Raw genomic sequence first — 144179 nt, forward strand, 5'->3', positions numbered from 1 at the left:
AAGATTCAAAGTCCACCTTGGTATAAGGTCTTCCAAGTTGGCATGACAAAGAAAAGAAGAACTCCGCTCAAGCATTCATGTCCAAGCATCTTCCAACTTCGCCTAGCCAACAAAAGAAGTTGGCAAGCAATCTTCAAACTCCTACCTTTAGTTAGCTAACTCATGGTAGAGGTTAAGCAAACTCCTACCTTTGGTTAAGGTCAAGCAAACAAATATGGCTAATGCACTCCAAAGTCCGCCCATGATAAAGTGGCAAGAGGTTGGTAAAGTCCACCTAGACAAGTGTGGAAAGGGATTGTCAAAGTCCGCCCTCTAGGAGGAAGACTAAAGCAACATGTCAAGATGCCTTCCAAGTATGCCCATGTCAAGGCACCCTCAAACTCTGCCAAGGCATAAAGAAAGATGTCTAGACTTGTGTGAACTCCGCCTTGTCTAAGAAGACTCCAAGTCCGCCACAAGGAGAGCAATAAAGCAAAACAAAGTTGCCAAAGAAACGTGTCCGAGGAAATGTCAACTCCGCCATCTAGATAAAGCAAATCAAGCAAGCACAAGGAAAAGCTAACCAGGTTTTGAAGATGGCAAGACAAGAGGTCCGCCCAAGGCATAGAAACATGGCAAGACAAGAGCAAAGTCCACCTAGCACATGGGATGGATGGCAAAACACATTCGAAGTCCGCTCTTGGAAAAGCATGACAAAGCAAAACATGTATAAAGACTCTCCTCCAAGTCCACCTAGGTGGAATATAATATATATATGGTCAAGTTCGCTATGAAGAAGAGAAAAATGGATAAGAGGAATAACAATTTTGACAAGAAAGCAAGGTGAAACTTAATATGTCCAATTGCACTTGAATTCCACCCTCTTCTCAACATGTCTAAGAAACATTCAAATCTGCCCTTGGCTAGACACCTTTAAAGTTTGTCCATGATGAGATTAAGTTGGCAAAGACAAGGATAAAAGCTAGGAAATCTAAATGGCAAGCAAGACATGGCCTAAGCATATATCAAGTTCAACCATGGCATGTGAAAAATGGCCAAACAAGATGACAAGTTCGCCAAGTTAGCAAGAAATTTTGGACATGAAAACAAAATTGACCAAGATGAATAAGGCATTAGAACTTCCAAGTTGACCTAAGCATAAATGGAATACGTGAAGATGCCTAAACCAGATGAAAATTTGCCCATGACTTGTGTGTAAGACACAAAGACAATCAACTTGACATGACGAAGAGAGAAAAGTGGCCAAAGAAAACATAGTTTTGACAAAAAAATTAAAAAAGCACATGGAATCAAGGGTCAATCAACTAATGGGTTGGAAAATAAATTTTGACACATGAATATTTTTAATTATTGTCCAAAACTTAGAATTATTTTCGAAAGGAAAATAATTTCAACAATTAGAGAGATTTTCAAAAATTCAAGAATTTTAGAAATTGAGAGAAAGTTCTAGAAGATTCCTAGTTTTTTTTTTGGCTAAGGATGGAATTTTGAGAGAGATAAAACTTTCCATTTTGGAAAGATTAAAACATAATAACACAAAAAAATAAGAAAAAAACAAAAAAAACACAAAGATGAAGCTTCTAAGTTTAAAATCCTTAAACTATATATATTTTCAACCAGTCACTTTCAAAATTCATTATGAAGGTTGGAAATTTGGAGAGCAATTGAGAAGAGAATTTATTTCTCATATTTTAATGAAAATTGATTTTGAAAAGGAATTTTAAAGGAGTGAAATTTTCTGAAGTGTTGAGTTTTTTGTTTTTTTTAAGACAGAATCATAAGAATTGAAGGTAAATTTCAGTTGCAATGTCAATTTTGAATACCCAAAATCTGAATTTGACTGAATTCTTCTATTATTATGTCTTATTTCTCTCAAAATTCATCAATTTCAAAACTAAATTCTTCACTTTTAGTCTGCTTTTTTGCAGAAATTTAGTTTTTTTGACAAACTGAAAGTGAAATTTTCAAGTAAAAAGTTCTGAAAATCAGAATTAAAATCAGTAATTTGTCTTGAAAATAATATTGAATTTTCATGTGTTATGCAGGTTAATGACACCCAAAGAAGCACCTTTCAGAAAAACACCAATGAAGTTTGCCAGTAAAGGAGTACAGCTGGAATCCAAGATCAAATCCAAATGGAAGAATGTCACAGACACTGACCTTGGAGAGTTGGATTTAGAAGAATTCAAAAGGAGAATCTACAGTCATGATGGACACCTGTCAACACCCATTGCTTGCCAGGTGATGAGAAATGGCATCATCCAGGCAACTGGATTTCCTCCAGCTAAATAATGTGCTAAGCTGATAGTTGAGTGTGCTATACAATACAACACACAATCAAGAGAGATCATTGCAATTGATAGAAGGATTTTAGCTAATCTTTCAAAGTTAGTCATTCAAGAGACATTTGGAATTCCAAACTATAGTAAAACCTCATACAAGACTAAAGAGGATGCCAAGAGGATTTATGATAACCAGTTTGAACTCTGTGAGACAAATATTAACAAGTCATGGTTGGAAAAGAAAAGACCCCAAGGGAAAGTGTCAAAGAATCTGTTGCATCCATACTTCAAATAGAAATATGGTGATATCATCTTGTTGTTGAATAGGGTAATGGGCAGCTCTCAGGGAGCGCCATTCGAGACATGGATGTATTATTTCATTGATGAAATTACCTCGGGAGTCAAGATGTTCAATTGGTGCCGCATAATCAGCAACAATCTTCATGAATAGTTGATAAATTTGGAGAAGACAAAGTCATTCTACATGAACTCCTACATTATCTACTCATTGGCCAGAAATTTTAGATATTCTAGACCAATCTGCAGGGGCATAGTTGGCAATGGAGAAAACGAATTCAAATCTTATGACTGTTACCCGCAGCTACCACTTAAGGAGAAGAGTCATTTCAAGCAAGTTAATGATGCATTCCTGATGTACATCACAAGGACATTACAAGGAGGAACTCACCAAAGGTTATCTCCTAAAGCCAAAAGTTTAATCAACAAGCATGGATCCTAGTTTATCTAATTTTCAAAATTTACATACATAAGAGTTCAAGGTTTTGATAGTCATCCTTACCAACTTCTGATCTATCCAACCAACAAAATGGTCGTACTTAAAGTTCTCACACAACTAGAAACATATCAAAGCTTCCAAAGAATAAGGCAGAAGGCAGCTATATCCTTTCCATTCTTTATTGGAAATATGGAAAATTCTTGTCCAACAACACAGGCAGCTGAAAGTGTCAAGCTAGAAATGCAGTGGTATCCCTTTTCATTTTACCGATCCAGAGCTAATTATGATCCACAACAATATTGGATTAGTAAATGGAGAAATATTTAGACATAGAGTGGACATAGAGAATTTTTGGGCAAATGGTGCAAATGAGTTTGACATCAGGAAAAGACTAAGGTCCAGACTGCCAGTAAGCTTGATCAGAACGACTGAACCTTTCCTTGTGTGGGAACAGCTGGAAGATAATGCAAAATATACTCAACCTAGCTTTGATGAGTATGCACCTCTTTCTCCTATCAAATGGGTTGAACCAGAGCATGCAGATTTGACCACCTTGATGCAGCCGGTTATGAAATATTACAGGTGGTGGGTTGATCAGCAAAGCCATAGATTAAGATGGAGAAATATAACCTTGACTTATGACCTGATGGGTGAAGCAAAAGAATGTTCTTCAAATGTAGAGGCATCTCAAAGTGTCAGGCCAATTGAAAATGCTAAAAAGAAAGGGAAGGCAGTTGTGAATGAAGGGCCTGGTTAGAAGAAACAAAAGACTAGAACCATCTCGTTATGTCGTATCAGCAAACATAATTGATACATTGGCTATTGATAAGTCCTTGGCAAAGATGGAGATTCCTTCCCCAATCCATGGAGAAAACGTAGAGTCAATCCATCAAGAAGATGAGCAACCTCTATATCTTACCAACACAAAATTATTGGAGTCAGACAATGAAATGAATGTTGAGGAAGGTGAATTTCAAGAAGGAATGATTTCCGCCCTTTAGGGCATTGCATGTGAAGAAGGCAATCAGGAAGTGGAAGGCATTGAGTAGCCCACTATTCCTGATTGGCTGAAGGAGAGATTGAAAGAAAAGATATAAGTAATAGAAACTCAAGAAGAAGATGATATGGCTGACTTCTTGGCCAAATTAGAACAAGTTGTCACAAAAAAACCAGCCAGAAGGTTTTCCACCATCCAGAGAGATGAAGCCGGTTGTAGGACGGTGCAGATTGTTGTACCAAAAGTAGATAAGGCAAAAGGAGATATTGCTTCTCATGAATATGAAATCACCACAATCAGTTTAAGACCAACTACCAAGAAGCAGGAAGATGAAGATTTGGATAATTCGGTTGCTTCCATGAAGGCAAGATTGGACAAGGAAGTAGGAAAGAAGAAGGAATATAAGAAAGAAGTTGAGTGTCTAAGGGATTATATTCAGCATTTGACTAAGTCACTTGATCAAGCAAATCTAGAAGCTCCTCCACTCTTGAATTCATGGGAAATAGTCAAAAGTAGTGACAGTCAAAGAGACCAAGGCATGGATGGAAAGCACAAATAAAGAGGCAACCACATTTGTGGAAAGGTTAGCATTGACACATGGACAAACCTTCTCTCTACTCTCCAGGATTGCAAGCATGGCAGAAGCCTGGGCTAGTCTTCAGGACATTCAAGAAAGAATCATTCCCTTCCTTAGAGTGTTGAAAGGAATGTCAAAGCAAGAATTAATTGATGGAAGTATAATTGAAGCAAGAGCGGCATATGATTTCAGCAGTTGGCACTGGACATTGGTTCCACGTAGTGAACTCTTGGAGAAAGTGAAGGCAGATGCTGACAAAGTTGAAGAGCAAATGAAAGAAATTCAAGACAAGTTTTACCTTGTAGCTACGGAAGTGCTTGAGAAAGAAACCATCTGAGAGAAGGATATGCAATCGAAAAACCTAGAGATCAAGACACAAGAAATCTTCCCCATTGGACCAATCCTGAAGCAGAATTTGTCTAAGGCATCAAACCTCCTGTCCATTAGAGATGTTTTCCAAAAACAGGAATTAGATTGGGAAATCACTTTTGTTGTATGTGTAGATGATTTGGAAGGATTAGAATTCAGAGTCAATGTGTTGCCACATGTCACAATGGAAGAGGTTGATTAGATTGTGTCCAAATTCATTGAACATTATGTCCCTCAACAAAAGAAGGGGGTGCAATCCTAAAAGATAGCACCTTGTGCCACTTGTCTTACATGCACTGGATATTAGTTTTATTTTGGGAAATCCTAATTAGGGTTTGATTGTCTTAATCTCATCTGTTGATCTTAGATTGATCTTGGCCATCCATTTGTTTTCAAAAACTATATAAACTCACTCTCTCATTTCATTTCAGTGTGGAGAGATTTATGAAATTGTTACGCAGAGCTACTTGGATAATAAAAAGTTCATTATTAGCATTGTTTTGAAGTCTTATTGTTATCAAGTGGTTGCATGGTTGCATATTTTCTTCAACACTTAGAATAGATTTGCTTTGAAGTTATTAGATGAATGAAGGATTGATAGTTTAGATTGGTGAAACTTTTGCTCATACTTTCTTTGGGTGGATGATTTTGAGTAATATTGTTCAATTGTTGGTGTTATTCATAAGTGTGAAAATCTTGAGCACAACCTTAGAAGATTGCACATGCTTTGCGTAGTTGTCTAAGAGTGGCGAAACAAAGTGTTGTTTATTGGTTTCACCCAATCTACACCGTCTCTTGAGTTCTTAGCAATAGTTAGAATTCATAAACCATTATCCTTTTATTTATTTTTTGAAATCCCAAATCAAAAAATCAAAAAATAAAGAGCATTTATTGATAAATTCGCCTGAGTCCAGCTTGTGAATGATACTAGTTGATGCTTAAGTCCCTTTGTGTATTATCAGCATATCACAATGCCCATTGAGCTTATCCACACATCAAGACCTGACAAAAGAAACCTTGGAATCGCCATATGATCTTCTTGCAATCTTAGCATAAGTGGTGATTTTTCAAGAGAGGATAGAGTGTCATTGGACATTTTATTATGTGTTCGGTGAATGATAGAACACACACCAACAGACCGCTACCTTACAACAAAAAGCAAAATCAGCAGACAAAGGTAAAATCTCAACAATGACAACTGAACTCCTCATTTGAGTTAAAACCAATAAACATGAAACTAATACTATATACCGAACATAAACTCCGAATTTGATTATGCATGCTAGTAAATTTGTTTTCTTTATCTATTAACTCTGCATAGTGCCATACTTAGTGCCTTGCCCTCATTATTCTAATATATTGCCCACTCGTTACCTGTTTGAATGTGTACTAAGAGAGATCCTATGCTTTTATTAAGTTGAAAGGCTAGCAAATATAATCCCTGTCTAAGTATCCAAAATGCGCAACTTCCAATAAATTTTGTCTATCCCAACCTACAAGAAACAACCTGCCTGATGCCTATGAATATGGGATTCATGTTTTATTTGCAGTATCATGCCTTGTCTGCATGAAATCCATTTTGATTTCATCAAAAAACATCACTTGATCTGAAAGAGTGAACAAAATGTAAAATCAAGCTGCATGATCTTAAATGAAGCAAGTTTTAAGATTAAAGCTAATAATGGACTTAGTGACCTATTAAGACAAATTTAAAGGTATAACCATCCCATTATTAACCTTTACATTGTTATGTCAGACATTTCCTGCTCTCTCGGTCCACGTTATATAGTCTTCTCTGGAACTTAACCAATGCTCAAACAACACTTCTGACATTCCTTAAATCATCCCATAAAACTTCTTAAAAGGTTCACTTTCTTCGTCAAAAAATTAAAATATACTAACATGAAATTTCTAAATAATGCATAGACCCTGATAAAATTCAGAATATTAAATTTGAAAATCTTCAAATTGATTTACAAGGGTTAATAACAATAATTGAATTTTAGTTGTTTATTCAGCCAACATCACTTCGGTTTGACGAGTGGTATTAGCTGCACAACAAAAAATATTGTAGAGAACAATGGTTAGTTCCTCAAAGACTAGTAGGGTTATGATGTAAGTGCTCATGCAAAGAAGAATGTCAAATGACTTCTTGTGGAGACTTTGAGGGTTATGTTAGCCTCTCAATTACTATCTCCATCTTCTAGGAAGAGCTAGTTTTTTCCTCTTGCTGAGAATTGTGTCCATCTGTACTATCTTTATCATCCACGTAATATTTGGCAAACATGTCTTGATTTGCCTCAATACATTCTTGTAAGGCTATAAATTCCTTGACACAGTCTGAGCCCTGCAAATAAAGAAAATATGCCCCTTCATTAGAGCTTAAACTGTTAATATTTCATCAAATGCATGGCCCAATCAAAGTGGAATAACAGTTACTGTAGATTGAAAACAGAGGCCCCACTAATCTGAGATATCAGATGAAGGGTCACTCTCATTATAATCACAAAGAATTTAAAAGGTGAATGTACAAAAATTACTGATATATAATTACAAACATGATGATGATACAACTAACAAAACTATTACAAAAAAAGTAGAAGATAAACTCATATGAGTTGCCAAAGGTCCAAAACATCGATGAGAACGTAGTGTCATAACAACAAAGTAACTATCTGCAATCTTAGCAGGAGTCTGCCAAAGTCTCCTAATCTGACGTAACATAAATTTTTTGGTTTATCACAGCAAAAGCCTAACAGAAAATTTTCGACTCAACATGAAACTGGCCTTCCTGCTCCCTAAACTGGGGCCCTCAGGAAACCATTTTCCAGAACTCAAAAATTGATTATTAGTCAAATGTTCAAAGGTTTAAGGTCTATTTGCAGATGATGTAATTTATGTGATTTTTTAAGAGGCATTGTCATCCAGTAAGACTGCTGTTGCAATCAGCTTGATTTCTCCTCCATATTCTTATCTCCATTACACATTTCACACAACAAAAGTATTGTTAAAAATTTATTTCAGAGCACAAGATAGATACAGATTCCAAGTTTCTGTGATCTTAGCAAACGAAAACATATGAGCAAGTTTCCCCCATGACAATATGTGATTTACATAAGAGCTCAATAGAAAAGGTTATGCACACCACTGTGATACAACAACCAGCCACACGAACAGAATCAAGTATTGTGCTCTCATGCAAGCTATGTCCATATCTCTCTGCTCCAAGAGGAGAGGGACTTCTAGTTCCTCTTTTACTTTGCTCTATCTAATGCAACTGTAGAAGATGCATGTATATCTGTATGGGGCATAGACAAAGAGAATTGCAGGTGCAAAGGAATCATTTTGCTCAAGAATATGAAAAGCCATTGAAACAAACACAATTTGGTAGTGTCAATTAGTTATGTTGACATGGCACCGGTCTCTCTGGAGGAATCCAAGGGAATAAAAAATGGACAATCTGGAGAGAGATTCCTGCCCAACCTGTTAAGCACACAATTACATATACCTATTAATTGGCTAACATTTAATATCCATTTATAAAATTCACTCCTTGGGATTTGTGCACTAGTAGAGGATGTTTATTGACCAGTGTGAAAGATAATAAGGAACTTGGGTGGATAAGGCATATGAAAGGCCTCTAGAGGAATGTTAGAAGCTTATCTAGGCAAGTTAAGTGGCGAGAAAGTGAAAATGTATGAAACATTTATTGCTGTTCGGTTGGATAGTTAGTATCTATAAGGTGCTTTTAAACTGAAATTTCTATATATAACATATAATTGTCCACAGAGGTTATGAATTTGATGTTATATTTCAGATATCGTATAGAATGGTTTTTGCATGTGGTGTGAGTTCTCATATATCATTATTTCTCCTCCCTCTAGTTTGTACTTAATACACTGGTGGGAATCTTACCTGATGTGTAGTTAATACACCAATGCATCATTAACACTAAATTGGTAGTAAATCTGCTTATGGGGTATATGTCTTCTCCCCAAGTCATTGCATATCCAATAGCCAGAGATATTATATCTTTATCTCTGTGTCTTGGTAAAACGGTATTTTGGATACTATCTCTCCACCCTTCTAAATTTGTAGATCTTCTCTCAATTGGATATTAAATCTTCTTCCCTGGGTCTGGCAATAAATCCTTTCAATGTAATAGTATGTTTCTGATAAAGGATAGTCAGAAATGATGAATTTGTTGGTGTCAAATTGATGAGCCTTTTATGAAAATGTCAAATTAGTGAACACATGTCTTAATTGGAATCAAGGGGAGCCTTATTAATATATTCATGTTTCCAATTGTATTAATATAATTATGAAAAGTAATTTAAAGGTGGGTGAAGTTTTTTCTAGAGCCAACAATCCATATGTGATAAACAATGCACCAAGAATGAGAGGCACTCCAAACATAACTTTGAGATAGGTATGTGTTGACGTGTATTTTGTACACAATCATACACAGAATAAAATACCATTAGGCATCTTATCCTCTCTTGAGAAAATAGTCTCTAACTGCTGAAGATCTGCAAAAAGGATCAGTTAGGTGGACTCCAAGGTTCTTTTAGTGGGGTCTCCACGTGTGGACAAGCTTTTTTAGTGGTATGATGTGATTTGCTGTTTCCTTCAAGGCTTCTTACGGATTCAATAGTTCGAAGGTTTCACTAATCTAAAAGGAACTTTCAAAAAAATGGAAAAAGATAGGGCTTAAGAGGTCTAATCTAGCCTAACCCTATGAACGACTTAGCATGGATGAGATTTGGCAAGACTCAACCAATTTCAATTTCGCCATAAGACAACAACTCAACTGAAATTAGTGCGATCTTCTAAGGTAATAATGATGTTCAATGCATCAAAGACCAAGGACACTACTACGAAGGTACATATCCTAGATACGAAAATGCTTGAAGGTTAAGGACTCAAGGTGTTTTCCAGTCGACCACACAAGGCGTTCCTACAATCAGCAAGAAGCTAGTGGTTTGGATTGCGAATCCTACCAAATATCAAATCTCACACTTAGTCTTTCTAATTAACAAACTACTTTGATTGAGCGTGATTCAAGTACATCCAACAACCATGAAGATAACTCAAGAAACTTGCAACAAAACACCATAACTTCAATATTTTATTGATTTCCAAGTCATCATATACAACAATTGCTTGAACTTCTCTCTTCAAGACTCAATCTTGCTACAAAATAAAAATTGCTTACAATTCTAATCTCTCTATTTCACTCTTAACTCTATTCTCTATTAACTGACTATTTTTCTATTACCAAATGAAATGAAAAATGGGGGTATAAATAGCATCCCCAGTTACAATGAAAGGTCCAGATTGAAAGTAAATCAACGGACAAGATCATGACACCTAAACCCTAATTAGGGTTTGTTACAAATGACCTCCTTTTTACTGAACAATATTAAATACATAGCCAAATATTAAATTTGGCACAAAAATCTAGGAGGTATCAACCAATGAGAAATAAGATGTCATGTCATCTGTAACAACCTTTCATCCAGAATCTTATTCCCTTTCCAATTTTCCTTTTTAGCATATGCAATGAATTTTGTCACAATTCCTTCGATTTCTGTGATTGGAATCTCGGGAAGATTCTTGATACTCTCTTCTAAGTGGATAACCTGATCAAATGCATCTAGAAGAGCTGTGTCCCAAGTAGGTTCAAGTTCCTTTGTTCTATCAATCAGGAGCATGGTGGCATACATCTGATCATACTGCTCATCTGTAACATCTGCGTCCTTGAGAAAGATGATAGTGATTCTATCCTCAAACTCTTGTAAATCCACATCTGTCTCGACCTCGATCCTCCTGCCAAGAATGGTACGAAGTACCTCAAATACTCTGTCCTGGATCGGATTGATCACCTCCTCAACTTGACCACATCTAACACTAATGTCCTCAAAGAGAACACTCTTTATATGGAGTAAGGTTGACCACTGAAACAAACTGTGAGAATCACCTTCTAAGATCCTCTCTTGTGCTAAAATTTTTCTAGATGTATGTCTTATAACTTTCAAGACAGGGATGACAACGTCCTTGGTATGGGCAAATGCAGCTACTGTTGCCATCAATCTGTGGATTATCTCAAGAACTTGGATAGCCTGATGGGTGATCTTCGACATCCTTGTAATAAACTCAATGGCCACCGTGTGAGATCTATCCATCCAATTACATGTACGCTGAACCATATTCCTGAATCTTTCTGCTTCATTGATTGATTGAAGGGGCAATGCCTGCAATGGTGATCTAACTGGATCCTGACGTCCCAAAGGTTCATTGATGTGACTGAAATATGTTCTCCATGCACCGACCTCTTTCTCAAGCTTTCTATTCTTTTCTACTTCTTCTCTAAATTTATCCTTCAATGCCTCAAATGTGTCGGTGGCATCATCTAAAGTCTGCTCTGCTGTGGATGGTCCTAACTCAATAGTCTGTATATGATAGTCCTCTGCTAGGATCTCACCCTCATATTTGTCTGCCGCCGGTGTAGCTATCTGCAGTTTTCTAGATCCAGTCTCATCTCGAATCATCTTGGACATCTTTGTAGCCTTCTTCTTCTCTGCTGTCATGTGTGAACGTCCAACAAGGCTCTCTAAATCGATTGCACTGTCCTCGTCCTCAATTACGATCACCTTAGTCAATCTTTCCTTCAACCAATCTGGGATATTTGATCTTGTCTCTTGAACTTGAATTTCTTTGTGTACTACTTCTTCTTGTCTGGGAGGAGATGTTACTTCATTATCATTATCTAGATCATAGTCTTGGAGAGATCCATCGGATGAAACATGCTGTGCCTGTTCTTCCTCCTGCCTATCATTCTGTACCATCGATTCCATGGATTCTTCCACTCGAACTGTTCTATCTTCTGGCCTGGAAGAAGTACCTGGTGTTTGGTCTTTGTTAGCACCTTGCTTTTTCTTGGAAGGCTCTTTCTTTTCTGATCTTTCCTTTCTCTTTGAACCTCTCGGATGGAGATTGCCCTCACTGGCACATCGAAGGTTACCTTCACCTGAATTCCTAGGATTGGGATTGCCTTCACTAACACTGGCTCCACCTTCGGCTGGCTTTTCTTCCAAAGTAAAAGACATGGCTATGCCTTGTTCTCTCAACTTCTGATGTTGAATGTCTACCCATCTGCGAGTACAAGACAAGACTGGTGCCATCAATTCATCTAAATCCACGGCTTCGGGCTCATTCCAATTCAAACTTATCGCTTTGCTCTCTCTATCATACGAAGATTGGATGTGCCTGCCGTTGTCCTGAGCTTGGTCGGCTACTCTGTAAATCTTACATTTCCTGATGAAATCCAAAGGCAATCTAGAATGTATCTTACGTTTCACTTCGAGATCATCTAGGAGATTCATCATAAAATCTTCAATCTGGTACTCATGTCTAAATCTTCTACCGACTGTCTCCTCTAAATGTCCATGAGGATCAAAACTATTCCTCCAAGCAAAAGATGAAAAAGGATACAAGGCTAACTCCCTCTCTGCGTCATCCATGGCTGAGACATTGGGACATACCTCAACTGAATTACCCAAAATAATAGGTACCTGAACTCCATTCTGATGTCTGTGTCTGAATGCCTTCACATATGCTGCCAACTGCCTTGTTACTTCAAGTAACACAATCCTGTCTGTCGGGTACCTCGGCAACATGTATGGAGGTAAAGGACATCCATACACTCTAATGTAAGTGAACTTGGGAAACTGAATGAACCAAGCACCGTACCTCTTGATTAACTCCTGGGCATCCTGAGATAATCTGTTGTGAATCCCTCCTTGCAACGTCCTGGTGATGTTCATCGTGAAAGTATCATTGATTAACTTGTAGTTCTTCCCTGGTGGATGATGCAAGTAGGTATAGGATTCACAAACTCTGACCTCGCCGGGTCCTCTTCCAATCACTCCTCTGTGAGGTAGTCCTGCGTACTCGACGCTCCTGATTAAGGCATAGATGACGTATGAACTCATGTGGAAGGACTTAGTAGCCCTGAGTCTTCTCAATTGTACGTCTAAGCAATGGCTAATTATCCTAGCCCAATGTATTGTACCCTTTCCTTGAACAATCACCTGGATGAAATAAAACATCCATTTCTCAAAATAGAAGGCATGAGGTGCTCCTGTAACTCTGTTGAGCATGGTAATCAAATCTCTGTACTCCTCTTGGAAATCAATCCGGTGTGGTGTGTTCGGTACTTTGCTCAGACGGGGACGACTCTTAAGTAGCCAGTTCTTGTTGATTATGCTTAGGCAAGCATCTGGATCATCATCGTACACTGATCTGGCTCCTTCAATGCTCTTGTATATCATGTCCCTGTGCTCTGGAAGATGGAAGGCTTCACTTATGGCCTCCTCTGAAAGGTACGCCAAAGTGTTTCCCTCATTGGACACAATTGTCCTGGACTGTGGATTGTAATGACGGGCACACTCGATCATCAACTCGTGGCACTGAATGGCTGGAGGAAAACCGGCCGCCTTAATGATGCCACTTTCTATTATTCTCCGGGCGACAGGTGATGGCTTGCCGATATAAGGGACCTCTCGGAACTTCTTCGTGCTAAAGTTCCCCAAGTTGGTATCTCCAATGTTGTTCCACTTGGACACGATCTTGGTCTCCACCTCTTCAGTCTTCTGATCTTCTTTCATGAGAGCCGAGCGACTGGTGGATGCTCCCGCCTTTGGGGTCGCCATACCTACACAACATTTCATTATAAGAAATAGATTTTGCAATAAATAACGTAGATAAGAGAGATAGATTTTAGGAAACCTCATGATAAGTCCCTAGAGTTATCATTTCCTAAAATACAACGATTGAGCTAAGAGATTTAAAATTCAAAATTTGAAATATGACGATGAATGAATAAAACAATAAAATTTAAATCGCCATACCTCGATAAAGAGCTAACTCTAGAATGCAAAAACAAAATTTGCCTAGGCAAAATTGAGGTATAAAGATAATCTTCAATATGATCCCCTCAAATTTGATTTCGCCACCTCTGAAGAGAATGTGATCTTCAATTTCGCACAAATAAATCACCAAGTCCTTAGCAAATTCGCCTTAGGCGTGGTCTTGGATGGATCTTCAAATTCGCTCAACCTTTGATCTTCAATGCAATTCACACCTCTTCCAACACACTTCGCACGCCTCACACCACCTTGGGAATGTCTACGCCACCTTTGGTTTGAAGTCGCATCACCTTTGGAATGTCTAAGCGCGCCACCCTTGGTCTTCAATGCAATTCGCACCACCTTTGGAGTGTCTTCGCCACCTTGGATAAATGAAACTCGCACTATGTTCGCCTCTTGTCAACTCGCATAAAGGAAGGTAAAATAATGATGTAGAAATGATAACTTTTACCCCTTTATATAGCGCTTGCATCCTTTACCCCCTTAGGCCGACTTAATAAAAAAAATAAAACCATTTTTTAAATGATTTGCAATGACATAACAAGGCCGACCCCATCTATGAGCGCTCAAATCGATTTTTTTTATTAATTAATTAATTAATTACTAATGCCTTGCGTTTTTAAATTGCAAATTTCGGTTTTTTAAATAAGGCAAAAATAATTAATAAGTGTTAACGCCATATTAAATGCCAATAAAAATGGATTTTCAATTTTTTAAATTGATTTAGCATTTAAAGTAAATTCGAATTGTTTAATTTGGCGCCAAAAAATATGTAAATAGAGGGACGTACCTCATCGCTCTGGTCCCTTGATGAGGGACAGGAGCGATTCATTATTTTGTCTTGGTTTTGCATTTTTTCACGATCAACTTCTTCATCTCCGCGTTAAAAATTGATCATCTTGATAGGTTCTTCGCATTTGATCCTCTTGCATGTGTGTTTAAGTGCCTTTTGAGTGTACATCGCCTTGGTCCTTGTCCAAAGGACAGGAGCGATCTTCTTGTTTTCATGTCTATCTTGCATCTTTTAACTTCGATCTTTTATTGTGGGCGAATAACATCCTTTGTTCGTGTCTTTTGCGCTTATTCCATTTGCTCGCATGAAGTTTTGAGCGTATTGAAGGGATCATCGCCCTTGTCCCTTGGAGAGGGACAGGAGCGATCCATGTTTTCTCCTTGACCTTGGCAACTTTACACTTCGATCTTCATTGTAACGTCCTTCAAACGTCGTCCTTCACCTTACCTAACCTTGCTTCGCTTTGATCTTGAAGGAACGTGCATGCTTTTGATGATATCGCCTTGGTCCTTGTCCAAAGGACAGGAGCGATGTGAGGCTTTTACATTATTTGGTGATGTTTGGACGTTCAAAACCCTTGCGAATTATCTTCAAACGACGCCTTGGACCACATGCTACCTTAGGACGTCTTGACTTAGCCTGAACTTGAAACAAACAAGGAATCCAAAGCAAATCGCCCTGGTCCCTTGGAGAGGGACAGGAGCGATATGGTTCCTAGATCCATTTTGGTGATTATTTAACGTTCAAAACTCTTGTTTATCATCTTGTTGTCGTACCATGGACCCTCTAAAACATTGTAATGTCTTATCCTTACGTAAATTTTGCATGAAATGGCCAATGCATCTAACATCGCCCTGGTCCCTTCCTGAGGGACAGGAGCGATCTATGTTATAGGGTGTCAATTTCTTCATTTTAACGTCCTTTAAGTGTTTACGCATGATGAAAGCGCCTTGAAATGTCCTCGCCACCTTTCGTCCTGGCTTGGATCGGGCTCGAACCTTGGAGGGACGACCTTGAACTTGAGAGGGACGTATCTTCACCATTATATCGCCCTGGTCCCTTGGAGAGGGACAGGAGCGATTTTTTCCTTGTGGCTTTCATCTTACTTTGCCATGCTCTAAGTTTATATTCAACGGATTCGTCCTTCTTCACTCTATCCGTCCATGCCTTGACATTGTTTGGAATTTTCCAAAAAGAGGTAATTATATCAAAATCGCTCTGGTCCCTTCCTGAGGGACAGGAGCGAACTAGGCATTTAGCATTGGTATGGACGTCCCAAAAATCTTCAATTTATATTCAATGCATTCATCTCATGTTCTCCTTCGTTTTTGAACGTAAACTTGCCTTGACCCTTGTCTGGATTTTGCAAAATGGAGGAAATCGCTCTGGTCCCTGGGAGAGGGACGAGAGCTACAAGGTACCTCGCCCTGGTCCCTTGGAGAGGGACAGGAGCGATTTAGTCAATATAGGTCATTTTCCTTCATTTTTTGCATCTCAAATTATATTCATTTGGCAAAGTATCTTCCTTCGGACGTCCTCCAATTGCTGAGTCATCAAAATCTTGCATGGACATGGCGAAATTTGAATTGTAGCTCCGGTCCTTCACTGAGGGACAGGAGCGATTTTCCTTCTGGAGGCCTTTCCGCGCTCATGAAAATCTTCAATTTATATTCAAATGAAAGATCTTGTCGTTCTCTATCACTTCAAACGTAAAATTTGTCTGGACTCTGCAAGGACAATGAGATATTTGGAATTGAGCTCCCGTCCTTCACTGAGGGACAGGAGCGATTTTGCTCCTACAGGCCAAAATAACAAGATTTTTCACATTTTAACACTTCACGAGGCGAAAACAAATCAATTCCAATGCCTAGGATCAAACTTCAAAAAAGTCAAAATTTGGTCAAAATATTCAGTCAGACAAAATTCACATTGACGGTCATCATTTAAACAAGTTTAAGCTCTACATGAACATTCCAATTGAAAATTAGACCATTTTGGCGAATTCATTGCATTCAAAATTTGCATTCTAGAAAAGAAGCTCAAAAAAAAAAAACTCTCAAAAGTGACTGGATTTTGGCTTGAAAAGGCAATATTTAAAACCCTAAGGCTTAGCCCTAAATCCAGACGACTAACGGACCAACAAAACCCTAAAAACGAAAGCGAAAACAAGCGAAAAACAAGCAAAAAGAGGGGGTCCCCATTTGCGATGGGGCGATGTGTGAAATGGTCACAACAGTATGCTAGTATAATAATATATATTATAATATTATACATATAAGTCTGTGTGTATGTGTGTATACCAATGAATTATGAATTTACAAAAAAAAATTGAAGTTTAAAATTAATAAACCGAATGCTCACTTTAATATATTATTAATAAACCTTAAAACATATAACACAAGCGTGTGCAAAACTCCTCCTTTGACCAATCAAGTGATCTGGAACCCACATGCTGCGATTAAAAAAACTTGTTGACTGCCATCGTGTAGTTGACTACTGACTCAAACCTGCAGCGAACCCAGACACAAACAACTTGAACTAGGACCTAGCTTGAACCCCGACCTACATCCGGTCTGCAGGTGCTGAACCCTATAACGAAGGTTTTTTTCTATTTGCTTTTGCAGTTTGAGTGTGTTTAAGAGAAATAGACAAAGATGAAGGTGGTGTTTCACAATGATAATACTTGGAGCAATTAAACAAATAAAAACTTCTCAAAGTACAATATACAAGGAAACCCACAACCACAATTGTTTCCGAACTGAAAGTACAATATTACATCAAAATAAAGACAACCTAAATAGTCAAATTATGTCACAATGCCTTTTTTGAAATACCCACAAAATCTAGAGATTACAATGTCTGGTTTAACAATAAAAACCAGCAACAAGAGCCCCCAAAATGGACGACACACCTCCAAAATTGGATTGGAAATCACAGAATGAACAGCAATATGCCTCCCAACCCTAGACGCTTTAGAAGCAACAATAAACTCCATCAAAACCCTAGCGCCCAACAACACTCCAGAAGTCTCACACCCCTAGGCAAGTAGAGCCACCTATGGGAGATGTAAATAGCAAGCAATCTCCTCCAAACTCCCTCTAATCGAACTCCAGCAATTCTGATGTTCAATAAACTCTATGTAAACTGAAAACATAAATCCACAATGAAGCACAGCTATTATCTTTGTATGAAACCACCAGATTCCTCCAGATTGGATCTTTCACTAACATGGAAGATGTTCCTTGCAAGGGTTTTTCTCCTCACGAAGCCATGGGATGAGCAAATTCAACCAACAAGAGAAGTCTCTGAAATATCAAATCCAAGTATAATCAAATGAGCTCCCAAACTTTATTAGAGGCTCTTCAAACCCACACCCAAGCCAAGGAGTCGCTTTTTAATTTAATTTAAAAATCCTTATGTTCCCAAAGGTGGTGCTCATTCCAATAAGACCCTTTATTAAATATTTGCACTTTATTATTTGGGAGCCCATATATTCCTCAATTAAATAAATTAAATAACAATAAAGTAAATTATAACTTATCGATATTAAATTAAAAGCATTGGCCTATATCAAATATCAAGATAACTGCATCCACAGACAAAACTAAAAATAGCTACATTGACAAATGGCTTAGCCGGTGCCCAGGCTAACTTACTAAAAATAGTATGAGAAAACTATCCAAAACCACTGCAGAAAATGGTGTTATGCTCGTCTCAACTGCCTGAGCTCATTAGAACACTTGTCACTACCAAACTGTTGAATCAAACTGTCATCCAAAGTCCCCTAACCCTAACTTATTAGCCTATGCGAACCTGCTAAATAGGCTAATAGTCCACCATGCTGATGTGCTTAGGAAGAGGACATTACAGCATGTGACAAAATATGAGCTTTCAAATAAAATATCTCACTTATATTACATAACAAAATATGTTTTGCCCCAAAGCTTGAGGACCAAATTGAAACCTGTCAATGTGTCTTCTTCTTCTTCTTCTTTGTTCGGATATGAGCATGTACAATAACTTGAATTGGTGGAAATTTTTATCGTATTCCACTATGATGAGCATAATGAGCTCATATAATATTAGCTGATGTTGATGCGTAAGGAGATCATATTGATCTGTGCATGGCTCAACCAAAAAATATCATCCATCAATTGTGATAGTTGAGAGGAAGAAAACATGTGTGGAAAATCATTGGTAACCAATGGAGGAACCTCATTTGATAGTTGTGAAGCATCAAAAATAAGCTGAAAATTCTTTTTCTCACATAGAGGAGATTCTTCAAAAGGAGGCTCAAATAAATTACTCCATCCGATAGAAAAAAAAATCTTCATACTACTCTATCTAGTTATTCTCCCAATCTATATATGCATCTATTTCCTTTTCATATTCTTCTTGCACATATGAATCAAGATAAGATTCAAAATGTTAACCAAAGCACCCTTAAATTTATGAAAACTATCCTATAATTTTACTAGACCACATTTAGGAACAGCCATCAAAAAGAGGGTTTGAAAACATTGTTTTTTCAATAGATCTCAGTTTCTACCACAAATCTGAAAAGAGAATAATGTGTAAATGTAGATATAAATATGTTCTTCCATCCCTCACCTAAATTGCAAGATATCAATTTGTTCTCAGAAATTATACACAAAAAGTTTCTGAGAAATCTAAATCCAACGTCAAATCACACAATCTCCCTTGATATTAATCCAAATCTTTAGTGTGACAACTTTCTGAAATGTTGTAATAACCACCCTTGTTTTTTTTTTCAATATATTAGCTTCAACTATAAATGCTGCAATGCATAACTTCTTTCCCACTTTCTGAGAACCCAGATCCTGGAAAGGGCAAGATAAGAGCATACGGTGTTTAGGATTACAAATAACTGAAAGCAAACTGCAAAAAGTAAAGCATCAGGCAGCAAGTTGACCAATACCACTTATTTAGTGGGATGCATTGCAATACTGAAAGAAAGTAACCATCTGCTTATTCAGCAGGAATTACGATGGGCACATCCACTTCCATGGGAAAGCTTAGGAGCACATCCACATTTTAGTGGGAAAGCTAAAACAATTGAATGTAAATAACAAGCACCTTCCACTTGTCTAGTGGTGGGTGATTAAAATGAATCACTTATCCATTGGAGTAAGTACCAACTATAATCAAAACCAATCCACTCGCAGCACTACCATCCATCCAATGTTATACTATCAATGCTTGGAAAATAGAAATCTCTTCGGCAGTATAACAATACAAAGCTTACAATGTTAGTCCTTAAGCAATAAACATGGAATAACTGCTATGTCAAAGTGTTGATACAAAATAACACTGTTGGAAACACTTTCCACGATGCCCAAAATTCATAAACCCAACACCCAACTGATATAACAATGATTTACCTTGAAAAATATATGCTGATATGATCATAAAAAGTCTGGAAATCAAAATATAAGCTGTTGTATGTAATGTAAAAGGTCTGATATAGCTTGAAGAGTTGTTGCAAGTTTGATATACAGCTGTTGTAGGTCAAAACAGCCACCAAAACTCATCCAAATGTCTCTCATACAACAAAGTCCACCCCCAATCTATGCCAAACAACAAAAGACATGCCCATCATGTAATATCCACCCCTTGGACACTACAATTTTTTTTTTAATTCACAAGTACCGCTTAATTAAACAAACTTCTCGATCTAGCTTGGAAATGTCAACTTCTTAATTTCTTCAATTGCCTAAATGGTGAAAGTTCTACACCACCACTTATGCTTGCACTCAAAGGTGGTAAGCTCTTGAGGTCAAGATCCCTATTAGACCTAGACTTAAGCCTTGAGAGTTCATTCCAAATAACCCTGCCTACGTATCCCTTCAAGGGAAGTTAGAGGCTACGTAGATCGTTCTTCAAGTTTAGAGGGAGATCATTCTCTCCTCTCATATGAGATCACTAATATCTCTTTGAACCAGGACTATTCATTAAAATTAGCCCAACAATAATAAAGCAATATCTAATTGCCTTCAAGTAGTGTACACACATACACAATTACACAAGGGTTATTACCCTTCCAAAATTCCCAATTCCATAGAGAGTGACGTGAGCACTCTTCCCATAAACATATGGTGACTAGCTCATACACATCACACACGTGTTGACTAGCTTTGACTTACGTCACATATACAAGTGGCTAGCAATAGCATACATCCCATATTCATAGGGACTAGCTTCAAAATACATCTCTCATAGACAGTGACTAGTTTCAGTAGGCATTCCATATCTAGTGACTAGGATTTACACAGTGAGGAATTGATATATCTTTAACAACTAGCTACCACTTACCCATAGTGCATCCCAAATAAACGAAATGTGCATCCCTGAAAAATGAAATGTCGTTTAACTGTGTACTACACTGTGGGACCCATCCATTTGTCCAGTGTTTCGCACCAAGCAGCAAGTCGGAACAAGGTTCGATGCATCCCATACTACACCGAATGTTTATCCTCATCCTAACAAAGCCAAGTATACTATTTCCACATCAAGATATGCCCAAAATTATACAATGAGATTGATCCAATTATTAGCTACCTATTCTTCATTAGAAATTCTCTTCCCTACAGTCCATCGGACGGCTAAGCAACAAGGACATCCATCGCCGGCATGCAACTAGCCCCCAGGCCTACATGCTCCTGACAGAATCTGCCCAATGCCCTAGATCAATGCGGGTATCCCTCGCCTGCATGCAACTAGCGATAACCATCCGCTAACTAGGGGGTACGATTGATAGTCTACCGGCATAGTACACTCCTTGACTACTATTAATCTTGAGTGGATAAGCTTATCTCAAGCGGGCCATACGATTTCCATCGGTGATCACCTCAAATGGATAAGGGTAGCCTATGCATTGAGGTATACAACCTCTACCTATGCTCTTATAGAGCCCTTCCTCCATGTAATATCCCTTGGCTAATCTAACCCTGTTTTTGCTTATTTGAACACCAAGGAATATTGTCAAACATTTGGCATACAATGTTTGAAGCCGCTGTAGTGAATTCTTTATTTGTCTTCTTTGGGTTTGTAGGCTGCAAATGAAGTTATGGAAAGCTTCTAACAATGCAAAGTTGTTATAGAAATGATATACTAGCTGTTTTAGACCTTTCCACACATATGTAATGACTGAAATTAACTAGTACAGCTAGTTGACATTAAGACAAACACTTGTCATGCATCCCAATGTATACCTACAACCATTAGGCATTTAAGCAAACAATTGGCATGAAAGCTAAGTGGTTGATCAATGTTGAATGTTACCATGAATGTGGAATATGCAAATTATATCTCCATTAAACATATGCAACCTCCAAGTATTTCATGATATAATCATAATAGAAAATGATGCAATGAAGTAATGATTTTCTAATACAATGACCATAGATAGAAAACCTGGTATTTCAATGGCTGCTTTGATATATTGGTTTGATTCTCCTCATATGCAAATCCCTTGTCAAATATATATAGCTGTTCAACCTTTCTAAATCCCTTCTATAGAACTCAAACTACTGTAGCGCACTATTCACGGCACTGTAGCACACTGTTCACGGCACTGTTCACGACACTGTAGCGCACTATTCACGGCACTGTTCATGCGTACTGTTCACGGCACTGTTCATGCGCACTGTTCACGCGCACTGTAGCAGCAAGAACAAACTTGCAATCTGCTCTTAAAACCTTGAATAATTTGTTGATAATCTCTCCCAACAAGAATGATATAACTCCATGTGCCAAAGAAGGATGATTCACAACCAATTATAAATGTTCGCCAACAATAAACTTCAAACCCTTGTAGAAAACTTCACCAATTTGCACAAATGAAAGAACTGAAGTATTCTTTCCCACAACTGCAATAATTCAGGTGTTATTTCACACCTTCAAAATTACTATCAATAGGAAGTTTTCATTTCCTATGATCAAAGAAGAAAATTGCGAAAGCCCTAGGCTCCACAATAAAAATCAATCAAAATACTATTCATCAACTGGATGCTGAGAATGAACTCCTGCCTTTCCTTTTATTCTTTCCTTAAGAGAGCTCAAACACCTTCCTGGCCAATGTGGGATAAAAGATTTATTCCCACATTAAATTATTCACTTAACGCACTTTATTATATTAAAGTGACTTTATTATTATAAAGTTACTTTAGAACTTTATAATAATATTAAAATATTAAATAAATCACTTAAGTCACTTAAACTTTAATATCTTTTGATGTACTTGTCTGATTGCTAAACCGTCTGAGCCAGGAGTCGACTCTCCCTGTTCTCCATGTGATTGGATGCCTGTCTAAAAATAGAAACCTTGAATAGTGACTTACTATAAATAGTAAGTATGTGGAACTGAGTCTAGAAATAGCTGCAAAGGCCCAATCAAGGTCGATACTGCCAATAAGCTCTGCTCAAGTGTCTTTCTATTAATAGGAACCCTGACTCTCCCAAAATAGTAACTTACTATAAATAGTAAGTGTGCCAATCTGAGTCAAAAAACCTGCGCAAAGGCCAAAACCTGAATCCAGCTGAAGAGTAATGTCTCTAATCACCAAGTAACTGCCACACGAGGCCCTCTATCAATAATTGTTAGCCTACGAGGGTCAAATGATAGGCTAATTCTTACAAACTTTGATGCTCGCAAAATGGGGACATTACAGATATGAAGATTACCTAAGACAATGTAAAATAACTCAAAATCACAAAGATTATACCATCACATGTCCAATAGGGTTTTGATCTCCATTCTTCCTATCTCCATTGATCTTGCTTGATATATTTGCTCTCAGATTTTTATATGCACAAGAGCTCAACAAAGAACGGAATGTGGTTGCAAGTAGGATCGTAGCGTAGCCAAGTACTCCAAAATCAGTCATTAGGGTTTGACAATGAAGAAAGCATCTCCTTAAATAGAAGACACAATACGAAATGGAGGGATAAGATTGAGAGGTGTAAAAAGAGAGGTCGGCTAGGATTAGAGGGTAGGTATAAGAAATACCAAAATAATGAAAGAGGTAGGTAGTGTAGGAATTAAGAGATGAATGACATGTGTCATGGGTAGAAAAGGCTAATGAATTAATTAAATAAATAAAGATTTATTTAATTAATAGAAGAAATAGGACAATTAAATAAATAAAATATTTATTTAATTTAGGAAAAGGATAATTTAAATAAATAAATGTATTTATTTAAATAAGAAATAAGGCTAGAAGAGGATAAATGAATTAATTAAATAAATAAAAATTTATTTAATTAATAGAAGAATTAGGCTTAGACAATTAAATAAATAAAATATTTATTTAATTAGACATGACAATTTTGGGTGTCTACATTTTGCCCCTCTTTGAGACAATGCGGCTTGTCGCGTTGTTTCAAAGAAGATAAGATGAACTGATACAGAGTTGCCCCAGAATGGGAATGATATGCCCGCCCAAAATTATACAATGAGATTGATCCAATTATTAGCTACCTATTCTTCATTAGAAATTCTCTTCCCTACAGTCCATCGGACGGCTAAGCAACAAGGACATCCATCGCCGGCATGCAACTAGCCCCCAGGCCTACATGCTCCTGACAGAATCTGCCCAATGCCCTAGATCAATGCGGGTATCCCTCGCCTGCATGCAACTAGCGATAACCATCCGCTAACTAGGGGGTACGACTGATAGTCTACCGGCATAGTACACTCCTTGACTACTATTAATCTTGAGTGGATAAGCTTATCTCAAGCGGGCCATACGATTTCCATCGGTGATCACCTCAAATGGATAAGGGTAGCCTATGCATTGAGGTATACAACCTCTACCTATGCTCTTATAGAGCCCTTCCTCCATTCGTAGCCATAAAAGTCAGCACCTGTACATGGCTTAGCACTATAACCAAAAGAAATAGATCATAATTGACTAGTCTAGGAGTATACACAAAGTCTTATAGGTCTAAAAATAAATCACACATCCACCTAAGATCACTTGGATCCAACATAAGATTGTCTCTATTCGATAGATAAACAAACTGACCATAAGGTGGTCTACCCTTTCACTCTACCAACTCATCATTCAAAAACGCAATATTTATTAAATATAGGTTATAAGGCTTTCTTAACTCTTTCATAATCTTCTACTGCCTATTTGGCCTCATTTGTGTTAATTTTGTGGATCAAAATTAAAATTTATCTTCTTCTATGTATTATCTATCACTGAATTGTTGTATAAATCTGATTGTCTTCTTTTATGTTGCAGGAGAGGAGGAGCATTTTTTATTTCAATATCCATTCTCACACATTTCATTTGGTATATGTAGTGGGCTGGGTACGGTCAAGCGATGCCTTGACCGGCCATGTCTTTTGGGCATGGCCGATCAAGACATCACTTGGTCGTGCCCCCTCACGATAATAAATGTTTGAATGAGAGACTTCATTTATCTCTCATTCAATCATTTATCTTACCGAGGCTATCATGCATTAACAATTTGAAGCCTACTAAAGAGGAAAGGTCCATAAATTAGGAACAACCCCGAAACTTGGAGTTATCCCCCACTAGACCCTAGCCCTACAGACTTGAGGTCACAGGGGTATCCTTCACCCAAGGACCGCCTACGTTCCCGCTTCCAAACAGGTCAAAGTCACACATAGTTCTCCTAAAAGGGTTTCTCTCAAGGGATCTACACACTTCTCAATTTAGAAATCCTATACCACATCACTTCTATGCATGCACGTCGAGATCTCCATTTAGACCTCATCAATATTATGCAACAAGAATATTCTAAAACCTCTTAAAGGTTCACCTCCTTGACACTCGGGTTAGGTGGATCTCCTAATACTCTTTATTCACACAACTACAATTATCAATGGACCAAGACACCATACCATAATAGGGACATAAACAATAAATTACATTATGGTAAATCATAATTACCACATACAAGGAGTTATTTCTTGATGCAAGCCATGTAAGCTTTAAATGACTAGCTCGCAATAATGAACAACACCCGTTAGATACATCATTATAGATTTGGTATCCCTTAATGCTCTAGTTAAACAAGATTGGTGCCCAAGCCCAAGTCATACTCAAGACAAACAACACTATATCATTTATATCATTGCAAGAGGATGTACATTCAATTATATAATTAATAGCATTCTTAACTCACTAACCTCTTTTACCTTATGGTGTAATTCATTACTCTTATACTATTCCAGTTCATTGTCTATATAACATCCACACTCACCATTTATACCTAATTATGATCTTAAAGGTCAGCAATAGGTTAGTAGGAGATGTCATGCAAAATGTTTCTAGATGCTTCTTAACTCCATCTCCTTGAATTTAAATGATAATTCCCTCTTATATAATCATGCAATAATTTGATCAACTTTAGTACCTCCCCTTAGTTCACATGATAGTTCAAATATGTGGATCCTTATATTTAAGTGGCATGTAATCATTATGTAGCTATATGTTGACGTGTATTTTGTACACCATCATACACAGAATAAAATACCAATAGGCATCTTATCCTCTCTTGAGAAAATAGTCTCTAACTGCTGAAGATTCGCGTAAAGGATCAGTTAGGAAGACTCCAAGGTTCTGTTAGTAGGGTCTCTACGTGTGGACAAGCTTCCAGCGGTATGATGTGATTTGCTGTTTCCTCCAAGGGGTCTTACATATTCCGAAAGTTCAAAGATTTTACTAAAACTAAGGAACTTTTCAAAAAATAACAAAAGAGTAGGGTTTGAAAGGGGTCTAATCTAATCTAACCCTAAGAATGACTTCGTGTAGACAAGACTTGGCAAGATTCAACCAACTTCAATTTTGCCATAAGATAACAACTCAATTGAAATTGATGCGATCTTCTAAGGTAACAAAATGATATTCAATGCATCAAAGATCAAAGACACTACCACGAAGGTACATATCCAAGATACAATAATGATTGAAGGTTAAGGGACTCAAAGTATTCTCCAGTCGACCACGCAAGGCGTTCCTACAATCAGCAAGAAGCTAGTGGTTTGGATTACGAATCCTACCAAAGATCAAATCTTACACAATGTCCTTCAAACTAACACACTACCTTGATTGAGCATGATTCAAGTAGATTAAACAACCATGAAGATAACCAAGAAAGTTGCAACAAAACACCATAACTTCAATATTTTATTGATTTCCAAGTCATCATGTACAACAATTGCTTGAATTCCTCTCTTCAAAACTCAATCTTGCTACAAAATAAAATTGCTTCTAACTTCTAATCTCTTAGCTATCTCTCTTCTCTATTACATCAACTATTTACTATTAACTATTACTAAATGAAATGAAAAATCGGGGGATAAATAGCATCCCCAATTACAATGAAAGGTCCAGATCGAAAGTAGATCAACGGTCAAGATCATGACACCTAAACCCTAATTAGGGTTTGTTACAAATGGCCTCCTTTTTACTGAACAATATTAAATACATAGCCAAATATTAAATTTGGCACAAAAACCTAGGAGACATAAACCAATGACAAATAAGATGCCATGTCATCTATAACAACCTTTCATCTAGAACCTTATTCCCTTTCCAATGTTCTTTTTTGGCATATGCAATGAATCTTGTCACGATTCCTTCGATTTCTGCAATTGGAATCTCGGGAAGATTCTTCATACTCTCTTCCAAGTGGATGACCTGATCGAATGCATCTAGAAGAGCTGCGTCCCAAGTAGATTCAAGTTCCTTTGTTCTTTCAATCAGGAGCATGGTGGCAAACATCTGATCATATTGCTCATCTGTAACATTTGCGTCCTTGCAAAAGATGACCTTGATTCTATCCTCTAACTCCTGCATATCCACATCTGTCTCGACCTCGATCCTTCTGCCAAGAATGGTACGAAGTACCTCAAATACTCTGTCCTGGATCGGATTGATCACCTCCTCAACTTGGCCACATCTAACACTGATGTCCTCGAAGAAAACACTCTTCATATGGAGCAAGGTTGACCACTGAAACAAACTGTGAGATTCTCCATCCAAGATCTTCTCTTGCGCTAAAACTTTCCTTGACGTGTGTCTAATTACCTTCAAGACAGGAATGATGACATCTTTGGTATGGGCAAATGCAGCTACTGTTATCATCAAATTGTGGATTATCTCAAGAACTTGGATAGCTTGATGAATAATCTTCATCATCCTTGTTACAAATTCTATGGCCACTGTATGAGATCTATCCATCCAGTTACTTGTACGTTGGACCATGTTCCTGAATCTTTCTGCCTCACTGATTGATTGAAGTGGAAGTGCTTGCACTGGTGATCTAGCTGGATCCTGACGTCCCAAAGGTTCATTGATGTGACTGAAATAAGTCCTCCATGCACCGACCTCTCTCTCAAGCTTTCTGTTCTTCTCCATTTCTTCTCTAAGCTTGTCTTTCAATGCCTCAAATGAATCGGTGGCATCATCTAAAGTCTGCTCTGCTGTAGATGGTCCTAGCTCAAATGTCTGTATATCATATTCCTCTGCTAGGATCTCACCTTCATATTTGTCTACTGCCGGTGTAGCTATCTGCAATTTCCTGGATCCAGTCTCATCTCGAATCATCTTGGACATCTTGGTAGCCTTTCTCTTCTCTGTCACTTCCTGGGAATGTCCAACAAGGCTCTCTAAATCAATTGCACTGTCCTCGTCCTCTACTACAATCACCTTGGTTAATCTTTCTTTCAACCAATCTGGGATAATCGATCTTGTTTCTTGAACTTGAATCTCTTTGTGCACTATTTCTTCTTGTCTGGGAGGAGATGATATTTCATTGTCTTCTTTGTCTTCATCTAACTCATAGTCTTGGAGAGATCCATCTGATGACCCTTGTTGTGCTTGTCCTTCCTCCTGCCTATCGTTCTGTACCATCGACTCCATGGATTCTTCCACTTGAATTGTTCTCTTCTCAGGTCTAGAAGAAATACCGGATGATTGATCTCTGTTAGCCTCTTGTTTCTTCTTGGAAGATTCTCTCTTTCCAGGTCTCTCTTTCCTCTTCGACCCTCTTGGATGGAGATTGCCCTCACTGGCACACCGAAGGTTTCCTTCACCCGAATTTCTAGGATTAGGATTGCCTTCACTCACACTAGCTCCACCTTCGGCTGGTTTCTCTTCCAAAGTGAAAATCATAGCTATGCCTTGTTCTCTCAACTTCTGATGTTGTATGTCAACCCATCTGCGAGTACAGGACAAGACTGGTGCCATCAAAGTAGCTAAATCCACGACCTCGGGCTCATTCCAATCTAACCTTATTGTTTTGCTTTCTCGATCATAGGAAGACTGGATATGTCTGCCACTGTCCTGAGCTTGGTCGGCCACTCTTTAAATCCTGCATTTCCTGATGAAATCCAAAGGCAATCTAGAATGCATTTTCCGTTTCACTTCAAGATCATCTAAGAGATTCATCATAAAATCTTCTATTTGGTACTCATGCCTAAACCTTCTGCCGACTGTCTCCTCTAAATGTCCATGTGGATCAAAGTTTTCTCTCAAAGCAAAAGATGGAAAAGAATACAAGGCTAACTCCTTCTCTGCGTCATCCATGGCTAAAGCATTAGGACATACCTCAACTGAGTTACCCAAAATGATAGGTACTGGAACTCCATTCTGATGTCGGTGTCTGAATGCCTTCACATATGCTGCCAACTATCTTGTTACTTCAAGTAACACAATTCTGTCTGTCGGATATCTCGGCAACATGTATGGAGGTAAAGGACATCCATGCACTCTAATATAAGTGAACTTGGGAAACTGAATGAACCAAGCACCGTACCTCTTTATGAATTCCTGGGCATCCTGAGATAACCTGTTCTGAATCCCACCTTGCAACGTCCTTGTGATGTTCATCGTGAAAGTATCATTAACCAACTTATAGTTGCTCCCTGGCGGATGATGCAAGTAGGCATAGGAATCACAAGCTCTGACCTCGCCGGGTCCTCTTCCAATCATTCCTCTGTGAGGTAGTCCTGCGTACTCAACACTCCTGATCAAAGCATAGATGACGTATGAACTCATGTGGAAGGACTTAGTAGCCTTGAGTCTCCTCAACTGTACGTCTAAGCAATGGCTAATCATCCTAGCCCAATGTATCGTACCTTTCCCTTGAACGATCACCTGGATGAAGTAAAACATCCACTTCTCAAAATAGAAGGCATGAGGGGCTCCTGTAACTCGGTTGAGCATGGTAATCAAATCTCTGTACTCCTCCTGGAAATCAATCCTGTGCGGTGTGTTCGGGACCTTGCTTAGACGGGGACGGCTCTTGAGTAGCCAGTTCTTGTTGATAATGCTTAGACAAGCATCTGGATCATCTTCGTACATTGATCTGGCTCCTTCTATACTCTTGTATATCATGTCCCTGTGCTCTGGAAGATGGAAAGCTTCACTTATAGCTTCCTCTGAAAGGTACGCCAAAGTGTTTCCCTCATTGGACACGATCGTCCTGGACTGTGGATTATAGTGACGAGCACACTCGATCATCAACTCATGGCACTGAACAGCTGGAGGAAAGCCGGCCGCCTTAATGATGCCACTCTCTATTATTCTCCGGGCGACAGGTGATGGCTTGCCAATGTAAGGGACCTCTCGAAACTTCTTCGTGCTGAAATTGCCCAAGTTTGTATCTCCAATGTTGCTCCACTTCGACACGATCTTGGTCTCCACTTCTTCGGTCTTCTGATCTTCTTTCATGAGAGCTGAACGACTGGTGGATGCTCCCGCCTTCGGGGTTGCCATACCTACATAACATTTCATAATGAGAACTAGATTTTGCAATGAATAACATAGATTAGAGAGATGAATTTTTTAGGAAACCTCATGATAAGTCTTTAGAGTTATCATTTCCTAAAAAAATAACGATTGAGCTAGGAATTCAAAATTCAAAATTCAAAATTTAAAATATGACGATCAACAATTCAAAATTAAAACAATAAAATCAAATCGCCATACCTCAATAGAGAGCTAACTCTAGAATGCAAATAAAGAAAATTCGCCTAGGCAAAAAGATCGAAAATATATAGTCTTCAACGTGATCTCCTCAATGCCTTTGACAATTCGCTTCAAATGGAAACTTGGATTCGCACCACCTTAGATGATATTAGCGCCACCTTGCTTTGTAAACTCTAAATCGCACCACCTTGAATACAACTCGCACTTTCCTTTGTCTTCCTCAAATCGCATGTGGAAAGGTAAAAATGATAATGTGAAAATAATGGTTTTCACCTCTACCTTTATAGCGCTCACACCACAATTACCATATAGGCCGACTTGGTGATTAAACAAGGCAATTTAAACGATTTTTTGAATAAATACAAGAGCCGACCTCCATAAAACACCAAGCGCTATATTTAATTTTTTATTAAAATAATTAATTAATTATTAAATGCCTTCATTATTATTGAATAAATTCGATTTTTCTTATAAGGCAAAAACAATTAATTAATACCAAATGCAATATTTAAATGCCATTTCTAATTAAATATCGATTTTGCTAGCATTTAAATAAATTCAAAAATGTTTGTTTGAGCGCCAAAATATTTTGAAAATGAAGTATACGTACCTCATCGCCCTGGTCCCTGACTGGGGGACAGGAGCGATCCATCAACTTCATCATGATTCTTGCAATTTCGACGTCCAAAGTCTTCATCTCCATGTTCAAATCGACCATTTTGTCGGGTCCTTCGAGTTTGAGTGTCTTGCTTGTGCGAACAAATGCCTTTATAACCATTATCGCCCTGGTCCCTTGGAAAGGGACAGGAGCGATCTTCATACTTTCACGTTGATCTTGCATCTTCGAACTCCAATTTTCATCATAAGGCAAATAATAACATTGCTTGTTCATTCCATGCTTGTTCCACTTGATTTTCACAAGGCATTTTGATGTTTAAAGGATCATCGCCCTTGTCCCTTGGAGAGGGACAGGAGCGATCCTTATCTTTTCTCCATTTTAAGCTCAAACTGGTAATATTTAACGTCTATCTCCCTTTGTATCGCCTTCCAAATGATCTTTAAAACCTTGTGCAACCTTATTTCAACGTGATCTTTAAAGGATATCATGTGTTTTGGCAAATATCGCCCTGGTCCCTTGGAGAGGGACAGGAGCGATCTCCATGTCCTGGCTCAGATTTGTAAACATTTGATCTTCGTTCTTCGTTCATTGCCTTCCAAAGGACGTCCTTTACTTCGCCAATCCTTGCATTGTCTTGATTTTGAAGGAGCATAAGTGTTTTTGTAAAAATCGCCTTGGTCCTTGTCCAAAGGACAGGAGCGATATAAGTCTTTTAGCTCAATTGATAACACTTTGACGTTCAAAACTTTTGCATATCACCTTCAAAAGACGCCTTGAACCTTTTACAACTTTGTGAAGTCTTGACTTAACGTGATTTTTGCATGAATTGTTCAATACATTCAATATCGCTCTGGTCCCTTCCCAAGGGACAGGAGCGAACTTCAATACTTTGAGGTTATGCTTGCGTTCTCCAACTTGTAATTGCTATCATCGTGTAAAACGTAGTCTTTTGATCCTCGTTGATTGCTTGATGCTTGATAAACTTTCAAGATTTATGCCTTTATGCAACTTTCGCTCTGGTCCCTCCCTGAGGGACAGGAGCGAATTGAGATATTTTAGTGCAAATCTTTCAACTTGGCGACCTTTGTAACTTCGTGCTTGATCGAAATGCCTTGAAATGCCCTTGCCACCTTGTTCTTTGTCTTAGAATGTCTTGAATTTTGAAGGGACGACAATATAACCATTCTATCGCCCTGGTCCCTTGGAGAGGGACAGGAGCGATTCTAGCTCTGTAGGCCTCATTTCACTTTATCATCTTCAAAACTTATATTCAACGGATTCATAATGTACCCTTCCATTCATCTATGCCTTGGGATCCATTCAAATTGGGCAAGAAAGTCATCCACAACAAAAATCGCTCTGGTCCCTTGGAGAGGGACAGGAGCGAACTTAAGCATTTTGGTCCTTTGTTGGCATTTGGTGATCTTCAATTTATCTTCAATAAGTTCATTTCACCTCCTTTCTTGCCTTCAAACATAAACTTGACTTGATCTTTGCCTGAATCTCTCCTTATGAAGAATATCGCTCTGGTCCCTTGGAGAGGGACGGGAGCTACAATGTACTTCGCCCTGGTCCCTTCCTGAGGGACAGGAGCGATTTTAGCATTCAGGACCATTCTCCTTCACGACGGCACTTCAAGTTGTATTCATTTGATAAAACATATCTCCTTGGACATCTTCAAATCGTTAGGTCATTAAAATCCTGCAAGGACAAAGCGATATTCGATTTGTAGCTCCGGTCCTTCACTGAGGGACAGGAGCGATTTTGCTCCTACAGGCCAGAATATCATGATTTTACAAGTTTAATCAATTCCCGAGGCAAAAACAAATCATTCCCAACGCCCGGGATCAAAAATCAAAAAAGTCAAAATTTTGGTCAAAATTAGTCAATTGGACAAAAATTCACATTTCATCTTCAACACTTAGACAAATTTAAGCTCTGCACTCAAAATTCCAATTGAAAATAGACCATTTTGGCGAAATCATTGCATTCAAAATTTGCATTCTTACAAAAGAAGCTCAAAAGCTCTCAAAATTGACTGGATTCTGGCCCAAAAAGATGGCAATTAAAACCCTAAGGCTTGACCCTAAATCCAGACAATTGACTGACTAACAAAACCCTAAAAGCAAAGAGAAAAGCGAGCGAAAAAACGAGCAAAAAGAGGGGGTCCCCATTTGCAATGGGGCGATGTGTGAAATGGTCACAACACTATATAAGGCCTATAGTCGCAAACCGGAAGTAAATCACCCAAAAATGTCAACTTATACAATGTTAAAATATGAGTATAACATAGTTTTAGTTCCAATAATAAAATCATTATCACCTACATTATTGAGTACTGTTGTGACCTTTTTCACACATCACCCCATTGCAAATGGGGACCCTCTCTTTTCCTGCTTTATAGGGTTTTATTAGTGTCCTGTGACCTTTTGCTGCAGTTTCACCAAGCCTTGTCCAGTTCAGAGCATTTCAGGCCCTGCCAATTGAAAGTTAGTTTTTGCAAGTTATGTGATTCCGAAATATGAACACCACCAGAGTGCTTAGAAAGGCCAAAGGACGAAGATCGCAATTGATTTGGACAAATTTGGACAACTTTCAATTTTTAGAAAGTTTGCTTTTTTGCTTTTTTCCTATTTTTTAGGAAGTTTCGTTTTTGGCAATTTTAGCCCAATCCCCGGTATGGCTATTTTTAGAAAGTTTTCCCTATTTTTTAGGGATGTCTTCTTTTTGCTTTTTCAGGATGCAAACCTAGGGTTTACACTTGCACCACTGACCAGCTTCGACCAGAACTCGAAAATTCCAAGTTTTGACCTAAAAAAAGCTAAATCCCTAGACTTTAGGCTTTTTGCTTTTTCGGGATGCAAACCTAGGGTTTACACTTTCACCACTGACCAGCTTCGACCGGAACTCAAAAATTCCAACTTTGGACCTAAAAAAGCTAAATCCCTAGATTTTAGGCTTTTTGCTTTTTCAGGATGCAAACCTAGGGTTTACACTTTCACCACTGACCAACTTCAATCGGAACTCGAAAATTCCAAGTTTTGACCTAAAAAAGCTAAATCCCTAGATTTTAGGCTTTTTGCTGCTTCAAATGATCCACCTAGGCATGGATTTCAAATTTCAAGTTAATCCAGTTAAATTTTATTAAGCTACGAAATTTTGAATTTTTTCTAAAAAAAAATCCTCTAAGTCTGCTAACGAAGGGTTTTTGTAGGTACAAATGAGGCCATCCAGAAGTCCGCCATGTGTTGAAGAGGCCATGATGGCCAACACTCTAAAGTCCGCCCATGAGGGGATGCGTTGAACACTGCCTTGCATGGAGCAACCACCAAAGTCCGCCATGTATGCATTGGGAGGTCATGTGGGAGCACTCCCCAAAGTCCACCACTGTCTTGGAGGTCATGTAGGAGGCACCTTCAAAGTCCGCCATGTATGTGTAAGGTGCATAGAGGTATAGCCCAAAGTCCGCCCAAGCATGCCAAGTGATGGAGGAGCCTAGCCTGAAGTCCGCCATAGGTTAATAGGCCATGAGGAGAGGTGCTTGAAGTCCGCCCAAGGTCTTAAGTGTGAGAGCACTCTCCAAAGTCAGCCTAGGCCAAGAGGAGGGATGCCTAAAGTCCGCCATAAGCTAGGAGGGTCATGAGGAGAGGTCTCCAAAGTCCGCCCAAGGTAGGGAGAGCCTACAAAGTCCGCCCAAGAGCAACCACCAAAGTCCGCCCAAGGTAACAGAGCTATGAGGAGCCTTGTTCAAAGTCTGCCTGGGCCATGAGAAGCCAAGTCTAAACTCCGCCATAGGTTAGAGGGCCATGAGGATAGGTGCTTAAAGTCCAGCCATAAGGAGATGTGTTGAAGTCCGCCTTGCATGGAGCAACCACCAAGGTCCGCCCAAGAGCACCTTCCAAAGTCCGCCATACCTTGGAGAGGTAGGCAAAGTCCGCCAAAACTTGGAGAAGATGAGGATAAACTTCCTAAAGTCTGCCTACACATGGGAGGTCAAACAAAGTCAACATGATGTCACAAAAATCCACAGAGATTTCAAAATTAAATCCAAAATGAAGAAAATATCTAAGGATTATTAAATATCTTCAAAATAAATCCAAAATGGAAAGTTTTTTTTGGAGGAAAAGAATATTGAAAGATTATTGAGATATTAAATCAAAATGGAAAGTTTTTTTTGAAAGGGAATATTGGAGAATTGATGAATATCTTCAAACTTAAATCAAAATGGAATGTGTTTTTTTTGAGATATTGTCTTAAAACTGGGAAACATGAAGTTCAAATTAGAAGTATGAGTTGGATGATTTCAAGGGTTTCTACTTGAAGATTTAACCTTGTCTACAAATACTTCATTATTACACCAAGAAGTTCAAAGTTACTAAGGAGAGCTTAGTAAAGTATGTCAGTTTGAAGATCATCTGAAGAAAATTCTAGATATTGCTGGAAGTTAGATAATATTTTTCGGCAAAAGTTTTACAGATTTTTGGAGAAAGGCAACTAGCACGAGGAAGAATTATCTAAACTTTTTTGAATTTTCTGAGTATTTTGGAGAAAATTCTAGCCTCACTTCTATCCAAGTCAAAGGTGAAATTAAAATTATGAATTTTCTGAATATTTTCCAGAATTTAATAAATGATTTTTTCGAAAATTTTGGAGGAAGAAAATCATTTTTTTTGGCTAAGTATGAAATTTTTTTGAAAGTTTTGACACTTGGTGATAACCACAACCAGCCTTAAGACCGAGGGTTTTTAGGTGGAAATTCGATTTTTATGGCTAAGTATGAGAATAAAAATGGAAAATTTTCCAACACTTAGCCATTTCGTAGCCCCGTTATTTTCAAAACTTTGCAAATCATTTTCTAACTTTAAAATTTCATTATTTGCTTGCAAGCCCCAAACGTTATGAAATTCCAAGTAGACAAAGATGCTCCTCCAGAGTCGAGAATGACTTCAAAGTGGAAGAACATCAGCGACACCAACCTCGGACACATCAACCTAAGGGAATTTAAGAAGCGAATGTTTGGTCTGGACAACCTTGTGCCTACCACCATTGCACGAAAGATGATGAAGAGTGGTATCGTGCATGCTGTTGGCTTCCTCCCTACCATGCAGTGCAACGAACTAGTAGTCGAATGTGCCAAACACTACAACCCCATCAGTAAGGACATTGTTGCACCTGATGGAAGAGTGTTGGCAAATGTCAGCGATGAGGCCATCAGAGAGGCCTTCAGGATCCTTGAGTACCACAACGCAGTGTATATGACAAAGGACGAAGTTGACAGTCTGTACCATGACCACCTAGAGGAATATGATGTCATAGTTAACCATTCCTGGCTAGACAAGCCGAGGAAGGGGGCCTCTAAACTCCAAACAAAGAGCCTAGTACAAGCATACTTCAAGGAGGACATTGGGGACATGATTGTCCTGCTCAATAGAATAATAGAAAATCCTCACAGAGCTCCATTCGAACCCTGGATGTATTATTTCATTAATGAAATAATCAATGGAGTAAAAATGATAGACTGGGCCCGGATGATCAGCGACAACCTAGACAGCCAGCTAAGGAACCTGGAGACGAATAGGACTTTCTTCATGAGTTCTTACTTGTTTTATTCTTTGGCCAGGACCTACAGGTACAGAGGTCTCACTTGTAGAGGAGAAGTTGGGAACAAGGAGAACCAGTTTCTAGTATACGATTGCTATCCCCAGCTCCACATGGAGGAGAAATTCCATTTCAAAAGGGTGAATGATACCTTCCTGATGCACATTACTCAGACACTTCAAGGTGGCCTGCACCAAAGGCTCTCTCAAGAGTCTATGGACTTCATCGGTCAGTTCGAGTGTTGGTACATCCAATATCCAAAATTCACTTACCTCCGAATTCAAGGATTCTCCGGGCCTCCATACAAGCTTCCAGCTTACCCTACCAACCGAGTGGTGTTGCTCGAGGTTGTGAGACAATTGGAGGAGTATATAGTGATTCAAAGGGATAAGCAGAAGAAGGCAGGGACGTCCTCACTTACAATTGGTAATGGGCTGGAAACATGTCCATCATCACAGGCTGCTGCAACCGCTGAGAAGGAGCTGGCCTGGTATCCCTTCTATCAATACAAGGCAAGAAAAGATTTCGATCCATTCCATAGGATAAAGAAGATCGAAGGAACAACGTTTGAGCACAGACTGGATCTAGAAGACTACTGGGCTAATGCAGCCGATAGCTTCAAGATCAAGAAGAGATTCTGGTCAAGAATCCCGTTGGGTATGGTAAGAGCAACAGAAGTATTCAGAGTTGTCGATCAGGTAGAAGAAAGCCTAGAACTTCAGCAGCCGGGCTTTGAGAAGATGAAAAATGAACCCTTAGTCTTAATAGATTGGACAGAAGGAGAGAAATCAGATCTAGCAGACCTCATGAGATCGGTGATTGAGTATTCAAGGTGGTGGGCGTCTGAAAAGACAAAACAGTTGAAGGCCAAAGGTGTGACCTTGACTTATGAATTAATGGGAGTAGATGATACTCTATCCGTCAATCCTTGTACCTCCGCCGGTGATGCTCGAAATCCAGAAAGTGTTGGGTCTCGAAAGAGGAAGGAGTTGGTTGGAAGCTCCACAAAGGTCACAGGGAAAAGGGTTAAAGGTGAGAGAAGAGAATCTAGCAAGAGTCACTCCATCCTAAGTGTTGCTTCCATTGTGCCCGATCACAGTGCAACTAGGGAGCAAGAGATGAACATCTGTGTGATTGATGATGAAGTAAGAGCACTTTCCCAGCCAGTTGAGGAAGTAGTGGAAAAGGTCTTCCAAAGTCCAGACAGAGAGCAAATTGAAGCACCTACAATCTTCTTGGATGGCATACCAGCAAACCCAGGAGAGGCGGATGATGAGTTTGATCGGAACACTGTAGAACAATCAACCATTTCGGATTGGCTGAGAGCAAGGATAAAGGCCAAGGTTCCCAAAGAGGCCCACTCAACTGAGGAGGTCACCGCAGCATTCCTGGAGAAGGTAAACGAACCCGCTATAGCTAAACCATGCAAACCCGCTAGGAAGTTTTCCCTAATTCAGAGAGACAGTGCCGGATTTAGGACAGTCCAAATAGCGGTGCCCAAAGAAGGGAAGACTAGAGACAATGTCACCGCAGATGATTACAAGGTTACCACCATAGAGCTGGGTAAGCCCACCCAGGACCAAGAGATCCAATATTTTGATGACTCCTGCAACGTTCTAAAGACAAAGCTGGCTCATGAAAACGAAAAGAGGAAGAAGGTTGAAGAAGAGAACCAACAGTGGAAGAAGTATGTTCTCCATCTTACCAGCCCACTCAACCGTGAAGTCCCGGCTACTTCACGACAGCCTCTTTAGCAGGGATCAATGAAGGACTATGATGATATGGAGGGCTCGTACACTCAAGAAAAGGAATGGATTTCAGACGCTTCGGTGCGTGCTGACACACTGGTAGAAAACTTAGTATTGGCACATGAGGCAACTTCTTTATTGATTGATCGTATCCAAGATCTAGCCTCTAATTGGGAAGAGGTGGATGAAATTCAGAATGAAATACTCCCTCATCTGAAGGTTATCCGAGGCATGTCGAAGAGAAGCTTAGTGGATGCAGGCATCATACAGACAGGAGACAGGGACGACTTCGGCACATGGTACTATACTCTGGTCACTCGGATTGAGGTTTTGAAGAAATCCGAGACCAAGTGCTTTGAGACAAAGGCAAGTGTTAGAGAAATCCTGGGCAAGGTATTCCGTGTGGCGTCAGAGATCTGGAAGAAGGAAAGCCTAAGGGAGAAGCATTTACAAGCAGAGAACCTGAGAGCCCAAATTCAGGCAAGCTTCTTCAAGGATTCAGGGATGATTGACAAAGGCGATCTTTCAAAGATTGCAACCTTCCTTTCCATCGATGATGCCTTCCTCACCTAAGCAGTTGAGTGGGAAGGCATCCTTGTCACATGTACCGATGATGTGGACCTCGTCGACTTCCAGATTGGCAGTTTGCCAAGTGTCACCATGGAGGAGGTCAAGCTCATTGTGTCCAAATACGTTGAATCTCTGAAAGAAGAAAGTGGCCACTCACCCCAATGAAATTAGCAGTTGCGCCACGTGTCACTCCTCCATTTGTTTGAACTGATAGTATTTCGGGAAACCCTAATTAGGGTTTAAGACTTTCAATCTTGGCCCTTGATCGATGTTTGATCTCGGCCATTCATTCATTTTGAAAAACTATATAAGGTTGCCTCCTCTCATTTGAAGAGTGTGAGGTTTTTGATGTATTGTTGCTTAAGGTCATTTCCAGATAATATATTGCATGTGCGCTGCTTTGTAATCTCTATTATTTGAATGATTTGCATGGTTTCAATTGCCTCAACACTTAGTTAAAATTAATCTAGATTTGCTTTCATTGTTGTTAATTTGAATGAAGGATTTGATAAGTATCAATTGATGGTGTATCTCCGCTCATACTTTTGGTAAATGGATGATTTCCATTCTACCGTGCAAAGTTAGTCAAAGCCCATCCCCTGTGCATCCCAACATCTCGATCATAAGCACAACCCATTGAAGATTGCACCGGCCTTGTGTAGTTGTCCCTAGTGTGGCGAAGCAAGGTTTGGTTTCTCGAGAGCACCCAGTTGATAACGTCTCCAGAATTCATAGGATTAGATTAGCCTTCTCAAACCCTATCCCTTTTTCCCTTTCTTTTGAAAGTCTAAATCCCCAGAAAATTCCCAAAAAAAGAAGAGCCTAAAATTGCCAAATCCATCTAAGTTCAGCAGTTCAAGATACTTGTCAACGTAAGTCCCCCTTGAAATTTCAGCATACACTACCCAAGAAGATATTTCACTAAAGTCGCTTGTTCGCACATATAGACCTTGGAATCAGTAGTGATTTTTCAGGAGAGGATAGAATACCTTCGGGTATCCTATCCTAATGTTTGGTAGATGATAAAACAAACACCAACAAGTACCCATAAGCTTAAGCTCATACTTAGTAGGTATTGAACAAGTAAGATGATGCTAAAACAATATTAAGGGAACACAACATTATAAGAAGCATACATGAACATACTGCCATTAACAACCATTACACTATATATTTTGTTAATAATAAACATCATTATATATACCCCAAGAAAAAACCCTCTAAATTGGTATTTCACTTTTCTAATTGGGTATTCTATCTTAGGCTTACTAGTAGTCATGAATAGGAAAACAAAACCCAACAAAATCTATAAATATGAGCATGACCATACGATAAAGTTTCATTATAGGATAGATTCAATTTCGGTTCCATAATTTATTACACTATCGTCCAAGAATGTCTGGAATGATGACTGATTTCAAATAAGGATACATCTGGCCATGAAAGCCTTCACAGAAGCGTTCAACCTATTATGTCCTCTAGATTATGTTCTCAAAGTTCCATATGCTATTGCCACATATTTTCATTACTCTATATACATAATCATAATGGATGATCATGACCATCATCATGGTGCCATGGTTGCTGAAAAGATAGCAGCGTATTATTAAGCCAAATCCATTAGTCCATTATCATATTTAATTATAAATTTGATTGCAACTTGTATACGGTACCAACAATTGTTTAATCTTGTGTATCTTGACCTAGTGCTTAAAATTCACCAAAATATATTGCTTTGTTCATGATTAAGAATTAATCAATGAGACCAAGCGTAAACATATTGATAACAGAGAATAGAAGCTAAGATCTATTATATTTATGGAAGCAGAACAAAATTTATGGATGCACCTATTACTTGAAAACTATAGAGCTTCTCGCTGCTAAAGTCTTCAAGGCATTAAATTACTTGGCACTGCTGCTGTTTAGGGGACAAACTCTAACAATTACTGACGTTTGGCACATTTTATAATATTTCCCTGCCATTGATATTCTCATGGCAGCTATAACAGCTTACCTTACCTAGCATGATAAAAAGAGAGATGTATTCTAGAATGGTATTCAACTGCCATATTTCATATTCCCTTTAGCTTTACTAATTAGATGCCAATTTAAGTATGAAGTTAATTAAATGTATAAGGCTCTAAACAAGTTGAAGCTTTAATGGAAAGCTCTCATGATGTACCAAAGGAAACTTTGGTGACTTCACGACAACTTTATTCCAAAATCTAGCCACCAAAGACATACATTCAACCCCAATGGAACTATTTAATCAGTGATTTGTGCAGATAATTATGGGTAAATCAAATAACATTAAATATTTCATGCAAGATATTAGTTTATGGAAAACTCCAAAGCTACTGACATAATGTTGGTACAAAAGAGAAAGAGGGTGATACGAACATCCTAGAATTTTGACCATAACATTCATGCTTCCAGATTAGCAACACTTGTGGTGCCAACAATGAATAATAAACAACTAATTTTTCACAATTTTTACACATGTAGATTAAAAAGAATACTGCAAACCATTATGTGGCAAGTAAAAGACTGAATGACCTCTCTGATTACAAATACCATTTTGGGCACGTCCAATGCTGTAAAAGTTTCATCAACAAGCAAACATGTGTGGAAAGCTGCAATTTAAATGTGGGGAAATGACTTACAGTTATAAAATTGGACAGGCCAGGATGCCAAGGATATACAAGGGCTGCTGTGTGGATTAGGATGTCACAGCCATTGCAGGCCTGCAACAGAGAAGGCAGCTCTATTATGTCTCCATGCACAATGTCCACTTCCTTTTGTTGTAGATGGTGTAAAATGCTGCGCCTTGGCTGCATTCCCTTCCCGCCCACACTCCATACTCTTCTTTCTCACACCATTCATTTGCCTTCATCTTCCTTGCCCATTGCATTCGCTTGAAAGTTTGTGAAGCCTTTTCATCAGATACAGTTTTGTGCATATGCCTTAGCTTTTCAACGGATCCATTTGGGCATATACTTCCCTTTCTCCTCTTTTTTCCTAGCTCTTTCTTCCCTCTCATTCCACTCTCTCATCCTCTCTGCCTTCAAATCCAACTCAGAAAAGAATGACTCATTCCCCGCTCTGCCACTTTTCTTGCCCATTTTCTTCTCAAAACAAGGCATGGAAAAATGCAGTCCAGTGAATTTTTGCGGTAGTTTTTAATTATTATTGTGTCTCATTTTCCTGACCTGAAGACTTGGGATGCCATACATACATCCTTCCTAGTTTTAGTCCTATCAAAATGCACTATGTTTCCATGCAGGATAGCAGAATGCTTGCCCATACTGTCCTCTATCGCCAGTCTCACCCACTTAATGGCTGCCCATGCTTTCACGTGGTGCACGTATTGGCACCAAGACTCCAATCTCTGCCCATCAAGTCTTTCCACTATTTTATTGTTTATTATTTTTCACACCTACACTGTTTAGTAAGGGGGTCATTGACGAGGATGTGACACATCACCATCAAATAGCAAGCAAAAACCAAGAGGGGGTGGTTCATGCCCAGAAACACCACGCTAGGTTTGGTTATGGTATGACCTATACCAAGGTTGTGTAGACTTGGTGGTCAGCACCTCCTTCGAGGTTCGCGACATGGCTTAACCGCCTCTCATGGATCTAGGTAAGTTTGGTGTTTGTAGTAGGCATTGATAGCTCGAGCTTTTGGCGCAACGGCAAACATACCTACAATTGGTATCAAAGCCTTGGGTCACGGGTTCAAATCTCGGGAGGTCTCCTTCATTTCGTCGGTGCGGAACCCTCAGTTGATGCTGAGGGGGAGATTGTTGACTTGGTGGTCGGCACCTCCTTCGGGGTTTGCGACATGGCTTAACCGCCTCCCGTGGATCTAGGTAAGTCTGGTGTTTGTAGCGGGCATTGATAGCTCGAGCTTTTGGCGCAAAGGCAAACATACCTACAGGTTGTACTTTCCAAAGCCATTGTCCCTTCTATCTCCTTCAAACTCGATGATTTCTGCAGATACAATCTCAACAGGAGCAGCTGGCATAAACAAGAATATCTTTAGTCTAAGCAGCCAGAAATGAGCTAAACATTTCTCCACATACAAATTCACCAGGCAGCTATGTGCTGGTACACCCTAGCCTGGAAATCAACTCCTTAAGTTACCCAAGAAAACTCTGCAAACACTTCAAAATTGTCTTCACACAACCTCAAGAATCAGCAACTCTAAAAAACATCAAAAATCTCCATATTGGATGCAACAAACTGAAACTTCAATCTGCAACAATAGTGATTCTTGAAATGAGACCACACCAATCTAACTAGGGATTATTTTTCAAATCTGAAACTAGAAATCTAAATAGGGTTATTGTCCTCAGAAGATTGTGAAAGAACCTGTTATCATAAAAGCTCGCACCCTTGCTGAGCTATCAACTCAGCAACCTTGTGAAACATGGAGACAACCCCGAAGTGTGGGACCTTGCGCAAGGGGGTTGAATCTCCGGAGAAGGCCAGCTTCCTTCTTAATCCAGGTGCAGGTGTTGAACCAACTCAACACTTCAAAACTAACTGTTGTCAGGAATAATCATTATGTTATGTTGTCGTATTATGTTATGTTGTCGTCGGTAATTAAGGGTTACGACAGTCAGTTAGTCTTCCCGAAGGGCACTTGGACGCGATGATTGGTCGCACCCCTTTGGATATTATATATTGCATACCTTTCCTTCTTAGTAGGATCATGATAGTCGTATCTGGGTGTGATGTTATAAGCACTTGATGTACATGGACTGTTGAATTAATACAAAGCCTGGTTCTTTAATATATTTCCATTAAATTCTGTGCATTTACTTTCTGCATTTAATCGTTTACCTGTATGTGGCAAACATCCAGCGCCGTTGCCTAGACATACTCGGGAAAGGAAGGAGCGGATGGCGTACGGACGGGATGGGCCTACCCGTTGGTGAGATTAACCCAAAGGTCGACGACGCGCAAACGGAGCTCTACAACGGAGAAGACACTGCAACGAGGGAATTCTCAATCCTGCTTCAGGTGGCCATCGAGACCTATGTCCGAAGAGAGGCCACGGAGGCTGATGTCCCAACAAGTGTCGTGTGGACCGCACTGGAAGTTAGCCCCGCAGCGAATTGGTTGATGAACCACCTCCCCTGGTTGCTTGCACAGGCATCACTGGCACAACGAACTCGCCTGGAGGAGATTACCCGTGAGGAGCGACGCCAACAAGTCCTCCAATAGTACGAAGAAAAAAGTCGTCGCTAGGAAGCGGAGCGTGATGGCAAGAGGCCAAGGGGAAATTGAACCCTGAACCTCCAGGAGGAATAAAGAACATTCTATATTATAATAATGGTGTCGTACTATTGACACAAATTGTATCCGACGGAATGAATTAATAAAGAAGTGTTCTATTTTTATGTGTTGTTGCTATTTATGAAGATGTACGAGAATTAATGCCCAACTTATTAAATAAGGATAGAAATAAGAAGGCACAAAGTCAGGAGTGGGAGGCTGCATAGAGGGCCTTGATTCTGGAACAACAAGTAGAACGTAGACAGAGGCTGAGGCAACTTGCAGAAGGACGACCTGTCGAAGGGTTGCCCGAAGGGAACCAAGGAGGTGTCACGGGGGGTGCAGAAGCCGAAGAAGATTTCTACGCGTCGCCAGAACACCGTAGGGTGAGAAGCCACGAAGAGTATTTGGAGGAAACTAGGCTACAAAGAAATCTGGTCGAAGAGACCCGGGATCAGTTCAGGAACTTATCAATTACATCGCACACGGAGGACCTCCGAAGGAAGCGAACAGAGGACGAGGGTGAGAACGGAGGAGAGGGCAACCGTACGACCGTAGGTGCGGAGGAGGCGCAGGCACATGGCAGACAGGACCCCCTCTTGGGACCCATCACACCAAGCACACGAGTACAAAACGTCGTACCCCCATTCACTCAAACAGGAAACACCACCAGCGCGGGAGGGAGTGGCGCGGGCGCACAACAGACACAACCACCTCTAGGGACACGACCCCCATCAATGGCCAATAGGCAGAAGCTGTCGAAATTCAATGGTGACGAGAAGGAGTATCCCATAAGGCACTGCAGAACCTGCGAAACCATATGGACGGCCAATGGTGTCACGAACCAGGAGGAATGGACGACGCAATTTCCAGCGACATTACAGGGAGGTGCCATCAATTGGTACTCGGATATTGATAAAACTGCAGTGGCCACATGGGACACGCTACGGAAAGCCTTCGAGAAGGAGTTCCACCTGTTCTAGGATGATAATGAAATAGTGGCAAAGATATATACAGTACAAAACAAGGACAAAAGGAATCAATTCGTGCCTACGGAAGGCACCTAAAGGAGCTAATTGGGAAAATGGAGAGTCAGCTGGCCGACGGACTCAAGAAGAGGTGGTTCGTAGAAGGCCTAAAACCCAGTTTGAAGAAGAAAATGAAGATCGTCCCTCCTTCGTCATACGATGACGCGTACAATAGGGCTATGGACTTAGAAAGTGAATACAAAACGTCCAAGAAAAAGGGGAAGTCCTCCTATGAGGAAAATGACTCTTCCTTTGATGAGAGTGGTAACGAGGGGTTGAAAAAGAAAGTGACGGCCCTGCAAAGGGACATGGAGCGTATGATGAGGGAATTTAAAGAGATGAAAGGCTCTACTAGCTGGACCAAAGGAGACGTGTGGTGCACGGAGTGCAAGGAGGAAGGACATACGAAGGGTACATGCCCGAAGAAGACCTTTTGCGAAATTTGCCAAGTAATGGGACACTCCATCAAGGAGTGCCCATACAATATGAAGACCTGAAATATGCAAGTGTTGTTCACTGATCAGGCCACAACATCCGCACCAGCGGGTACGGCCCAGCAAACCAACACAATGGCATCATCTGCCCAGCAAACCAACACAATGGCATCATCTGGAGGTTACCGGGACAATAGACACGGCGGTGGAAGGAATAACAATGACAATAACAATACCCGAAGCCGTGTCCAGTATGACGCCAAGGGTTGACCAATGATCCAATGTAGGGCCTACAATCAGTGGGGGCACTTCGCCCGGTATTGCACGAAGGAAGCCACCCCTTAGCACCTTTGCCGCTGGTGTGGGCCAGGCTACCATGAGGATGCAAATTGCCGAAAGCCAGGAGTAAACCTTTTGAACATCGACCCCACAAAGGCAGAAGTGTTGGCAATCACAAGGGCACAGGCCAAAAAGGCCACATACCCCCATCCTCGCACGGAGACCGAGAGAGTGCGGGAAGCAAGGGTCGAGATCACAAAGGAAATGGCCGCACAAGGACAAAGTAGCCACGAGGCCACAAGCCCGTCACGGACGAAGGGAGAAGAGAGAATCCTACGGCAAATATTGCAAATAGAGGTACCCGTGAAGATTCAAGACCTCCTTGAAACCATGCTGCAGTTGAAAACGGCTATCTTAAACTCCGTACCCACACAAGCTAAAACGAGGGAGGTCGTAAGCCCCACGGTCGACCCTATGTCGTTAGTAGTCAACAGCTGATGCCAACCGGTGGTGGTAGAAATGGGCATCTTGGGGACTACCTTGACGGACACCATTGTGGACGAAGGGTCAGGAGTAAATGTGCTCCCAGAAGAGACATGGAAAAAACTGGGAAAGCCTACGTTGTGGCCCCCCACGTTCAACCTACTAGGGGCAAATCAACACGGGATTAAACCACTCAGTACCCTCATGGGCCAGTGTAATGTCCCTACTAGTTAGAGATCACTGTCTTGCAAAACAGACTGTTAGAATGCAACAAAATATATATATTACTAATCTAATTTGCAATTAAACTTCAATTACTTAATTAAAACTAATCTCAATTCTTATTTAATAAAAAGGATACGAATGCAGTATTGGGATATGTCCTTAGGCGGTTGTAATGCCCGCCTTCTTGGAACCCATCATGGTTCAAAGCCTTACCAGGGAAATCGATGGATAAGTCAATCCCCGTCTTGGATGTAGCATCTTACAACCAAGCCTACCAAGGAAGATCGTCATATATGATCAATTCCTTGCCTTGGATGATACATTTTATCATCCAAGTCTACCAAAGAGGACCGGCAAGATCCGTCTCTTCTTGGGTGAGCCTTTGACACCCAAGCCTTTAACACATATGCATATGAATACTCAATATATACTGCCTACCAGGGATTATCATAATCCCTGAATTAGGCTAAGGGAATTTCCTCCCAATAGCCTCCATCACATAGCCAAATTATTGTTATTCATATAACATTTTGTATTTCATTATCATTTTTTAATCTATAATTTATGCCTGCATCTACATATTCCTTAATTACTATTATTGATCCTATATACATACAAATATCCTGCATACATACATATATCTATTGCTACATATGAGAAAATACTATTATAAAATTATAACTTTGTCAAAGAGACAGATCCATTATAAACATATGTGTGTGTGTGTGGCACACACATCCACACACATATATATTCTTGTAGCGTAAAACTTAACCACTTACCTTCTCGTAGACTGTTGGCGCAGCTTCTCTGCCTCCCGTTTCCCCTTATTCCCGTGTGCCTCCTCTTTGCTCTGCGAGTTGTCTTTATTATATACCCGTGGAGGGGAAAGGTTGCATCCCGCCACAGGGTCCTTTCCGTGGGAAGGGATGTGACAGTGGTCGCAGCCCAGACTGCGACTCCCGTCCCACCACTTCCCACAGGGGTGGGGGGGGTAACCGTGGCGTCAACTCCTCCCTTTTTAAAATGAACTTAACTTATATTAAAACTAAATTTCATTTAATAATTAACATTATTTAATTATTTAATAATTCACCTCTTCAGCATTTAATATATTTAACATTTTTTAATAAGTTATTTCTTATATTAACCTTATTTAATATATTAACATTATTTAATAATTTATTTCCTCTTTTAATATATTAACATTATTTAGTATATTAACATCATTTTAATAATTGATTTCTTCATTTATATATATTTCTATTGGACTCAGTGATATATGCTATTGTCATTATTGGTGTATTTTATAAGATTTACATCAAGTGATACAGTAGAGGGTTATCACAACCAGCGGGTGATGATTGGCACGCAACCATTCGTGCTAGATTTTGTAGTGATTCCATTGAAGCAGAAAGGGTACTACGCCATTCTCGGGCGTAGGTGGCTCATTGCAGCAAAGGTGAACCATAACTGGAAGCAGAATACGCTTTCCTTGGAAAGTGTGGGGAGGAAGTACATGATTGATCTCCATACGCAAATGGTGAGCGAGGAGTTGGCATGCTCCTCCGAGCCATAATCTGAGGGAGACCAGTTGGGTGAGGATGGAGACGGACGTCGTATGGAGGATTACGAAATGTTCCAGAGCTACAGACTCGAAGTAGAGGAACCAAAGCAAGTAACAGAGGAGGTGTACCTGCCGGAATACAGAGAATATTGGAAGGGAGACGCCCGTGTGAGTGACACCACTGCACACCAGTTCCCGAAGGAAGAACCCATCAGGTATCAAGCGGTAAAATTGAAGAAGACAAACCTCGGTGACATAGATAATCCCAAGATCATTCATGTCGGCAACGATTGGAACCCTGTACGGGAAGGAGACCGTGGTTCCTGTAGAATTTATGGTTCCAGGTCTTTGGATGGCCATTGAAAATAGACTTGCCATCAACAGGTCCAAATTGAAACCCTACCACGAGAAGCGCAAAGGGGACCCGAGAGGCCGGAAGGACACCCGAGAGTTCGGAGGGGGACCCAAGAGGATGGAAGGGAACCCGAGAGGCCGGGCAAGCGACTCGAGAGGCACAAGCCCAAAGCGGGAGACTCTCGGGCGAGGCAAACCGAGAAGGATGAAGGGCCTGGACAATTAGATTAGGAAATTAAATTGAAAAAAATAAATAAATTAAAAAAATTGAAAAAAATAAATAAAAACAAAAATAAAAAGTGGTGGTGGGACCACCGTGCGGTGGGACACCGTATGGTAGAACCACCACGGGAAGACCATCGTGCGGTGGGACACCATACGGTGCACCACCGTGCAGTGGGACCCCGTGCGGTGGGACACCATACGGTGCACCGTCGTGCGGTGGGACGTGCACCACCGTCGACAAAGATCACCGGCCTCTGAGGGTGGAACTCGGTGGGTATTCATCCACCGTACGGCCAGACAACATCCACTGTACGATCTTCCCAAACACCGTACGGGAGACCAATCACCGTACGACACCAAGCTTCGGGTGACCCCAGTCGTTGTACGACTCAGCCACCGTACGGGTTCACTCCACCGTACGACAGACCACCCCATCGTACGGCAGATAACCCCTGTACGGGCTTGGGACATTACAGTCCGTAGGCCTGAAGGAGCACGGTGACGGCGGTTTAAAAGAGGGTGAAAGGAAAAATACCACGGCACGGCAGGGATAAACGGTGGTGATGGTACATGAAAAAAAAAACGACAACCAAATTGAAAAATCATTCGATGGAGTCTAGAGCCAGGACGCTGAAAAAATTAAAGTGGAGAAGAAGGTTTTTGGCATCTTAAAATATCAGAAAAATGATGTGCACCATGGACTTCCGTGTGGTTCTAAAGGTTGTAAATTGGTGTTGGGAGCGCACCTGAGGCGCTGCCCCCGGACCCCGCAAGGGGCGCTGCCCCTCAACCCCACTAGGGGCATTGCCCCCAGACCCCCAATTTATTTTTGAGCTACATTACACTTTTGAGTTGGGCAAAGGGCATCAGAGAAGTCACGGTAAGTGTTGGGGTTGTTTCGTACTGTGAGAAAGAAGCCTGAAGGTAAGCATTGGTGGGGAAGCCATAAGCCGTAGAGGGAGACGGATTTGGAGGTTGCAAACAAACAAAGTTTGAGGGAAGGCATTGCAAGAACATGAGGTCGTACGGCACCAGGGAGTTATTCAGTTCAGTTATCAGCCTTTGGGGAGTGTGATGGAGGATTTGAGGCATCTCCTAGCCTTTGTGCCAAAGGGTTGTGGCCACCTCCAGGCATGAATGGTACGCTTGAGGAACTCGGAGTATGTCTTGGCTGGACGTGAGGTTGCCTTCGTGGATGCATAGAGGGCTCGGGAGGAGCTGACCACAAGGTTGGAGGCAGTAGTAGCGTGAGACTTAGCTCAGCGTACCCAGGAGTTGGATGCCGCGAGGCCAGCGTGGGTGGCTATCAAGGACAAATTGGCTAGGGAGATAGTATCATTTGAGTAGCAGTTGGTGGAGGTTGGGACTGAAAAGCGTTTTTTGTAGACAAGTTTGGTTTAGGCACAAGAGGGTTGTGATGTCAAGCAAAAAAGAACTCCTTGCGGAAGCAACAATGGTGAAATCCGCACTTGAGCATCGGATGGTAGCAGAACAGGGTTTTCAGGCAAGGATGCGGCAGGTGTATGAGTTTCGGGCTCAATTGGCGTCAACAGTTCCTAAATCTTCTTCATCGGCAATACAACTACCTCCTTCAAGGACGCCCCCTTAGCCCCCTTCTTCTTCTATACCTTGATTCTATTTAGTGTATGAACCTCATCTCTATTTTGTATTAAGTCGTCTGGAGACTTCTTCTTTTTTGGGGGGATGATGTTGTCGGGAATAATCATTATGTTATGTTGTCGTATTATGTTATGTTGTCGTCGGTAATTATGGGTTACGGCAATCAGTTAGTCTTCCTGAAGGGCAGTTGGACGCGATAGTTGGTCGCACCCTTTCGGGTATTATATATTGCATACCTTTCCTTCTTAGTAGGATCATGATAGTCATATCTGGGTGTGATGTTATAAGCACTTGATGTACATGGACTATTGAATTAATACAGAGCCTGGTTCTTTAATATATTTCCATTATGTTTTGTGCATTTACTTTTTGCATTTAATCGTTTACTCGTATGTGGCAAACACTAACTCCTAAGCCTATCCTAACAAATTGCAGAGGTAAAGGGAAGAGAGAATGCTTGAAATAAAAGGAGGTGATGCACCAAGAAGAGATTGTTCCTCTCCCTACCGAAATGACACAAAGAATTAACTGAAACACCCAGGAGATGCACAAACTTCAGTTGTATGAGTGATCCCAATGCATGTATGAAGGTTAGAATCCACTGAATGCCAAGAGGGGAGAAGGTTTCCCACAAGTCACACTCAGAAAAACAAGTTAACACAGCATATATGGAGAAGAGCCAAAAAACATACACTTATGATGAAGGTAAGGAAACATACACAACATGCATAAGTTGAAGGAAGGCAAGAATGTAATTTCAATTCATTCAAAGGCCAAAGGCCAAACTTACAGTTGCAGAAATGCAAAAATAATTACAAGTCTTCAAGAGAAGAGAAAGAGCATAGGAAAGCTCAAGGCAGCAAGGAGAGAACCCTTTACAATGAGGCTTAACAGCCTTATATAGCAAAATGGTTACAAGAGTGATCATGACCCCTGCATGTCAGTCTGGGAGTGCAGGGAAGTGCATGCACTTGACTTTTGTACATTCAAGCAACCTAACCATACCCTAAAAAGGCAACCCTGAGAAGGTGGATTGACTGACCTTCCAAGTCAGAGTATGCAGACATGACATAAGTCACCACAACAAGCATGGCCTCGTACCTTCCTTGATGGAAATCCCGCCAAAAACATTAAATGCACCCTTGTGGCTCCACAAAAGAAAGTGCATAAGTCACCAAAACTATCGGAGCATTTAAAGCCTTGAGTGTCGATCACGCCATCCGGAAGTGTCGCCAGCCAAAAGGAGTTTGGAAGACTTTGGAGACCTGGGTCACCAAAGTTGGGAAGACTTAGGAACTTGGGAACCTGGAGGTTTCGGAGTTCCGAGGTTGAAGAACTAACAACTTGGGAACCTGGGGGTTCCGGAGTTTCGAGGTAGAAGAACTAGGAACTTGGGAACCTAGGGGTTCCGGAGTTTCGGGGTTGAAGAATAAGGAACTTGGGAACTTGGGGGTTTCGGAGTTCCGGGGTAGAAGAACTAGGAACTTGGGAACCTGGGGGTTCCAGAATTCCGGGGTAGAAGAACTAGGAACTTGGGACCCTAGGGGTTCCGGAGTTTCGGGGTAGAAGAACTAGGAACTTGGGAACCTGGGGGTTCCGGAATTCCGGGGTAGAAGAACTAGGAACTTGGGACCCTGGGGGTTCCGAAGTTCCAAGGTTGAAGACTTAAGAACTTGGGAACTTGGGGGTTCCGGAGTTCCGAGGTTGAAGACTAGGAACTTGGGAACCTGGGGGTTCCGGAGTTCCTTGTGACAAGACAACACTTCACACTTCATAATTCCATTGCTTTTCTCCTTGATCAACTAGGGCAGCGCTGGTCCATCGAACATATCTCTGATCGGTTCTCACTGATGGACCAAGAGTGTCATAAAATGACAACAGAACCTGAGTTCATTCTAGCAGCATAACATTATCATCCATCAGCATATTTGCAAATGAGTCTCCTCAACCTCCTCTTATAGCTTTTTGAAGGGAAATAAGCAATTTGAAATTATAAAATAATTCATTTATCCTTCAAAAGACCTTTTTGAATTATCAAAATAACTTTTCATATGCAAACCCCCTTCCTTTTCAATAATGCATCCACCTTTGAGGGGATACATAAACATTTTATTAAAATATAACACTCGAGCAAATATTTTATCATTAATAGTAGAAACTCAAGTGCATGTTTTAAGTATTTAACAAAGACTTCAAATTCCAATTCTTCCCACAATGTAATGAAACTGAAGTAGTGGGAAGATGATAAGAACCAACTTAGAGACTACTAAAAATAGGTATGCTCTCCAAAAAAGCGTGGAGAACACCCCAGGAGTCTGAAAACACTTCTAAAAGTGTCATTATGATCCATACTACTAATTAGGCTCATTTCCATTAATAGAAATCCTGAAATATTGAACTTGCATCCTCCAAGAATTTTGGAGTCTCCTTTCCCCTACCAATTAGCATACAAGAACTCAAGAAACAGATTAACTGTCACCAAACTAATTAGGCCTGGGAAGGGGACATTAAAAAAACTCCCAATTCCTGTTTCCAATGAATCTAAATTTGTTTTTTATAAATAACAATGTGAGACACATGAACCTCTACAAGAAATCCATCCCTATACAGAAATAATTGACATAGAAAATTCTTCTTCCTTTGAACTAGAGAGAGCTTTGATCCCAAATGTTATGAACCTTAATAAATAATAAAAATATGCAATATATTCACAAATTATCAAACCCTTAAGGTGGGGCAACACCATACAATAGCCATTTTGAGGAGGCAAACCTCCCAACACCATTTCCAAGGTGCATACCTCCTACAAAGCATATACTCCAATTAAAACATTCAAGATTGATGATTTACACTAGGTAAGCCTTTCTAATATATAGTCTTGCTATAGACATTACTACTATCCCATGCATGTGAGATAAATACTTTTATTCCAATTAACTAGTGGGATGAGTTATAAAGCAGATTTAACATATACATTAAAGCCTTTATTGGTTTGCTACCTAATAGAATATAGTTAGGTACATTATAATTTCCCATGCTTGATACAAGGGAGAGGTGTCTTCTAAAACAAGAACAAAATTGAAGTTATGAATTTTTCAACATGTTTGCGTGTAACTCAAATAAAACAGAATTAGTATCATACTACCGAGCCTACTCAACTTCCACCAACAATCAAGAGTGAAGGAAAGAAAGATCCGAATGCAAGAAAATAGACAACAGGAAATTCTGCAAATCTAAAAGTTATAATATCATTCATTTTTACAGATGAAGGAAACCACGAGTGTTTAAAAAGGCATAAACCAGACATCATAAAGAAACAACTCAATTATGTGTATTTGGCGATGACATTTAGCTCAATAATAAGTATATTAGCATACTAGTTAGAACAGGAAGAAAAAACGGCTTTATTTCTAATCATACTGAGGCTTTCTAGAAAACTCATTAATATTTTACAACTCATTAATATTTTACCTATCAAATTTTTGATTCCAAGTGTGAGAAGAAATTCTTTTATATAAATATAAAAATAAATCAAGAGGTGCCCAGATATATGACATGAAGAGAAAGAAAGTCCAATTTATTGACTGCAAATATACCATCGACCCAAGTGTACAAGTCAGACAAAATGATTTAAAATTTCTATTCTTGTTTGACTGACATTTTGCCAAAATCAAGGTTTTGAGAATTTTTTATAAAAGAAAGAACTGTTATAAATTATGTCATTACCTTTTCTGCTGCAGAACTTTTGATGTAACATTTGAAGGATTCAGAGAATGTCCCTCCACAAGGACCATCTCGTAAATCAGCAAGACAAGGACATTCCAATGCTTCTTGAGCTATCACTTCTAAAGACTGTAAAGAATACCACCATGATAGCACAAATAAGAAGATAGAAGCGCTACTACTTCAGAGATAAAATCTAATTTAGTATCAGAACCTAGGTTATTTTTCTGGTTAAATTATTAAGATCAAGCATTACAGTGAATGCAAATTATGCAATATCTGATTTTTAACTCAAATCAAATCGTAGTTACCCATCTAGACAGTATCTTAGATTGGAGTACAACCATATTCAATTTTTACCTTGATAACCGAAAGAATCAAACTTACACACATTTTGTAATCTGAGATTGGCAGACATAAAGTACACATACTGAAAGAAGAAAAAATTACCAACCTCGTTCTCCTTATCGTTACCCTTAGCTGTAGCTTCTGTTTCAGGCAAAAACAAGAAACATTTTTTGGTAAATATAGACATCAAAATTTTAAATAACAGTTGTACTGTTACATTACATTGTTGTATTATTTAAGAAGCAATATATTAAAGATTTCATATTAAAAGCTCAAATAATGTATAAATTTTATCCCTTTGAATTTCATGTATCTTCATGCAAACTTTGTCATTTTCCTAATTGTTTTCACTTTTTTCCAATGTAAAAGTATATGATTTTTGTCTCACAGACTGACAAGACAAATTTAAAACCATGCAAATAGAACTTTAGCATGAACAACTTCCATAGCCAAAAAAGTCATCTGTAACATAGAATACATTTAATAAAACATTAGTTCGTGTACCAGACTACAAATTGGATTCCAAGGAAATTAAAAGGAATAAGAAAAGCCAAATTTACACTTTTGTACAGTACATGTATACGGAAAACAAGTTCAAGTGGTATTACAATACTTCTGGACTGTACAAATTCATAGTTATAAGAAACACAAGACGCCACTATTACACATTAAAATGGACCACAACACAAGTGCCTCCCTGCCCCACACATTGCCCAACGCCCCCCAATCCCACCCAACATTTTCATTCCTGCACCAATGAATGGAACTGTGGCCATTGCGGGGTTATTTCTTCGCTTTATTTGCATTTCTAGACCATTTCAGAGCTGTTTCAGGCCTCAAATGCATTTTATATGTATACCATTACAGATAAGTTTCTCATGCACAGCCTCCATCCACATTGTTTCTAATCATGTTTTCTTGTTTTTGGAAACATATTATAAATTTGATATTGTAGAAGTGCAGGAAAATACCAGACAATGTTTTGATAAAATTTTAAAAAAATCATAAGATACACTATTTTAGGATTTTCAATTTTGTTGTTCGACAACATACTTGTTGACGTGTTTTTTTATGACAGCGTCCAACACAAAATAAAGTTGCCTAATGGTCACTTCACTAGGAGTATGCAATGGACATGACTCAGTTGGCTGATGCGAATGCTGGTAATCCAAGGGGACTTACGCACACTCGAAGAAGATTAAACAATTTGGCAACTTTCAAGGAATTTACTTGCCAATGATTTATCAATGGGAAGCTCTTTTTTAGGATTTTTAGGTTTAAAATGTGCAGAAAGTAAATAGGAAGGGTTTAGGGAAGTCTAATCTAAATCTAAGAACAAGGAGACAATGATTGCTCAAGTGAAACCAAACCACACTTTGCTTCGCCACTAGGAGACAACTACACAAAGGCAGTGCAATCTTCGAAGGTTGTGAAAAATATTTTCAGAACACCAATGAACACCATCAACGAACAATGTTCACCCGATGATCGAAGTTAAGTTTCCACATAAAAGGCTCAGACTAACCTTACAAAGTTAATAACAATCAGCTACTAACAAAAGGTATGAGCATGGGTTCCACCACAAACAATTTCATCAAATCCCGTTCATCTAACAACTGAAAGCAAATATAGTCTAAGTGAAGAGAGTGAGACCATGCAAGTCATAAAACAGCACAAGTATACACCATCAAATTGTATTAAGTTAACTGCTTCAAAACTTATTGCAACAATCTCGAAAGCAATCTCTCCTACTTTACAAATGAGGGGGGTCACCCCTTTATATAGGCTTCAAGCCTTGGCTACATACAAAACCCTAATTAGGGTTTTCCCCTAAAAGATTTCCCACACATGATGCAACAAAGTGGGAATCTACAATAAATACTCATGATGCCCATATACAATTAATTCTAGCCCATTATAATTGGCAACCAAAATGCAATAAATGCATCATTCTCTACTAAATTTGCCCAAAATGCATTGAATATTCCTCCATGCAAAAAAATTGCCATATCATGTCATAAATGCTCCATCCTCTCCACATGTGATGGCTGCATGCAAAAGGACTGCCATAATGCCTTAAATGTGACAGCCACATGCAAAAGATGCCTCATTAATTCAACATGCGTTGACCCAGCCACCACTTGGTCAAAAAATGCTCCAGCAATAAATATGCCACTATGTCTCAGTCAAAAGATCCTTGTCCAAAAATATACGGTCATTATCTCGCTCATTAATGGCATAAGCAATGAATTTGGCAATGACAGCCTCTAGTTCTCCTACGGAGACACTTGGCACACTTTCTATCTGGAACTCCATCAAACCAATTTCTTCTTCACTCTTGGATAGAAAACTCTCCCATTCTACCACCATTTCATGTGTTCTCCGCATAGCGCTAGAAAAGAAAGAAACATTTTCAAAGTGGGCCTTGGAAAACGATCCCACAAAGAAGAATTCATGCAACAGAGCCCTTAGAAAATTTACCGTCACTCCCCCCTCATTCAACTTCCTTGCAAACAATGTCTCAATTGCGTTGAGAATTTCCTCCTGTACCCTTCTGATTTAGTCTTTCAAAGTCAAAGACTCCATGTTAAATCTTTCAAAGGTTTCCCTTCCAATGCAGACAGCACAAAACCATCGCAAGAAGTCATAAATCTCGTTCTCTTGGATCACCTTCCCCTCAATCAGCGTCTTCTTTGGAACTTTCATCAAGGCTCTGAGTCGCGGAATGGTCTAGTCCTAATTAATGTAAACATCTTCCCATACACCATCCGCTACTTCCGATCGGTTCAAGAGGGCAACAAGTCTAGAATGAAGGCTGACCAGGTCTTCAATGAATTTCCCGGTTGCAGTGAAAACATCCTCCACCCATTCCTTAGAATACTGGGCAATTTTCCTAACCTTTTCAATAGCATCAACAGATTCTTTAGGAAGAGAGGAGGGAGGAACAAAGGACGGATCCTCCTCCCTGAGTGGATATTTAAAACTTTTAACATATTCACTTAAGGCTATATTTTCACTCTTCAGCCTTGTACATTTTTCTTTTAGCTTTTGCATCTTTCCTTCATAGCCAAGGAAGATCCTTCAAATTCATCCATCACCTGAACCGTGAAAGCACGCCCCAAATCAACTTCTCTGATTACATAGTCATCTGGCATGATCTCATTTCTGTCTTTATCCACTGCACGCTCAGCTATATGCAAAGTTCTAGATCCAGACTCATCTCTTGTGACCTTGGAGAACTTTTGGGCAGCCTTCTTCTCTGCTAGTCTATCCATCCTCTTCAGAAGTTCTTCCAACCCCTGTGTTGGATCTACTTCCCTCTCTGGTTCTTTCCTCAATCTATCTCTCAGTCAATTTGGAGCAGTTGTCGATTGATCCTGAATCTCCATATGTGCATGCCCCTACGAAGTTTCCCCCATCTCTCCAAGGATTGTTTCTATGAAACTATCCTGGTGTGGTTCTTCTAGATGGGGAGGAAGTTCTTGTCTTTGACCTCCTGGCTGAGTTGGCTTGTGTGCAGCGCTGACACTGAGAACATCCTGTGCAAGCGTGCTATCCGTAAAAATTGCCATGCGGTGGATTTAGTGGATTTTCCTGTGCAAACATTTCCACTTCTCGCACACTGGAAGAACTGGCCGAGTATTGAGCTTCTTCTACCCTTGCTCTTTTCTGCAACGGTTCTTCCTGGTGGACCTCCTGCTGAACATTTGGTTGGACTTCCTATTGAACATTTGGCTAGACTGACTTCCTTTTCCTTGTCCCGGGCTTCTTTGGAGCACTCTTTCCTTCACTAGATTCAACCTTTCCTTGCTGAATTTCCCCTTCCTCATCCTAGGACTATGACAATCCTTTTGTGACCTCACTATGGGAATCCAGATTTCCCATTAACTGGTAGCTTAGATGGACATTTCTTTCCTTCAACACCTTGACATGCCGATCGATCCAATGTCTAGCGAACTTCAAAACTGGTCTAGCTAAAATGTCTAGATCATTAACTTCAGGCTCTAACCAATTTGGAAGCTGGATGGGTTGGTCCTTTACTTTTTCAAATTTTGGCTGCACTACGTTTGGATCCTCTTTCACTTGATCCGGCACTTACATTATTTCACCAATTCTAATCATGTCGAGGGGTAGCCTGGAAAATATTTTCCTCCTAACCTCAAGGTCATCCTTGGCACTAGCCCAAAAATCTTTCAAGTGAAACTTGTGCACAAACTTCACTCCAGCAACTTTCCCGATTTTATATGGATCATAGTGAGATTTGGATGTGTAGGATGGTAAATGGTAGAATGCCAATTCCTCTACTGCCTTTTCAGTTGCTGTCAGGTTTGGGCACAACTCCACATAGTCACCAAGGACAATAGGGAATTCGATGGACATCTTTCTTTTCTTTTTCTGAATTTGGTCGTAGGCTATCAATTGCCTCATAAGTTCCAGCAATACCAGCTTATCTGATGGGCATCTTGGTAATTTGTGAGGCTGGTAGGAAAATCCTTGTGTCCTAATATGAGTAAACTTCGGAAACTACAGAAACACAACTCCAGACTTCTGCACCATTGCCCTGGCTTCTGACGACACTCTAGTATGAAGCTGATTTTGCATCAACCTAGTCAAGTACATAGTGAAAGTGTCATTCACCAATTTGAATGAACTAGTGTTGTTTAGGTTCGACTGGGGATATCATTCATGGACCTTCAATTGCACTAGTCCACATCCCATGGGCCCACAACTTGGCAAGCCATCAAAGCCACCCATCCTTGCAAGTGAATAAATTACATATGAGCTCATGTAGAAGGATTGGGTCTTCCATTCCTTAAGATTTTTCAACTGTTCGTGCACATAATGGCTAATCAACCTAGCCCAATCCACTAGTCCGTTGGCATTCATGACTTCGCCAACGTAGAAGAACATCCAAGTCTCAAAATTGATAGCATGTGGACACCCCATAATCCTACTCAACATCATCAACAAGTCCACATACTCTTGCTTGAAATCAGAAATAGTGAGTTGCTTGGGCATCTTGGATTGAGGCCTGGGTTTATGCATCCAATTCTTGTTGATTACTCCAAGACATCTATCAGGACCTGCATCATACACTGCTTCAGCTCTATCCTTAGTCTTGTAGGTCATGGAATGATGTGATGTGATTCCAAAGGTTTCCCCGACAGCTTTCGGAGTTAAGTTGGCCAAAACTTGCCACTATCTGTTGAAATAGTTCTTCTCTCCAAGTTGTAATGTTTTGCACATTCCAAGATCAACTCTTGACATTGGATAGATGGAGGGAAACCTGTTGCTGCAACAATTCCACTTTTAACAATCCTAGCAGCGATGGGTGATGGATTATGTCGGCTGTTCCAAACATCCTGATCCAAAATGCAGCCAAATTGAAAGTCCCTAGATTTGTATCGCTGATTTCCTTCCATTTGGACACAATCTTAGACTCCGGAAGGAATCCGTGCCTGCTTGGAAATAGTCGCTGCTTTGCTTGATTATGCAATTTCTCCACGATCAAAAATTTCTGAAAAGGAACAAGAAATTCTTCAAGTCTGACTTTGCTACAATTCTTCAAGTCTGACTTTGCTACTTCTCTCCAACTTAAGCTCTCTCCAAATTCGCACGTGAGAAATAAATTGTGTTTGCACGTTTAAATAGAATTCCTTCACCAACCTGCTGTGTTGGCAAAAGATCAACTTTGGCAATTGTTTTAATGATGTGACATACCTTCCTCTTCAACATGCCATGCAAACGAGACCCGCCATTGTCGTTGATTTTCAAAATGGAATTTTCCATAAGTGCCTTGAGTTATGCATCAAAACTTGGAATATTCTTTCTTTTTGTGTCGCCAACTCACCAACTTTCCATTTTGAATTTTGGAGGGATATTTGAAAAATTTACTTGAGATTGTTAACTATCCATCCACTTGGTGAGAAACCCCAGGAGAGAGAAAATTTGATTCAGGAAGAATTTTCTTTGAAGTTTTGAATTTTCCTTGCCTTGGAGGAGATCTCCCATTGATTTTCAACATTTCCTATTATTTAGGGATTTTCAAATTTTGAGTTCTAGGGTCCAGAGAGAGAATTCCCTCACGAATCCAAAACCTATCATCGTTTTCAAATTTGGATGATTTTTGATGCTCGAAAATGGATTTTTCAAAAATTTTCCCGAGGGGAATTTTCTTGTTGAGTTCATCCTTGATTCCTTACTTGCCTTAGAATTTTTTTACCTTCAATTCATCCTGGGCGTGGAATTCATGTTGTGAAGGAATTCTCCTTTGGAAGGAAATTCTTTCCCTTCCTTGTTTTGGCACCACTCCACACACTTGGGCACTAGATTGCCATCATGGAGGAAATTTTCAAGTTTTTCAATTTTCCATAGCACCATCCATTTGGCGCCTTGTCTTGACCTTGGGCGCTATTTGACCTTCATGGAGAAATTTGACTCACTTGCGTACCTTCCTTGGCACCCATCATTTGGCGCCTGACTCTTAACGTGGCCGCTAAATCACCAAGGTCATCATTTTGTCAACCTTCCAGCACCCCCCACCCCTTTTGGCACCCATCTGTGCACTTGGGTGCTAGAAGACCCACTTGCAAGAAGGTGTGTTGTTTGATAAGCCTTCCAGTACCCCCTTCCTTGAGCGCTCCAGCTTCTCCTTGGGTGCCATTTCATGCACCTGCAGGAAGGTGTGATTTTGATGTGCCTTCCAGTACCCCCTTCCTTGAGCACTCCAACTTCTCCTTGGGCATCATTTCATGCACTTGCAGGAAGGTGTTTTGTGGAGGAATTCTTCCAGCACATAAATTTGGCATCCCCATGTATTTGGATGCAATGCTCTAGTGATGGATTTTTACTTGGTGTTTCATCCAAACTTAGCCATTCTTCAACCATTTTCAAGGTGCCACATTTGGAATTGAAGTGCTCTGAGCCAAGCTTAAAAGATTTTCAATGCTTTCCACTTCTGGAATGGGCGTCCATGCTTAGCCACTTTTTGATCACCTAGCCTGCTTTTCAAACTTTCCAGATTTAGAAATGTTCAAGAATGTTCCGTCTTCAGCGTCTGCCTATAAAGATCCTGCCAAAATAGGCTTTCCCAAAATAGTAAGTGTTTCAAAATGTTAGGATTGGAGCAAAATAGGACACAAAGACACTTAAAAAAATGGAAACTGCTAAAAATAGTAGGTTTGATTTTGGTGAAATTAGACCAATCCGGGATTACTAAAAATGGAAACTACTAAAAATGGTAAGTTTGATTTTTGGCTAAATTAGACCAATCCGGGAGGTAGTGAAATCCCTAAAAAGTAGGAACTTTTTAAAAATAGAAAGTTGCTCAGAATTTACTCAAATTTCACTGGCAGGTTCCTTAAAGGATCCTGATTACAATGCAATGCTCAGTTTTTCCAAAACCCTAAAGGAAAGGCCTCAAATCCAAGTCTAAAGGATGAAACCCTAAAACGGACAAAACAGGCTCCAAACTTAGCCAAATTTGCTCAAACAAGCTGCAGACTTGATCAAATTGACCCCCAAACACTTGCAAACTGAGACAACTGACAAGACTGCCGCGAAAAGACCTAAGAACAAAAACCAAAAGACCTAGAGAGCCTAGAAAGTAGGGGGTCCACATTTGCAATGGGGTGATGTGTGATTATGTAATGTCCCATTCTTGAACTAAGGATCAGATAATAACTAATAATAAAATTAAAATTTATAGAAAAAATAAATAAATAATAATATAAATAAGTAATAATGAAGGGGACTGATAAACAAAAGATAGCGATTAAAATATATTATGGAACCATAGTAGCTATCGATTACAAGGAGGAAGGCTTGGAAGAAAACGTTGACGTAATATCCTTACCGTGTGTTATCATTAAAGCAATATTTGTATCAACGTACTAGGAAAGTCAACAAATGATATTGAAATTGACCATCGAACCAAGGAGAATATTATATCATCAATTAATCATTAAGCAATTGGTGGCATCGATATTATAGAACTTATGACAGCGAGTGGCCAATTCAAACGTGAGAGATAATCTGATAAGAGGATGTCATGAACATCAGATTTGCAGGAAGTCAATCAATACCCAGTCATTCCCTCAATTCACAACAATAATCTTCTGCGATTTAAGAATTGCAGTCATCAATGAGAGACGAAATATTTAATATTAAACTTATGATTAATAACCCGATCCAGTTAAGCAAGCTAAATGTATGCGATTAGTTCATAATGGAAACTCACGATCTCTTAATGAAGAGTCACAACTCTCAATGGAAGGACAGAATAAAGTATATAATGCAGATCATCACGGAATTCGGAGTATGCAGATTCAAGGGGAGGTTATCCACTAGAAGATAAAAGATCAGGTCACATATCCATAGTGAGTTCAATCAGAAACAACTACCCATACATCGCATAAGCCATTGAATATGGATATCTGAAACACCGACACTTATAGATCAAACATCTTTATTTCTCTTTCCTTTGTGGATTCGCTCACCTGGAGTGAGCAGCCTTTGACATTTGGATATACAATTACCAGTGAAACATATCAAGCACATCGCCTATCTGATTTGCTATAACTCACAAGATAAAATGGGTAACCATCTATTCCTGAAGGTCGTATAGAATCACTACCTCATCATACATATCAGACAAGCACTCATGGATTAATGGTCTTATCAGACCAATACAGTATACTATTGCATACATCGAACAGTCTTAATTAGAGACAGCAAAACTAAGCAACGTAGTTTACGCTGTCATATCGAAGACAACAGAGATACTCAACATTGATTATATTGCACTAATCATAGCAGATACGATATTCATAAGGAATTTGTGGTTTGGATAAGGAAGAAGTCCCTTGCAATTGATTTTCAAGTTAATTGTTCCCTTATTCTTGACTTTTAACATAAGGGGGACATTACAGATTAGGTCACAACAATACTACAACATATTACAATGCAAAAACCTCTAGAAATATCAGCACAACTTTACAAGTAGTTTCACTTTGAATCTTTGAAATTTAATGTATTTCCAACCATTTCTATCCAAATAGAATATTTAGCAAGCACTATAGACTTAGTGTATTTTGATTAGTGATAATTTAAGGAGCCATTTTACTAATTCTAGAAAAACAGATCTTTCTTTTGTTTTGGATTCATTTTGATAAAAGAAGAATGATTATGATGATTCAGAGAAGAAAAGAAAATTTCATCCTCAAGTATTTGTTCATTATCAATTAACAAAAACCATTTCAAAATAAAGATAAAAAAAGTCTTTATTTTCCAAGAACACTTAAGCAAGGGTGTGTTTGAAGTCATGTAGTTTCCACAGTTCGTGAAGATTTGTGGTAGATTTCTAGATTACACTGTGCAATTGTCAATGTCCAAGTTCCTTCTAGTTAAGGCCTACACTTGGGTGTTGTCGAGTCCTAAAATCACTGCTCCCACTTCTAGAAGAATCTAACCATTTCAAAGCCCCATATGTTGTTCTTGAATATGAATATGGACTATTTCATCGACAAAATGTGAGTGATGATGGGCCAATTGCTGAGAGTGGATAATCTCTTTCACTTTGAGTTCAGCTAAACCCAGGAGGGTGCTCCTAAAGATAATCATTAACAAGATTTAATCACTACTGAAGGTATGCAAATAGACAAACTTGCACTAGTATCCAATGTACACCAGGTCCTAAAAGTTGTTACTAGACCAAGGACTAACCTATTACACATATAGCCTTGTTGTGACATTTTTACACATCGCCCCATTGCAAATGGGGACCCCCACTTTGCTGCGCATTAGTTGTCTTAGTTTAGTTGTCTAGCTTGGCGGTAGTTTCTTGAGCTATTAGCCTCTTGCTTGAGAAGGGATGCAGTGCAACTTCTAGGTCAGGTCAGGGTATGGTTCTCGGGCAATTTGATAGTAATCAGGTATCTCTCTAGGTTAGAATGAAGTCATAACAGCTCTCAAAAGCTTAAATGATAAATGGAGATCAAAGTGAATCAATACGATGATGCCTCATACTATAGCCTTCAAATCAAGTCAAGTGGCCAGAGCCGAAGGATAGTCTAGGTCCAATAAAACTGACCAAAGAGAGGAATGTTCCTCATGCCTCCAGATCCACAGCATGTTCCTCACTACTCCAGATCCACGACATGTTCCTCACTACTCCAGATCCACGACCTAGCTAGGTGACTTAAAATTGTTTGAAAATTTGAATATGGTTACTTTGGTGAATCAAGAAGAAGTGTTGTTTGAAGGTGACTGAATGAAGGAATCCCCAATGTTGAAGGTGAAAGACAAATGAAAGATGAATGTTCCTCGTGCCATCAAAAGTCCAGCATATCCTTGGCACTGTTCCTTGCACCCTCCAAACCGTGGCACCTTCCTTATATCTCAAGATCACCCACAACATTCCTTGCACCTTCAAATTCATGGCATGTTCTTCATCACCCCAAAACTCCGATCATTCCCTAGCAATGTTCCTCATCACCTTCTTCCCACGGCACGTTGCATTTACCCATCTTCACCCACAACATGCCTTATCCTCCAAAATCCCCAGCTAGGAACATGCCTTACACCTCAAAAACCCTGACCAGATCTTGAGGATATTCCTCACCATCCCAAATCCATGATATAGCAAGATGACTTGAAGTTTTTGAGAACAAAGTGTGTTGAATGAAGATGGGGTGTTTTGAAAGAGATCTAAGTAAAGAACTCCCAAAGATGAAGCTGAATGACAGTGAATGAGCAATATTCCTCACTGTTGCAAAACCCCGACCACTTCTTAGGAACCTTCTTCACTACCTCAAAAGTTCAGCACATTCTTAAGACATTCCTCACCCCTCCAAAAGTCTGGCACATTCCTTGCACTTCAAGATCCACGGCATGTTCCTTATGCCTCCTTCCCCATGGCACATTCCTCATCACTCCTTCCCCACGGCACATGCCTGATCCCTTCAAAAGCCTGGCACATGCCTGACCTTTTAGAATCCCCAACCTAAGTTAGTGGTGAAGTGCAGCAGATTTGGTGAAAACATGAATCAGACCCCAAAGAGTGAAGTTTTAGACTGAAAACATGGGCAATCAGACTTCAAACGACATCAGACCTGAAACGTTAAAAAATCAGACCTGGTTGAAAGTCAATTTCAGCTAAGGCCATTCTGATTCAATCAGATTTCAAGTCAAAATCATCGTTTGCAAGCTCAAGTATTCACTTCCAGATCTGAAAGGGGAATTTTGATGCTTGATTGATGAAGGATTTTTGTTATTTTTATAAGATTAAGTTCATTTTACTACTATTATACAATTCTTGATTCACAATGTTTCCTTCTTTCAGGTTTAAGGCTAAGAATAAGATGCATGAGAGAAGGCATTACAACTTGAAGGAATCAGCATTATGGATGATTCATCAACATCAGGGGAGGAACATATGAGCATCTTGAATTTCCTTCAGAAATCCAAGAATTGCTGCCAGTACATCAAGAGAGTAATCCAAGACGAAGACTTCCAATGAAGGGATTTGGGATCCAGGAGAAAGTTCCAAAAGAGTTAATCAAAGTTAGAAGATGATGCAGTTTGGGAATATCTCCCACCATCTTCACATCAGGCACTTGGAAATGTTGAGTATCAAAAGATATGCCTCAATCACCCAAAACTTGTGATGAGTTACAAGATGAGTAAAGCTGAGGTGGCACCTAGTCATCACCTATCCAATCACTTCATTCCAAATCAGGGTGTCCAAATTCAATGTACTTGACTCATCCAATGAGGATAACTACCATGAGGAGGCACAAAGTTCGATGTACCTAACATCATCATTCATTGGTCAACATTCAAGGAAGGACATGTGTCCTGTTTATTGTAATTGTATCATTGGTCAAACATTAAATGCTATGTAATAGGTGTAACAAACCCTAGTTAGGGTTTTCTATCTTTCAATCCTGGCCATTGAAGTGGGTCTGATCCTGGCCATTCAATTGTAATGAGAGCACTATAAAAGGCTCCACTCTCTCATTCGTAAAAGTTAATAGACAATAGATAGCAGATAGCTGCAATAGAGTAGGAGAAAAGGAGGTTGTTGCCAAGACTTTGTTGCAAGAACCATATTATTTTCATTGAAGATATGGTGAATTTCATGTATTGATTCAACAATTTGCATGGTCTCTACTCATTTGTTTTGGTGTTAATTAGATGGATGGAAGTTATTGTGGATGATTAATGGTGAAATTTGGATGTTCACACTACTAGTATTTCGCTGATTGCTAAATACTTTTCGTGGTCAATTGAACTCTTTATATAAGCTCAGCTTCGATTGCTACTCACTCATTGATATGCATCACATTGACGGTGTCTATGTTGTTGGTGGTGATTTGAACATCATAAGTTTACCTTAGAAGATGGCACTAGCTTTGTGGAGTTGTTCTTTGCATGGCAAAGCAGAGCCTAGTAGAGTTTCACTAAATCATTCATAGTCTCTTACATTCTAGGAATTAGAATAGACTCCCTAAACCCTATCTCTTTTGCCTTTTGTTTTAAAGTCAAACAAAATTCCACATTCCAGTATTTCAAACATTCAGGTTCAACGTAAGTCCCCCTTGTGATTCCAGCAAATCACATCACAATCACTGAGTCTATCCATGTATAAGGTCAAGACTTGACTATCAGAACCTTGGAGTCGTCTTGTTTGATCAAATTGTTTAGCATCCGAGAGGTCTTTGTTCAAGAGAGGATAGAATACTTAGTATTTTATTTTGTTGCATGATGTCACAAAAACGCATCAGCAAGCCTCTATTATGCTAACAAGAGATATGCAAGACATGATTCTCTAAGATGAAAAAAATTGCCATGGAAAAATTGCCATGGGTCGCTTCAAATGTTTTCCCTATGAATAATATTGAGCATGTATACTAAGTTACTACTCCTAAACTATTGGTTAAAGATATTGTCCATTTTTTAGTGCATAGAGCGTCAAACATTTGCAATAGTGATGCCTTAAATTGATTTACAAAGTCACAATAAACTAGAAGAAACAACAAATTGAAAGAACAAAAATGATACAATATCAATAACTAGACATTCTTAATAATCCCTCTCCAAACTTCCAAAAATCCATATGCAATATTGGAAAAACCATTACAAATAACATCTACAATGCATTAAAGTCTTGTGACACCTATTAAATCAATATTGTAATCACCACAACAAATGTTGCGCGAGAAAACCCTAACCTAAGAAAAACTTCTCACACCTTGTTGCTTGGAAGTTTTCTAGAAAAGCCAACTAGCAGTTGCAGGGGTCAAATTGAACATTAATGACATTTTGGATATGTTTAGGAATGGAGAAGGTTAATAGGAAGAAATGCAGGGATTCAAAGTGAAGTAGGATATAAGAATTGGAAATGCAAAGTTTCGAGTCAAGCCCAAAGGTTGAAACTAGGTAGGGGAATGGAAAATTTGGAGGAAACACAAGGGAATTGTGCGAGAATAGACATTAGTACGAGATGTTTAAGTGGCAGGAAAGAAATCTGAATGTCAAGATCAAGTCCCATGAGAAAGAATAAGGAATAGAAAGGCCTTAAAGCACTTTGCAAATAAAAGGTACAAGAATGGATGATGAAAGTGGATATTTGAAGTCCAAATATCTAGATGAAGGGTCAGAATGTGGAAGAAATGTCTACATCCAAATAAAGATCCTACAAAAGAAGTGAAGGAAACGAGAAAAAAGAAGGGATCTATCAAGATTCAAGTATCAAGGATACCAAGGAAATCATACCACAAGGCATGCACACAAGAAGATAACCAGAAGTCCAGCTCTAAACGATAGCACAATGTAACGTGTTGAAGTGCAGGAGTCAAAAGAATGGCATGTCAAGAAGGGAAAGTCCAAAACTTTGACAAGGACGAGGGAAAGAGTGGAGCTCAAAGGAAAGGTATGCCAAGATGAAAAGGTCTAATATCCTGACAAGAACAAAGGAAAAAGCAAATTTTGTAGGCAAGACATACCAAGAAGGGAAAATTTGAAACTGCACAAAAACATAAGAAAATCATGCCAAGAAGGGATCAGGGATACAAGGAAAATCATACCACAAGACATGCAAGCAAGAAAATGACCAAAATTTTGGCTCTAAAAGATAGCATAATGTAATGTGTTGAAGTGCAGGGGTCAAGATAATGGCATTCAAGGAAGGGAAAGTTTGAAACTTCAACTAGGACAAGGGAAAGAACAAGGCTTAGGGGAAAGGTATGCCAAGATGGAAAGGTCCAATATCTCAACAAGAACAAAGGAAAAGGAAAAGTGTGTAGGAAAGGCATGCCAAGAAGGGAAACTCAAAAACTGCACAAAAACATATGAAAAGCCATGCCAAGAAGGGATCAAGGATACCAAGGAAACCATACGCAAGGCATGCGAGCAAGAAGATGATCAAAATTTTGGCTTCGAAAGATAGCACAATGTAATGTGTTGAAGTGCGAGGCTCAAAAGAATAGCATGCCAAGAAGGGAAAGTATGAAACTTCAACAAGTAAACGGAAAGAGTGAGACTCAAGGGAAAGGTATGCCAAGATGAAAAGGTCCAATATACCGAAAAGAACAAAGGAAAGGCAAAGTTTGGAGAAAAGGCATACTAGGAAGGGAAACTCTGAAACTACTCAAAAACATATGAAAATGACCAAAACACATCAAGACTCAAGATTTTTTGAAGGTTTTGCAGCTTCAAAATATGATAGGCACGTGGAGGATGGAGGGCAACACTTAGGCAACTTGACAAAGGGGGACCCATTGAAAGACTTCTTAGATTGGTTATCTATGATGGGTGAAAATAAGGCCTAAATACACAAAGGAGCTAGGACTCGAGAAATAATTGCAACTGTCAAATTGAGTTTTAACATTGCCTTTGGTTGGGGATGTATGCCTCTTGAAATCATAGCAAGAATCCAAATCTCTAAGAGAAAACCACAAAATGGGAACAAAAAGATGGGGCCAAGACAACCACACTTCATCCTAACCAACAAGTATCAAAACTACACCAAGAAACAAAAAAAAACATAGCAAAAGGTATAATATGTACAAGGCAGAACCATTACTTACAAGAAGTAATGCTAATCCGTGGTGTCATGAGCCAAAAGCTTCACAAGAAACCAAGTGAACACATAAGGTGGCATATGCTATCATTATTTTCTTCAGCAACTCCATATGGCCATGGCACAAGCCATACTCTTCTCCATTTAAGCATTTGAGTAGCAGCCCACCATGATCTTTCCATAATAAACCAATATGTATTAGCATGTACCTTAGGGGCTGTAGCTTAAGTGTTCTCTACTAATCATCATTCCTTCTAGGGGTACAATTCATGTTCTCCAGGAAAAATAAATCATCCTTGTATCCTAGATCATCTTTGAGGTGACCAAAAGCAGATGTATTCTTAAAATCTACATCATCGACCTCTATTGCATCTAGGCTTGCACATTGTCCATTAGGGACTTCAACATCATGCAACAACATATGCACTAGAAGCACCAAGTTTATTGGCATGTCCTTGGCAAATTAGCTCAAATGAGCTCCTACCAACAGATTCTTTAGATGTTATTTTATCAACACATGGTGCATACCTCCATTTGTTTACATGTAATGGCTTGTTGATAAGTGCAATAGGCTGCTAATACGCATCTTCATTCTTTTAAAGAAAAATAACAGCAGCATTATAGGACAAAACAACAAGGGGCAAGGGCTAAGAAGGAAGGTTCATAAAAGTGTGGACTTACCAAAACTGATGCATCTTGAAGATATTCCTTGACTTGCATATATGCATCAGCTGATTCTTTCCTCCATATGACTGATTTTTCATTTACATCCTCAATAGAAGCAAGGCAACTGATATAATTGACAACTTCATGTTCTTTATCATTACATCCACTAAGAAAGTTAAAACTAGCGTCAAAGTAAGGTGCTTCATTTTCAGTCTCATAGTTGTACTCAACAATGTGCAAGACTCTCTTCTCTTTGTAGGTGGACCTCTTCTTCCTGCAATTGAACATTGGCATATGGTAGGTCCAACTAATCATGTGGGAAGGTCAATTCATTTGCATCAAGAATACAAGGCATGAATTGACTACAAGAAAGATCAACTGGTTCTTCCTTCTCCTTCTTGTCTACACAATGTTCTTCCAGTAGTCAGGACTGGATTGGTTGTGCCTCATTATGAGCCTTAGGCACATCTTATTTCTTTACTATCCACTACTGCACTCGACTCTTCTTCCCCTCTGCCACCTTCTCAGCAACGCTATCCTTCTGTCTCAACATTTACCTTTTGCTTCACCTTACTACATGAGTTTCCTTGGATGGTCAGTACAGAGAGCGGATAGCTCATGTTGATCAAGCTCAGCACTATATTCACCTTGAAAACCCTGATCAGATGCATCATAATTAGTATATTCATTTTCTTTCATGAAGTCATATCCCAATGCATCATATTAATTATCTTCATTTTCACAGTGCTCAACATAATTCTCCTCACAAAGGAGTTCTTTCTCTTTGCTTATAGAGAGGGCCTGTGCATGTTTAACTACAGCAAATATGAGCTCCTAACCACTTATATATTTCCTTTAGGGCATCAATAAGCATGTTATTCATTTGTGTCTGAACACCTGTGATGAACCCTTGCTGGTTCAATTCTTCAAACTGCTGTAATTCAATATTTTTTCTATGTTTTTTATTATTAGAGATGGTCTTTCAGAAATAGACAGAAATTGCAGAAGGGGTTTCTTTTCAATACATATTGAAAGAATACATGAAATTAATCAGCTGAAACAAGGAATTGGATAATTTAGAAGCATACCCGTAGGTCCTTAGCCAATTTATTGAAATTAAAAGATTCAAACCACCAACTTACAAAGTTCTGATTTTTATTCTGAAAACATATCGGATCTGCTCTTATTTAATAATAAGACGCCCAAACAGTAAGAAGATGGCGCCAATAAATGAGCAAGCTGTGTTTAGGAAAGAGACTTCCAAACCACAGAAGAATTATCAGCAATAACAGCAAATAGAAAAACCTACAACAAATCTGCCATGTAAGAAGCCAAATCTGCCCCAATTTGATTCAATTTGACTTCTGAAATAAGCCAACCAAGATGCAACAATTCGATTGATCTTTCACAATCTCAAAGCTACTGAATTTTGAAGAATGCACGCTCTCCAAAACAGGTCCAAACCCTAGCCGCCATAGCCAAGTGCTCAGAAGAAATGTCAAATGCTCAATATCAATGAATGAGGTCTAATTTCATCTTGGCCGCCTAAATACCCAAAAGGTGCGATTTTTAGCAATTAGGGTTTTAAAAATAATAACTTGCTTTTAGGGTTCCCAACTTAACCCTAAAAGGGATGCCCAACTTAGGAGATAGAGAATTTTCACTTAAATAAATTTAAGTGATGCACTTTATGATTTTATTTTAATATTTCATTAAAAAAATTATTGCTTGCGAGAACCACTTAAAAATTCATATCTCCCTCATTATCGCTCAAAAATTGAATCCATCAAAAGTTGGGGCCACAGTTCGCCATGCCAATGAAAATAGGACCTATCTATTTTTAGCAGTTTTTCCCTAAAAAAAATAGAAAATCCTCATATGATGTCAGAAACTGATAAAAAGAAAGACCAAGACTGAACTCAACACTAAACTAGAACAAATAGACTGACCACTCCTCAAGATACTGCATCACTGACCCCCTTATCCATATCCTATTAGCCTACAAGGGTCCAAAAATAGGCTAACTCTTCAAACCACTGCCTGTGACTAGGATGGGGACATTACAATCAGCCCTACCCGAATTTGCTTGTCCTCAAGCAAACTCAAAGTTGGATGCTGTAATAAAGTATCACTCTCCCATGTAGCATCCTCTGCCGGCAAATCTTTCCACTTAACCAAATATTCCCTGATGACACTCTCTGAAATCCAAAATGGCCTCAGGTACTAGCACTAACTTCCCCTCATCATCCAAGGGTGGTAAATTTGCAGAAGGAACTATGTGTTGTCCCAAAGCCTTCTTGAGGTGCGATACATGGAACACATTATGTACCCTACTGTCTGTCGATGACTCCAACTCATAAGCCACCTCACCAACACGCCTGACAATCATGAATGGTCCATAGTAACATGGCTTAAGTTTCTCTACACACTTCTTCCTCAAGGTGGACTATCTGTAGGGCTGAAGCATTAGATATACCATATCTCCAATCTCAAATGCTTGCTCAACCCTCCTCTGATCAGCATAATACTTTTGTTGATTCTAAGCCTTTTGGATGTTCTCACGAAAAGCTCTCATAATCACCTGGTTCTCCTATAACAAATCCCCACTCTGCAATTGCTCAACAATAAATCCAGGAAACTCAATGCATCATAACCATACAAGGCTCTGAAAGGTGTCATCTGAATAGCCATGTGGTGAGTGGAATTATAACAATACTCACACAAGTGTAACCACTTCACCCAAGCCTTCTGCTGCCCTGAAATGTAATTCTGCAGGTATCCTTCCACCCATTTGTTGACAATCTCTGTCTGACCATCAGTTTGGGGGTGGTAGTTGGTACTCAGAGTGAGCTTTGTCCCGCAAAGTCTGAATAACTCCTACCAAAAGTGACCCATGAACCTGTTGTCCCTATCACTGACAATACTCCGAGGTAAACCATGCAATTTGAATACCTCACGAAAGAAAAGATCGGCCACCTTTGCAGTTGAATAAGTAGTCATGATCGGGAAAAAATGTGCATACTTAGTCAACCGATCAACTACCACATAAATGCTTTCTCTCCCTTGAGCTTTTGGCAAGCCCGTAATAAAGTCCATAGACACGCATTCCCACTTCCTGTCAGAAATAGGAAGTGGTTGAAGTAACCCTGCAGGAAAACTGTGCTCCTGCATGTTCTATTGGCAGACAGTATACTCTCTGACGTACTAAAGAACATCAGACTTGAGACACTTCCAAGAGAATCTCTCCCGTACCTGCCTATAGGTCTTAAAGTAACCGGGATGTCCAGCCATAGGTGAATCATGGAAAGTACTCAATACTATGCGCTTCACCTCAGAACCTGGGACTAGAAATATCCTCTCTTTGTAAATGATGAGGTCATTCACAACAAAGTACCTGTTGTCTTGTACTGTCCCATCAATAATACTAGAGGCCCATGGATTCTTGGCATACTCTGCTATAATCAAGTGTTTCCAATCTTCAGAAACAACTGCCATGGAGCTCAAAAGGGGACAGCGAGATAAAGCATCAGCAACAATGTTCTGAGTCCCTTTGACATAGGAGATGTCAAAATCATAAGACTATAACTTGCTGACCCACTTCTGTTGACGCTCATTTAGATCCCACTGTCCAAGGAAATGCTTCAAGCTATTATGATCAGTTTTGACACAAAACTTGTTGCCAACTAAGTATTGCCTGAACTTAGCCATTGCATGCATAATAGCCAACATTTCCTCATCATAAATACTATAGCTTCTCTCAGGATCCCTAAGCTTCTTGCTCTCGAAAGCTATAGGATGACGATACTGCATAATTACTGTACCAATACCCTCTCCACATGCATCACAATGAAGCTCAAAAGGTTTGGTAAAATCTGGTGAAGCAAGAACTGGACATGTAGTTATTAATTACTTGAACTTCTCAAAACTCTCTTAGTCAAATCAATAAGTGGTGCGGCATGTCGTGAGAAACCACTAACAAACCAACGGTAGAAGGCACATAAACCAACAAATCCCCTGAGCTGAGTCAAGGTCTTAGGCATAGGCCAATCAACAATGGCACGAACCTTATTCAGATCCATGCGAACTCCCTCTCTGCTGATTATGTGACCCAAATACAAAAGTTCTGCCATTCCCAATGCACACTTGGACTCCTTGGCGTAAAAGGACTCCCTGTCAAGTATGCCTAAAACAGTATCCAAGTGAACCAAGTGCTCCTCCCAAGTCCTATTGTAAACCAAAATGTCATCAAAGAAAACCAGAACAAATCTCCTCAACTGAGACTGGAAGACTTTGTTCATAGTGGACTAAAAAGTAGCCGGTGTGTTGGTTAACACAAAAGGCATAACCAAAAACTCATAGTGTCCACAATGACATCTGAATGCAGTCTTCTCAATATCCTACTCCCTGACACTGATCTAATGATAACCTGTCCTCAAGTCAATCTTAGAGAAATAACAAGCTCCGTGAAGCTCATCTAACAACTCATCGATGCAAGAAATGGGATACCTGTTCTTTATCGTCCTTCTATTCAAAATATGGTAATCAATGCACAATCTAAGTGTGCCATCTTTCTTCTTCACCAAAACAACTGATGAAGCGAAAGGAAACTTACTCGGCCTTATGTGTCCCATCGCTAGAAGTTCTTTGATGGTCTTCTCAATTTCATCTTTCAACGCTCGTGGTGTCAGTAGGGTGTAATCATAATGGGTTTGGTGCCCTCTTCAAGCTCAATAATGTGCTCTATGCCTCTATCAGGAGGCCTACCAGGAGGTATGTCACTAAACACCTTTGTATGCTTGACTCTAAGCTCCTGAATATCTGAATGGTAAGGTGTTTTATGCTGTTCCTCATAAGTAGACATTAGTTTACACTCTGCTGCCCAATCCACCATGTCATGTCTGACAAGTCTCTCCATTCTTTTAAGAGTGATTAATTTAAGTTGTTGGCCTTGATAGCTTTAAGAACATGATTAGTCCCATCAACCTTGAATTTCATCTCCATATCTCTAAGGTTGAGTGTAAATTCACCTATTGCATGAAGCCATGTCATGCCAACGACCACATCCATGTTTCCCATGTTAACCACATAAAAATCAGCTTTGAATTCATAATTAATGAGTTTCATGGGTAAGTCTGAAATAATTCTATCACAAGTTAGCACATTACCATCAACAACTTTCACCCTGATGCCTTCAAACTCTTGAGTTTGAATCCCACGCTTCTCCACCAACCGTGCATCTATGAAATTATGAGTTGCACCTGTATCAAGTAGAGAAATGACTCTTTGACCAACCAAGAGTCCACGCAACCTAAAAGAACCTTCTCCTTGCATGCTAGACATATGAACTTCCCGTAGATCAAATTCTCCTTCATTTTCAACTCCCTTCTCTGAATTTTCAGTCTGTGAGTCATCTTGATCAGCTTGCTAGTCTGTGTTAGCAGTCATGTTTTCTCCCTCATAAAACCACTCCATATTCCTATTTTGACCCTTAGGCTTGAGGGGACAATCATGGTTTTGATCATAAGGGCCCTTACAATGAAAACACAGCTTCCTTCTACACAAGTCATTAAGTGTTTCCCTATCCAAAGGTGCTGCAAACTTCTTCCCTTGGTCCACATTTTCTGATTTATTTTGATCAGACTTGCTGTCATTAAATGATGAGGACGGTTTTGAGTTGTTTGGAGTGAACTTACTACGAGGAGCAGTAAGTTCCATGCTACGTACCTTCCTCATGGCTTCTTGTAAGGTAGGGTGATCAAAAGCCTTAATCCAACCCTTCATAGGCTCATAAAGACCTTCAACAAAAAGAATGACCAGCCTTCTCTCTAAGATGTTAGTTACCAATAACTAAAAGCTTCTGAAATTCACTAATGTAAGATTCCAAGCTGCCCATTTGTTTCAGCTGAGCTAAATCCCTGAAATACAACTCTGGATCTCTTTTATCAAAATGCTCAGCCAATTTGTCAATGAATTCTTGGTATGTAGTAATAAGGTTATGATGCAAAGTCACCATCCCATGGTGCCACCAATCATGGGCTACCCCATCCAAATGCAAAGCTGCAAACTTAATAGCATCTTCTTTTGACATAGGACATAGGGTCAAGAAGGTATCCAACTTGCTAATCCAAGCTCTAGCTGTAACTCTACCGCTGCCATCAAAAGTAGAAAGTATGAGCTTGTTGATTGCATATTTGAGATCATTAGTTTTGTTCCAAGGTTTCTAATTATTCCAATTCCTGTTATGATCTCTCTTCTGACTAATAAACCTGTCAAAGTTAAGGTGACCCTTAACTCTCTGTGGTAACCTATCCCACTCATCATGCATTGCCATGATATTGTCACCAAAAACCACATCATCTCCAGCTTCGGATTCAACCTCATCTTCAGGTTCAGCTCTGACAAAAGTGGGGCGTGTGGGTCTGTCATATGTGCGTGTGTTAGTCACACGAGCTCTGGAGCGACCAACAATACTGCCATTCTCTTCTTGATTCTGATCATTACCTTTAGGTATGGAAAGTTGTTGTATGGCGGTAGTCAGTTGTTGCAACACTGTTGCTACCTGTTGTTGTCTAGTTGCTATACCTCTCATGACCTCCCTTGCCTCGTTGTCATCATATTGTGTCGTGTTTCTGGTGGCTTCTTCATTCCTGTCACCCATATTTTCAATTCGGTTCTGGCCAAATTGATATTGGTTTCCCTGTAAACCGAATCTCCTGTGGGTATAAAACTTGTGATGCCCAAACTATTGGTGATGCATATGAAATCCCATAACCCTCCAGGATGGCAGGATCAGAGCTCTAATACCACTGTGATGAACACTTGTTGGTTCAATTCTTCAAACTGTTGTAATTCAATATTTTTTCTATGTTTTTTATTATTAGAGATGGTCTTTCAGAAATAGACAGAAGTTGCAGAAGGGGTTTCCTTAATTTTCAATACATATTGAAAGAATACATGAAATTAATCAGCTGAAACAAGGAATTGGAGAATTTAGAAGCATACCCATAGGTCCTTAGCCAATTTATTGAAATTAAAAGATTCAAACCAGCAACTTACAAAGTTCTGATTTTTATTCTGAAAACATATTAGATCTGCTCTTATTTAATAATAAGACGCCCAAACAGTAAGAAGATGGCACCAATAAATGAGCAAGTTGTGTGTTTGGGAAAGAGACTTCCAAACCACAGAAGAATTATTAGCAATAACAGCAAATAGAAAACCTACAACAAATTTGCCTTGTAAGAACCCAAATCTACCCCAATTTGATTCAATTTGACTTTTGAATGAAGCCAACCAAGCTGCAACAATTCGATTGATCTATCACAATCTCAAAGCTCCTGAATTCTGAAGAATGCACGCTCTCCAAAACAGGTCCAAACCCTAGCCGCCATAGCCAAGTGCTTAGAAGAAATGTCAAATGCTCAATATCAATGAATGAGGTCTAATTTCATCTTGGCCGCCTAAATACCCAAAAGGTGCGATTTTCAACAATTAGGGTTTTAAAAATAATAACTTGCTTTTAGGGTTCCCAACTTAACCCTAAAAGGGACGCCCAACTTAGGAGATATAGAATTTTCACTTAAAATAAATTTAAGTGATGCACTTTATGATTTTATTTTAATATTTCATTAAAACATTAATTGCCTGTGAGAACCACTTAAAAATTCATATCTCCCTCATTATTGCTCAAAAACTGAATCCGTCAGAAGTTGGGGCCACAGTTCACCATGCCAGTGAAAATAGGACCATGTCTATTTTTAGCAGTTTTTCCCTAAAAAAAATAGGAAATCCTCATATGATGTCAGAAACTGAGGAAACGAAGACCAGAACTGAACTCAACACTGAACTAGGACAAATAGACTAACCACTCCTCAAGACACTGCATCACTGACCCCCTTAGCAATACCCTGTTAGACTACAAGGGTCCAAAAATAGGCTAACTCCTCAAACCACTGCCTGTGACTAGGATGGGGACATTACAGCACCCTTACCATCATAATCGTCTTCATAATCATCATAAGGAAACTCATCCTTTTGGCTCATCAAGAGGGCACTCCATGATTAAATATGGCACAATGAGTTTCAAGCAAATCAAGCTTTTTCCTACATTGCTCAATTTCATCTTCGCATGATATGTTGGAAGGAGAGGATACCATTCTATCTCTTGTTAAAATATTGCAAACTTGCATCAAGAATTTTCTTTAGATTTCTCCTGCCAATAATAATATCATAATTTACATATGAGCCTTCTGCACATTGACCACTGTCACAACCTCTGACATCTCCTCTTTAAGGAAACATAACAGGTTCTTTTGTTCAACATTATATTTATACCTAATGCTAGGAGAGGTGGGATGGCAATGACTTTGCAAATACTCATCAATCATGTTAGACATATTTTTCCTTCCAACAAGCATATCTCCTCTTTTGACCTCATTCTAATATAACTATCTAATAGAGAAAAATAAAAACTTAATGCCAAAAATCTTAATGTGAATCATATACAAAATGCTCCCTTAATGTGAAGCTGCAATTGAGGGTAGCACTCTCCACCATTTTGTAATCATCAGATGGATAAAGTTGCTGGAATTATAGCCTTGTGCAATATTTGTGTCTTTGTAGAAATATAGAGCAAGATAGCCTTTAAGGTTGTCATAGTTTGATGATAAAGAGACAAAATTTCAACATAATTGATTGAATTTGAAACTGAATGAAGAAGCGGTGAAGTGAAATCCAATGAAAGGTCAAATAAGTGTATATAAAAAAACCTTATACATATAAACTTAAATTCCAATTACAAAAAAAAAGATTCTACTATAACAAAGATAAAACCCCATGGCAACTAGAAAAAAATTAACAAATCAATTTTCATGATTCGTGAAAATTATCACCAAAGGTTGCAGTTGATGAGTATCTGGTAGAATACTGAGAGGGGGGGGTGAAACAGTATATTGAAAAACTGATACAAAGTTCCCAAACTCAAATTCAATCACACAAAGTAAACATATCTCAATCAAGATCAATATTCATAAGAATACTTGACATCAACCGGTTTGACTATTATGACAACTTAACAGTAAACAACTTTAATCTTGTAAACATCAACAATGCTTAATCATAACTCAACATATTCATCTCTCAATGCTTCTAGTTATCATGCCTTATCAGAAGTTAACCAAATCAACAAATAAGATCATAACCACAAAAACATTCACCACTTGACACAAATGTTTATACGTGGAAAACCCAAATAGGTAAAAACCACGGTGAGATGAGACTCACAAGGATAGCTATCTGAACTCTTCTGAAGTTCGCCCTGTTAGGAGCCAAGCCTATTAAACCTTTACAATAAGTCTTGTTAAGAACTAATTCCGGTTAGGAATCACTCGATTAAGGGATTTACAGATATGCCTTGATGAAAAGAACAATACCCTATTAGGAGTAACCTCGCTGGAGGATTTAAGAATTCAAGCTAATGGACCACCTTGTTAGAGGATTTAATGAGTAACCAAGCTTGTTAGAGCTTACCCGATTAAGGGATTTCACTTCTGTTGTAATTGTTAGAAAACAACAGGTTTTCTTGATTTGTCTGAGTAGCACTACATTTGCTTGATCAGATCCTTTTAAGCTTCAATCTGCCTTCACTCAAAGTGCAGATCCATTCACTGGTTAGGCAACTACACACTCAACAGGTTTCTATCAAACTTGCCAACAACCTTTACAAACAACTTCATCGACCTTAAATACAAATCAATTAGGTCAGTAACACAACAAAAACCTAATTCTCATCATCGAGATTACAAACAAGTCGATACAATCTTGACCGTTAGAAATCATGACAATCTCTTCACATTCTTCAAGAAAATTCCAACCGCTTCATCGGACTTTGTAACTCATCACGCATTGTGCATTAGATGCAATCCACTTTGCTCCTTCCCTAGACAAAAACAAACGCGCCAAAACAATTTGAACTTATCCTCGTACAATGATCACATGTGTCTCCATCATTACCGCTCATCAGATAATCAACCAACAAACTTGATCGGTTAGGGTTTAACAACTGATAGGGTTTACCGGTTACATTGCATAGAAAGGTTTAACCCTTTACACCGGTTTACCGATTCAACTCACAAACTTTACATACCGGTTTATAACATCTTCCACAAAGCTCTACTTACCGGATACTAGCCAATATCAAAAACAACAATATCAGCAATAACATGAATACCATTACTGGTTCAATTGACATCAATGACAACATATCATTAATGCAATCTCTATGCCAAATGCCAACAAACTCAAAATGCCAACAGCAGTGTTGCAGTAAAACTTTATATGGCACACGCAGTCAGCTTAACAAGCTCATTATTGTACAAGAACCAACATCCAAGACTTACACACCGAATGCCATTTCAAAATGGCACGATAATATAGATCACATACCAAGCTCATACAGGTTTAACAAAAGCTTTTCTTTCAGAAAATATTCTATTAATATTTAATATTAACGACCAAAGGTCACATCAAGGTTTAAGAGTAAGACATGATTCTTTTCGCAAACAATAAATAAGTAGAACTTGAACCACTCAAAACCACTCTTATGCCCTGAGCAATATATGTGTATTTGTATAGATGTACAACAGTACGTATAAGATTGTCAGCATTTGATGATGAAGAGACAATGTCAAAACAGTTAACTGAAGTTGAAACTTACTTTGAGGGTTTTAACAGAAGTTATGAGGAATAGAATAGAACAATCATTCTTATGCAGATTTAATCAATAAGTATGGATATGGCAAAGCAAAATCCAAAGATAGGTAAATATTACCATAAAACTTTATGCCCCAATTACAAACAAACAATGTTATGACAAAAAAAAAAACCAAGGCAACTAGAAGAACCCGATATTTATTTAAAAATTATCATCAGAGATTGCAGTACAGCCTAACACAAAGTAAATAGTTAGCTTGAAATGTTAGCTACTATAGAAGAACCATTATCCAGGACTTAAGCGCCAAATATCATTTCAAAAGAAAGATAGATAATACAAATCAAGTCCAGGATCAAGACAGGTTCAACAAAGCATTTGCCTTCATACAACATTCTACTCCCTCCTCGACCAAAGCTAAATGTCAAGGTTCAAGGTTCAACAAAGCCTTTGCCTTCATAACTTTGTAAAGAGCATATTCCGTTCCCTTGCAGATTGAGCTTGCTTCCATTCTAGTGGTTCATCAATCGAAACAAATCCCAATGATTTTATCTAAACACTACATCTTCTTTATATATTTGATGTCCAATGTGCAAAACATTCTGCACAAAATTTGCCACTATGGTGGTGGTGATAATGTGCATTACAATACCCCATAATTGACAACATAGGAACATGCAATGAAGCTTCTGCTTGCCAAGGATGTCATATGACCAAGTCCCTCGTCTTAAAATGTTCAATGCATATGTGCTGATGGGATTTTAGATATTCCCCTTACTTTTTAAAGCTTAAATAACATCCTCTTGCCTTGGGAACCCTTCCCACTACTGTCATATTGTTACTAAAATACCTATGTATTGCCTGATGTCACTCTGGACCGCGCTGATGTATGGGGAAAGCCAGATGACAGGGATATTCCTCCGCTGCCATCTAGGATTGCTCCTACTGCTTAAGTGGCAAGTTATTTATGTTTAGCCGCTTTCCAGGCTCTGCCCATGTTATTGTTATTCTGCTTTCCGGGCTCTGCCCATATGGCTATTTATGCTTTTTGGCCACTGCCGGAGTGATTCTGAGGAGTGACCTCGTGTCCTCCTATATTTTTTAAAAAAATATATAATTATATTTAATCAATAGATACAAACACAATTTAAAAAATTGAAAATAAGAACTCTCTCTATTTGATCACATATTGTTTTCACCATTTTATCAGGTGGGTCCTCTGTCAAGTTTTAAAAATCCTTTAGAGTTAAGCTATTGCATTTCATAACCATATAAAACAAACACCCTATACAAAAATTTTGCACGCTTTGCTTGAAAATGCCAAACATAGAAAAGTTCATGAATGAGTTCAAATTCTCCATATCAGGGATTCTAGGGTTTTGTGAAAGGACGTATCATGCCAACGAAACAGCATTATAAATTCCAATAGCATAGAGAAAATACATATACCATCTTCGTAATTGATTTTATCGAATCCACAAAACCGATTTACTCAAACTTTCACAGTAATCTAACTGACTGTTAAAGCCAAACAAAAAAAAGATGGGAAAATATGAATTCGCGTTTGAAATGACCTGCAACCAAGGCATCCATCGAAGTAGGAAGGGACGATTTGTTATTAACATTGTCCATTGTTAAGTAGTACGTTCACTGTTCTCTTTCTCTACTCAATTTCGACACCCTTCTCATTCTCATTCGTTTCTAGTTGCCAATGGTAATAACAATACTCTCTGCCTGACCCATGAGCGCCTAACTTCAATAATAAAATGCTGCTTACCCAACTGTTTTCAGTAATTTCGTTCTGTAACACAAGAAAACTCGTATCCCATTCAACCACGTAACTCAGCAAGGTTGAATATTTGCAGGGCAGTCAAGAATGGCCGCCTACACGTTTCCAAGTTTGATATAACAGTCTGTTCTTTCTGAGAAGCGCCCTGCGGACTCTTGTTTCTTTATATTTAAAGATTTCATTTCTTGTTTTTTAATTTAGGGGAAAGGACTCACTAGTTGAATGTGTACCAATTGTTGTGAGGTTGTTGATACCTTTTGTTTCAAAAATTTGAACAAATAAAATCTATTGTTTGAAACAGAAAAATATCAATTTTTGTTAGGAAATGTACCAATAGTTGTTAAGAAATGTACTAATATTGTAAAAAGTAACCAATCAGGTGATGCCATATCAGCTACACAACTATTGGGGTCTCTCTTGCACGCCTATTGGTCTCACTTTTTGGGGGCTGTTTTGGACACCTTGGCAAAAAGCACGCTGATGTGGCATCATATTTGATGTTGTGGCCTTGATACCTTAGTTATAAGCAAGGGACTTGCCAAGTAAGCTGCTGTAAAAAAAATCGGAGTGATTTGAAATTTCCAAGTACGATTTTGAGAAGCGTGAAGTTAGGGTGCACAAGATGTTTTATATAAAATTTAGATATCATTTATAGCACGATTTGTTAGATAAAATCATTCAACTTCACTTTTAAAAAAATCAAAATATTGTTTATTTTTAATTTTATAGTTTATAAATCATTTTGTTCTTATTTTAATTTTTAACTAGTTATTATTTCATTATTGTTGAGATAGGGTTTTATTTTACTATTTTTTATTATTGTATGAATTTATATATTAATCAAAATACAAAAATTAGAAGGTTTACAATTTAAATAGTCACTTGGTATATGCATCAATCATTTATAAGTGCATTAACTTAAAAATTAAAGCTTCAATTCAAACTATTAACCACACACAACAACATGAGGAATGTGAGAGAAATCATCCTAACAAGGAACCATCTACGGAGAGGCTTCTCGAGTGAGAGGTTTTGGGCTTCCTAGTCCAATCTTAAGGACCTTGGACAATGAGCAAAACCAACAAGCATAACCAAGCGACATAGGTAAATAATAGCCTTGACACAAACTTGAACAAGCCTGATAGATTTCCCCATATATGAGTTTAGCTCCTCCATTAAGCAAGAAATGGTTCCAACTATGCAATCAATTTTGTCATCTAGAAGTATGAGGTGACATTCTCTAAATAGGACCATCAAGCAAGATTCTACTCATAGTACAGGGTACATTCCCCAAATGGTTGGGAAGGTTTTAGAGATGTTAGAGTTCCAACACCATTTCTTCTGCATATACCTAGCATTGTAAGTAAGTAGAGCTAAGAACGTTAATTTTCTCATTCAAAGTAAAATGAATAGGCAATAACCTCAATATTAAAGATAGCAATATTTATAGACTCTAAGAGAGTCAACAAAATTTAGCTCATCACTCACCCCAAAAATGTCAAAGGCATACAATCCTTCTTTGAGAGAATCAACTTTGTAAGGAGGTTCATCCCTAACTTTGCTAAAAAAACTAAATATCATTTCTAATATGGTCAAGAAAGGCCAAGTGGTTTTATAGGATAAAGAATTGGTTTGGTCTTTCACATGAATACAAAAGGCTCTCAAGTAAGCACCTATATTAGGGTCATCCCAAAATATTGAATCCCAAACTTGGGAAATAGACTTTTTGAAAGCAAAGAGAAAAAAACATTTGAATGAAGGTCCTTGGACCTTCAAGTGAAGGTAGTTACTACCTTCACTTGAAGGTGGTCATGATAATTTTTACTCTTAAAAGCCACTAAAGGTGCCTTTGGATGAAGGTACCTTCATTCAAAGGTATTTCCAAATGAAGGTAATGCGTTCGCTTAAAAGCACCTTCAAACGAATGTCCTTGGATAGGAAGTTTCAATCTCTTCCACAATTTTTTCTTAGAAAATCCAAGTGCAAAACTTGGTTTGGACCTTGAAATGGAATGATCTGGACAAACTAATTTGTAGGATTGTAGGCCTTGAAATGAGTTTTCTAACAAGTATAATTTAATATATTTGGGTTATATATATATATATATATATATATATATATATATATATATATATATATATATATATATATATATATATATATATATATATATATATATATATATATATATATATATATATATATATATATATATATATATATATATATATTTATTTATTTATTTATTTTTTATTAAACTAAACATTGAATTTTCACTAAACATCAAGTTCTTTGTTCTCCACATGTGGAAAAATATTAAATTAGTAAAGAAATTTCTAAAAAATATCGACACATTAGGTATTTATGTCCTTGTTTGAACAAAAAAAAATGAATTCTGATGCATACAAAAAAAATTGTATTTCAATATACACCTATGTCTATATTATAATTACTTTGACTTCAAAACTTAATTAAAAAATATGCAACAAAACATTATGAAACAAAATGTAAATATTAGATATTGGTGTTAAAAAACTATATTTTTAAAAAATAGAATTCAATCCTTTGTATAAAAAAAGTTATACTTTAGCTTCCTATGGTAAGCACGAGGTCAAGTCTTCCCCCAAGCATGAGGTCACGAGGTCAAGTCTTCCCCCAACCCACATGGTATCGATGGCATGTTGTGACAACATCACTAGTCACGTTAAAAAGTTATCTGACACACTACAATTTATAGGGGGGCTACCCAATTCCTGCAATAAAAAAAAAAGTTATGCGTAACAACATAAGCATCACTTTTTGAAAACATTGTTTATTATAAAAAAATAAGTTATTAGAAGTTACCTAAAACAATCCATAATTTATTTTCAATTTTTTTTAAAATACATATTTAGAATCTACAAACAAAATCCCACAAATCATTAGTGTGCATTATATTTAAATTATTGACAATTTAGTTGCTATAGGTGTCAAAAAGTGAAAATTTAGTTGAAAATGTTGTTTTCAATGTCTTACTTGACCAAAAAGTGGAACTCGTTATTGTGGGATTAGCCACTAGCTAATCTTGATTACATAAATTATTTTCAATTATTCTCATTTATTTCATTCTACAACACGAATCTTTCCCTAGAGTAAAAATGATGGATTAAAGTAGTTATTTTTTATTATTATTTATAATTTAATCCAATGTTCTAAATTTTATTTAAATGTGGGAAAGCATGCTTATGCACTTTTCAAGGAAATAAAAAAGTTGCACTTCCTTATATAGGAATTGAGGTGTCATCTCATTCCTTGGGATGTACACTTGTAAGAGAGTATGTTCATTCTCTCTTGTTGTAGTTTTTATAAATGCAACCTTCTTTCATGTATTGTGATGCTCACTTGTTTCAAAGGAATAAACATTAGCATTCAATTGAATCACTTTGATTTTGTTTGAACAAGTAGAATATATTATTAAATTTAAGGTGTTTTAGTCTGAGGTAAACTTAGGAAAACCTAATGATTTGTTGGAGGTGAAGATATTTATCAACATCAAATTGGAAAATCTATTGACCATAATTTTATTTTATTCTAATATTAATATAATCAAATATTTCTAAGTAGTTTTGATTTTTTCCCAAAAGGATTTCTTGAGCCCGTATATTTGGTGTTGATCTATTTGTATAAATATCATTATTAATGATATCTTTGAATCAAATGTATCTATTTTTTTAATTATAGATCATTCATTAAGATCAATATGAAGACAAGTCAATTGCTTCTAATGAAATTTTTGAACCCCTCTATTTAATAATAACTTACCATGACACATAAAGAAGGAAATTGTTTAACACACCCAGATGCTAAAAGGTAGGGGTGAATTAGTATATATTAAAACACAATCAATTTTAACTATTCAAATACCACTCATTACAATTACCACATGTGCAGAAGTAAAGAATAGAAAACACAAGAGCAATCACACATGAACTCCAATATTTTTACATGGATAACCCAATGAGGGAAAAACCATGGTGAGAAAAAAATTACTATATGAAAACAAGTTACGAAGTTTTAGGCCAAAGGCCAAGGAAGCTCAATGCTCCTAATATGGACTTGTTAGACTGAGGCGCACAACCTCAAGGCAAGATACAAGTGGACTTGCAAAACTAAGATGCACAATCCTAGGTCAAGATACAATAGAGACTTGTTGACACTAAAGATCACTGCTTCAAGGTAAGATACAAATGATCTGAGAGTAAATCATCAATATGATTGAACTGTTGAGAATCTCATCCACTGATATGTTGATTACAGTTCACAATTATTACATAAATGAAATTGCCTTCATTACTGCTCAATTGTACTAGCAAACCTTTGCATTGATCATACACCACTTCACATTCAACACTCACAACACATCACATTCTCCAAAATGATTTTATCCTTTATATACCATTCATGATCAAAGAAACATCAATTAGGCTGGCCTAATTAGATGTAACATGTAGAATATAAATAGTTGGCACAAAAATAATCTCCAAAGCAATATATAAGGTAGAATGAAACATGTGAAGCATCACACCATGTTGGCACACCTTCATAAGCATCCCAAATTAACGCCTGCAACTTCGCATGCTACTGCATGGACCAAAACATCACAAGTCAGCCCCAAAGGATAAAACTATTAATGCTTATTGACCAAACTTACTCAAATCATGATGTGGACCACCAAAAACACATGTTAATGCACAACATAGCATAACCTGACACCAACATAGCTACATCATCAAACCGCACCACCAAACAACTAAAGGCGAATGAAAGTAATGTATTCCTACAAACTGTCACTTTGTCACTATACAAGTCGATACTCGGACCATCGCAACTTCAACTATAGATCAATTGAGAACATAAAAACTGATATATATTGATCATTTGCATCCACTGACATCATTGTACAACATCAATAAATGATGAAGTAATGCACCACAATGTGGACTAAAATTTTAAACAGTTTATCAAATTGTTGATTGAAATAACCATACTTAGCCAACACCAACTGTGGATCACTGCGATTGTCTCCAACGCTCCAAAAAAACCATAAGGTAATTGGATATACCATCTAAAGCAACCACAACCAAACTCCACAAATCAGCATGAACTCATAACTAACCCTCTTGTTATCCCCAATTTGGACTTAGGAAAAATTGGGGTAGCCCTGCAAATTTTGTTTAGTTCGTAGCTTGTGTGTCTTAAAGTACGCTTTTCAAGGTGTATTACGAGGCGGAGTCCTTTGTTCCTTTTTGGTATATTGTTTGGTTTTGAGTTTTGTTTTTTTTATTCATCTTGTAATTTGAGCTTTTTGAGCCAAATTACAAGTCGTTTTGCTTTGATACTTGCAAACTGTGTCTCAAGACCTGAATTGCAAGTAAGTGTTCTTCCATCTTGTAGTCAGGCTTTTAAAAACCTGATTGCAACTTGAAGTTGCATTTAATGTTTCATAGTGGTAGAAACAAAATCTATTAGTACCTCTTTTGTCCTCTTTAAAAGATGCATTATGGATTATTTTAATCTTCAAATCACATTCCCTCTTGTTTGTTTTATGCCCTGCTTTCGGTGATATGATTTGGGTCTTGGAGGAGCCGTTTTTCATCTAAATTGAACAAGTTCCAATTTTTCTTCCTTATTGATTCATGCTTTATCAATTTTTAGGTGAATGCATTTTGTTTCTCTCTATTTTTGGTACTAGGGTTTTGAATCCCTATTCAATTTTGTTCTTTCTTTTTGAAATCAGTTTTTAAGAACCGTCGTGCCACTGTGAAATTCATTTTGGTTTGTAATCTGATTTCAAGAACCCAACTACATTATTAGTTACCATTATTTGCATTTACCACCAATACTTGTAATTGAGTTCTTGAAACTCGACTACAAGTGTTATGTTGTTAACAGTCCCAAGCTTGATATGTGGTGGGATCTTTGACAACTGACCACGTATTTCTCACTTGAATACATGATTACCCGACCATATTTTGTAAGTGTTGTTATTTGCTATGGTTTTAAATCAAAATTTGGCTTTGATTTTGGTCGAGTGTTTGAAACCAAAATGCAAGTCGATTCACATTTCTAGCACCTTGTGATCAGACCTTAAAGGCCCAATTACAAGTACTACAACCATAACTTGTGATCAGACCTTTAAAATCTAATTACAAGTTACTTATTTTGTAAGACAAATGTTACATTTGTAATTGAGTTATAAAACCCAATTGCCACTATTATTGCATTTCTAAAAAAAAGATGTACTCGGGTTTTGTAAACCCTATTACCTCTTTTTTTGGACTTAAACACTTGAAAATGAAAATGTAATCGAGTCTTAGAGACCCAATTATCAATAACAATTGTTTTTTATTACCCAAACCCAATTAAAACTCTTGCATATGTAGTTGCATCGACTTACAATCAAGTCTTTAAGACCCGATTGCACTTTATATCATATATTTACACCTTAATGACTTGCAGTCAAATCTTTAAGATCTGATAGCAAGCCTATGTTGGCTTTTTCCAAAAGGCATATATTTCCCTTTCATTTCATGACATTCTTATGATGTCGTCTTTGACTCGTTCATCTTGTGTTGATCATCCATGTTTGCACACACGTTCTACCCAAAGTCATGAGACCAAAATGTTGGTCTTGACCCCAAAATATTATCATTCCAGAAAATATGTCATGGAGGTTTCCATGTCGCATGAATATGTTCTCATATTATTGGCTTTTCATCTCAATCTTGCAAATAAAGCTCAAATGTTTGAAGAATTAGATGCCACGCCAGATAGGAAAATGAAGTATAAATTCCAAAAGTATCAAAATATTGTCTCACCTTCTTCAGTGGTTTCGAACCTTGAAGAAATCAAGATGTTGAGATAGGGAACTTAAATATGTCTGTGTTTATTGAAAGGAATAAAAAACAATCAACTACAAGTCTGGTATGTTGTAGTACCCCTACCCTAATTAGACCCTTTTTTACCTCATTGACCATGGTTGAATTTTCAGTGGCTTACTTGGATGGTAGATACAATATGATTGTGATGTTTTATCTAGGTATTATGCTTTGGAGTGTGATTTGGTGAATATGTTTATGCATTATTGCTTATTGAGGAGTATATGTTGATTAGGCACTATTTCTTTGAATAAGTAGTTGTTAACTACGCTTATGCATTGTATTTTATAAATGATGAAATGTTAAGTTTGTTTATGTGTTACTAACGATGGAGTAACACATTTACTTCACGTGTGAGTTGCTCTATGTATATGTCGTCATGTATGTGTGGAAAGTGTATGGGGTGTGAGGAGATGATTTCTCGTCACTCGCTTCGGTGAGACACATAAAGTCACGATTCTCCTTCACCAGTGTGTTTACCATGTTTGTATATATATGTGTTTATGTGTGGTTCGGTGATGCAGGAATTGTAGGTACAAGGTACCGACTCCACTTGGCTCCATAGGTCTGAGCGTACCTAATTAACCCGATGGAAGTGGAGGAGATAGTTTTAAGGCCCTAACGTCACCCCTAGCCTTGCTCGATTGTGAGCATCATCAGTCTTTTGCCAACCCTGTCGGATCACCAAGTAGGCCACTTTTCCAACGTTGGTATGTGGGTCATGTCTTTATTTTGTTTAAGTTGAGTTTTGTGTGTTATGTGTTTTGTGAATTTAATTATTCTCTTCGCGTGTTAGTTAATGAGTAATTAATTATTAATATTGTGTGGTTATTAATAATTAATGTGTGTTGTGTTTATTAAATTAAAATTAAGAATAAATTAAATTAAGAGCACTTTTGTGGTTAATTAGATAATCGATTATTTTTAATTGTTTAGTTAAAGTGATTGTTGAATTATTAGTGGAAATTATATTATGTCTTGAGTATTTGGTTTTTTTTTTTAAAAGAAGAGAAAGAAAATTATTTTTTACTTATTAGTTATTAAAACATCTATTGTCTTTTGTGTTAAAAGAATAATAGAATGGTTAAATATGTAATGTAAATGTTTTTTAAAAAAATTCGATTTTCTATTTTGCATGAAAAAATGAATTTGTGCCCTAAAATAGATTTTTGGGTGAAATTGCTTTATAATTTGGAAAATTTTCAAAAGGGAGATTATTTTCTCATGCTGGAGAAATTCTTCCTCTCTTGTGGTTTTGGGTGGAAGCTCTGGCATTGTTGGGAGGATTGGGAGCTCTTCTCAAATTTCTCTGCTAGGAAAGCATTGGAAGGTTGGAAATTTTTAAAAACCTTTGTTTGTTATTTCCTTGTCTGTTGTTTTTTTGTTTTTCCCCTCTCTATTTGGGAAGAAAGAATAGATTGAAAATTTGGTTTTCATGTCATATGTTGTTCTTTCATGTCTTCTTTTGTGTTGTGTTTTGTGAATTTGGAAATGGGGTTTTAATTTTCCCAATTTTGGGAGCAGAGGAAATGGGGGTTTGCTGTTAAATTCAACTTGTGTTGTTTGTTTAAAAAAAAAATGTTTGAAAGGCCAGATAGAAAACAAGATTTCAAATTTCAACAATCTCCAAGAAGACAAATTAATTTTATGGAATTGTTGTTGTTTTGTTTTTAACCTGCTAGAGGAAGACAAATTAATTTTATGGAATTGTTGTTGTTTTGTTTTTAACCTGCTAGAACAGAGGATTTATTAAAATGAGTTTGAAAATTTGTTGTTTAAATACAACTTTGTCTGATTTGTTAATATCTCTGCTAAGTTCATAGGAAAAAGAATTTTTTTAAAAAAAATTATTAAAAAATATCTTTGTTGCATATCATAGAGGAAAAGAGTTTTTTTTTTTTTAAATTATATGTATATGCATATGTATGTGTGTGTGTATGTATATGTACATGTATATGTATATGTATATGTATATGTACATGTATATGTATATGTACATGTATATATAAATTTGTAATTTTAATTGATTATGAGGTTTAGTGGGATATTGATTTTTTTTTAAATGGTATTCAGATTTTGAACATATATATATATATATATATATATATATATATATATATATATATATATATATATATATATATATGTATGTATGTATGTATGTATGTATGTATGTATGTATGTATGTATGTATGTATGTATGTATGTATGTATGTATGTATGTATGTATGTATGTATGTATGTTCATAAATGTGTGTGTGTATTTTGGAATTAGCAATATGAAGTAAATCCTAAGATTGATTCAATACAAACGTAATTTATTTTGCAGAAATAAAGGCTATATAAATAGTCATCAATTAAATTTAGTTAATATGATTTTTATTTGGAAAGGATCTATTTTGATTTAAATAATGATTTTAGTTTTCAAATGTATTTTATTGTTATTTTCATTAATTAGAAATTTGAATGCAAATGGAATCTGTTATAGCCAAATTTGCTTTATTTTAAAAAGATTTATAATTGTTTTAAATGATGGCTTATTTAGTCTTCGAGTTGCTTTTATTCTTATAAAGGGTGTATGGTTTTTAAATCAAGCATTGTGCATGTCTATTTGGGTGTATGGTTACTTAGACCCTTTTTATGTGTTATTCCCTATTGTGGATTTTCTTATCATGGAGTCAGTTATTGAAAGGGTTGCAATTAGATAATATTAGCTTTTAATTATAATTTGAGTGATCGTTATGATTCCTTGACATGGATGTGTTTAGAGTGAAAGTGTACCCTTTTGAGTATTTACTCTGATTGATGGATTTTGGTGTTGATTTGAAAGAGTCATTCTCATGTTATGTTGACATGTTGTTGAATGCGAGTTTATCGTGTGAGTTGATTTGGTTAAGTTTTGATTGTGGCCGAACTTACTTTATTTTGGTTGTGGTCTTATCTTGTGAATAGACCAGTTGTTCGTTTCACACCTCATGTTGGTTTAACCTTGGTAGAAGGTTTGTATAACCAGGTTGTTCTTTAGTTTTGTTTTTGAACTCCTTGTGTTAGTTGGCTTTTGTGATTTTCCTTGGGGTTCTTTGGAGGTTGTGTAGTGTCATAAGGAAGAGTGGCTTCTAAGTGGGGGTCGGGGCCCAAAGTGGCTGTCGGGATAACCCCTTGGAAATTGAGTAATAAGTGATAACTTAATTAATAAAGTGGGGTTGGGTTTCAAATATTAATCAAGATTAAGTTTTCCCCACTCATGGTTGAGTTCTAGTATAGACTCAGGATGTAGTGGGAAGGCCTGGAATGGCAAACCAATTATCAGGTCTTCACAAAAGGTTTGTTGGGTCCGCATGAGTCATGAATGGGGGTCGGGGGTTCGGGAGAGGCTACTAGAATAATCTAGGATGGGGGTCGGGGCCTATGGAGGCTTGCCAGGATAACCCATACCAGCTATGCAATGACATTCTTCCCTTATGTTCACTGGTGAGTAGTCTTGTGTTGACTTTACTTGGAGCACTCTTGTGAGAGTCATATTTGTATGCTTATGCCTTATGCAAGTACCTGTTGTACATGTTACACCATGTGATGATTTGTTGTGGCTTGCTTGAGGGCCTTATTACTATCTCCTAGCATGGAGGGGTGGTTCCTTTTTGGGCCACATGGTCAGGTGGTAGTGCCACTTTCCATTGGGTATTTTGTTCATGCCTTTTGGCAAGAGATTAGCTTCGTAGGTGCTCCAGATGTATCTCTTGGTGTTGCTTCATTTCATTGTACCAGTTGGATCCTTTTTATTCTACTTGGATCATATTTGTATCTCTTGGACCTTTTGTGGTTGGTTGTATCATATGTTTATATGTATGCCTTCATGGCAGTTGTAATTTGATGTAACTATTATGTAATTTTTATGAAACGATGTATTAAGTGCAACTGTAATATTACGTTATCCTTGCAATGTAAAAACAATGTATTATGTTGAGATTGAGATGATAATATTTATATCTTTAATTGAATTCATTAATGCAATGTAATTGAATGTTTTATTTATAAATAAAGCATAGAAATGTTAGTGTTATCTCATGCAAGTATGAAAACAATCACTGATTAGTGTAACTAAGTTCTTAATGGTTAAATATATTTCTTAAGTGGATTAATTGATCTTAAGTAAAAATTAGTCTAATTAAGTAATTCACATTGGGAAACCCTTTAGGAGTTTGAGTTAAGTCTTTCGCTTGTGCAACTTCTATTGCAATGTTATTCCATACACTTATGTGTTCTATATTGTAAAAGAAAAAATTGCACTCTTTTCGAGAGTTTGTAGCTTTATCCTTTAGGGTTTCTTGGTGAGGCATTACATATGCAGTTTCTTCTCAAAATCCATATTCGTTTGGTATCTTCTTTTCCAGTGGCAACATTAGAACCAAAATATGTATTGGCTTGTGCTTTTCATTTTGATAAGGAGACAAGGACAATCAAAGATGTTGATGAAAAAGTAATAATCAGATTAGATCTGGAGACTATTGATAAGATCTTCAAAGTCCCAACTACCCCTGCATATGTTGATATTACTACTGAGAAAGCTCAAGTTCATTACAGTAAAAATGAGGAAGCATGTAAAAGAAATATCAATACTAATTGGATTGCAAAGCCTAGAGCTCATTTAATCAGGTGATTATCAAAATTCTACCGAAGTGAGTTCAAGGAAGAGATAAATGACATAATTACTCTCCTTAGTAGGGTCAAAAGGCTAAAGAAATCCAATCTTTTTGAAACATGGATGTATTAGTATATCTTTGTCATCAAGAAGGGTGTTCCACAAATCTTTTGGGGTGAGCAAATTAGTGATGCTCTGTGTTAGTAGCTTTCATAGGTTTCTACTACTCTCGCCTTTTGCATGAACTCCTATTTAGTCTACACATCTGCTTCTTTTAGATAGTTTTGAGGTCTCACTACTGAAGGAGATAGAACAAAGGTGCCAGTATGGGCATACTATGATCAATTAACTATGAAGACTAGTAGATACCATTATAGAAGAGTGCAAGATTCTTTCTATGGTATGTACACGTATTTTTATGATAAAACACTCAAGAAGAGGAGGGTGTCAGAAGAATCTTGAAAAAGGGTTAATGAGTATGGTTGCCTCTTTCTACAATTTCCCACTTTCACATACTTAAGGGAAGGTTTCTTTGATGGTCATCCCTATATGCTTCCCCATAACCCTATAGATAAAATCATCTTGATGGAGTTAGGAAGGAAAATAATGGTTGTCCATTCAAAGTAATCACGTGCTCACAAAGAAAGTTTTAGTATATCTACCGAAAGTCCCCTTGTCATTGGGAGATATTCATTGAATACCTCCACTCGAGCCAAAGCTATGGACAAAGAACTTTTGGATATCAAATTGAAGGAGTTCAAGAACAGGAAGAATTTTGACTACAAGGGAATGAAGGATAAGATTAAGAGAGCCTTCACACATGTGCATCATATTGAGGATGTCTGGATTGATCTTCTTACAAAAGAAGATATCAGGAAGATGGACTATAGTAGGCTTAATTTGGAGCCTATTGTGAATTTGGACCTAATCGATATTCTAAAGGGAATGGAAGATGATGAAGAGATAATTAATCCAGTCTGTGAATAGAAAAAAATTGTAGAAACTCCTCTTCCTCTCATTCATTGGTCATAGAAGGAATGCAAATCCATCAAGGAAATATTTCAACCAATACTGGGCAAAACCCATACTTAGTTGAAAAGCAAAGGTATAAGGCTGAAATAGTTCAAATTTGGATCAAATGATGATACAACAGGGACAATTTGGTCAAAAATAAAAATTAAGAACAAAGAATAAGGAAGATGCTTCTTCTTCCAAAGATACTAGGATCAAGATAAATATTAGGAAAGCTAGGGGTAGCCCAAGAAGAAATACTAGTTAGAGAGAAAGAGAAAACAAAGGAACAAGATGTTGATCAAACCAAGCAAGACTGGGAAAGTCAAGAATCTCCCATTGATCCAAAATTAGCCCTTGGAGATGTTGCATATATGGTTGCTCCTATAAGTGTTGTTGAACTTCCTTTGGATACTAATATAAATAATTTCTATATAGTGGTTGTGAATCTCGTGGCTCTTGTGATGTCTTCTCATAATGTTTTTTCTCAAGCTACAAAGTTTGTTTTGGATGTCCCACATGATAACTTAGATGGAGTATTTGTGTCTTACAGTTCATACCCAAACTTGTCGAATATACCTACTTCCAACAAGTTTATGTCTGGTTCTACCTCTCATTTAGTGATTGAGCATGTTCCCTATGTAGTACAAATTGAGGCTCCATCCATAGTGTCAACTATAGTGCAAAACAAAATCTATCCCTTCCCAAACTATAGTTGAAGGTTCTCAATTTGATACCCCTGACCTTTCTGCATGGTTGAGGGCAATCACTCCCAAAAGGAAGAAATAAGAAATTTCTCCAGATTAGTTTGACTTTAAGCAGCTTGTTCTTGTAAAATTAAAAACTACCAAGAGGGCCAAAACTATTTCAAGGGTGATGGTGAGTAAGGATAAAATAAATTATGTTGAAGTAGCATAGCCTATTTCAGATAAACCCAGTGAGGAGATGCAATCTGCAAATTATAGAATTAGAAGAGTTGAACTTGGGAAACAGACACATGACAGTACCAAGTACGATGTGTAAGAATCTATAGCATCATTGATTCAAAGGTATGATAAGCTCAAAGAGAAGATTGACCAACTGAAACAACAAAATGAGCAGATCACTCAGAACACTAAAACAATTGATCTAGTTTCATCTTATATTGTTGAATAGTCTATCAAGAAGGTTGAGAAGGCCAAAGAGAAAGCAAGCACAATAGACTCCTAAGTAGATAGGTTGTTGTGGCAAGGTGCTAAATTGGTAAGGGTAATTCTTTAAATGTTGAAGGATTTGGAAGGACTCGAGTCTGGATTGAACCACACACTTGAGATTTTATCTCAAGACATGCAATCTTAGCAACAAGATCTCAAAACTTGGCTCAAGTATACAGATTATCAATTAGATGCACTATGTGAATATGGTGTCTTATCTTCTAGAATGTAGTACATTGAATTCAAAGAGCTCATGACTAACATAGTCAAGGTTTCTAAAGCTTGATGAATGATTTAGAGTCAACCCTGAAATCATGTAATGAAGATGAGCAAGAACTATTTTATTGGTTTGAGAAAGTTTCTTGTTGGTCGATTGATGAAGATAAAAAGTTTACCAAAAGATACCACTCTTCTTAAGTTTAATTCATTAGTTCATGCATAAATGGAAGTTGACCACTTCACTTTAACTTCCATTGATAAGTTGGTAAATCTCTAGATATTTCTAAGAAAGATGCAAGGCTCTATGAATAAGTATCAGACATCTTTTAGTAGTTGTAGTCACCTAAATCTGTCCAGTTTAATTAAATGAATATTTGCTATTTATTTGATTAAAAACCCACTAGCCATCAGTTAATTAAATTAACATTTAATTAATTCATCCTCTAACATTCTCCTATTAATTAAATAAATTATTCAATTAATTCATTAAACCAAATTCACAATCAATTAAATGAATAAATCCTATTTATTTAATTTAAACCCCTTTCCTCTTTTAAATAAATAAATAAAACATTTATTTAAATCATTAAATCCCCCCCAACTTGCATTCTCCTAAAAATGCAAGTTGCACCTATTTGTTGAAATAAATGAATTTTATTTTAATAAAAATCCTATTTTCCCTCACCCACCAAATCCACTTGCAATCCTAAATCCCCTTCTAGACTCTTTTAACCCCTTCCTAATTAGCCTAATCCATCCCCTAATTATTGTCACATTCCTAAGCAACTTGGAGTCACTTCTCAAAGACTTCAAAGTCTTTGAAAGGCATTTAAGGCTTTATGTCTTCAAATGGTTAACCTCTAAAGTCTTCCAAACCATTAAAGGCTCTTACATAACCATTTATGGTTAAATCCACTTGCATCCATGGTTAGAGACTTTGACCTCTAACTCAACCCTCATGTAACCCATGTGTCTCCTCAAGAATTTATTGCTTTGACCATGGTTATCCTCACTAACTCTTGCACAAGAGTTTATCCATTAGATAAAAGCATTATTATTTGAGTAATGAATTTATTCACTCAACTCAACATTAACCCTACCTCCCAAGTTAACCCTCAGGTCATGTTAAGCATTTAATGCTTCTTCCCTCTCCTCTCAACCCATCTCATGTTGGCACTTGTCATCCTGGGATTGGGTTGAAAGTCTTCACATGGATCATATGATGAATACTAAGAGGGGGGGGTGAATTAGTATACCAAAAAATACTGTAAACAAACTCTTAAACAGTTTAGCAGATAACCAGTACAATAGTTTCACTAATAAACCGGTTAAGATAAAATGCAAACCAAATAGCAAACAAAGCATTCACCCACAAGAGCACAATCACCATAACACAAGATATTTGATGTGGAAACCCAAATGGGAAAAACCACGATGAGTAGAAACTCATAAGTAACTATCTGCAGAATAGAAACCAGATCGGTTAAGGTCATACAATGTTCTTCACCAGAATAGATCCTGTTAGGAATCTAGATCTTTGTTAGGAGATAAGTCATGTTAAAGACCACCTTGTTAGAGGACTTCAGATCCATAGTTGTGAACCACCTTGTTAGAGGATTTACAAAGGCTTTGCTGGGCCTACCCGGTTAAGGGTTTTAGACCTGTCGAAGATGTGAGTAATCAACAAGTGAGTGATCTAGCTAATAGCATAGTCTGCTTAATTAGATCCTTGATAGCTCATTGTTAATGCACTTCAATATTACTTCAGTCTTCAATATCTGCACACTCTAACTCTTCACACAGACCTAATCTTTTCTGCAAAGATCGCACATAACCTTTTCTGTTCTATTTCTCATACATCATACATCACTCTTACATACAAACCCTAGACATGATGTCCTTGTAAAGGAATCTGATTTCATGTCGGTCCAATAGGATTAGACTACAAGTTCCTAGGTTCATTGCATCTGGATACATTTGGTAACATGACACAAAATTACTGCCAAAGTGTCGGTGGATGATAACTCATCACACATTACAGAAATACCGGTTGGTAACTCATCACAGAATAATACCGGTTAATACAATATACCGATTACCGGTTGTCAAAAATGAAGATTGGTATATCGAAGTGTTCCGATCAAAATTTAACTACCGCTTGGGTCCTTCGTACTACTTGAGCTCCTCGAATCGTTTGGGGTCTCCATACCGCTTGAGCTCTTCAGTCAATCTATGACCTGTAAACATCTTCTGCAAAATATCGATAGTCTAAAGACTATACATTACATAATACACAATACCAGTTGGAACAATTATCGGTTGAGTCATAACTCATACATCAAGAAAGTGTGTGTCCATCAATGACAATCAAAACATCATCAAAATGCCAACAATCTCCCCCTTTGGCATTGATGGCAACACTTAGGAAAATTTTGACATCTAAGTGTTTTTACAACAAAAATTTGCCATAATCAAAATTACTCCCCCTAAGCATATACACTATCCCTTTTTGCAGAAATTACAATATACACTACTCCCCCAAAATGGTAACATGAAAGTACATGAAATAGTAACATTCACCAAAATTTTAAATACTACTCCCCCTTTGCCAACAATGACAAAGTAATGCAGAATAACCCCTGTTTCCTTATATATAAAAATAGAGTAAATGTTTATGACAATAAGGAATGAAACTTATCAAAAATAGATTTAAAGTCCTACATAAAAGTTTTCATGGCCAATGTCCATGACTCAAGTAATGAGGTAGCAACCTCACTTATTGTTTGCATTTGGAATACCAGTTCTTCCATAGCATAAATGGTACTCATCTCTTGAGTTACTGTGATAGCTTCTAGATTGAGAAAACATTTCTGAAGGATCTATAGTTTTGGGAATAAGACCAGTTGAAGCTCCTGCAAATCTCTGGTTCGGTTGCAGATTTCTGATTCCATTCTGGTAGTCTAAAGCTGATAATGATGAATTGTTTGCTCATATGTAGTGAAGGAATCATATGGCATCTTGAAGTTGCTTATATATGCCTATAACTCCGATTGGAGTTTATCTTTTTGTTTAAGCACATCATCACAAAATAGATGGGGTTGGAAAAATTTACTCAACAGTAATTTTCCCTCATCCATAGCAACACTGATATCCTTCTATTGTTTCAGAAGTTGTGATCGGAGCTCATTCATTTTCTTGACTAAGGCAGTGTTGAGTGCCTTTTCATGATTGTTCTTTGCAGTGGCTGCAACAACATCTTCCAAGCATTGTACCTAGTCCTCCACTACGGTACAAAGAAGCTTAAGCTTAGACAGAGAGGAATCGGTACTGGGGAGGTTAGTACCGGGAATCAGACTAGTAAGGGTGTCAATCACAGTTTGAATGACATCATGTTCCTTCTTCCTCCGCAATGCTTCTAGTCTCTCCTATGCAAGTTTTATGCTTTGAAGCAGCTCAGACTCATTTGCTAATTGAAGATCAATATGACTGGTGGTATCAACCTGTTTGGTTGATCACCGGTTGCCTTAGGAGTCTCCACTTGTTTGCTCTTCTCTGCTTCCTTCTCCTCTTCTGCTTTCTTCTTATCCTCTTCTTTCTTCTTTTGCTCCTCTTTCTGCTTCTCCATTTCTTTCCTCTTCTCCTCTTCTTGTTTCCTCTTCTCCTCTTCTTTCCTCTTTTCTTCTTCTTGTTTCCTCTTCTCTTCTTCGTGTTTCCTTTTCTCCTCCTCTTTCATTTTCTCTTCCTCTTTCCTCTTGTCTTCCTCTTTATTTTTCTCTTCCTCTTTCCTCTTGATTTCCTCTTGCCTTGCTTTTTCCTCTTGCTCTTTCTCCGCTTTCTTAACCTTTTCCTTGTCCTGTTTCTCTCTCTCTGATTTTTCTTTATCCTGTTTTTCTTTCTTTGCTTTTTCTTTGTCCAGTTTCTCTTTCTATGCACGTTCTCTGTTAGGAGTGACATCCTCAACATCTAATGCATCCACATCAATGGGATCCATTTGCTCTGTCTCTCTTTCACCTTCACTGTTAAACACTTCATCTGATTTACCTAAGGATAGGTTTGGTTCTTGTTCAACCTTCATATTGGCCTCAGACACTTGGTGTAATCTAACAACAGCTTTTGCATGTAGATGTGTGTCCTTCTCCACTTCAGAAGCTCTACCTTCTAGCAGCCTGAGTCTTCTCCTTCTCATGAAAAAGAGGCCTTTATTTTTATCCATTATCTCAAATAATTTTGAATTTGAAGCATCGGGAAATATTGTGCAAAACTTTTCTCCCTGATCTCCTGTTCTTTCTCAATGGCAATGCGCCATTTATTATCCAAAGAATTATATAAAGAATCAGGTGTAACTGATCTAATTTCTGATGGCAACCAGTCATTAACACATAAATATTTAATGATTTCCTGCTCTACTTCTTCTTTCTCACTATCAGTAAAATCATCAAGCACTTTCCTCTTAATATTCTTAATAGTCTTGTAGCGTCCTAAAATTGCGACACTTGCAATTTTGACTGCATTTGGGTCTTCACGATGGCGACGCAACATTGAACCTGAATGGAGACCCCAAAACCTGTTTACAACACCAAAAACTGCATTTTTCTGCACCTTGGCCTGATCCCTCCTTGCACCCTGCTCTCCCGGGAGGTGGGACCATGGCGCCCAGCGCCCTGGTCCCTGGCCCTATTTTGGGCCCGGTCTCCTTTTGGGCATCGAGTCTTTAAGTTTGCAAATTGGAAAATATTGTTTCTAGGTCGGCCTAAGGTCGGGAAAATCAGTCTCTCAACCCTAATTGACAAGTATATAAACTACATTTCCTCTTCCAAAAAAAAGAAAAAGGAAAACATATGGGTGCAAAAGGTGGAAGCGATATTCAAACATTCAAACATTCAAGCATTCAAGCATTCCTTCAAGCAATTGAGCATTCTAAGTCTCCATTCAAGGCTAGGTCTTGCATTCAAGACAAGGATTCAACCATTGAAGAGGAGATCACATACAACATACAACATACTACATACATTACACCTTCGCATGTGAGAATACAAACATTCTTACAACAAGGTATCAGTACTTGTTTACATTACAAACATTTACATTTACAACATTCTCATTTCTTGGTTAATTCCAAAACTGGGGTTTGACCTAAAGGCAAACCCCTAATCCCTAACCCCCCAATCGTCCTCTCTTTTCTGTGTGTAGGTTGCAAGTACGCGGCTGTAATTGAAGATCTGGAATCCTTGTGCAGAGACGAACAGATCCCCCTTCATTTCGCAGATTTTTCGGAGGACCGTGTGCACGTCGGGCGCCATCGTCCTGTCAACTTTCACTCAAATTTGCAGAACAACACCGTCTCGACATTTTACTGCTAATTCCAGGTCCGCAGCTTCATCCCGTATCCCTATCTCTGTTTATAAGTGAATCTTTCCTACTTTACATGCATTCCTAGTTCAATCATTCTATCTGTATTCTTTACAAAAGAGGGTATCCTTGATGTCTTAACCCTTGAAACTCATTTAGAATCCAATCTTGCATTGTGTGGGATTGGATCTTGTGGGTTTCAACCCCTCTTTTGAATGTAAAGTCTCTCCTAAGTGAAAACCATCAACCCTAGTGACTCTCCCTTCTCTCTCCTTGGAGTTGGGGAAGGGAGAACAACTAGGGTTTGATTTTTCCGCTTTACATTTTGGTGAACCCGACGTGAACATCCTCATTCTGATTATTCATGGTTAGATCTGAAAATTTTGTTTCCTTAATTACATTTCCATGTTTGATCTTTTGCAAATTTTAGAGGCTAATTGCATAAAAACCCTAAAATTTTCTTTTTAGTAATTATACTTGTGAAATGTTTAATTGTTAATGCTTGTTTTAGATCTACCCTTCTATTGCAAATTGTCAATTCATATTTGTGCTTTAATTCTGAAAATTAAGTGGTTAAGCATCAAAACCCTAATTTTTAAGACCTTCTTTATTCAACCTTTGACTGATAATTTCACTAATCAAAACACTTCCAAATCGACTGTAACTTTGGATTCCACAACAAAATCACAATATCTCTCATCCCTGAAAATTTGGAAAAAAGTTGCGAGGACCGTGTACACCCCGAGCGCCATCGTCCCCGACATTTTTTCCGAAATTTCAGGAGCTAGATCTTATTGTATTTTTCTGCTAAAATCCAGAATTTTGGCTGATTTTATCAATTTTAACACTTTCAAAATTAAAGTCAAAGTTGGTCTAGTGATTGCTTGGATAAAGGCTTCTAATCATTTAAAAATTGTTGAAATTAAAATTCATATCAAAATTGTGTTCCTTACTGTACTAAATCTGAAAAGTGTGTTAGCATTCATTCGAAATTTTAGTGCTTTATTCAATTTTTTGCAGTTTGTGACTTTTGAAATTAAGTGTTTAATTGCAACAACCTTGATTTCCACTTTCAAATTTGAATTTTGTATGAAATTGAGTCAACTTTTAAATTTCAAAACTTGCATTGCTTTTAGTATTCCCTCTAAAATCATAAAATTCAAAATTTCAGTTTCCCTCTCTTTTTCAAAATTCAAATTTTACATTTTTCAACAATCTTGGTAGGGTTCAAATTTGAGATTGCAACTTTAATTTGGCCTATCTACAGATCGTAAAATCACTCAATTTTTTCAGATTAGCTTTAAAATCATCATAACTTTCATCCCTGAAAATTTTGAAAAAAGTTGCGAGGACTGTGTGCACTCCGTTCGCCACGGTCCCGGACATTTTTTCCGAAATTTCGGGAGATTGTCTTGATTGCATTTAACAGCTTAAATCTAGGAGATTGGCTGATTTTATTGAAATTTTCTACCTCTAAAATTCAAAATTTTCTCTCTCTCTTTAGTGCATGAGTTTTACAACAATAAGCCCTACTTACACTATTCCCGTTAGATGAAGCCTTAGAATTAAGTCTTTCCAAGGTTTAATTACTGAGGAGATGGAACCTAATTTGAATGGCCTTTTTAACGAGGACATGGGTAATTCCTCTAATCCTCTTAATGATGAAGAAGCTCTCCATGAGGTTTCTGTAGAACAACTTTCAAAATTGGATCAATTTGATGATTTTTGACAATGGATGTCTCAAGAATACCCTGATAGTGAAGCTCTTTCATTAATTGAGGGTCTAAAACGTATGGTTCAAAGTGATAAGAATGGAATTGATATTTTGCGTGGTATTGCACACATTGTGGATTCAAATGTGATGCCTATGAAGAGTTGTGCCGAAACTTTAGGTTATACACAACCTCCTACTCAAGTTAATCATTCTATTCCTTTGACAACTCCTATTGCTAGTATACCTACTTTTACATCAAACATAATGACTACTTCAATACAAGACATTCCTCCTATGATCACTAGTCATGGGGGCAATCCTTCTTCTTCAATCAACCCTCTTCCTTCATTCAATCCAACTTCTTCATTCATTCCTTCAATGAGTGTCCCTATTTCATCTCCACAAATAAACATGACGCAAGGGGGCAATTCATTTAACCATTCCATTCCTCCTTGTAGTGTTCCTCCTTTCCAATCATCTCCTATGACTAACTACCATAGTGTCCCACCACCTTACTCTCAATCAATACCTTCTTTCAATAACATAATACCTCCATCACAATCTAACACATCTAATATGAACTCTTCGACTGAAGCGACCATTAACAATCTTGCACAAACTGTCTCTTCTTTACAACAACAAATTGCCTCTATGAATCAATCTAAGTTAAATGTGCCCACATTTGATGTCGCGAGCCCACTTTCTCTTGACATTGTTCGAGCTATTCCCCCTAAACATGTTGAAATTCCGCATTTGGAGCTTTATAATGGTAAGGGTGATCCTCTAACACATGTTAAGACCTTTCAAACAATATGTACCGATTTTGCTGATGACCAAAGGTTCCTTGCAAAACTGTTTACTAGAACATTAAGAGATAAAGCCCTACAATGGTATTGCTCGTTGCCTTCTTATTCTATTTCTTCTTTCGAACAACTTGCAAATGCTTTTATTCAACAATTTCAATACAATATAAGTCCTAAAGTTACTTTGATTGATTTAATGCATTGTAAACAAGGTGTTAAAGAAAAAGTGACTGATTTCATTGGTAGATATAAGCATTTGTATGCTCAAATTTCTTTTCCAGTACCTGACAATGATATTCAAAGAATCTTTATTTCTAATTTACAAAAAGATATTAGAGAAAAACTTCTATTTTCTGAGTTTACTTCTTTCCAATAGTTGTGCGCAACTCTTCACAATTATCAACTGACTGTGAGTCAAATGGAACAAGCAAATCCTATGGCTCCGAGTGATAAGGGTGATAGTAGTCAACAACCATTTGGGAAGTTTAAACCGATCAGAGAGTCCATTAAATTCAATGAAAACATCATCAATAACAATGTGAATGCAGCATCAGGTGTGCCTCCTATTTCTAAGTTTTTCAAGAAAGAAAGAAAGTTTACTCCTTTGAATGAATCATTGCATAGTATTATGACTAAGTTATTGGAACAAAATGTACTTACTCTTCCTCCTATAAAGAAAATAGATCCTGCAAAGATTAACTCACTCTATTTTGATAACAAATCTTTTTGTCAATTTCATCGTCATCCTGGGCATGATACTGAAAAATGTTTTGCTTTAAAGGGTAAAATTCAAGATTTGATTGATAATAATACTATCTCTGTTTCTGGTGTGAATGATAAAGGCAACACATCTGTAGCTCCTCCTAACCAAAATCTTCATATTTTTACTGATCCATTACCTTCTCATACCTCTAATGTGATTGATACTAATGATTCCTCTGTCTCACCTGATGATCTTGTGTCTATGACTCCGAATATGATTAACTTTGTAGAGCAGCAGAAAATCCCTAAGGAACCTTCCATCACATTTGATTCCAGTGAAACTATCAAGGCACCTGATGGTCCTTTATATATAGTTGCAAAAGTCAAGAATACACCTTGCCGTGGAGTGCTTATTGATCCTTCTTGTATGGTTAATGTCATTACTGAAGAATTTCTTTTTACTTTGCAATTGAATCAAGTGATCTATGATGAAACAAATGTGGTTGTGAAACTATTTGATGCATTTTCTTCTCCTACAATTGGTTCTATTACATTACCTATTGAGGTCCATAACAAATCCCTTGATGTGGACTTTGCTATTATTCCATCATCCGAACAATTTCGTGTGAAGCTAGGCTATCCTTGGCTATCGTCCATGAAAGCTATTGCTTCTCCTATTCACAAGTGTTTGAAATTTCCCCATAATGGTGAAGTTGTTACTGTCAATCATAGTCTCTTTAAACCAGTTGAAAGAACTTCTAGCGTTCCTATTGATTATTTTTTGCCTAAACAATTCCAATCTCTTCCTCCGTGAAGTGATCATCTTTTTAAATCTTATCAAAAGTGGAAAAAAGATATGATCCTATCTCTAAGCGAACCTAGAACACCCAAACTTGATATTCCTATCGTTCTTGAGAAGGAAGTTCTTCCTTTGAAAGATAAAACTAATGTCTTTCCTCAAGACGATTCCCAACCTATCCTTATCAATGTGACTATGCCTATGACTAATAAACTTCCTAAAAGTAGACCTATACCTCCTTGTCATGATGGACTTGGTCTCCTTCCTAAACCAAATATTCCTCCTTTATATGGAGCAGTTCCTCCTCCTTCCTCTTATGGAGAGAAGAGACCTTCCTCTTCTCCTATTATTCAACCTAAGAGACCACAACCTAAACACCCAAGTGAAAAGGATGAGAACATTCCTCCTCCTCAATCTTCTCAACTTCCTACTAAGACTAGACGAAATCGTTCTGCACGTGAACGCTGACGAAAGCGTTGTCTTAGAGCTCAGGCAGCTGCTTCTCAAACTTCGCAATCCCCAAAAACACCTTCAGCCAGTATTATTCCATTTTCTCCTCAGCCGATGATTGAGCCGAAATCTCCTAAACATAAGATGCATGATGGTCTTGATCCTGTGCGAGTTAAAGATCCTATTTTTATAAATCTTGATGATGATATAGATGAAAATGTTATTCATGATGAAAATGTTACTCCTGTTCATTCTGATAGTGAATATGAATATGTTGATGTTGATAACCATTTATCTAACGAATTTTCTAAAGCACTTATCCTAGCTCCTAGACAAGAACAACGTGGCTCAGAACATGAACATAGCCCTTGTTTGGATCGTGTGATAGCTCCATCTGCTGTGTTGGATGTTCCTCCTCTAGTGTGTTTCCTACCTTCCCGAAATATTGATCAGCAAGATCGGGGGGTAGATGACGTGCTAGACTAGTTTCATTAGCATAGCAGACTCTCTCCTCCTCTCTTGATATCTTTTGTTACTTCTTCTATGTGTTACTCTCATTCTTCTATTTGTTGTCCTTAGTTTTGTCTACTTGAGGACGATGCAAAGCATTGAGATCTCTTTTGGTCTCTCTCATGTTGACTCAAAAGACACATGTGTTCCCTTCTTCTAGGTGACCTTCCTTGATTGGGGAATGAAGAACAATTATGCATACATACATATGATATACATGAATTATCATACAGCATACTGACCCCGAGGAAAGCGAAGTCACCTTGTGCTTTGTGTTTTGTGTCTATTATCCTTGGGCTTATCTCACACTTGGGGGCTAAATCCTTGTGATAACGTGCTCCTTTCTCATTTCTTATATGTATCACTACCTTAAAGAAATCACCCCCGGTGAGGCGTGTGCGATCGCTTTAACGTAGGGGGGCATACATCCCGTTCATATCTCTCCAAGATACTTGAAAATTTCTTGGCAAATTTAGCTTTGCCTTGAAATTTTTTGATATCCTTCTTGCATGACTCATAGTGAGGGAACCTTACTACTGACAGTCATGGTTCTCCCTCGTGATCTTCCCTTTTACTTTGTCAATCGAATTCGTAAGATCCTTTGTCCACTGGGGGCTTGGTGTATCTTGCCTCCTTGACGTGGTGAAAGTTTTTCAATGTTGTTTCCTTGTACTTTACCGGAAGTATGAGCGTGCACTTATACTCCCGCTAAAGTGGGGGATAAATGTAGCATCCTAAAATTGTGACACTTGCAATTTCGACTGCATTTGGGTCTTCACGATGGCGACGCAACATTGAACCTGAATGGAGACCCCGAAACCTGTTTACAACACCAAAAACTGCATTTTTCTGCACCTTGGCCTGATCCCTCCTTGCACCCTGTTGTCCCGGGAGGTGGGACCATGGCGCCCAGTGCCCTGGTCCCTAGCCCTATTTTGGGCCCGGTCTCCTTTTGGGCATCGGGTCTTTAAGTTTGCAAATTGGAAAATATTGTTTCTAGGTCAGCCTAAGGTCAGGAAAATCAGTCTCTCAACCCTAATTGACAAGTATATAAACTACATTTCCTCTTCCAAAAAAAAGAAAAAGGAAAACATATGGGTGCAAAAGGTGGAAGCGATATTCAAACATTCAAACATTTAAGCATTCAAGCATTCCTTCAAGCAATTGAGCATTCTAAGTCTCCATTCAAGGCTAGGTGTTGCATTCAAGACAAGGATTCAACCATTGAAGAGGAGATCACATACAACATACAACATACTACATACATTACACCTTCGCATGTGAGAATACAAACATTCTTACAACAAGGTATCAGTACTTGTTTACATTACAAACATTTACATTTACAGCATTCTCATTTCTTGGTTAATTCCAAAACTGGGGTTTGACCTAAAGGCAAACCCCTAATCCCTAACCCCCCAATCGTCCTCTCTTTTCTGTGTGTAGGTTGCAGGTACGCGGCTGTAATTGAAGATCTGGAATCCTTGTGCAGAGACGAACAGATCCCCCTTCGTTTCGCAGATTTTTCGGAGGACCGTGTGCACGTCGGGCACCATCATCCCGTCAACTTTCGCTCAAATTTGCAGAACAGCACCGTCTCGACATTTTACTGCTAATTCCAGGTCCGCAGCTTCATCCCGTATCCCTATCTCTATTTATAAGTGAATCTTTCCTACTTTACATGCATTCCTAGTTCAATCATTCTATCTGTATTCTTTACAAAAGACGGTATCCTTGATGTCTTAACCCTTGAAACTCATTTAGAATCCAATCTTGCATTGCGTGGGATTGGATCTTGTGGGTTTCAACCCCTCTTTTGAATGTAAAGTCTCTCCTAAGAGAAAACCATCAACCCTAGTGACTCTCCCTTCTCTCTCCTTGGAGTTGGGGAGGGGAGAACAACTAGGGTTTGATTTTTCCGCTTTACAAGTCCTGTGACAATTTGTTATTGTATTATAAGAGGAAATATCTATATTTACCGGTGCAGAGGTTGCAGGTGCATTACTGGTAGATTTTGCTTTCTTTCTTGTTTGCCTTGTCTTCTTCGGTTGGATTTTCGGTTCAGTATCCTCTGACTCCGGTGAGCTTGTTTTGGTTTTCCGCTTCCTCTCAAAGACTTTAGCAAGAATAACCTCAGGTTTCTTCTTAGCAGGTGACCACTTGGTCACTTTTGGACTGGCAGAGGTAATCAGTGTAGATACCGATGGCACTGCTTTATCCTTTTTCTATTTTGGTTCTTCAACCGGTGTTGCCCTCTCCAAATAGGTGTCGGTTCTCTTTTTCTTCGCATCCAGTGGTGAGGCAAGTAGGGTAGAGGCATACCCGATCAGCATGTCATTCACCACTTCATATCCCATTGGTTCAACTTCTTCCTTTCTGGGTTCCACCGCTTCCATTATGCATTCATCTACCTTTATTGTGAAGCAGATGTCATCTTCATACTTCTTCACAATATCATCTGATATCCTCATTTTTAGGTTCATTTTCTGCCTAAATTCATCAAAATATTTGTTAAGGACCTTAGGATATCCAGTTCCCACTATTTGTAGACTTTCCTTGATTTGTCTAGAGATCGGTAGGTCAGCAAACCATTGCACATCACCTACTCCAGGGAAATAACCTTGAAAGTAGAAGAATAAGCCGACCAGAAGTTGTCCAAACCTGAACCTTAGAGCATTATCTTGTTTAATGGATTTTAGGTTTAATAGCAATTGCTTCTGCAAAAAGGTACATAGATCAAATGTAGTGTCTTCTTTGATCATTCTGTAAGTGACATTTACCGCAGTAGTAGGGACAGAGTTCATTCTGCTGGCATAGAATATCCGGTAACCAATCACCATGCAAGCATACTTCACCAAATAATCTTTAATGGTGTTGACGTTCATCGCTTGTTGGTCACTCAATGAATCGATGAGCTTTGTCATTTCAGTCTTGGTGACCTTCCCCAGAGCTGGTACCTCTCCAATGTTGCAGAAACCAGTGACGACATGAATTGCCTTCAGTGTGATATCATGTGTGCGCTCGAGGTACATCTTATCATCATGTACTCTGCTAAGGATGATGCGGATATGATCTTCTGTGAACTCTTCCAAAAAATATACCGCATTATGTAGTTTCATCTTCTCAAGGACGTTGTACTCCGTTTTGATCTTCTTATCATCCCCACAGAACAGACTTAGCTAGGAATGAATCACCAAGGATCCTAGGTCTTCCATTTTACAGTCAATATACCCTGAAATATCTTTCTTGACAATAACTCCGACGGGTATTTGAGATAGGGCATTGTATTTCATTTTCCTTTGAATAAAATCAGCTGAATCTACATGTGCACTAGAACTAGAGTGCGATGCAGAAGCCATGATAAGAAAGAAATTCAATAAATACCTTCACAATCCGAAATTTAGGGTTTGGCAATGTCACCCACAATACACCACTTCGATTGCTCGATTACTACTTAGTGTTCTTCACTAATAGATTGAAAAAGATCTCTGGATTCCTCTGCAAGATTTTGAATTCACTTTGAATCGCTAGACAAATCGCTCTTTGTCGCTCTTCTCTTGAAAATTTCTTCGCTCAAAAGCAGATAAGTGAAAATGATGACCAAAATCATTTTAAACAGATTTTTCACCTACCATAATAAATGCATCACCGTTAGGGCACAAACCCTAATTTTGCCTTTTACCATTTCCAATCTTCTACCGATTAGTAACATATACCAGTTAAGGTCTTTACCGATATAAACTGGGGGTTTGAAACATCTCACTGATATGTTCCCCCTAAGCTTTTCTGAAGCTCAGTTTGCCAATTCAGAGACTTCCACACTAGGTGCAGAAACTGGTTCATCCTATGACACTTCTTCAAGTTTCTTTATCCAAGTTTTATTCATTCTCGCTTGAATGGTTTCAACATCAATCTTCCCTTTTGGAGTGATTAGTATATCATCTGATAGGTTCTTTCTCATTCTGCAAGTTCTAGTAGTGTGTCCTGGTTTGTTGCAATGATAGCATACCATTCTAGGTGTTCTCCATGGTCCATTATTCATACTACCATTCTTCCTTTTGCATGTTGCAGCAATGTGACTGCTACCACGACAGATCAAACAGGTTGCTCTCCAACCAGTTGCTGCTTGATAACCTCCTAACTGATGGTCATAGGTATTGTATGGGTTGGGATTCTGGTTCACAGAAGGTTCCGGGATAACTCCTTGAGTCCTTGGAGGGTATCTCCCAACGTTGTGCAAAACAGACCTACATTCAAATGCCCTATGCCCAAACTTGTTGCATGCATAGAAATTTCCATTGAATCTAGGCTTATTGTTTAGAAAATAAGGAAAATTGTTGTAGGCCTTGCTTCTACACACATTAGCAATATGTCCATCTTTGAGACAATTAAAGCAAACGGGTTTAAAATTTTGTTTACCTTTATCCTTGGATGTTGGTTTCTTCTTTGATGCTTCAGCTTTTGTTCTAGAGGTCTCACCTTCCTCATACCCAAAGAAACCAAGACCAGTGGTATTCTTTACTGGTTTTGCCGCTTCTAGATTTTCCTCTAGCTTAGCAGTACTCTGATTGAATCTGGTAAGTATCTCCTTTGACTTAGTAAGTTCCTTGGAAATAGCAGCATTGGATTCCATCAAGGTTGCATTCTCAGAAATAGCCATGTTTAGTTCATCTTGCATTTCTTCTTTTTCCACTTTACTCTCTTGGAGATGAGTGGTAAGGGCACTGATTTCTTGCTTCAGCTTGGAGATCTCATGATCTTTGTCTTTTACTAGATCTTCAGGTTTCCTTTTGTTCTCAAGCTCTTGACACATTCTGATAGTCAGTCCTTCCAACTCCTTTCTCAGATTGGCTTTATATTCATTTAGTTTTCCAACTTCTTCAACTAGGGCATCCATATCTGCTTCATCAGAAGAGCTATTTTCAGTAAGTTCCATCAGTTTCTCAGCATGCTCTCTTTTTTTGGCCAAAGAGGCTTTATACTTGACTTTGAGTTCATCATAGGCTCTCTCAGTCTGAGTGAGATGATGAGTAAGTTCCCTCACATTATATTCCCCCATATCTCCTTCCAAGTGGTTAGACTTATAGAAAGGTTGGCTCTGATACCAATTGATGAATACTAAGAGGGGGGGTGAATTAGTATACCAAAAAATAATGTAAAAAAACTCTTAAACAATTTAGTGAATAACCGGTACAACAGTTTCATTGATAAACTAGTTAAGATAAATGAAAACCAAATAGCAAACAAAGCATTCACCCACAAGAGCACAATCACCATAACACAAGATATTTGACGTGGAAACCCAAATGGGAAAAACCATAGTGAGCAAAAACTCACAAGCAACTATCTGCAGAATAGAAACCAAACCGGTTAAGGTCAGACCGGTTAAGGTCATACAATGTTCTTCACCAGAATAGATCCCGTTAGGAATCTGGATCTTTGTTAGGAGATAAGTCCTATTAAAGACTACCTTGTTAGAGGATTTCAGATCCAAAGTTATGAACCACCTTGTTAGAGGATTTGCAAAGGCTTTGTTGGGCCTACCTGGTTAAAGGTTTCAGACTTTTTGAAGATGTGAGTAATCAACAAGTGAGTGATCTAGCTAATAGCACAGTCTGCTTAATTAGATCCTTGATAGCTCATTGTTAATGCACTTCAACATTACTTCAGTCTTCAATATCTCCACACTCTAACTCTTCACACAGACTTAATCTTTTCTGCAAAGATCGTACATAACCTTTTCTGTTCTATCTCTGATACATCATACATCACTCTTACATGCAAACCCTAGACATGATGTCCTTATAAAGGAATCTGATTTCATGTCGGTCCAATAGGATTAGACTACAAGCTCCTAGGTTCAGTGCATCTAGACACATTGGGTAACACGACATAAAATTACCGTCAAAGTGTCAGTGGATGATAACTCATCACACATTACTGAAATACTGGTTGGTAACTCATCACAGAGTAATACCGGTTAATACAATATACCGATTACCAGTTGTCAAAAATGAAGACTGGTAGATCGAAGTGTTCCGATCAAAAGTTAACTATTGCTTGGGTCCTTCGTACCGCTTGAGCTCCTCGAACCGCTTGGGGTCTCCATACTGATTGAGCTCTTCAATCAATTTGTGACCGGTAAACATCTTCTACAAAATACCGATAGTCTAAAGACTATACATTACGCAATACACAATACCGATTGGAACAATTACCGGTTGAGTCATAACTCATACATCAAGAAAGTGTGTGTCCATCATAAATAAAGTGTGTGTCCATCAATGGAAATCAAAACATCATTAAAATACAACATCATAAGCCCTTCAATCCTGACCCTTGTTGAGATTACTCAATATCAACCATTTATTGCTCCATTTTACCTATAAATAGAGCTCATTTCTTCATAATCTAGACCCTGAAAACTTGTATGCATTTAACTTATAGCCAATTTTAGAGAAGAGCATTTTAACATAAATCACTCATATATTGTCATTTTGGATTAAAACAAATCATTTTCATTTTATAGCATCTAATATTAGTTTGCTTTACACTTGCATAGCATAGTTTAAAGCATTTCAATCTTAAATCTCCATAAGACATCCATAGTGCAAAAATCTACTGAGAGCTACACTCATTTGGAACTTGGAGAGGAGAGGAACAAGGGAGGAGGAGCTACAAGCATGGTGGAAGGCATTTGGAGATGCCTTGTTGCATTTATTTTCATAGTTAAATGCTCTATTGTGTTTTTAGTGTCTCTCTTGGTATGCCTTCTTCGAATAATCTTTGGTTGATTAACACTAACTCCTTGTTTCTTGTGTGTTTTTCATGTGTGTGTTACCTCACCATAGGTTTTTCTAACATCCTTCATTTTGTAGAGCATCACTAGTTATTCAGATGTCATTCCTAGGATCACAATAGTAGAAAGTCACACTTTTGGGCCTAATGATGATGAAGTACAAAATTCATTGCATAAATATGCATAATTCATAGCTTAGAATGAAGATCAAGAAGAGGCATCCTGTAATTTAATACACTTTAGGAATATTTTTTTAGTTTGGTTTTAACATATTACATGTAAAGACAAAATATGTAATTGCATGTGATCACATTGCAAGTCAAAATAAGTTAGGACTTCTAATGTTGAATAAGTCAAAGTTAGTTAGAATGCTCCCATATTTTTCTCATAGCCCCTCGTCTATATATAGGGGGGAGCTCTTTGTAATTAGTATCTTTTGGTTAATGTTTCAAAACTTTGTAGAATTGAAAAGCTATCTAAGATTTTGAGCTTAGAGTACATTCAAAAAAAATTAATCAAAGAAGAAGAGAAGTGGCATCCAAACTTTGTCTTGGAAGTGCTTTATTGTGTGAGGGAATGTTCTCATGTCATTATTTTCCACTTTCTTTGAGATTAAATCTTTCTTTGTGAGAAGTATTTAAGTTGAAAGAGGTAAAGTAAAGATTTGTAGACTCTGTATAACCTTTTACTGCAAACATTTATATTAATTGGATAATAAGGTGAAAAGTTTATGCTTTGTTGAGTTATCATGTTAGAATAGTGAGTTTTGGGATGTAACTACAAGACTTTGTGCTTACAATATATTACAAATCTTATTTTAGTTATAAAAATAGTCAATATTTAGGTATTATTGGTTGATAGGATTAAGGTGTTTGAAGAAGACTTTGAGCTCCTTATATGCAATAACCATGTCCCTTAAGTCATTTTCAAAAAAGGAAGCAATGAAAGGCTTTGTAATTTCATGAACACTTTTTTTCCAACTAGCATAAATCATAGGTTATTGGAAGTTAGAATTATTTCATTGTTAGAAAAGGGAATCCATTCTAGATAGAGAGTTGAAAAAATACTTACTCTAAAAAAGAGAGTAAAGTAATTGTATCATCCTAGAATAGTGTAAAGTTAGCAGGTATAATAATAATAGATATAGATTGTAGTAGAAAGGGGGATCCTTCCCTTATAACTAGGAGAGATTGTGCCATGCCTTCTGAGAGATACCATCTTGCATACTATTGTGTAAACCAAAATTTTGTTAACCTCCCCGAGTTTACAAAATTTTCACCCAATACCTCTATTACTCCACTACTCCAAACCATTACTAAACATGCATCTAGACCAAATATATAAATAAGTTTGACATTAATGACACCACAAACTCAATTTTGCAACAATCTCTTTCATTGTCATTTGGTGGCAACACTTGTGCCAACATCCAACATATCACTTATATCTCCACAATGAATTATCTCCCCCTTTAACATCAATGTAAAAGGGTGTCTCCATAAAATAACACAAACTCATTGACTTCAATAATACTTCCCTTATCTACAACAACTCCTAAAAAGTGAATGCAACTAAAATCCAAAATTTTACATCAACAACCATTTACTCATTTGCATGTGTATGTATAGGAACAAAATTGTCTTTACCGACAAAAAATTAACTACCTTGTAGAGTTGGGGGAATGAACCCCTTATGAATTAATGTTAGTTGTGACCATGTAGTCTTCTAATCTTCTCCCACATAAGCCAAAAATGTACATTAAATCTCAATATTCAATGGAAGATCCTCTACCTTTTTGCAACTAACTAGAACCTTTGTTGACTATTTTAACTTCTAAGAGTCTTCAAGTAACTTCACCATACTAGTGAGCTTCAGATCAACCACATCTCTCAGGTGACCAAATTTCCTCTTGATCTCCTCCCTTTGATTGTGTATTAGGTTCAACTTTATATACAAATTCTCTAATGCTACCATCTCAATCCTTCTTCAAATTAATAGAATTAGAAAATTGTATAATTTGAGCTTCCAAAATGTCTATTTGACCCTTGATATATTTAGTGGAAACAAGACACTGATGAAAAAAAGATAAAAAACCACTACATCATTTTTATTCTTTTCAAAAACTTATATCATCCTTTATCCAGGTGCGTGCATCTGCACATATATTTACTAACTCCTTTAATCTCTTCTCTACATTTTTCTTCTCGACATCTTTCAAAATTGTTTCTTCCAAGTTAGAAGTGTGACCTTTTAAAATATTAAGCAAAACATATAGCTACTCTACATCACTCAAATACTCATCTAATATAACCTCTAATAGTTTTTCATGGAGAAACTTCACTGTATCATCGATCAATTCTATGCACTCCACCTAAGACATAAAAAATTTCTTTCACATTGAGTGATGGAGAACACCACCTAGATTTAACATGTGTAGGGGTGACAACTAGTTAAGTTCAATTTAACCTTGTATCATAGGAATCTAAATTACCTTAGAGGTAATTACCAACTCAAGTTGTAATTACAATTCTAATGTAGAATCTCTAGAAGGATTGCAAGGTTCTCAACCAGACATAGTACTTATTTCTTTTTCTATCTTCTTCTTCTTCTCCTTCTCCTCTGTCTTTTCTGGAATCTCTTTTGCCAAATTCTCCATATTCTTATATGCATCCATTTGTTCATCCAAACCATTTCATAGACCTACATCTCCACCAATATGCTCCTATGTTTTCTTTTTTGAATCAACTCCACTATTGCCAACACCAACTGAACTCCCTTTCAGACCAATTCCTATATTTATCTTCTTTGTAGGAGAAGACAAAGCCTTCTCTAATTCCTTTACAAACTCAACTATTGCATCTTTAGTCTGCTTGACCATCCTCTAATAGTCATTTGGATCTTCTCCCATTATCATTTTCCCTCTCTCCTTAGTTTTGAACTTTGTATTGAGAGCCTACACAATCTCGGTTCTATCTTCTCTGAATAAAGGATTGCATACCATCTATAAAGAATATTTCCTCATGTTGGATTCCTTCAAAAATGCATCCTTCTTTTTGTCAAAGCTTCGAACAATTATATTGGTAACTTGTTAGAAATATCATTAACATTCTTATCAAAAGTGATCAGATACTAAATATTAGCCTTTTCAATCTTATATATATGTCAAAGGGGTATCCTTATACAATCATGCAGAAAACTCTAAAGTATCATGCTCACAAATATAATTTACCAAGTTCTCAATATCAAGTTGTTGATAATTAACATCGAGTGGAGGGGAACATGTCTTCTTCTTATTCTTAGCCCTCTATGATTTTTCCCTCTTTACTTCCTCTTCTTTGTAGGGATCTCTGCTAGTGAGACCAATGTCTTCTTTCTTTGACTAAGAGGCACAATGTCCTCTTCACTTTTATCATCCTCAACTTTTATTTATGTCTTTGTGGAACTCTTTTTTATAACCAACTTTTATTTTTCCACCTCTTTCTCTATGTCGATACTATCAACTTCCTCAATAACTAGCTCTGAACCTTTCTTTCCTCTTGTTGCCTTTTGATTAGGTCTCTATTCTTTATTCTCACTTACCATCGATATCGCTAGGTTTTCAAAGGAGCCAATCTTCACCAAAGGAGAGGTAGAACTAATCTAGTTATCTTCTACACTTGTTTTCCAAATGTTTCTTCCACCATAGACAAATAAATTTTCTAATATAGTTTCTCTATCTGCTTTGCATGTCCTTCTTCAAATCTCTTCTGCATCATCGTACTCAATATCTTTGTTGCAATTCCAAATCTTTCAACACTTGGATCAACCAACAACTACAATAAAGTTTATATATTCTTTTCCACATACTCCTTTGAAATCTCATATAGTAATTTTGAAGTCCAAGTAGCTCTTGGCTCAACAACTTCAATGTAACAAAAGTCCTTACTAGCCAAAAATGTAATCTCCTTTTTATAATTCCTCACCAATCCGGTAGGAATCCTCTCTCTCCCTTGCATCTTGTCTTGGAAATTTCTGAACCAACCCTAATACTGCTTGTTGTATTCTTCCATGTCTTTGTTAAAACTTCTAATGTGTTGCTTGATTTGAACTCCAATAGGATGAAAATTATCCCATACCTTATTCCTTGTACTTGGAAGCTCATTCATAAACATGAAATCCAAACATATAATTAGGGACCCATACCTAAATCAATACTTTGATATCTTGGTCTTCTCCATATTATCTAGCAATTGCAGCCTTAGTAACTCACATAAATCAAAACTTTCACCTTGAACCACCATCTAACGTGTAGTATAGATTGCAATGGCAGTGACAAAACCCTCCCAGTTCTAGAAATAGATCTTGTATGCCACACCCTTGGTCACATATTGAACACCTGCATCGACAATATCTTCCAAATTATTTCCCTCTTATCAAATACTAAACTGGTCAATTGAGCAACCATCTCATTCTTTACCATTTTCAACATAAGCATAGCATTAGAAGTGCACAATCCAGTCAAATCCCTAATAGCTTCCTCAATAATCTTTAATTTCATCTTTTAAGTTGAATTGTGAAAATGTTGAAATTAGGATAAATGTGTGTAAATTGAAGCAATTATGCATAAAAAGTAAGTTGTAGTCATCAAACAAAGCCATGAAATTGGATTTGAGCAATATGTGAATGTTCAGATTTATTCCCAGAGCCTCGTGCTAAATTGTTGGGACCAGAATGCTCATCGCTCTGGTCCTTTGAGCTTTCTCCGTCCAAAGGGGAACCTATTCATCCCTATGAATTATGTCGATCCTGAAAGTTACATCTTTGTACCTGTTCCTACACATAGTAGAGAAGGGAAAATGATTGGGAATAGGGGTTTGCCTTAGGTCAAATCCCAGTTTTGAAATTAACCATGAAATAGAGATGAAATGTAAATAAATTATTATAATTAAAATGATTTCCTTTTGAGGGAAATGCTAAAGATGTCTGAAATACTAATGATTTCTTTTTATGAAGTTTTGTTTGTCTTCACAAGGAATTAAGGTTTCATGTAGTCTTCATAAAATATAAAACATGAATGTCATCTCCAATGCTTGAATCTTGACTTTACTGTTTCTCCAAACTTTAAAGAAGATTGATTGCTTTCTCACTTGATTTAATTCAAATTATGAATGCTTGATTGATGAATTGAATTTGTGGATGTCAAAATGAGAGGGATAGACCTCCTTTTATACATGCTTGGTTGTAAATCAAATTTATTTTTTGACATGAACTAACAAGGGATCAGGATTCCCACTCATTTCAAATGACCATTAAGGGGCCCCAAAATGGCCCCTAATTGGGAGGATCGGAGCAAGGGTGCTTTGATCCCTAAGGACTAGGGCACCAGTGCTTTGGTCCTAACCAATCAGGGACTCAGAAAATTGGGGGAGAAAGAATGAGTGTTGAAAATTTTGAGTTTAGTGCATGGTGTGAGCAGAATTAAGGCTCTGATTGGGCCTTAGAAGATGAACACCAAGGTGAGGGCCCAAATGAGGACAAAATTGTAAGAGAGTACAATTCGGGTAACTACATTTAGCCCCCACTTTAGTGAGAGTATGAGACTAAGCATACTCTCTGTAAAATACAAAGGTTTGCATTGAAAAAGATTTCATCAAGTCATCAAAGAGGCAAGATACCCCGAGCCCCTAGTGGGCTTTAAGATCTTAGTGCTTCAACATCAAGATAAAAGGAAAATCATAAGAGAAAGAGAGAGAAAACAATGAATGCTAGCCTTGTAAGGTTTACTTACTATAAGTCATGAAAAAGAAAAATATTAAATTACAAAGCAAAAGGCTTGGTTTCCCAGGTAACTTGAGTATCGAGACATGTGATAGTGTGTGCATAAAGTGAAACATTGAGCATAGTGTATGCCCAAGCCATGTTAAAGTGATTGTATATGCCTTATCGAGAGAAATCTCTTTAAGGTAGCATGTGCCCAAAAACAAGAATGCTACTACAAGGATATGTCCCCAAGAAAGGACAAATCAAAGGATAATGGTCACAAAACACTAAACACACAAGGGTTCTACTAACTTTGGGTTCAACATGCACTTATGATAAATAATGTATATCCTTAAATATATTTGCATTGAGTTGACCTTATCCCTCAAAGAAAGTAGAATCACAATGGAAGAAAGACGCACATGTCTTTTGAGTCAACATGGAAGAGACCAAAAGAGATCTAAATGTTTTGCATCATACTCAAGTAGACAACACAAAGGAAAATAAATAGAAGAATTGAGATACAAATAGAAGAATGTTACAAACAAGCAAGAGATGAGAGAGAGAGAATCTATGACACGATTGAATCTAATCAAGCAAATCATCTGTCTCCCAATCTTGCTGAACTTTTTTTGGGAAGGTGGACAAGATGCAAGTGGAGGAACTTAGAGCACAGTAGATGGAGCTAATACAAGTTTCAAACAAGGACCATACTCTAATGATTAGTCACTTTGTCTATCACTAGGTGTCAGGATTAATGTTTTTGAAAATCATTTAGATAGATCATTCTCAACATCAACAAGCTCATAGTCATCATTTGAATCATCATAATCAACATTGTTAGCATGGACAACATCATTATTCATTTCATCATCAAGATTAATAAAAAATAGGTTTTTTAACATGAATAGAACATGATCCATCATCTTTCTTAAGCATTTTTAATCTTGGTGATTTAGGTTGAACTTCCTCCCTAAGCGAAGACTGGATGAATGAGATCAAGTTAATATTTGGTGTCTTCAGGGAGGAAATAGGTTGAGAAGCAAGTTCACAAGCCTTATCATGACGTCTTCATTGGTGTTCTCTCACATGATGGTTTCTTTTAATTTTAATTGAGGTTTGTGAAGGTTTAGGATCAATAAACATAGACTTCTTCTCTTCCTTCAAAGGAGGAGGAATAGGAGAAGGTCTACTAGGTTGAAAGATAGGATATGGTGGGAACTTCCCTTTGTAATATGTAGGAGGTGGGACTACAACATTTATAGGAGGAATAGAAGGTGTAGGAAGGATACCAGGTCCACAATGACGAGGATGAATAGGTCTAGGATCCCTAGGCTTACTCAGAGGTAAGATCATCTCATTCTTTTGCTTTTGATAAGATTGAAAAAGAGCATCACTTTTAGGCTTAAGAGGCTCAAATTGTTTAGGCTAAAAGTAATCAATATTGACATCTCCACATTTCACTGTGGCTTGATACATGCTATGATTAATTGTTATGATTTTATCATTATGAGGAAATTTAAAATATTTATGGATAGTAGAAGGGATCACCTTCATGGAAGAGAGCTACAAATGTCCCAACTTCAAAAGAAATTGATCGGATGTAGGAATGATAGAAAAATGACATCTAATCACTTAGTGCCAACTTCAATGAGGAGAGTAATAGAACCAATAGTAGGGAAAGAGAAACAATCATACACCTTAACCACTACATCAAATTTATCATATGTTACTTGATGCAATTGTAAAGTATAAATATATTATTTAGTTATCACATTCACCATACATGTTGGATCAATGAGCATCCCTCGTCAAAGTTTGTCTTTGATCTTCACAATGATATATAATGGGCCATCGGGTGCATTAATAGTCTCACTAGGATCAAAGGTAATGCATAGGTCCTTAGGAGGTATAGGTTTATCAACAAGATTCACCATATTATTAGACTCAAGGCCAAGGTCATTGGGAGAATATGCAAGAGGCTCAAACTCAACCACATTAGTAGAATGGGAAAGCAAAGGATTAGTAAAGATTTGAATATTTTGATTAGGAGGAGCTACTAATTTATTTCCTTTGTCATTCACACTAGCTACAAATATGGTATTGTTATTGATAAATTCTTGAATCCTACTCCTTAAGGTATAACACTTATTAATATCATTACCTAGTTGATGATGATATTGGCAAAAGGCTTTGGGATCATGGTAAGGTGGAAAAGGTTTGGAGGTATCGATTGGCTTGATGGGAGAAAGTTTCAACACATTTTAATTTATCAATTGTGTCAATATGATATGAAAAGACTCAAAAACAGGAGTAAATTCTTTTCTAAAGTATTTCCTGATGCATGGCTGGCACTTGAGTATTGATGTTGTCATTGAACTTGATGTATCCCTTGTTTGTTTTAAACTTTATAGAAGATTGTCGAGCACTTTCACTCTTATCAACTGGAGCTATTGAAGGAGACGATTCAAATTGACTCACTTGAAGCTAATAATTATGAAGCACTGAGACAACTACGTAAAGGAAGTAAACTAAAAAAAGAGAAGCTTATGCCTAATATATTTTTGTAAATTAGAAATAGAGATTATTTGAACATCTTGATCAGGCATAAGATAAGTAGTTTGAGAATACAAATGTTTATGTCTACCAATAAAATCAATCACTTTCTCTTTAACACCTTGCTTACAATGAATCAAATCAATCAAAGTAATTTTAGGACCAATATTATTATGAAATTATTGAATGAAAGCATTAGCTAGTTGTTGAAATGATGTAATATAATAAGGAGGCAAAGAACAACACCATTACAAGGCTTTATCCCTAAAGGTTTGAGTAAAACATTTAGCCACAAGTCTTGATCATGAAAAAAATCAATACACAATGTTTGAAATGTTTTCACATGAGTCAAAGGATCACTTTTTCCATTGAAAAATCTCTAGTTGAGGGACTTCTATATGTTTATGAGGGACATCATAAACAATGTCATCGGATAATGGGCTCGCCACATCAAATGTGGGCACATTAAACTTGGATTGGGTAATGGAAGCTAGTTGTTTTTCTAGGGATGAAATGGTTTGGGATAAGTTATTAATGTTGCTTCGGTGAATGGATTGAAAATGGACATACTAGATTGGGATGGAGGAGTAACATTGTTGTAAGTAGATTGAGGTTGAGAGTAAGGAGGTGGAACATTATGACATGTAGGTATGGGAGATGATTGAGTCACAAATGGAAGACTCATAGAAGGAGGAATAAAAGAGGCTTGATTAGCAAAGTTTCCCCCTTGGCTTACATTTGTAGGATTGGCATTTTGTGTGGAAGTATTCATGATGGAAGATGTAAATGTAGGTAGACTAGGCAAGGATGTAGGCATAGGAATAGAATGGTTGACTTGACTAGTAGCTTGAGTGTAATTAAGGACTTAGGCATGAATTTTCATAGGCATGATATTAGTGTAAAGAATATGAGAAAGGCCACACAATAAACCAACACTAAGTTTATCACTTTGAGCCATTCATTTTAATCCTTCAATCAATGGGATTGTCTCACTTTTCAGGTATTGTTGACTCATCCATTGTTGAAGATTTTCAAATTGTTTGTCAATCTTCTCCAATTGATCAATGAAAACCCTAATTAGTGATTCATCCACATCATGATAATTATGGAAATAATGGGGATAAATGACATCATTTGTTGGATTAGAGGAACCACCAATATTCTCATGAAATAAGTTATCTAAATTAGGCTCCATATCCTTCGTAATTAAACCTTAAGAATCTTCAATTCTACAACTTATTCCCATGGGAATATTGTAGGTAGGACTAATGGTAGTAAAACTCATGCACAAAGGAAGGAAGTTGGAATTTGATATTTGAAAATTGTGATTAAGCAATGCAAAATTTTATAAAAATGATCGATTAACCAATTTATTAAGAATTTTGATTTGTGAATTTGAAAGATAAATGCCTCTAAATCATAGCATAGCATATCACAAAGATCGGATCTAAAAATAAATTTGAAAAATTATGTAACCCACAAGTAAATTTTAGAATTATAAATTAGGGTTTATATGAATTCAACCACTAAATTTATGTAATTCAATTGAAAATGAGAACTATGCGTGCAAATTTGAATTTTAAATTGCATGAATAATTAGATTTGAAATAATTAATCCAAAATTAGGCAACCCACAAGTTCAATTTTAGAATTAAAAATTAGGGGTTTTTATGAATTTAACCTCTAAATTTTTGTAGTTCAATTAAAAATTAAACTTGCAAATATAAATTTGAATTTTAAATGCATGAACAATCAAATATGAGAACATAAATAAAAAATTATGGTGCAAGATGTCAGGTTCACTAAAATCTAAGATGGTGAAAAGCTAGGGTTTCACCGAATGATGAAGTAAAACCCTTGATTTTTGCTTAGGGACCATCACATTAAAGAGGGTTGAATCCAATAGATCTAGCCTCAACTCAGCAAGGATAGGGCTAATAATTTTTATTAGATTCACTATTTAAGATTTAATTCCCTCTTTTAAGTTGGGTTGTGATAATATTGAAATTAGGGTAAATGTGTGTAAATTGAAGAAATTATGCATAAGCAGTGAGCTATAATCGTCAAACAGGGCCATGAACTTGGATCTGAGCAATATGTGGAAGTTTGGATCTATTCCCAAAAGGTTGTCCTGAATTATCGGGACTAGAATTCTCGTCGCTCTATTCCTCCAAACTTTTCATTGTCTAAAGGGGAACCTATCCGTCTTAGTGAATTATGTCGATCTTGAAAGTTATAGCTCTGTACCTTATTTTGCACACAATAGAGAAGGGAAAATGGTTGGGAATAGGTGTTTGCCTTAGGTCAAACATCATTTTTGCAATTAACCATGAAATATAGATGAAATGTAAACTAAATGCTATAATGAAAATGATTTCCTTTTGAGGGGAATATTGAAAATGTCTAAAACACTAATGATATACCTTTTTATGAAGTTTTTTTTGTCTTCAAAAGGAATTAGAGTTTCATGTAGTCTTCATAAACCATAGAACATAAATGTAATCTCCAATGCTTAAAATTTGACTTTGCTTCTACTCCAATGCTTGAAAGAAGACTGATTGCTTGCTCACTTGATGTAATTTGAATTATGAATGCTTGATTGATGAATCAAATTCATGGATGTCAAAATAAGTGGGGTAGACCTCCTTTTATACATGCTTGGTTGAATATCAAATTAAATTTCTGACATGATCCAACATAGTATTAGGATTCTTGCTCATTTCAGATGACCATTAAGGAGCCCCAAAATGGGCCCTAATTGGAAGGACCAGAGCGAGGGTGCTCTGGTCCTTGAGGACCAGGGTGTCAATTCTCTAGTCTTGACCAATCAAGGACTTAGAAAATTGGTCCAGGAGCACCCAAAGACACAAATGAAGCCTAAAAGAGTCTAATATTACCCATGAGTCAAAATGATGTAAGGCATTGTCATGATAGGTTTCCTTCCCACTGGTACCGGTAGATTGTCTACCATTCACACAAGGGTAGAGTGTTTTCATTCTACCGGTACCAGAAGATACTAAACCGATGGATCCGGTCACACAAATTGTTGTGTGAGATGAGTACTTGGAAGGTGTGTTGTTTGACACCTTGAACAAACAAAAGAACTTGATTTGGACATACTAGTTGTGGGTGAGAGAAGGGAATCACCTAGTTGGTTACCTGGCTCTACATCACAAGAAGATGGTACATTCTCGGTGGAAGATGTTGCAAACATACTGGAGGACTTTCTAAGTCAAGGGCCACCCAAACTTGAAAGGATATTGGACACCAAGATTGTGAAGAAAACCAGGAATAAGGTCTACAAACAATACCTTGTCAAATGGCAAGGACTCCCTGAGGCAGATGCAGTATGGATGGATGAACACCAGATGAAGAAACATGGGACTACATTGCAGGAACTCATCTCAAGTGGACTTGAGATTCAACCACCAGAGGAGTATGTTGCAGGAGCACCCAAAGACACAAATGAAGCCTAAACGAGTCTTATATCACCCATGAGTCAAAATGATGTAAGGAATTGTCATGATAGGTTTCTATCCCACCGGTATCGGAAGATTGTATGCCATTCACACAAGGGTAGAGTGTTTTCATCCTACCAGCACCGAAAGATACTAAACTGGTATGGATCCGGTCACACAAATTGTTGTGTGAGTTGAGTGCTTGGAAGGTGTGTTATTTGACACCTTGAACAAATAAAAGAACTTGATTTGGACATAGTAGTTGTGGGTGAGAGAAGGTCATCACCTAGTTGGTTACCTAGCTTTGCATCAAAAATTGGGGGAGAAAGCATGGGTGTTGAAAATTTTGAGTTTAGTGCATTGTGTGAGAAGAATTAGGGCTCTGATCAAGCCTCAAGAGACAAACGCCAAGGTGAGGGACCAAATAAGGACAAAATTGTAAGGGAGTGCAGTCTAGGATGCTGCAATCCCTAACATCCTCAATATACACCACATTGAGTGGAACCTTCAATGAGGAACCTTCCTTATCTCTCTCTATTACCACAAATGGATACAGTTTGAATTGTATTTGAAACTTCAACGACATATTGATAACAATGGGTGTAGTCATATTGAATACACAAACTGAACTAATAACTTAGGTTTGCAAAGAAACCTTAAATCACACTATTGCTAGGGTATGCACTAGAAAACTCTTTCACTCTTAATAGCTCTCAAATTTTCAAGATCACAAATAATCAGAATAAATTCAAAAAGCCAATTTATCCATTACATTCACTTACTTAGGGTTTATTTGCCTTAAATGCATTTTATTGTTATACTTAAAAATTTTATTCTTTGTTTTGCCAAAAATCTCAAACACCTTCACAGATCACCACAAACATCTAGAAATATCCAAAAATGCCTTCACAACATCTGTCATGCTAAAAAAAATTTAATTCAAATTGCAAAGGGTTTCATAAGATCTTCAATCAGTTCTCCCCCCAAACAATGCTCTTTATCTAGTTTTTAGAGGAAGCATCTACACCACATGTAGGTATAAACCCATCCACAATATTTCCTTCTACATTTTCATCATATTTCTTCATCCATGTCTTCTTCATCTTCTCATTTTCTTTATTGACATCAATCTTCTTTACCGAACTAGGGCACCTCTTATTCTTTCCTTTACAAAACCTAGCAATTTGTCCCTATTTATTGTAGTTATAACATGTTGGACCTTGTTGTGGACCATTCCCATTCCTTTTGACATTAGAACTACACTTAATAACCTTGTGCACAAATTTTTTGTATGCATAAAAATATCCATTAAAAATTTGAAAATTTATACCATAGTTTGTATTCACATATCCATTCCACACCATCCTACTTTTGCACTCATTTGCTTTATGTCCAAACTTATTGCAAGTGTAACCATTAAATGATTGACATCTAGTTTGACTTCTATATTCACTAGGTCTATGTCCAAACTTATTGCATGAAAAATAGTTACCATTGAAAGATGATGAATACTTGGATAAGCAAGAGGATGATTTTTAAAATTCTTCTTGTTCCAAACTAGACTGAACCCTTTTTGATCTTCATTAGTCTTCTTCAATTCATCCTTGACCTTTTCCTTTATCTTCTCTATTGGGAGTCTAGGAACATTCACCTTTTTCAAAACCAAGTTCGCCCTTTTCTTTATTTTGCTTTTGAGCACTTAACATCATTTGTCTACTTTCCTTCTTCAAGTTACTTTTTTAGATAGCCAACATGTGCTTCTTATTTCTTACACTTTTCCCTACTTTTATCTATATCAACAAGAGAAAATCTTAATTCTCATTCCATATCTAGTACAACATCAATATCCCATTCATGTTGTTCCATAGCAATATCCAAATCTCTCTCAGATTCAAACATTGTGTTGAAATCTCAGATCTACTTCAGTTGTTAGACTGTTTCTTCAAGAACCTCACTTTGATACCTATTGTTGAACACACCCAGATGCTGGGGGGGGGTGAATTAGTATATATTAAAACTCAATCAATGTTAACCACTCATTGACAATTCATTCCAATTACCACATGTGTAGAAATAAAGAACATAAAAGACAAAGCAATCATACATGAATACCAAGATTTTTGCATGAAAAACCCAATGAGGGAAAAACCACAATGAGAAAAATCTTACTATTGGAGTTGAGGAAAAATCAACTCTACAACTCCCAAAGATTATCTGCATGCAAACCTGTCATAGAAGGAGAGAAGCAAAAAAACTATGGAGGCCAGATTTCAGAGACCCAAAAAAACCACAATGAGAAAAATCTTACTATTGGAGTTGAGGAAAAATCAACTCTACAACTCCCAAATATTACCTACATGCAAACCTGTCACAGAAGGAGAGAAGCAAAAAAACTATGGAGGCCAGATTTCAGAGATCCAGAAAAGAGGAGTCATATTTATGGTGCAAAAAGAATGCAATTCAATAGTTACAGTTGTTATGAAAATACAAAGAGAGAATCCTTATAAAAGTATACTCGAAACCTTAAAGGTGAAAACCCTAAATAATTATAAGATTCCTAAGTTTAGCTTAAGCATAAAGTATAATAGACTAATAGTTAAATAAATAAATATTAGCTAATAAAAGATAACTCTAACACCCCCCCTTAAGATGAACTTAGGGAGTAGCTAAAAAACAACTAAGGACTAAAAAAGCATGTAAAAAATGCATGAAAGCAACAATGGGTCCTGACAACTAGGCCTGATGAGGTACCCAAGTACAATAAAATATTTGTAAAGTGGAGAAAAAGGAGAAAACCTTGTGGGAACAAAACTCCTCTCCAAGAAGAGATGAAAGCTCAAGTGAAGGACTAAGAAGCCTCCTAACAAGAGTGTTCAAGAAGATAAGAACAAAAAAAGAGCAGGAAGAACACCACTGAAGCATGGAATAGCTGCAAACATTGTCAAAGAGTAACTACTAATCTGAAGAACCTCCATTGAAATAGAACATGACCAGGTAGAGAAGACTGTAATCTGCATGAGTGCCCTCAAATGACACTACTCAAATCAGATGGAAAACAAAGGAAACCAACTGAACTCGAAGATACAAATGGCATGAAACACCAAAGCCTGAAGAGCTGATCAATTGAACCAAGGAAGCATTAGAACAATAGGACAAACCTCCCCATAATGTTGAAATGGGAGAGGGATAGGTACACTGAAAAGAATGGCAACCAAGAATTGCATGACAAAGAACCAAGAACATCGAAGGTACAGAGAAAGTACATAGTGTCGTGGAAGGAACACTCACTTGAAACACATCATGAGGATAATGTCATGGAAGGAACACTCACGTGACAAAGGTAGATGACAAACAAAGGCAAACATCAACCCCCCATGACACTTTATAAGTAGTGCATGTACAATAAGACATAAGATGTGCAAGATCCCAAGTATACAATGCATAGTGGCACTTTATCTTAGTGTGTTTACATAAATAAAATGCTATGATGATAAGAAGAGACAAAAGACTGGAAATATAGAAAGAACAACCAAAGATGAGAAATCCTACTCAAAAAAAGAGATCCCAGGACCTAAAACATCTAAGATATTCACCAGAGTGCTGAAAAGAAAAAATTGAATAAAATGTACCTAGAGTATAATATAGAAATACAACTCATATGAATAGAAAGTTCACAGAACAAGCTTTCCAACGATATAAAGTTTTTGAAAAATAGAGTTCAGATGCTCAAGTTATGTCTCCCAGAGTGCAAAGGGGAACTTCTGGCTTTGACAACAAAAAACACCATCAAAAAAGAAAAATAAAAAAATCAAACCTCCAAATCTGGATAGAGTTTGGAAAGAGCTTTTTGACGATATAAGGTTTTTAAAAATTGACTTCGTTTTCCCAAGTTATGGCAAAAAAACCAATAGCTTGTCAAAAAACCCTTCAAGAAAAAAAGCCTCCCTTGCTAGTGGTAGGGAGGCGGTGTCTAGGTGACGGTCGGGTAGAGCAAGCGGCCAGCAGGTTCTGGGTAGCAGCGACAGGCGGGGTTCCAAGCAGCGGAGCATTGGCGGCAGGTGGCAAGTGGCTCCCAACAGACGGCAGCGGCAGGCGACTCTCGACAGTCAGCTCATGAGGGCAGCGGTTAAAAGACTGCCACGGTGATCGTGAAGCTGGGGGGGCCGATGGTGTAAACATCGTCGATTGTAAACTGCCAAGATAGCCTCGATGGGTTATAGACCACCGATGACTCAGTCATGACCGGTTTGGCCTAGGCAAGTCGTAAAACTGCCAAAATATATATATATTTTTTCGATCTACGTGCCACGAGGCCGTACGGCTTGGGGCCTAAATTATTTTTGCCTCTTGGACACCTGACACCAAAATATATCGAATTTTATATCAAAATTCATGGAATCGGCCTCCTAAATCCAACCGTGAGGTCCTTTTGGCACCAAAATGTACCAAAAAATCAGCTACCCCAAAAATAGAAAAAAGTAACTGCACAAACCCCCGAATACACAAATCTGAAGAACAAGGCCCAAAATATCTCATGAAGAGAACAAGGGAATGCAAATCTAGAGCTTTGATACCATATTAGAGTTGAGGAAAAATCAACTCTACAGCTCCCAAAGATCACCTGCATGCAAACCTCTCACAAAAGGAGAGAAGTAAAAAAGCTATGGAGGCTAGAATTCAGAGATCCATAAAAGAGGAGTCATATTGATTGTACAACAAGAATGCAATTCAATAATTACAATTGTTATGAAAATACAAAGAGAGAATCCTTATAAAAGGATACTCGAAACCCTAAAAGGTGAAAACCCTTACAAATTATAAGATTCCTAAGTTTAGCTTAAGCATAGAGTATAATAGACTAATAATTAAATAAAGAATTATTAGCTAATAAAAGATAACTCTAACACTTACTATATGAAAATAGGTTACAAATTTTTAAGCCAAAGGCCAAGGAAGCTCATTACTCTTGATATGGGCTTGCAAGACTGAGGTGCACAACCTCAAGCCGAGATACAAGTGGACTTGTAGAACCGAGATACACAATCCCAGGTTAAGATACAATAGACTTGCAAACACTAAAGATCACTTATTTAGGGCAAGATACAAAGGATATGAGAGTAAATCATTCATATGATTGAATTTTTGAGAATTGCATCCTCTAATATGTTTATTATAGTTCACTTTTATTATACATCTAAAACTACCTTCATTACTACTCAACTATACATGCAAACCTTCACATTGATCATACACCACTTCAAATTCAATTCTCATAACTCATCACATCCCCCAAAATAATTTCATCCTTTATATACCATTCATGATCAAAGAAACATCAATTAGGTAAGCATACTTAGATGTAATTTGTAGGATATAGATAGTTGGACAAAAAAAAATCTTCAAAGTAATGCAAAGCAAACCTTCCTAACCATCCTAGATTAATGCCTACAACTTTGTGCACTATCGCATGGACCAAAACATCACAGGTCGGCCCTAAAGGATAAAATTGTTAATGCTCATTGACAAAATTACTCCAATTATGATTTAAACCACCAAAAACACTTGTTGATGCACAAAATAGCATGACCTACGACCAACATAGCTATTGTAGACACCTACAAACAATTTGCAATATCAAGGCATTGGGTATGAACCACCTAGTGTTGTGGCTACTAAGTCTGAATGCAAATCTCCTCTAATGGTGCAAGCAACTCTTGATATCAATAGTCCTAAGAGTGGTTCCAATGAAGAATCTATTGAATATATCGCCAGCCCTCTTGAGAACTCATATGACCTCGCCATTTCATCTACTCATTCCATTTCCACTCTGCTCCTAGACTTGGATCAACAAGAATTACAAAAGCCCTTACCTATCGGGGATCAAAAATCAAGCTTTGAAAAGAAAAATCTAAAAGTCAAAAATAAAGAGAAGTCCTTTAGTCCAAATCAAAATCAAAGGTTATTGGACTCTACAAAAATCAAAGTCAAAGATAAAAATCCCATAAAGGAAAAAGAACAAGAGTTGAACTCCCATAATATCAAAATAATTGGGGGCAAAATTTCTAAACTTTCAATTCAAAAGGTATACTTGTTGATCCTAAGTCTCCATCATGCCATGCTACTTTCAGTTATTTTCATAATCATAAGCCTTCATCCTTCATCTGCTTGTTCCACACATCCATTCCTTTTTGGCGATACATCACATCAATGGACCTTTAATGGAACTTCCTTGAGGGATTTTGTTGTCAAGGATGCCCAAACTTCTTTAGGTGACATGCATACGGGTGAACATAGTTCACACATTAGTAATTCTACCTTAGTTCCTTCATCAAGGAAGACAATAAAAGGAGAAACACATCATTCGGTCAAGGAACGACACAACTATAACCACAAAGTGAAGCCTTGCACATTTGAGGTGGGTGACTTAGTTCTCAGAGAAAATCCTAAGAATCAACAAGATAGAGAGAAAAAGGGTAAGTTTGAACCAAATTGGTCTGGCCCTTATGTTATCACAACAGTATATGGATCACATGCATATCAGATCTTAACACCAGATGGAGAACCTTTAGAGGATCCTATCAACAACATGCACCTTCACAGGTTTTAGACATAGTTTTTCAGAGTATACCAATATAAAAATACAAAATAATAATAATAATAATAAAATGTCACTATGATAAAAACCTGGCAAATAGGCCTTGTGACACACAAAAAAATTGAAAAATAAAAAAAAGTAAAGAGAAATAAATTTGTCCAATGATGAAAACCACTTTGGTGGTGCCTTTGGCAAGTACCATGGTGAAAACTAGGTTACCAGCAACATGTGTAGAGACTTTACTCATCCCTTCTTCAGGATTCAATCTAATCCTTTCACTTTGAACACACTCATAACCTACCGCCTCATAATAAACTTATCCATTCCCATCGTGGCTTGTTATTGATCTACCTAAGATTTATCATCCATTCATAATAAATCCCCTTTCACCCTTTCCTTCCATAACAAATCAGGTCCAAACTTTAATTGGGGCAAAATCCTAAATCTAGTGATGGAAGTGGTACCTTGAGCATCACATGTTTTGAGGAGCATCATCTTTTTATTCCTCTTTTTTTCCCACAATCCACAATAAAAGATCATTTGCATCGTCAACCCATAATAAATTTTTGTTCTTCTCCGCTATAAAAGTATCAGTTTCATGGATTCAGTCAGTTTTAGGTGAGACACAATCAGCAGTGGGCTTTCAACAAATCAAATCTCTTAGCAGACTTTGGCACCAACATGGTTTTTCAGTATTATTTGTCTTCTATCAAGAAATGACATTATGACTAGATCAAACACTTTAGTTACATATGTGGCAAGAAACACAAATAAATTGAGGATTTCATTGGACATTGGTGTCAATTCTTGGTTTTCTTTTGATTTTATCTTTTATGGTGACATGTCTTTTAGCTTTTCCAAGATGTCTCCAACTAGAGATTCTATCTCTAGGATGCCTTTCACTAGAAAGGCAAGGATGAGGTATGTTCACCTATTTATGTTGGTTGTGGATTGCCTTTTAGTAATACTATGGCTTGTTCAAGGATATGAGGATATTGTGAGTCTAGTGTGATCTAGGGAATTCCTTGTCTATGAGTGTTTGATCTCCATGCAAATGGGTATAATGATTTTGTAGGTCGAACCTATACCTAGATGGTCATAAACTATTTGACATAAGAAAGCTCAATGATGATAATAGCACAAGAAGCTCTTTCACTTCCATATCTTCTACCTTCTACCCCCTTTTTTTATTTGTCCTCCATCGTCCCTTCCTAAGTCCATGTAGTCTGGTATCACATGACTGAGTATAACGACATGCCAAAAATATTTGCATCAATGTATGTTAGTATGTCTCATTAAATGCATATAGAAATCATAATAATATCACATTCTACACACACCACTTGTTAGTACATTATATAAGCATTATATTCATGCATACATTGGCATTAGAGCATGTACATTTTCATTATACATAACATTAACATAAAAAGTATAAAAAAATATAAGGCATTGCATCATCCACATAGATTTTATTGCATGAAAGATTGCATCTCATAATCATCATAATCATAGAATATAAGCATCATAAATCATCATAAGTATAATGCACGATAGATACATTCCATAAATCATCATCACATCATAAAGCATTTAGAAGCATCATATATATATATAATATAAGTGTCATGATACAATGATGTCAAAATATCATATGGCTACAAAATCACCCAGAGGTGTCTACATCATCATACAAAAACTGATACAAAACTAGATCCAAGAGAGCTATGATGAAGACCCTCCCTTAGAGCCGACAAGCCTTGAAGGAATCTGAGCTCCCAAAGGACTAGCCCCTAGATCATCTCATTTGCCTCCTCCTGTAGACCCATGGGATCATCTCTCTTCCTGAGTAGTCAACAGTCTTGTGTTTGTCCAAATCTCAAGCATATACACAATGTGTCTCAATCCCATCACCTTGATCGTGGCGTGGCACTCAATAGTCAAATTTGTTTGTAACCTTTGTGTCATTGGGAATCTCTCTCTAGACTCAATCTGGGGTAAATACTCCTGCATCCAATCAAATCAATCATGTCAATCCTAGTGGTACTCATGTTCATCACATAGTGCTACTTATCTTATCCTATCCTAGCCTAGTGGTACCTATGTCTATCACATGATGCTACTCATCAGAATCTATCCTAGTGTATATGTTTGTCACATTGCACTATAACCTATCTTGCTAGAGAACTCACCGGATTTTATCAATTTGATGGATTATCCTATACTCAACTCAACAAACCTACCCGTTTTAGGGAATTTGTTGAGCAAATCATCTTAGCATCTTATCCAATTGATAGCGCATGTTCATCATATAATTGTCAAGTTTGGCCTTTTAAGACATAGACACGATTTTGTTGAGTCCTCTTGAGTCAGTCTTTTTCCTGCATGACCTCGTCACCCTATCTTATCAGTTTTTTCTAGCCTTTCTTTCTTATCGAGAGATTGTCTGTGATCTTTTTCAAAAAAATCATCCAATCTTTCAAGAGGGCATATCATTCTCATCTTGGGGCAACTTTGTATCAGTTTATTTTATCTTCTTTGAGCCAACGTGACAAGTTGCTTTGTCTCAAAGAGGGGCAAAATGTAGACACCTAAAATTTTCCTAGCTTAATTAAATAAATATTTTATTTATTTAATTATTTTATCCTAAGTCTTCTATTAATTAAATAAGTTTTTATTTATTTAATTAATTCATTTAGCCTCTTCTAGCTCTTTCCTCATTTAAATAAATATTTTTATTTATTTAAATTATCTTTTCCTAAAACTACAACCTAAATAAATGAATTGTACAATTAAAAAAAATGACAAAAATTATGAATAATTAAAAGACAATAGATCTCTATTTTTCCCTAACTAAGACAAAAATGGAGAGCGAAAAAAAGTAGAGGGTTTCGCAAAACAGAGATCATGACGTGAAGGGGAGGTCAGAGGCAATATTCAACGAAGAGAGAAGAGAAATTCAAACCATCGATGTAAGTGAAGAAATAGAGGAAGACATTAATTTTTTAAAGGATTTAGCAATCATCTGTAGATTTATTGGCCCAAGAACAGATAGGAAATCAATAGAAAGATGGATCGAGGAAACTTGGAAGACGCCGCAGATAACAAAATTCATGCCGAAAGGATTCTTCATTGTGGTTTTTGCTTCAGAAGAAGAACGGCAAAAGATACTGGAAGGGGGATTATGGACCATGAATGATAAGCCGATGTATATCCAAAAATGGTATAGGAACTTCAATCCATTAAAAACAGAGCCCTATGAGAAGCCAATATGGATTCGATTGAATAATCTGCCAATGGAATACTGGTCGGAAGAAGCCTTAGAAAAGATAGGCAGATCAATGGGAACCCTAATGGAGATAGACGTAGAAATTGCGACTAGAAATTCGTATTTGTATGCAAGGATGAAATTAGCGGCAGTCAAGAGAATTCCACAATTGATAAAATTGAGAAGTCATGATATGGAATGGTTACAAGTGATCGAAATAGAGGAGGAGAAATATTTTTGCTCTATATGCGGAAGAAGAAACCATGATTCAGATAAGTGCAGAAATAACAAAAATGAGAAAAAGGTTTGGAGGGTAAAACAAGTAGCGGGAGATAAAAAGTCAGAAGAGCTACTTCAAATAACAGTTAGAGAATAAGTTAATGAAAATCTTGATAAGAAATAGAGTGGGGTGAGCCAGGAGGCGGAGGGAAATAACAAAAAGGATCTTGAAGAGAAGGCATGTAATTTAAAGTCAAATTGTCAAAGTGATATCGGGTTGGAGGAAGATGAAATTTCTGAGGAGGACAAAGATAAGGATGAATTAGAGATAACAGACATTAGGAATATAGGCCAGTCAATGGTTATGCCAGTAGAGAAAGGGATTAGAGGTAAAGGTTGGAAATCTAACAAAATGAAAAGAGAGGAGGAGGCGGCTGAGAAAGGATTTCTTAGTGCACAAAATTCTTGAATAGGAAGAGTACCAAGGGAGTTAACAGCTCCCTTGGGAAGCAATGAGGATCGTCACATGGAATGTCAGGGGCCTAGTGGCCTCTGACAAACGCGGAATGTTAAAACGACATTTGGTAAAGATTGCGATTGATATTGTATTGATTCAAGAAACCAAGTGTATTAGTGAGGATATCGATAAGTTAATTAGGTTTTGCAAAGAATGGAATGGTATCTTTTCACCAGCATTTGGAAGAGCGGGTGGATTGGGGATTCTATGGAATCCCTCCTTGGTAAATATTACAAAAAGTTTTGAAGAGAAGCAAGGGTTATCTTGCCAAGTTCAGCATAGACTCAGCAAGCTGGAATTAGAACTTTGGAATATTTATGGACCTACTAATTCGCAGGAGAAAGCAAAGCTATGGGAGGAAATCAGAAATTGTATAGCTAAGAATGGGAATAAGAAAATTATAATAGGTGGAGATTTTAATGTGATCTTGGAATTAGCAGATAAGCGGGGAGGCATCAGGAAAGTAACCAGGGATATATTAGATTTTAGGAATTTTATACAAAAAATTGAGGTGGTGGATTGTAAGCCGACTGATGGTTGGTTTACATGGAACAACAGGAGGCAAGGATAGGATAATATAGCAGAGAGATTAGACAGGTTTTTGAAAGGATCTTATTGGGAGGAAGCAAATATAGCAACTACAGTCAAAACATTGCCTTATAGTATTTCAGACCATTATCCTGTACAAATAGAAATTGGCAGCGAAATTCAGAGGGGTAGCGGTTATTTCAAATTTCAAAACATGTGGTGGCGTGATGGAACATTGATAAATAACTTGGGAAAATGGTGGAAACAATGCAACGATATCAAAGGTACGCCAAGCTTTCGATTTACAAAAAAACTGGCTTTCATAAAAAATCAATTAAAAATATGGAATAGGGAGGTTTTCAAAAACATATTTTCTGAGAAGGAAAGGGTTGAGTCCCAATTGGAAGCACTAAATCTTAAAATTTTAAAACACGGAATGAAGCAAGAAGATTTCCAACAAGAAAAGGTGCTGAAGGCTAATTTAGTAGAGATTTTAATCAAAGAAGAAATTTATTGGAAAGACAAAGCTAGAGAGTTATGGATCAAGGAAGGTGATAAAAATGCAAAATTCTTCCATTCATCGGTCAAAGAAAAAAAGGCCCAAAATACAATTTATGAAATCAAGAATGAAGATGGTAAGGCATACACAGATAGAAACAGCATTGGACAGGTCGCAGAAGCTTACTTTAAACATATTTTGAACGATAAGGAAAGGAGGGAGGATATAGGTTCTGAAAAGATGTTAGAAGCTTTGCCGTGGCTGATCTCTGATAGGGATAATCAGATGTTGTTGGAACCATTCTCCAAGGAGGAGGTTCGAAGGGCAGTATTTGGGCTTCATCCTGATAAAGCTCCAGGGCTAGACGGTATGACTGCAAGATTCTTTCAAAACTGCTAGGAATTCATTAAAACAGACTTATTGGAAGTGTTGGAGCAGGTTAGGAAGAATGGGAAATTTGTTAGAGAAATTAATAATACAGTTTTGGTAGTGATCCCTAAAAAAAAAAATCCCACTTCATTTGAGGAATACAGGCCAATAGCTTTATGTAATACGCTATATAAGATTATCACAAAGGCACTAGCAAATAGATTGAAAAGAGTATTACCAAATTTGATTTCTACAGAACAGAATGATTTTACTCCAGGGAGAGAAATTATCGATAGCATCATTCTTACAATTGAAACATTACATACAATCATTCAAGATAGAAGGAAAGCGATGGTGATTAAACTCGACATCTCTAAAGCCTATGACAAAGTTAGATGGGAATTTCTGATAGAGGTAATGCAAAAGATGGGGTTTTCTCAAAAGTGGATAGAAATCATAAAGGTATGTATAAGCACTCCTCATTTCTCAGTGGCAATTAATGGTTCTTTATTTGGTTTCTTCGAAAGTCAAAATGGATTGAGACAGGGAGACCCAATATCTCCTTTTCTGTTCGTTATCATGGCGGAAGCATTTAGTCGATATATAGCTAAACTTCGAGTGGAAGAAGTATGGAAGGGGATTAGAGTTCATTCAGAAATTCAATCAATTACACATTCACAGTTTGCAGACGATACCACACTGTTTGGGGAAGCATCTGTATGGGAGGCAAGGGTAATAAAGGAGGTTCTGAATTATTATGCCAATGTGTCTAGACAGTGAATTAACAATAAAAAAACTGAATTTTTTTTCTTTAATACAAAGAAGGCTGCACAGACAAAAATCGCAAAGTTGCTTGGATGGTCAATCGACACACTTCCAACGAAGTATTTAGGAGTTCCTTTGATTGGGGGGAGAGCAAAAGCTGAAGTATGGGAGGAGATGATCGCTAAGTGTAGACAAAAGACTGAGGCCTGGAGACATAAGTGGCTTGCTCTTCCGGGTAGAATTCTGTTAATTAAAGCAGTATTATCAGCCATGCCAATATATGCAATGTCAATTTTTAAATTATCCTCCAAGGCAATACAGACTCTTGAAAGCTTTTTCAAAAGATTTCTTTGGGAGGGAGTGAAGCAGGTTAAGAAAATACCATTGATTGGTTGGGAGACTGCTTGTAGTTCGAAAGTGGATGGAGGGGCTGGACTCAGAAATCTAGAAATGCAGAACCTGGCACTTGGAGCAAAGTTAATTTGGAAAATATATCACTCGCCTGAGAAACTATGGTGCAGAATTATACAAAAGAAATACTTAGATAATGATGATCCAGCTAGAGTATTAACTGCTATTGATAATAATGGAGGGTCTATAATTTGGAAATTTATGAAGGAATGAAGATTTATTATAACTGACCATATATCATGGAAGATTGGAGATGGGAAAAGAGCCAAGTTTTGGGAGGATTCCTGGGACAGACATGAAAGCATCAGTAAAATTTTTGGAGATAAGGAGTGGATCAATGAGGCCAAAAACATATATGGAGAATTTGTGGCAGATTATGTAAAAGAAGTTTCCCATGGAAATGGAATTTACGAATGGAAAGCTATACAGCTGAATAGTATTGATAATAGCGATTTAAGGAAATTAGTAGAAATCTTAAAATGCAGAAGGATTGTTATTAGGGACAAAAAAGATGAAATAATTTGGTGTGCGGCTAAGTCTGGTGAATATTCGGTTAAACTGGGATACCAAATACAAGAAGTCTTCAGAAAGAAGTGCGATTGGCCATCTATGTTATGTTGGAATAAACAAGTAGCCCCAAGGGCAGGAACATTTTTATGGACTACTCTTCACGAAAGAATATTAACAGGTAAATGATTGAAGATGTATGGGATACAAGGACCTAACATATGCATACTATGCAAGCAAGAAGAGGAATCAACCAACCATTTATTATTAGATTGCCCCTTTGCCAGACAGTGCTGGAATTGGTTAAGTAACAGTCTAGGCTGGGTGAGTGCCAGTGAGATCAATTTAAAAAAATGGATTACAAGTTGGCCTATTTTGTATCAAAAGTCTCTATGGGGTTCGTTGTGGATTATTGGGCCCTCAATGGTAATTTGGCAGATTTGGAAAGAAAGGAATAGAAGAATCTTTGAGGGAAAGGAAAATACAGCGGAAAAAATTATTGAAAAAATAAAAATCAGTATATGCGAGGTGGCAAATGCAAAGGCTTACAATAGAAAAATTGAATATATAAATGATTGGGATAAAAAAATACAGATGGAATGGAAATTGTTAATCCCACCTAATATAAATGTGATATCAAAGCAGGGAAAAAGGGCGAATGCGTTTTGGGAAACTCCAAAGAGGGGATGGTACAAGCTCAATTTTGATGGGGCAGTGAAAGGTAATCCCGGATGGGCAGACTATGGAAGCATATTAAGAAATGAAGACGGAATCATTTTGGGAAGTATAGCAGGAAATATGGGTGTAGCTACCAATAATGAGGCAGAAGCTTTGGCTATGGTTAGGGGTATCAAATTTTGTGTTGACCAAGGATATAGCAAGGTGGAAATTGAAGGTGATTCACAGATAGTTATTAATGCAGTCATAAAACAAACAACACCAAATTGTAAGTTACAACAATATTTGGATGACATAAAACAAAATTTAAATCGAATACAACAGTACAAGATAACTCATGTATATCGTGAAGCAAACAGAGCTGCGGATCAGCTGGCAAATGAAGGGATCATTGTGGGAAAAGGGGTAGAGGTAATCAAATTGGATGGATGGAATGGAGAAATTAACGAGATTGTGAAAGATGATTATGATACTTTTAGAAAAAAGAGAAAGAAAAGAATTGAATAGGAGATTGTGAATGGTATAATTGGCTTTCTACTGCAGCTGCGGTTCAGGTGGTTGAAATTGGAGAGAATATAGCCACTATAGTTAATTATTTAGGGATATAGGAGTAGTAAAGCAGATGTTTAAGGTAGGGCTGGCATTAGTTGGTCCATTTTACACTATCATATGTAATGAGGAATGTAATGTACGGGAGTTATCCCCCTTGGATAACACTTATTAATAAAAAAAAATAAAAAATTATCTTTTCCTAAATTAAATAAATATTTTATTTATTTAATTGGTCCCACTTCCTCTATTGATTAAATAAATCTTTATTTATTTATTTAATTAATTAGCTTTTTCTCTACACAACACATGTCGTTTATCTCTTAATTTTTATTTACCTACCCTCTTCATATTTTATTATTTCTTTTATCTACCCTTTAATCCTAGCCGACCATTTATTTCTTTTCACCTCTTAATCCTATCCCTCCATTTTTTAAACTGTCTTCTATATAAGAGGATTCTTTTATCCTTCTAACCCTTACTAATTCTTCTAATCAATCAACTAACTAATGTGTCTATCAAGCCTTCTTGCGATCAAGTGACTTTACAACCACAAGTTGTTCTTTGTTGAGCTCTTGTGCACATACAAAATCCGAGAGCAAATATATCAAACAAGATCAATGGAGATAGGAGACAATGGAGATCAAACCCTACTTGGCATGTGAATTGTATTATTACTTCAAATTGTTAATTTGCATGTTCTTAGGTATCTTCATTAGTGTATGGTGAATGTTTTATTGTAGGACTAGGATTGTTTGTGGTTGGATCTTTGTGGTTTTGCAATAGTTTGTCATCATCATTTTTCACCCCACACAACTACATCATTGAACTACACCACCAAACCACTAAAGGTGAAGGAATGCAACACATTCTTTCAAACTATCACTATACAAGACAATATTTGGACCATCACAACTTTACGTATAGATTAATTGAGAAAATAAAAACTAAGATCTATCAAGCATTTTCATCCATCAACATCATAGTACAACCTCAAGAAATTATGAAGAAATTATCCACAATGCAAACCAAAAATTTGAACTTAATCTATCAGACTGTTCACTGAAACAATTGCATTTAGGCAACACTAACTACTAATCACTGAAATCATCTCCAAAGCTCCAGAAAAACCATAATGTAACTAGATATACCGTATAAAGAAACCACAACCAATATCCATACATTTTCATAAACTCAAAATTAATCATCTATTACTACACTACTTTAGACCACTACTAAACATACATTTGGACCAAAGATATCGACAAGTTTGACATCATTTGGACCAAATTTTGACATAAATAAAAGGATATAGATAAATGAGGAAAATGTGAAATAAAAATAAATTAGAAAGAAACAAATGAAAGAGGAGAATTTCCTAGGAAAAATAGACAGAGGGATAATAAACAAAAAGAAGAATGTAATACAGAAAGAAGTCAAAGAAAATAAGAAAGAGGAATAGGAGAAGTTACAGAAAGATAGAGAGGATTGATAAATTAAGGGAAATTATGGTATAAAGACCAATAAATTCCATTGATAAAGGCAAAGTATTATCTTTAGTTCCACTTATATAAGGGATGTCACCTAAGAAGAATACACTAGAACACATCAAAGTGGTTTTAGGAAAATACAAACCAAAAATAAGGAACACATGTTTGGTGGAAAATTTTAGACAACTACATAAATAAACTTTTTCTAGCCATAATAACCTAATACCAATACAAAATCATAATTGAAAAGATATTTTGTAGAAGAGTGGATAGTGTTATTAGATGTTCTAGTGTATTTAGTTAGAGAAAGGGATTCACAAGATGTTGTAACAAATTTAGGTTGCATAAACTTGTTGTACACTATACTATTGAGTCTCATATAATGTTTTTATCAAGTCAAGGAATTATACAACAAATAAGAGGTCAAGAAAGTTCATTAGTAAAGGATTGTGAATATTAGGTTATAAAATATTTTCTCGATTCATAGGACTCTTGGGGAAGAATTATGGATAACTTGGGGACCTTCAAAAAAAACTTGTTAATATTCTACCCTATTCCTCTCCTTCTCCTTCTATTGGAACATGTATACCAAAGCATAAAAAGTCCAAATTTTAGATGTACCTAGGGCATGTTTTACCAAAGTCATAGAGACATATGATACATACGATTATATTAAGGAAAATAATAACATAGATTGCTATTTTTTTTAAACCAATAAGGTAGGATGATATATCCAATGTAGACTGGTATAGATATAATCAATAATGTGGATGATATTCAAAACATAGTGAATTAAAAAATGTACTAGAATGATAGAGAAAATCATGTGTATAAACATCTATCAATAAATCTTAAAAACTTGCAACAATGGAGAGATATAATAAAAAATACTTAATTGAAAAATAAATAAAATATAGTATGATAAAATATAATAAAATTATGTTTTTATAAGAAAAATGATAAATTTTTTAAGACATATTAAGATCATGTTGTGTCTAAATCTTATGAAATTAGATGAAAGTATCAAAAATTCAATAGGACCTCAATTCTAATAGTTAGATAAAATACCTTTTTACACTCCAACATCCTCCCTTATGTGAAAATTAAGGATCGACAACAAAAAAAATGGATGAAAAGGAAAGATGGACTTGACAACTAGGATTAATGAGGTACCCTTGTACAAAAGGGTAATCATACAGATCTGTGTCGCACTTTAGGCTAACAATACCTACTCCGGCCAAAACCCTTCCGGTCGGATTGACTTGGCGGCCACGTAGCGCTTGCTTGGCAATGGATTTCCAACCGGAAATGTTCTGACCGGAACGCTTCTGGCCGGAACGGTTCTGTCCTTTCAATACATTACACTGTAGAAAATAATAAATATTTTGAATAGTTCCGGCCGGAACTGTCTATGTGGAATGCCAAGTGGCATCCACATCAACAAAAATGATGATTTTCTGAAACTTGTCACTTCTGCAATAAAATTCAATAGATAAATTAAAATTATTAAAAAAAATAAAAATACCCTTTTGTAGAGATCGAAGTCACGACTCTACTCCTATAATTTTTATAATGTTTTTATTACATTTAATATAAAAAAAATTTAAAAATACTACGACTAGGTATTCTTTTGTTCTCAAACAAGCTAGTTTGAAAAAAGAAAAATATCGAAGCACTTCAGAAAAAATTGAAAAAAATATGGTTCAATAGAAGAGAGAGTCTTCTCCAAAAGGGTATTTTTAATTTTTTGATTATCATAAATTGAATAGACAAATTATGGTGGGAGACAAAAACTATGAAATTTCGGCATATTCAACTTCCAAATGCTATAAATAAAAAAATATACATCAATTTTCTTTGTCATGCACTATATATATATATATGTGTGTGTGTGTGTGTGTGTGT

General features: G+C 37.5%; 3 protein-coding genes across 3 annotated transcripts; 2 read left to right on the top strand and 1 right to left on the bottom strand.

The window, feature by feature from the left end:
* Positions 1 to 6891: 6891 nt before the first annotated feature.
* LOC131067123 (mitochondrial intermembrane space import and assembly protein 40 homolog) lies at positions 6892 to 83206 on the bottom strand. Its single transcript, XM_058002056.2, has 4 exons — positions 82807 to 83206; positions 54883 to 54917; positions 54432 to 54557; positions 6892 to 7308 (listed from the first exon to the last, which is right to left on the bottom strand). The coding sequence occupies exons 1-4, from the start codon at positions 82862 to 82864 to the stop codon at positions 7165 to 7167; spliced, it is 363 nt and encodes a 120-aa protein (XP_057858039.2). The 5' UTR covers positions 82865 to 83206; the 3' UTR covers positions 6892 to 7164.
* Positions 83207 to 135587: 52381 nt separating this feature from the next.
* LOC131856786 (uncharacterized) lies at positions 135588 to 136430 on the top strand. The gene is made up of 2 exons (XM_059208709.1): positions 135588 to 136046; positions 136146 to 136430. The coding sequence occupies exons 1-2, from the start codon at positions 135588 to 135590 to the stop codon at positions 136428 to 136430; spliced, it is 744 nt and encodes a 247-aa protein (XP_059064692.1).
* A 43-nt stretch (positions 136431 to 136473) lies between these two features.
* On the top strand, positions 136474 to 137049 carry LOC131856787 (uncharacterized). The gene has a single exon (XM_059208710.1). The coding sequence runs from the start codon at positions 136474 to 136476 to the stop codon at positions 137047 to 137049; it is 576 nt and encodes a 191-aa protein (XP_059064693.1).
* The last annotated feature ends 7130 nt before the right edge of the window (positions 137050 to 144179 follow it).

This window comes from Cryptomeria japonica, chromosome 7 (genome assembly GCF_030272615.1).
Source record: "Cryptomeria japonica chromosome 7, Sugi_1.0, whole genome shotgun sequence".
In the NCBI taxonomy this organism is placed as follows: domain Eukaryota; kingdom Viridiplantae; phylum Streptophyta; class Pinopsida; order Cupressales; family Cupressaceae; genus Cryptomeria; species Cryptomeria japonica.

Excerpts from the sequence above, each read along its gene's own strand:
- LOC131067123 (XM_058002056.2), bottom strand. The coding sequence starts at position 82,864 with ATGGACAATGTTAATAACAAATCGTCCCTTCCTACTTCGATGGATGCC. Across the intron at positions 54,558-54,882 it reads GTAACGATAAGGAGAACGAG|TCTTTAGAAGTGATAGCTCA; the intron begins GTTGGTAATTTT and ends TATTCTTTACAG. Across the intron at positions 7,309-54,431 it reads AAAGTTCTGCAGCAGAAAAG|GGCTCAGACTGTGTCAAGGA; the intron begins GTAATGACATAA and ends CTTTATTTGCAG.
- LOC131856786 (XM_059208709.1), top strand. The coding sequence starts at position 135,588 with ATGCCGAAAGGATTCTTCATTGTGGTTTTTGCTTCAGAAGAAGAACGG. Across the intron at positions 136,047-136,145 it reads ATAACAAAAATGAGAAAAAG|AGTGGGGTGAGCCAGGAGGC; the intron begins GTTTGGAGGGTA and ends GATAAGAAATAG.
- LOC131856787 (XM_059208710.1), top strand. The coding sequence starts at position 136,474 with ATGAGGATCGTCACATGGAATGTCAGGGGCCTAGTGGCCTCTGACAAA.